Raw genomic sequence first — 144,179 nt, forward strand, 5'->3', positions numbered from 1 at the left:
GCTGAGGTAGGAGAAACATGTGAAACTTGGTTTGTCTGCTGTCGGTTTGACAGCTAGCTGAGCGATGACTCCTTCCTGCGTCATCACTTCCTCCTCACTTTGCTGAGGAATCCACCTTCCGCTGTTCCAGCTGGACAATATTCCATGTTGGTGTGAAGAGGATGATGGGAGCATCATATTTTCCACTGTCAGTTTGGAATGGACAGGTATGCTGCAAGGTAAAGAGCAATCTCTCAGCAAATTACATTTTTGACTTATTTATGTGGGTATGGTGAGGTATTACACTTTCCTTTACTAGTTTGTGCATTAACACAGACCCTGAACTTATTCCTACACATTTTTAACCTGCATCTTGCCCCAAAATATTGTCATTGTCCTGTCCCTATTTTACAGAATTACTGAATTACTCCATTTCTCTTGGTTAATTTAACGTATTGGAAAAAGCAGAAGCCATTCTTCTCACAGACCCACAGAAAACATACAGTGAGAGCTACTTTCAGCAAAGGAGAGAGAAAACACTGAGTAACGAGAGGCCAGCTGTGATCTTTCAGCTAACAGACACATAGACGAGCACAAAGGGGTCAGATTGCCACCAGGCAGACAGACAAACAGACAGACAGACATAGGTTGTGGGTGTAGGCTGCAGTCTGACCTTGCAGCTCGCAGACAGTTGGGGAGAGGCCTTTCGTTTCAGACACACAGACAGACGGGGAGGGGTCCCGTTTGCCACTGTGCAGAAACTGCATATCTGGAAACAATTAAAGCAGATGGGAACCCTGGCCATGCTGTTTCTATAAGGCACAGCACAATTCTATCAAGTTTATCAAGTATCAAGTTTATTGGGAACAGTTTGCTCACCAAAACCACCGGTCACAAAAGCACAGTTCATTATTCCATCAACATGTTATGACGCAGCAGCTAACAATATTATTTTTCAATCCCTTATTGAGTTAAGAACACATTTGTGTTTACAGTGACAGCCTAGCAAACGGGAAAGCCCTCAAAGAGCAATATTTTTTCAGCTGTTTATGAAGAAACAGTCCTCCTCACCCTAATCGTTCACCTTTTGCTCATTCTGATGAGTCATCTGAAAATGGTGTTCCCTTTTGCAGTGTTCAGCACTAACAACTCCATCAGAGGACAGCTCTATTGTTGACTTTGAATGTTCTTTCAGTCCAGACACCACACAGACACTGGTTTTTTTGGTCGTTGATGCCAAAGAGTCCGAATGGCTTTTCATCTGTAAAGCCAAAGCTCCAGCAGTGATGAAAGGGACTCATTGCACACTTCCCTAATAAGAGCGTTTGTGGCTTGAACATTGTTCTGTCAGATCGATCGGTTGTTTTTCTTTGCGTTGATGTTAGTGCCAGTATGGGCAGCAGAATCTGTGGGCTGGTTTTATGTTTAAACCACAGTGAAGTATGAAGTGTATGAATTCATGCCATTAGTCATAGAGTTGCTGGAGGAATACAGTGCTACTACTATTTTTGATTACATAAGGGGAGTAGAGAGTGTACAGACACACTTAGTAACCCTTTCTTTTATTGATCATCCATTAATATGACAGTGTGACCTGTGACAATATTATTACAATGCCAATACATAAAATATAAAAGTGTCAATAAAACGATATTAACTCAAGGTCCATTTTGCTCTGGAACTTTCAATCATATGACATGATCTTTATTCCTCAGTTGTCATGCAATTGTATTTTAGCACTTTAACGCTGCTAAAATCAATATTTTTACATTAATAATTAACGATTAAGGTCATTTATTTTGGTTGTACAACAAAATTAGGCTAAAAGTTCAGCATTTGGTAAACATCGATGTAAACACAGAGTCAGTCTCATCTTATCTTGCCAGAGTCTTGCGCTATATTGATGGAGCAGGTCTCTTTAAAGATATGGGCACAACATTCTCTGATTTCCTGTTGCTTGGCACATCATTGTCCCATTGTGTTCAGAGCAGAAGGAGCTTCATCTACATGACAAACACAGAGAATTATCACCTGACAATTCATTTTCCCTCAGCTCTAAAGTGCTTCTCAGCATCTTTCAGCTCATTGTTTTGGTATGCTGTTCTGCAACTTCACTGTTTTGGTTCTATTCTCGCTCTCAACAGCAGCAGGCAGCTGTTTTCAGAAAAGAAGCCCTAATAAACCCACTCTATGCTACCTGCCCAGCACCAAACAGCAGATTGACACAGTTAGTGTCTATCTGGTGAATATAGTGGAACATTTGGCAGCTTAAGAGCCAGATATGTCCTTCAGGAGGAGACCAGATTGGAGCTAAAATAAGAGTTAATATTTGACTTAGACTCATTGGGTGACCTGAAACACGACAGGTTTGCTCTATCAACCTAACATATATATCACAGATGATCATGATATGATTGAAAGCTCCAGAATAGCTACTGGTCCAAGTGGGATTGTTTCCAAGGTCAAGAATGAACTTTGAACCTCAAATGTGTCCATTATGACTGCAGGAAAGACATACAAATCTTCACATGACTTAGTCGTTGCTGTTGCAGTCGTTCTCCTGTAAATCTCTAAGGTCTGTGAGGGGTTGTGGGTATACTCATCTATGAGGTAAACAAGCAGCTTGTAAATACTTGGTAAGTTTGACTGAGGTACAGTGAATTCAGATTTGTGCTATGCACTGCTAAATAATCAGAAACTAGTCAACAAGATCTGTGGCAGGAACACTCCGTTTCTGACAGTAAACAAACAAACAGTAAAAGCAGCCACTAAGCTTTATGTGAAACTGTGTGCAGCACAGTTCTCCTGCTGACAGCCAGTAAATACCCATCCAGTAAAACACGCACTTTCAAGATCAGTTTGACATCTCAGGCAACCTCAGTATGAATTTAAATGAAAGCCTTCAAAAAGTCTAATGATAGAAAAACAGTCAGAGTTTATTTGATGTTGAGGAATGTTAAGGTGAAGTCTTGACCTGGATTGCTGCACATCACAGATTGAAACACCTGTCTGGGAAGCAGAAACCCACAAAGCAAAATGTCAGTTTTTTTCTCTGCTTGAAGTAACATTTAGCTTGGCAGTGAATGAGACAAAGCAGCAGCGTGTGATTAAAGCTGATGTTTTTATTCAAGGCTTTTACAGGAAGCTAATTAGCTGAGGTATGCAGTCGTGTGCCAAGCTAATAGGGGGAAGCTGACATTCCTGCAGGGAGGCAGTGGCCTCAGAAGGCTACAGAATATGCATTTACATTCACGGCCTACTCTGTGTGAACCACAAGACCTTCAATTCAAACAGTTCACAACATGGATTTTTTTCATATTCAAATATTGAAAAAAGTTAGGATGTGGTCTGGCACAGTGAACCACAAGGTGAGTAAATTTGAGAACACTGAAAACCTGCCGAGATTATTTGCCCTGCTGTAACTGGATGATAAAAGTCACTTTGAAATTTAAAAAGCAACAGTGACTGATTGTGGTGCTTCAGAGACTCACTTCCACAGATGTGTCCAATTAAAAAATGTCTAGGTGGCTTGGACCTCATCCGGCAAAACAGTGTAACGTGTCTGATGCCACGAAAGCGCAAAGCATGTCGTAAGAAAAAAGTACATGTATTGTACATTTGAAAATCAGTGGTTTGCAGGCATTTTGGTTTCAGCAACATGTCTCTTAAGGCTGGCAGTAATTTGATGACATTTTTCTCTTGTTTCTATGGAGGTTAAAAGCACTTGTAGTAAGCCACTTTTCACGAATGCGTATGTGTGATCTCCAAGAGCTTTTGAGTCGGCATATTTACAAAGGCAAAAATGACAGATTTATGGCAAAAAAACACCACAATGATCATAGGCTTAAAAGCAAAATATAATGGCATTTTCACATAAAACCATCTCTTACTGCGGAAATTTTTAGGTTCACACAAGCAAAACAACTAGAATGTGACCAAAAAGAAGCCCTGCATTTGATTTTAGCTGCTGCATTGCACACAGCTTACTTACCAACTTGCAATACACCGTCACCTCCAATTATTGCCACGTGATTGGTTGTGCAAATAATACTTTTCGGTTTCGTCCATTGGGTTATGTAAGTTTTAGTGTAATTCCTCTTTACTTGCCAGTCCTGTCTTCTTCCACTGCAACTTGCAGGCTTCTCAGTGTGTCCATTACATATTGAGTTGGAGACAGGAGACAGTGAGTCTAGCTTAGCTTACATACTGGAAGAAGGGGGAAACAGTTAGCCTGGACTAAAACTCACTAAATAACACTTTGTATCTGTTTGTTTAGTATGTACACAAACAGAAATGTGAAAAGTCAGTTTGCGGTTTTAGAGGGCGTTACATGCTGTAACTATTTCTCAACGAACAACACTTCCTCTAGAAAGACTGTAGGAAGTTGTGACGCTTGGCTGAAGGCCTTTTTTTACAGCAGATATTTTGACTTGACAAAGCACAGATGTTACTGAAAATATCAAGGCAGTGACAGTGTGACATTGAGCCAACATGCAAAATGCCAGGACCCTGAAGCCACTAAATGGAATTCAGCCATCATAAATTTTATTATTCATACCTGTGCTATTTTTACTGTGACATGTCAAAATGTCTTTCACCATGTTAAACCACAACTTGTCTATCTGGTGCATTTTTTTAGCATTGGACAGAACTAGTCTATGTGTTCCTCTTACATCCAGTTTTAATGTTAAGCTACGCTAATCACCACCTGGCTCTAGCTCCATACTTAAACCACAGCCATGAGAATGTTATCGATCTTCTCATCTAACTTCCAGCAAGAAAAAATGTGGAACTATTCCTTTTTAGTGAACAGACCTTCAGCAAACTGACAAGCTTAGTCATTCTCTGTGTGCTCCAGTTTAATGCTTTCATTGTAGTTGTAGCACTGTGTGTGGCCAGACCCACGCTATATTTAGAAACCATCACCTGTAAAGGGCAGACCATCTTTAAGGTCATAGACACTATATGATCCTCAGCGTTCACTGTTTTAGCACAGGCATCTTTAAATCTGAAAAAGGCAGCTTTCTTAGTTTTTATTGCCAATGGTTTCATGATGATGAAGAGCTGGCTCCATGGACAAGACTGAAGTCACGTTGCCCCAAGATTCTGCCTGGTTTCATCTGACCATCACGGTTCAATATGACTTCCAGAGGTGCAGAGGTATTTCGGGCATGAAGTCTAAGATTAGAAACACCCTTCGACCTTCAGCTGACAGGTCACTGAAACAGAACAGAGGCCATCCTGGAACCACATGGGGCTGTGTTTGAGTTAAGACCACCTTACATCCATATCCATGTGTGTGGCAGTAAATCAACAGCTGAGATGAGTTTCTGCTGTTTGTTGAAAGAGTTACAACCCAAATTCTCATCAGTGTCTGTAGTCTAAACACTTTCCAGGACACAGGTTTTTAAAAAGGCACTTTTCACTCTCTCTCTCTGCCTTTGACAATTCAGCCACCCATCAATCCCCCCTTGTTATATCTGTGCAAATGTTCCCATGCACTCAATCCAGTGCTAGTTTCCACCTGCGAGCTCCACATGCTTTGTCCAAGGCACATGAAAGAAATATCTTCTCCCTTGTTAACAAAGACTGGCAAATGCATTCCCCTCAGTGACCCTAACTAAATGATTTATGAGAAAATTTGACCAAAAAAATGCAATCTACCTTCCAACTATGCCCCTCTGGCATCTAACGGTCAATATATAATAACTCGGCCCATTAGCCCAAGTAATCCTAGACCCAACTATTTTATGCTGGCTGTGCCTGAAAAAGATTGGGTCTCATGCATGTTTCCAGTCTGAACATTTTCCACCACTCTAGGCTTTAAATAGACACAGTTTCCATCTTGACAATTCATCTGCCCACCAACGCCATTGTTAAATCTCAACAAATCATCCCAGGCTCCAAATCCATTATTAGTTTCCACTACTTGTCTCTTCATAGGCAAGCTTCAAACAGTTTCCATCAGTATTCAACTCTTTCATCTCTCAGTAATTGACCTGTCCCTTCTCCATTGTTAAATGTCAACAGATCACCGTCACTTCCATTTAAAATTTCCCCTCTAAGTGTTTTTGCAGACAATCTCCAAACAGTAAAAGAAAGCAGCGATTTACTTTCCCAGCACGTCTTTATTAGCCTGTTTGCTTTGCTGAGGAATTGCACATTGCAGATGACACAATAATGTTTTGCACTTATTTTGCTGTCTTGGCAGAGTTGTTCCTTTGTCCTGCATTCCTTATTCGTGGCTGTGTGCAATGTTGATATAAGTATATGTGCTTATTTTTCCACCGTTCTCAATGAAAGTCAACTAAAATGCCTAAAATGTCAATAAATGACAAAATAGCAGTACTTTCTCTCCTGTTTTCCACCATGTTGTTTTCAACTTTTCCACCCTCACCGTCTCTCTGCAGGTCGCCCAGGAGTTCAAAGAAGCAGAAATATACAGGCAGGAAAATCATTTTGAGATCTTGGTTTCATGTGCAGTTTACACAGTGGTATATGATGGTTGGTTTGAAGGATAAAACCAAGGAACATTCCTCAAATAGGCTGCCAGCTACCACTAATGGAATTTAGTTGAAAGGACAGCTGAGTGCAGATAACACAACCAGAGCTTCAAATATGGACCCAGTTTGGGACAGAACGCTCTAGGTTCATATACATATACACTTAGTTGCCAGTTCAAACTACAGCCTCCAAAGTGATCCTAAATTTGAACGACCAAAAATTTAATACAGGCATTTATTGCTGGGTTGTTGTATTAGACTGCCTTTTAACGTGTAGATGTGAAGTCCACTAAATGCAGCGTGGTTTGGATAAATTCATCCACTAAACCTTACGCATTTTTCTAAAACTGGCATAAAATCGAAAGTACACAAACGCAAATTAAAGACAGATGATTTTAGAAACCCTACATGAACTAAAAACGTTCACTGTGAAATTAAAGTCTATATGTGACCCAGTGTGGAACAAAAATGCAGCCTCAGGACAGAGTGTTTGGTGTGACTGATCTGCCGTTTTTTACTTTTGATGTTTATCTAACAATTTAGCTTTGAAAGTGGGAATGTATGACTGCAGCTGTACTGAATACAAGCAGTGTGTGGGAACCATGGAAACAGCTAGAAGAGCTCCCACAGGACACAGAGGCCTCCTCTGTGACATCAGCATCACGTATGACATCATCAACTATGGTGTGATGGAAATGGGAATAATATCCCCTTTCCACGTCTGAAGGAGCGACTGAATGAGGATGGTGTCGTCACCATCGAGCCTGATGTGGGGATATAAAAATGTTGTCTGGTCAGACACTGAGTCTGTCATCTCCACAGATCCTAAAGTTGGAAAATTCCCAGCTGACACAGTTATGTAGCCTTGTGATGTCACACAGTAGCTATGAAACGAGCAGTGAAGTAATGAGGCTATAAGTAGCAGGAAGCAATGTACGTAAAGCCTGACTAGGATAGATGGCAGGCCAGGAATTACTATGAGTCACATGGCCTTAAATCAGTGTGACTTCAAAGCTAAATAAGGAACATCACTCTACCAGTTCATTGTCTTGGTAAGGGTGGAGGTGCTGTGGGTACATTTTTATTTAGAAACATAAAAACTGTGAAACAATATATCAGCATGATGTTATCATTGTGGTTTTATAGTGTTACTGTATATAGTATACCTACTCTCCCCCACTGTTTTGGTTGAGTCTCACCGTACAGGCAATTGTTTTTATAGTGGTGTTCCATATCTGCCGGATGTGTAAATAGGCTAACAAGTTTGCCATATCCACTTATGTGTTAATGTGTCATTGTTCTGTTTACAGCTTGTTTCCGCTGCCCCTAAAAATCTTAGTTATTGGAGGTTTAAAGGAAATAAAACACATTTTATATTATAGGGGTGTTATTTAGTGATGGTTTTAAATAATTTCAACGGGACCCTAACAGTATGAGAGAATCCCAACATCACCGGCACACTTATAATTTGCATGCATTGGTTTGCTCAAAGAACAATAATTATTTTTCCAACATGCACGCAGGTATGTTTAACAACACTGATGCCAACAAGCACAAGACTCCCCCGACGTTGTATCACCACCACAGTTCCATTACTGATTTTAATCCACATCTACTTTTTTAGACAAATAGCTTGGTCTATACTTAGCCTAGACATATCTGTTTCTACCACACACAGAGCGGTTTCCTTTGGCCACCACAGTCAACCCATCCACACATCCAGATCTGCAGAAAAGTGAGCACATGGCCAGTCGGCCTACTGATATTCAGCAAGGAAACCTGGAGACTGACAGACTGAGCTCAGTTAACATTACAGTCAAAACAACATTCATTGTGTTTTCTAAAAATCTTGCAACTCATAGATGCATTTTTCTGAGTAGACCACTCAGATATACCTTCAATACTCTATTACTCTGTCTTGCAGTCTTTAAAAGGCATTCAAATGAGTTTAATCACCCAAATAAGGACAATTACTGTAGGATTTTACTTTATTTTCAAATGACATTCCTTGAAACCATTCAGAAAATTGCCTGTGATGTATGATAAACTGAATCAATAAACAACCTGACAGAAGCTGCATTACTCTGCACATAAGATACAAATGTCAGCCAAGTTTGAGTTCTGTTTTGCAGCGTGGCCGGCATACGTTCCTCCATCAAGCTGTTTCCATTAGATATCATGGAGCTGAAGTTTGGGCCCTGAGGCTGCAATGACTGACAGCACACACACACACACACACACACCACACTTTCACTCACGGCTGTGTTTTTCCTTGCTCAGATGGTCTAACAGGAGCCCCTACTGTACTGAGCCAGCATAGAGAAAGAAAATATCCATATTAGGAAAAGAGCAGACGTCCTTATATGGGAAAGCTTCCTCTGTAGTAAGAGCCCTGTCTGCTGGCTTCTCCCTCACATTCCTTCAGCTCCAGGTTTCTCTGGGAGTTTTTCATTTCCGATTCGCTGGCTGGAGAAGCAGCAGGGCCGCCTTTCATAAGAGTCTGGCCTGGTGTGTGATCCCCTTTTTCAAAAAAATACACAAACCTCCGTCTAGCCTCTTTCCTGCAACCCTCCACGCTAGGGTTTGATGTAGTAAAATAAGCCTGGCCAGGGACAGGGCACACCTGGCCTTTTTAAGTTAGTCAGAGACTAAACCTCATTAAGCAGGTGAGAAGCCAGAGAACATGTAGCCTTTGTTCCCGTAATATCTGCCCCTCATTCCTTCATGCACTTTCACCAGAGTCAACTCTTTTAATCATGATTTGTCCTGACTAAGACCCAGTGGAGTCAAAAAGCCCTGTCAAATGTGAGATAAAATCCTCAGGCTTTGTTCCTCTCAGCCTTTTCAGGGAGTAAAAAAAAAGCAGCTGAATGCTCAAGTCAACAAACAGCCATTTCGGGAAGTGCCATTAACTGAGAACATTAGTCTTTGTCCCCTCAATACCTGTACTGCATACCTTGGCAGGGCAGCACATTCAGCTCAGGTAACTCAGGAAACAGACTGTCGGGATCAACTTGTAGTATTCCACAGCTGAAATAAAGGACAGATTATTCTACCTGTCAAATCTGTTAGGTTCAATATTAACTAAACTGGAGTGTTGTGTCATATGATCATTTATGTGCATCACAAATTAGGAAAACTGGATGAAGTGGGTATGTGATGCTGAAGTTATTTACAGACTAGTAGCTTGCATTTTTGTAATCATGAAAGTTAGACTGGGAGTTCCTTGGAAAGTAACAAAGTAACAATACTCAAGTATTGCATTTAAGTACAAGTTACACAAGACATTACTGCAATGCATTGTGAAAGATTAAACCAGTAATTTCAGATAGTGTCATAAAAATAAGCCCAAAGAGCTGCAATGAGAAAAGTCCAGACGATTTATAAAAATTTGTGTGGCAGAACATTGTTTTTCTTCTTTTGTATGTCATTAATTGTGTCGCAACTCCAATTTATCACTCTTTGGAAGGGACTCGACGGCTAGGTTGGAATCATCTGGATCAACTGTATACACAGTAGTTACAACTGGCTCCACCACAACAATAGTAGAATGCTTCTTATGCACTGACGCAGCAGTATTGACAACCTAATGATGTAAAATATATGAATATATCAGTCACAGGGACCAGTTTTCTGAGGATTTTAAATGCAGGGCTTTTACTTGTATTGGGGTATTTTTGCATTGTGGCATTGCTACTGTTTGTTGAGTAAAGGTTGGGAATGCTTCCACCACTGCTACTTTTAATTGAGTCTGTATCTGGTGTACATATTATGGGTCAGAGGGAGGTCAGATCATGACAAAATAATTTGTATATTATGTGTATCATGAAACAGGACTGGAGGTAGTTTTTGTGATCAAAATGTTTCATTCATGCATAAGAGATCACAATGTTCTCATAATGCGTTTTAACAAGTAGCGCTTAAAGCTGCAGTTCAGCCACTGCTGTGTCCCAGATGTAACCACACCAGGGCAGAAGACAAAGTTACAAGACTTGCAGCGGTTGCCAAGTCTCTGTGCAGGATCGAGCACCTTGATAGATAACCAGCTCAAGCTAATGATTCAAATGAATTTCCTTTCCCTAACAGCTGTTAATTTACTAAAGTAGATGATGGGTGTGCTCCTTTGAAGCCAAAGCTGATGAATGCTTTGCGGGCTTAAAGTCTTAACCACCCTTTACACTTCAGTCAGTTAATTGAATCATTGCATGTTTACAACTTTCTACCTGTTGTCCATTTTTCTTTCATGTTAAGGTCTTTGTGCCTTCACGTTTGAACTGTGCTCGTTTTTTTTTTTAAATGAATATTTATAGGTACCGGCTGTCTGTTTGTGAAGTCAGTGTTCAGGAATTCCCAGTGTGGGGTCCCAGGTCTCTAACCAGACTTAACCTCCCATTCCAGATGAAAGCCGCTCTGAGAGAGAGAGAGTGTTGTTTGGCCGAGCAGCAGAGCCTTGCCTTCAGACAGCAGGAATGTGGGATGTCTGGAGTGGGGGTCAGGAAGCGAGGAAAGAATGCCAAGTATGTCCATGTTTGTCCAGGGCTGGCTCTCCATTCAGCCCCCAGTGACGTGCTTCCAGGGCCAGCGAGTATAAAGGGAGCTGGGCCGTGCAGTCAGAACTCAGATCAACTCCCCTACCGAAGCTAAACTCTAGCTTTCACTAAGGCAAGAAAGGAAAGACTGTGACCGGAGCAGCAGAGAAACCTTACGAGGCGAACGAGACAAGAGATCAACTTGATCAGAAAAGGTTTCTCAAGCTCAAACTCTGAGACTAAAGGAAGACTTTCTCAACAAGACTTAAGGAACAACTAGAATCTATTTCTACAAGGAAGAAAAGATGTCTGCTGGAATGAAGAAAATGATTTTGCTGCCTTTCCTGTGCATCATGCTCTCACACATGGTAAGTCTAAAAAACACTGAAAATGACTGCCCTGGTCGATTTAGGTTTATCTTTAAATATACAAGCAATGCTTTGAAACTTTAAACTTTGCTCTTCTCAAAACATGACATAAGCTCTAATCTTAAAAACACTGAATTCACTTTGTGCTGGATGTAAAACTACAGCTGTAATACAGTTTGTGGAGATTATATTTAACTAAGCACATGTCTGTGTGTGTCTTCTGCTCAGGCTGCAGGTCAGGAGTGTGGCAACCAGTGTTCGTGCCCCTCCACCCCCCCTCAGTGCCCCCCCAGGAGTGAGCCTGGTGCTGGATGGCTGCGGCTGCTGCAGGGTCTGCGCCAAACAGATGGGGGAGCTCTGCACTGAGAGAGACCTGTGTGACCCACACAAAGGCCTCTACTGTGACTTCGGAGCCCCCCATCAACAGACGTATAGGAGTGTGCACAGGTGAGCCATGGAAAAGTAAAATAATGACTTTTTCTGTGACGTCCTGCTGTGCGCCATTACAGAAGTGTCTTAATACACTTGCCTTAATGCATGAACCGAATCGTGACCTTTCCCCTTGTCGTTTCCCCCACAGCTCGAGATGGAGCCACCTGTGTGTTCGGAGGCATGGTGTACAAGAGTGGAGAGACTTTCCAGAGCAGCTGCAAGTACCAGTGTACCTGTCTGGACGGAGCTGTGGGCTGTGTCCCCCTTTGCTCCATGGACATCCGGCTGCCCAGCCCTGACTGCCCCATGCCAAGACGGGTCAAGGTGCCAGGGAAGTGCTGTGAGGAGTGGGAGTGCGATTCTCCCTACAGACACAGTTTTGTGGGTTCTGCTTTGGCCGGTAAGTTAGTCTCCTATTCTGTATCATAAGGTCGTTTTGAAGCACACAAGGCTGTAGTTTCTTTGTTGGTCTTCATACAGAAATTAGCCATAATCAGGATCTTTCTAATCCAGTGTTTCCTCCTGTGTTTACAGCCTACAGAGAGGAAGAGACCTTTGGCCCAGATCCCTCCATGATGAGGGAGAACTGCCTGGTTCAGACTACTGAATGGAGCGCATGCTCAAAGACTTGCGGCCTCGGGATCTCCACCAGGGTCACCAATGATAACCGCGAATGCCGCCTGGAGAAACAGACCCGGTTGTGTATGGTGCGACCATGCGAGTCACAGCTGGAGCAGAGCATCAGGGTGAGTTTTTGTTAAACTGTAGTGCTTTCATGGACTCTACAGACAATGTCAGCATTTAAATAACCAAAGAATGCTTACTGAAGTTTCTGTTTCTCATGCTTTCCCTCCTACAGAAAGGAAAAAAGTGCATCCGTACTCCCAGACTCTCCAAGCCCATGAAGTTTGAGATCTCTGGCTGCACCACCACCAAGTCCTACAGGCCAAAGTTCTGCGGCGTCTGCCTGGATGGCCGCTGTTGCACCCCCCACAGAACCACCACCCTGCCCATGGAGTTCAAATGCCCCGACGGACAGGTCATGAAGAAGCACATGATGTTCATCAAGTCCTGCGCCTGCCACCACAACTGCCCCGGCGAGAACGACATCTTCGAGTCCATGTACTACAAGAAGATGGTGGGAGACATGGCGTGAGCCACTGAAGGATGATCGCAGCTTATGACTTGAAAACAAACAGAACTCCATCTCATTTTGCAGCTCAGTATATATGTTTTTTTAATGTTTTATTTTGTCATTTTCTCATTGTAAAAGTAGTCCAGACACTTGTCTCAGTGTCTGTGTGTTTTGCATGGCTGGTGCACATCAGCCACATAGACTCAGACAGAGGGTTGCGTAGCAGCTCCAAGAAATTCCTGCACTATAACTTCTATTTTTGACAAACCTACTGTCAGGTTGCCGCCCATTCCCCTTGAAATCCCTCTAATAGACCCGTCCATTTTAATGTATGCATTTTTATACCTTATCTAAACCATGACCTCCTCTCTAAATGAGGTGTCGAATAACTGCCCCCACCCCCCAAGCCCAGACCAGACCTGAAAACTCTAAGCAGCTGTAGATGGACCACGCAGACCACAGCAGGCCAGTGTGCCCCTGTACAAACAGGTCTGAATGTTTCCTTGTGTGTATGTGTGTGTGTGAGTGTGTGTCTGTTAGCGCAGGCCTGAATGTCGGCCTTGTCTCTGTGTCTGTGCAGCTCACTCTGCTCACAGAGTAGAGGAAAGGTCAGAGTTTCCGCCCAGCATGTGGATGAGAAAGCAAGCTGCGAGCTGAGTTTAGGGTTAGATATGGAACACAGTGGGCTTTGCCACGGCACTGAGAAAAAAAACCAAAATAAGACATGTTGACTATTTCTGATTCAGGTCAGAAGGAAGAAACCAAGTGTCTATATAGAAACAAAAGTGTACAAACATAGAAGAAAAGACTGGAAGAATTGTAATTTCATTCCTTTTTTATTGTTGATGTGTAAATTATGTATATATTTGTACAGTTTAAGTTAATTTAAAAGGCAAATGTGTTCTGTGCTTCGGAGTGTATCAATAGTGTATGACAGTATTTTTTACTATTTTATTGAGAAGTGTGACAAAAATGTTACATGTTTCACTTTGTAGCTGGAAATAAAATGTTATATTTTTTATACAAACATGAGCTCTCCCATTTTTCTTGTCTTCAATTTTAACGAATATGTGGACTGGATTTTGGTTCAACATCCACTGTTCGGTCCATGCACCATAAGATTTATTAATTAACTAAGCATGTTAAGAGGAACAAGACTCATGTTAGTTACCTGCATAAGTAGAACATAATTTGTTCATGTTTAACTTTTGACATCTCAGACAGTGAAAGTATTAATTAATTATTAACAAAAACAAAACAATCATTGTGGATCAACCTTGCTCAATCACTATTGCAGTTGAAGTAAATAAAATGGTGAAATGAGTCATTCAAGAAGGAGTTTTCTTTATGCTGCAGAGGTGTGTATGTGTCTGTAGATATTGATTGTTTTATTCCCACCACAGGAGTAACATATGATCCCTTCAGTTTTCATGTGATGATCTTTCAGATATTGGCTTGTTCTTCCACTTTCCACTCAGGTTTATTTAACACAGGGGTTTTCAAAGTGGGAGGCGGGCCTCCCCTGGGGAGCACCAAACTGTTTCAGGGGAGGCTTAGAGACTTGAGGTGTACCCGATGTTCAAGAAGGATTTCTAACAAACAGATTTTTTTTTAGATACCAAATGAGAACCATGCTCTAGGATTGCTTAAATAACTCTAAATTGGTTATGGAAATAGTTTGGGGGAATTTTACTGTTTTCCTTTACCTAGAATCTTGCAGTTTTAAATTATGTCATTATTAGGCTATTTTAACTCAACTGTTGGATGTATATTGGATCACGTAGCTGCTACATGATCCCATCTACAGTACATGCTAGAACTGAACTAAACTAAAAAGCGGGCACGTTTTTCTAAGCTTGGTCTGCGGGGAGGCCCACAGTCTCACACACTGAAAAGCCCTGATGTAACATACTACCATGATGCAACTGATATTACATATCACCTTGCTAGTTTTATGGTTTCACTTGTATTTTATGCATTATTGCTTCACCTATTTTTGTGCCTAATGTACTGTTTTTTTTAGAAAAGTGTCTCTGAGTATCCTGAAAAGCGCTGTTGAATTAAAATGCATTATTATAATATCATTATTAACATAATTTACTGTAATGCCTCTTTCAGTGAATAAAGACATTTAAAAGATGTATGAGTTCTTATAAAGCAAACAATCAGGAAAATGGACTGTGGTGGCCAAATGACTATTGCCCCCTATTGAGTAGTTAGCTGAACTGAAAAATTATATTTAAAATGTAATAGTTTATGCACTGTAGCAAAGATTGTTTGCTTTTGGTCATTTTTACAAAGTAGAAGATAGAAATAAATAAACCTTGGTTCCAAAGAACAAAAAGTTAATGTCCTAACGTGACTACGGTGCCCTTTAAAATCTCCCTTGCTGATAGTAAGCACCTCTGCAAATGAAGGCTCAGACAGACTAATGTCGCCACCTGGTGCCCTTTTCATTTTGTTGTCATTCATTTTTAATATCACTTTCGCCTTGTTTTGGCATCCATATTCAGCATGCAAAAGGAGGAGATCTGCACAGCCTTATATGAATCTGTGTGATCCATAATTATAATAGTTGGTCAAACAGCATAATGCTTTGCTGCAGAAAGTTCAAAATATAATATGTCTAAAAAGTACTGTAACCACTGTTGTGAAGAATTGTCCAGTGGTAAACACAAAAGACAAACATGACTGTAATCTATTTTTCTTCGTCCTTTGTTATCGCTGATTTGTAATTCAACCATTTTTATAGTGTACTTTTAAGATCCTCTGTATTTGCATACAACAGTTTCAGTTTCCAGCAGTCAGCAGCTATATTTATTTAAGCTGCCAGAGGAAGCAGAACTTTTGCATTTTCAGTTTTGCCTCTGCCCATGTTCTAGTCTTGTCTTCCTTCAATCAATTTTGTTTCACCGCTGCTCAAGAGCTCTCAATATACAGTATTGCTCACCAAATATAGCACTGTATTATTCAAATCTCCACCAGCTCTTTCATCCTGATAGTAGCGACTAAAGAATAATGTTATGCTCATGCAAAAAAAAAACTAAGGATCAAAATGTTGTCTTGGAATTTAATATACCGTATAAACAGCTTGTGTGTCAGAGTGGTGATTCATGTTCTCAGCTCCTTCACCCACAAACACAACCAAGTGCAGATTGCATCTACAGTGTGAAGTAATGTCGCTTTACAGTGAGAAAGTCGGTTCACTGCAGTCTATGTGAGTAAAAGTACAGTATGTGAATATATTATACAGTATTAAATGAACCTTCACTCTGGTAGTTCACTTGCCTTTACCAGTTTCACTTATATATATAATAAGGTGCTATGTGATGAAGTGTGCAAAAATAGTTTATTGTAGGTGTAAATTTGTTAGTTTATTGTATTAAATGTCTTGTGCATTTGATTCTAGAGACATTAAAATAACTTACCAACACATAGATTTCCAGATAAACTCAATTAAATTTATTGGATTTCTTACATAATTAAGTACAGTTTAAGATTACAATCCAGCCATTAATCTGCTAAAAATGTTCACTTATTGCCTTGGCTTGATGTGAGTATCTGTATATATAATTGGTAAGCATCTATATATTGTTCTTCTTCTCCCTTAATAAGTAAGTAAACATCCCAGAAAGAGCTTTGTACATGTATACATGCCGTGACTGTACAACCTCACTTTGTTGGTGTGTGTGTGTGTATGTTTGTGTGAGTGTGTGAATATACCTGGATCTGCCTCAACCTTTCAAATAAATCAATGCGCTATGTTAAAATCATTTGAAAAGCAGGCATGTTACACTTGCAGAAAGACAGAGATGATTGTCAGAGAAAATGAAGGAAAACAAGCTGTCAACCTTCAGCGATGGACAGATTTTTCCTTTAAGAGCCTTGCTCTGTGTTCTGAATGTTATATGCACGTGTTTGAATGCACAGAATTTGGATATTTTTTATGCATGTCTAGCTGCAATGTGCATCTACTGGATGCTAATCTATGTGAGGGACAAAATGTCACAAGAGAGGCTGCAGCAGTGTGGTGCAAAGGGGGCATCCTCTAGAAAAATAGCAAAAGATAAAATATTGTCACATATTCACACGCTCTGTGTATGTAGAAACCAGGCAGCTGGTAAAGCGGAGGAGGACGAGAAGGCAGAGGAGGTTGCGGTGTCAAGTTTTCTACCAATCTCTCTCTCTCAGCCTCGCCGCAGCTCATGGAGTTTCTGGGCAACGTTTTCGAGCTCTGACTCGATGGCTGCCAGGCTTTCAATCTCTGGCTCCTGCAGATATAATGAGGGGACAGCAAGTGGGAAAAAGATAATAAGAGTGCGATCAATCATAAATACAGTTTGCACAAAGTTTCTAAAAATATCTGGAACAATCAGCTTTCATGCATTGCTGTTTTGGCTGTAGGAAGGACACATTACTACCAGAATTAAGGCTATCACAGTCTGAATAGCTTCTGTTGAACATGGGGCCAAGCAGCAGCTGCACCAATTTGTATCTTCATGGGATTTGAGCTGTAGGAAGGATTCTGCTTCTTTTTTTTTTCTTTTTTTTTTTACAGTAAAATACAGAAACAAACTCAAATTTTTTGAACTAGCAAACCAGACAGCTCAGTAAAACAAGTAAATGTTAACCTTGTTGTGCAGAAAATAACTTTATTAGCCTTAACATTAACATTAAACGTTATTATTTATAGGAGTAATTTAACATTTTGGGAAATACATACTCATTGGCTTTCTAGTCTGAAGTTAGATGATTCTTCTCTCTTATCTGTATGCTGAACAGACTGTTACCCTACCAGTACCACTAAAGCTCACTAAGTTACATGCTTATCTAGTTTGTTTAATCCATACGCATCTTCTAAAAACAATTTGCAGTTTTACTGGGGGGGTGTCTCACACAGTAACAAACAAGATATAGCGTGCCAATTACTGAGCTTTATGAGTGTAGATAGATGGATTTTGTTACCCTTGGACAGAGGCTAGCTGTTTCCCCCTGTTCCCAGTCTTTATGCTAAGCTAGGCTAACCAGCTGCTGGCTGCAGCTTCATATTTACTACACAGACACATGAGCAGTATCAATCTACTCATTGCACTCGCAGTAAGAAAGCCAGTAAACTTATTTTCTTTGTTATTCTCAGCTGCTGTACAAAGTTACAACTTGTTGGGAGATAAAGGGATGGACAGCACACCTCTGACTTCCGGCTGGCGCTCCCCTCTTCCTCCGACCCCCTCTTTTCCTCAGGCAACCTTCTAGCAATCATCTGCAGCTCCTTCTCCTCTAGACTTCGCTGCATGCCTCTTTTCTTCTTCTCCTCCTCCTCTTGTTCTGTGAACTCTTTTGAATGGTGTGGCACTTCCTGCTGGCTGTTGAGCTGCTGCGCCTCCTTTCCGACTGCTTTCTTCGTCAGTGACAAGGCCTTACCCCTCTTGGTCCATCGCTTTAGGCTCTCCTTATTCCCTCTCTTCGTCTCCCCTTCATCCTTCTCTTCTTCCTGCTCCACCTCTTTTTTATGTGAGAAAAGTGCAGATCTCTTGTCTTCCTCCTCTGCATCCTCTTCATTGGACTTCTTCTCTTTTGATTTGTTTCTGGGTGCATCTTTCTTTTCACCAGATCCAGCTCCTGGGAACATGAAAAATAAAGGAATGAGGCCTACCAGACCACCGGCAGAATACATCAGCAAGATACCACTCCTTGTAATGAAATATTTCGTGCCAGCTGGCAGCTGTGCCCCCAGTACTGCTAGCTATGCTTTATGGGAATTAACAACGTGGCTGGAGCAATCAGATGACTTGGCTGAAGCTCCCTTTTGTAGAATAGGATGCATATTTTATTGTACTTTGTCGTTTTAGCTCAAAAAACTTTTCTCTGATAATCTGTTGAAAAGTTTGGAGAGAGAAAGGACCAAAACTTGATTGCAGTCTTGATCAAAGGGTAGCGATTATCGTGAATGATTCCAGCTGTAAGCATGCACACCAGCTCATTTGAAGTCTGGGACATAGAGGCATTTAATCATTTCTTTTGGTGTGCTGTCAGAATGCCAGCCATGTTGGCCCCCCTTCCCTGTTGGGGGACTGAAATTCATCATGTAGATGGAAGCACTTCCATCAATCACCCAGTACCGTGGCGGAAGGCGTTTTCATCTGCAAGACAGGGTTGTTTTTTTGCAATCTCCCCATCTTAAGATTCTGCTCTCTGCCTTTGGTATTCCTTATTCCATATTCTAATTTGATAGGGTGCCCTTTGTTTCTTGAATAAAAATAAATATGACTTGACTGGGCCTTTAAATGATCAAGCTCTAAATCAGAACTTTCATGTTCCCTGTCATCTTATTAGTATATTTTTTGTGTTCCCTTCATGCATCTGTTTTACTGTAACTAGGATTAGTTGCAAAAGACATGCATACATTAACAAAGAAAATATCCACTTGCCTTTCTTATCCTTGGTCATGCTTTCCTCTGAATTCTCCACTGAATTTGCTCTCTTCTCTTCATACTCTTCTTCTTCATCTTCCTCGCTCTTTTCAGCCTTTCCCTCACTCCACTCATCCACAGACTCAGCGGCGTGACTTCCTGGGCTCTCGTCATTTTCCCCCTTTGTTTGCACTTCTTTAACGTTGCCACTGTCCTCTTGTGACTCTCCATCTCCCAGGTCCTTTTCTTCCTCTCCGTCTCCATTTCCTGTCGTCCTCTTCTGGGACAGGATGGATCTTTCTCCGGGGCCTCCTAAAGCCTCCAACATGGATCGATCTGAAAACGAGGAGGGGTAGAAAATTAATTTACTAGAAGACATTGATTTCCCCATGATGCTGAAAGTGCTTACACAACAGCGTGGCCTTTTCATTATTGGGGTCATTTTGTGCCGTAACTGTCAACTTTTGTGTTTTTTCTTAATGGAGTTGGTCAGTATGTCAGATTTTACGTGACAATAACAAAACTATGCATCATGTGATGCTTAAATGTGTCTGCCTTTATGATTCAAGGAAGGACATGCCGATTATGCAAAAGAATTATTGAATTGATTTTGATAATCGATCAATCGTTGAAAGTAATTTTTCAATCATAAATGCCAAATATTTGATGGTTCCAGCTTCTTTTTTTATGTGTTGTAGTTATATTATTTCATAAATCCTTTTATTCTGTGTTCAAGTGTAAAGCTTTTGGCTCAGATGTTTGTGACGCTGATAAATGCCTTTTTTTTATCAGTACTTTGTCTAACAGAGCTGAAACAGAATTTATGGTAATCATTTCTGGTACATCCTTGGGTAGACACATACTTTGAGCCACAGATGTATCCTGTAACTCTTTTTAATACAATTTTATCAGTTTTGCGGTTCTCAGAGAGCTCAGACGAAATGCATTTTATTTAATATTCTTTGTCATTACTGTACTCGTACTTGCATTGCTACTCCTCCACTGTGTACTTTACAGAGAGTCTGGCACTGACTTCAAAAGAAAGCTGGGTGTGCTGTCAGGTGGAAGGACCTCCCTTGTGTATGTCCTGATTTTGTCCACAGAAAGCATCAGCAGAGTCTATATTCACCTCAGCATATCTCATCTGTTTGTCAGCCCTGCTTTGCTGACAGCATAAAAAGGGAAGTAATGGAAGTGATAAATCATTTTGACAGCTTGTGCACTTAAAAATGTTGACGGAACTGACTGTAATGTTGTTGAATTGTGATAAGAAATAAACAACGCGGAAAAGTATGGATGTGCACGAGTCTCAGCTCAGGGCATTTTTCTCATGAATCTGAAGAAACTTACCAGCAACATCACCTGGATTCTGAGGAGTGTGTGTCAGTGGGTCAGGTGTAGCTGCATCTCTCTGCAGCTGAGCTCTCTCTTGACCACCTAAAATGAAAATGAGTTGCTTTCTGTCTGTGCCATCTTTTATGTCTTCATGTACGTGTAAACAAACATGTTCCGCACCCAAACAGACATCAGCTACACGTGGTCTGTGACTCACCTTGAATGGCAATCTCCTGCAGCTCCTTCAGAAAGTTATGATGGCGAAGGATAGAAACAAGCCTTTCATCTGTGTAACACACACACACACACACACACACAATCAAAATGCATGCAAATGAGTGGTTAAATACCTCAGTCAAGAAAGAAAAGAACAGACAAAAGGCAGTATTGGGATCCTGCAGGGGGTAAAACACAGGTATATGTCTTTTCCCTTCAGTGATTCACCGGACTCAGCAACTTGCTTCAGTGGTTCGTCAGAGCTAATTGCCCTGAAATTTACTGCTTTTAAAGCAAGAGCACAATTAATCATTTGGCCCAGAGAGACTCCCCCAGTGAATTACAACAGCAGTGAGCATTGGACTTTCTGCTGACCCACAAACGGCACTGCATACTGTACGCAGCAAGCACAAAAAAGATAACAACCGTACAGTGCAACGCTCTAATATCGGTCTGTGATCTTTCTTTTTTTTCCTTCTCTTTCCATGACTTTGACTCGCCTTTTCTCCCTCCCCTCTCCCCTCTTTCCATCCCTCTGGTGGTGTACAGTTTCCCTCTCTCTCAGCGCGCCAGTAACAAACACTCAGTGAGTAATGCTCTGATTGATTTTTTACAACAAGGACAGCATCAAGGTAACACACTGGCTATGTAACTGAACAGTCTTTACTGAGTGATAGTGACCCCGCTTGTATATATATCACAGTGGGTTTTTACTCAGCAGCCATCGCATCAATCCATTAACCTTATGATGTTGGCATTGTGCTCTGGATTTAAAAAAAGGACTTAGAAAGGCAGTGTTGTGCCAGAGAGGGCTGATTTGTTTCAGTCCTGGTTTATAAATAAGGTTGCAGAATTTAGAAAATAATTACACATTTAGAATCCGTGTTACATAAAAAGGATTACTTTATTGCTTTAGAGCTATCACTATACTTCAGCATTTTATTTAAGACACAAGGAAGTTAAGGAAAATAAATCAAAGAGGATGACATCATCTTTTAGTCAAGAAATTTGCATTTAACATCCTTTTGACTGTAAGAACTCGAAGTGGTAGCTCTGGGTAACACAGTATGTCCATATATTATCATTGATGTGATACAAGACAAGATACTGGCTGGAGTTTGGTGATATAGCTTAAATGTTTATCTTTCTTGCTCTCACAGTGATACAATTTTGCATTCAACTGTTTTAGGTGAGTCACGTGAACAAAGACAGCGGAAACATCCAACAAAGCAGCAAAAGAAAAATTTATTTCATAATTTCATAAATTTACTCTGCAAATACTCATTACGCATTCCTTGTTATTTTCACATTTAAGCTATTGTGTAGCATATTGGTCACAAGCAGCATCTACAAAATCAACATTCAAGCCTCAAGTCTCTCTGATGGATCCGATACCATCTGATGTGCTCCTAACACGGCTTTATTCTAAGATGAAATATGTTAAGTTGTGATAATTTCATAAAATTTGCTAATATAATGCACGTTGTCCTGTTTTTTGTGTTTTCTGGCTGAGTTTTGTGTATTTGTAGAAATGGGATGGGTATCATAAACTAGCTTATAGGCTATAAATGCTAAATGGTATGTGGCATTGCTCCATGCTATACAGACTTGTCCCTAAACAAATAAACATTAAATAAAAAATAATAATAATAATTTTAAAAAATATATATGAAAGCCAGAATTACGTTGACATTATTGAAAGTTTGAGGTTTTTGGTCAGAAATACTGTGAGACCCTATTTTGTCGTCCTTCAGGTGGGGCTTACCTGTCCTCAGTGTGGCCAGACACTCCTGACTGACAGGCATGGGGTGGGGCCTTGATAGCACATCTGCCAATGCCTCCACAATACATTTCATCACCTGCAGACACAGACAGTGCACAACATGACCCAAACACCTTTGCTGTTGCATTCTGATATTTACCTGGATAGTGCCTGTATGGTCAGAACATTAAATCATTTGTTTGAATTGCCAGCTCTGGTGAGTCAGTTTCATACTGTGAGCAAAGATGTTACAGTTAGAGTGAATTCTGGATGTTCTGGTAAAAGAAAAAAAAAAACTGTTCTCCACTTGTCTGCTTTTCTTTGAATGCAGCCCTTGTGCCAGCTCACCCACTAACTTCAAGATGTGAAACCCTTGGAGGAGATATCAGAATCATTTCCTCTCCCATTGTGCTTTCAGTGCCAAGCCAATCCCACTCGCCTGATGATTTTTCACTCATTTTTTACTCTCTTCTGGCAGCCAGATCTTTGAATTTACTCAGTCCCATCTCACAACTGTCATCCCTCTTTCACACATCATCCACATATCCACCTTATATTCTCATCTGTCTAAACCCTTTTCTGGAAACTCTCTCTCTCTCTCTCTCTCTCTCTCTCTGTAGAGATGTGAAATGGATCCAGAAATAGTCAACCAAATTATGGAGGTCAAAACTCTGTTCAATTGATTTGAACAAGGTCATACTGAGATTTCATCCCAGTGGAGAAGGCACTTAAGTGAGTCAATTTGCTTGGATCAAGTATCTCTAATCACTGCTTGCCTTTTGAGTGTGGCAAGAATAAGGACTAGACTTCATCACTGGTATTGAATATATTTAAATATATTTTGTCAGTGCATATAATTTATGGAATTTCGAATTTCGAATACACATATAATACTGTAGCTTATGCTATTTCTACATCTACAGTAACACTAACATTAATAGTGCAAATACTGCTAATAAAAACACAATATTTACCTGTACGTCCTCATTCTCCAGCTGACTTTGAGTCAGTGGCAATGACAGAACTGCAAGAAAAGCAAGAAAAGGAAAAAAAAATATGAATCATTCCCTTCATAATAGATCTGCTAATCGCTAAAGCTCGGATGTTATTTCCCGCTGTTACTAAAACACACCGACTGTTTCAGTAACAGGGGACTGAATGTGCCAAAGGTGCAGGTGCGTTCACTCCATCGTTAGAGATGTGTTAGTCGCTGTCCTTGGTGCTGAACGCAGACAAACCGCATCTCTTAATGCAGGTTTCTCTCAAACAACCCGACTGTAAGCATAATGTCAGTTAACTTCAACAAGGTTTCCTCACCGCAGTTGGACAGTATTGCCAGAATGAACAGTCCTCTCCCGATCATTGTTGGAGACCGGGCGCATAAAGCTCTCCAGGAATAGAAAATAGCGAAGCTTATATCAGAAGGTTTGATTTCACCCCTTTGAAGACAGTCAGTGGATTACGGACGCATTCTGAATAAAACTTAGCCGCCTATCGCTTATTTCTGGAGAGCTAAATCTCCTGCAGCATCGGTCCTCTCCGGTCTCTCCACCAACACCTTGCCGCAACAGCACCCGCTTTTTATAGGACGAGCTGGAGCAAGGAAGTGACATCATCCACTTGACAAATGATCACTATTGTACCTGTACCTATACCTCGTTGTCAGGGCGTGCACAGGTTTAGAGTAGGGGAGAGCAGGGGCGAAAGTACCCTTTTTCAGAAAAACCTGATTTTAAAAGATAATGTTTCAGACAGAATTATATTTTTGCTGTGGTCACTAACTCACACGTGTGGTGTGTACCACACAGGTGGTATTTTGTACAAATGTAGAACGACTTCCGTATAATTTCACTTTAAACATAAGTGGCACATTTCGACCCCTGTCAGCTGGGACAAAAGTAACACAACAAGCTAGATTTTTTGTGTTACCCTTGTATTTAATAAATAAACATGACTGTGACCTTGTTAATGTGTAACTGCAAATATCTTTTGTGCTTTATCTTTAAAAAAAATATATATTATATTTTTATTTTAAATATTCAGTTTCAAAAGTAACCTGACAGCCCAAACTTGAATTGTTTAGAATATTTCATATTATATTAAGCATATATTATAAATATATAATATAAATGTGCAAATGTGTGCACCTAAAACAGGGGGGAAATGGTTAGATGGAGATTGTTTATGAACCTGACTTGATTAAAATAAAGCAAGACTTTACTGATCCTGCACTGGGGATATTTTCATGTTGTAGCAGTTTCAGAAACAGTGAAAAAATAAAACATAATTTAGAAAGATAAGACAAAAATGAAAATAAATTTTATTTACAGAAATGATTTTAAATTTGTTTTAGTAAGAACAGTATGAGCGATCTGCATTTTGAGTGCTTTTTACTGACACCTACTACACTGACCTCCTTAGGAGACAGGCCAAAATAAATATCAGCCGCTCTCTTAATATAAGCATGCAGCTTCCTTTCCTAGTCCAAGGAGAAGACTTAATAATGTGATCTGTGGTCTAGTCTTCTCCCCAGTTATCTCTGTCCTCCTCCTACATTATCTGAACAAAGCGCTTGGCATATGGCATGAGACTTTAACAGCTGACCTGAGACTAATGTTTCTAATAGAGATGTCCAGAAACGCCTTCTCAAACATCTGGCTGAATCAGACCTCTGTCTTTCTGACCCACGCTACTGGCATATTCTGTTGGTATAATATGACATAAACATGTTTGATAAATGCTGAAACACAGAGAAAGTCACCACATTAGCAGCTGGACAAAAGAAACACTTGTGGTCAGGTGTAGCGGGACGAAAGTAACAAGTGTTACTTTTGTCCGGACAGGAACTCCTGACATATAAACACGATTTATTTTTATACTGAAAAACTCTGACAGGGCAAACTTCATGGTGTGTTAAAGCACTAACTAGCCTGTAGATTAATAATTACTGTGACACATGAAACGAGAGACACAACTTGTAATTTGAAAAAGAGTCCAATTTCAGAAATTTACTTGCCGTGCTCGAAAACAGTTTGCGGTTGCAGGAAACGATGATGAAATCATGCGATATTTGGCAGCTCCATCAAGGGTTGCGTGCTGAAGGTGCTGTCACAGCTTGGACTTCAAATGCAGTCAGGGCTCTGAGAAAATCGCCTTGTTACTTTCGTCCCATGTTACTTTTGCCCCGGTTTACCCCTATACTTTTAAGTAAGTTTATTCTATAGTTAAATTTACATATACATACTATACATGCGCGTGAGTCATCAGACAAAGTCTGTTACAGCAAGAGAAAAACATTGTTCTTTTATATAACTACCTGTTTTGGAAGCTTATCATATAGTGTGGCATCTATTTTTCTATTGGGGTGTAACAAGGGAACACAATGCATTTGACATCAACTCACGAGGTCTGTGATATTCTTGTAGAGGATTGAATTGGTGCCATTTGTAGTGAATAAGTATGGATACTTTGTATAAAAATTTGAGAACTGTAGCTAAAAAATTCAGTGAGTTATAGTTACTGAAGCAAAAAGTGTTACAACCATACCCGGTCTCCCCTACTGCTTTGTAGGCTGCACTTCAAAAAGGTCATAAAACAAAAACTAAACCCAGTATGTCGTCAGAGATGTAAAGATGTTGACATAGGGTATCATTTCATTTGGTCTGCACTCAGTTATGGTAAAGTAATCAGTGAATATTGTCCAACGACGGACATGGTTGCACATGTTTTGACTAAGCCTGTAACGAAGTTCAGAAATGAGAAATTCATGGGTTATATGTTTGGAAAATTGACTGCCAGAAATGTGTGTAATGCATAATTGTGAACTAAGTGTGTACAGTAGTTGATAAAGTTAGCTTTACTACGACTTGTATGGTATAAGAGCAAGAGGGGGTGTTAACATATCAACTAATATGTTGTTTAAGTGTGTTCTTACCCTGATATAGTCATGCCCTGTGAGGGATGTACAACTGCGCATGTGCAGAAATAAAAAGTGAGAGTACGAGCTCCCCGTTCTGGTTGAAGCACCAACGATGAGTGTGTGTGTTTATTCCTCCGTTAAGTAAGCCGGTATTCCTACCCTAAAGATGACAGCACCAACAATACTATATTTTATTTTATATCACTGGAAAATGTCTTTAGTGTGATCAAGCAGGTGTATAGACAGATGCAATGTCTTTGTCCCCATTATCTTGTGATCCCATACAGGACAAAGCTGTATCATCATGCTGTATCTGTGTCTCTTGACTACCTGAATGTGTTGCTAGGTGACTAGTTTATTGAAAATAAATTGTTGCCATGCCTGCTTTGATCATGTGAGCAGGTGGCCTGAATAGAACATAAAAGAAAAGGCCTTTTATCACATTTCATAACATTCATGCAGCATGTACCCTTCTTATCTGTGACATAATGTATATAGTAGCCTATGTTAATATTTATGGAGCTAATATAACTATAAAAATTAGTTTGTTAATACTTCATAAATATAATTAATATATACTGTATATATATAGCTCCAAGATGTTTTGCTACAGAAATGATCATTTTGAAAGTGGTTATAGGTGGTTAAGACAATTTCAAATGTAAAGATTAAACTTGTATCATGAATTCCTGTTGCTCACCATTCATAAATGATCAACTCACTACTTTATGTGTGTAATAAACACTTAATTGATGATCAAATAAAGAATGCTAACTCAGAGTTATTTTGCCACCAAATTAGATGAAATCTAATTTGATGCAACCTCTCAAACAGTCCACCAGTAGGCCTACCTGTAATCACAGAAATATTGGCAATGCCAGTGGCTGTATGTATGGGAGAAATTTTTATTGGGCTTCCAAGAGACCACAGCCTCTGGCAGCACGCAGTCACATACAATCGCACACGAATAACATTAACAGCTTTCAACATATACAGTCACACAACACATAGCAGTAGTCACAGTGAAATAACATTGAACACTTAGATAACTACATAATCCCCAACAGTTAAACATTCACCCACAGCAGCTGTAGTGGTAGAGACTTCACGATACAGTATTCCCCACAATAGCAAACTATTAGATTTCACGAGTGCCTACAAAATGTATTGCATACAAATACATTTTACAATTAGCTCATTACGTACCAAAATTGCACCGTCCCCTTTAACGCCTGATTCCGCATTTCCTACAAATAAAAGTTTTCCATTCCTGGTGCCCAGAGGATAAAAACTTACTTTTTCCAACCACCACAATGAGATTAACATTTGTGGTTATGAGTGAAAGGTCTCAACAACTGTTTATGTTTATGATTTATGTGAAATCTGCTACACTCATTCATGTCCACCTCAAGATAAACTGTGCTTTTATACCCAGATTTTTCCTCTAGCGAAATTTTGTTCGATTCTGCAAAACTACTAACATTCCTATCAGCTTCAGTTGTACTTTGTTTATTGCTAATTAGCAAATGTTAGCATGCCAAAATGCTTATGATGGTGTACATGGTATTAACATTATACCGGCTTAACATCAGCATATTAGCATGGTCAGTGTGAGCATGTTAGCATGTGCACATTAGCAATTAACTAAAAGCTCAGTCTCACACTGCATGCCTGTAGACTGACACTGGTGGTCGTTTTTCAAGAAGTAGAGTGTAGCATGGAAGAGAATGATGTACTGAAACTAAAACCACTGGGCAGGTGCCAGCTGACAAATTAGGAGAGAATGGAGAGACTTGCTCAAGCATACATCACTGTAATGAAGTGAGAAAGAAAGAATGGGAGACAGGAATCTGATTGTGACTCGTTAACATTACTAGAGAGACTGATTCTTTTGACCGTTGTTATATGTTTGCAACTGAAATTATTTTCTGTTTAACTGGATTTCCAAGAGGCAGATGCCATCTGATTTGGTGCAATATAAATAAATGTATGAAGTAACTGTAAGTTAATAATCATTACCTGATGATTGTGTGTTATTTTATCATTACATAAGCTTGTGTTTTTAGAAGCTATTATAAAGTGTTACCAAATGGCCCATAGTAAATCCATTAAAAGTTCTCAAATTAAACAAAACACACAATGCACAATTGAGTTTATTGTCTTACAGTATTGTTGCTTAAAGGTCTATCTACCTATTAGGCTCATATACATGCAACCTATGGAACATCCCAAAGTTGTTTGCTCTCTTTTACCTCATAAGTGCTGAGTACCAGATGTACTTATGAGGTCATTTTCGCTTTTGTTACTGACACTTAAAGAACGACAGACAAAGAGGTTTCTGAGGTGTGGGTTGCACTGTTTGCTGTTTCAAATGTCCTGCTGCACCGTCCACTGAGATCCCACAGATCTAATTATGCTTTTACAGACAATAAAGGCCAATTTATGTCATCCATATTTGTCCCACATAAACCGACAAGGCTTTGTTTAAACATGAAGAGGCTTTTCTTTGAATGCAACAATAAGGTTATTATGAAATCCAACAGCTACAAGGACTGACTGAAATTCAGCCCTCTGCCAACATCCAAGAGAAATGTTAGGAAATGGGGATACAGGAAATATATATTTTAGATGTAGTGTAAGTGTATGATTAAAGCACACACTGATAACAATCTTCCTTTTAAACTCAAGTTTCAGAGCCTTTATTCTCTAAATATGTTTTACTAAATAAACACATTAAAACAGACCTCTCCCATTAAAAGTCAATGTCCAAAAGGTTTTGCATGCATTGTATGCTGTAAGCCATGTTTACCTTGAAACAAGTTTTAGAAAATCATCCCATACTGCTCTATACAACTCAACCCTACCATACTGAGTACATACTGTATAATTTTCATTTCCATCGAGACCTAAATGAACATTTCTCAGCAAACCAAGTAACCTGAGCTGCACTTAATATAGCTTCCACCTGCCGTTGTTATACTAATTAAACAGAGTCAGTACATACTGTACTGTCTATGCTCTTAACCAGAAAGCAGATGAATATGGAACTCATACAACAGCTACTTAGGTTGAATGGTGATACATGTGTGTGCAGATAAACAACAATAGCTCCTCTGCTCACCATCCAGCAGCATGTAGAATATTTAATGTTTTTGTTCAGTGTGCTCTTTACCTCTTCCAGTGCTCAACGCATAATAATGGAGGTACTGGAGGACAGAGAAGTGGAAGTGGGCCATCAGCAGCCTGGAGATCTGAGGAACAGACGTGAGACTACATTGTCTCTGGTTTGAAAATGTTCAGTGGCTGATATGGATGGCAAACTACTTTCCACCTCCAAATTATTTCAGTGAGCTGATCAGGGCCCTCTTGGACAGAGCCCCTCTGTGTGACTGCACATGCACACTGCATGTTGCTGGAAATGAGAATTGAAGCTCCGTCATCCAACCTTTTCATTGTCAACATAATGCACTTTAACAATATCAGACAAGTTCACCTGAAAAATGTTAAGGATTCTCTTGAGGGACCTCAGAGACAGACCTGACAACCATTAAAGACAACACTTTCACAGATTTATCAGACAGTCACTTTAGTTTTGGGCAAAGTCTAATTAGTTTAATATTTATATATGAATGTATAAATGTCACATGAACAATTCAATGATTGTTATTTAATGCTACACTAGTTAGGTAATACATTATAGTTAAAGCAGCACTTTGCAAGACTTTTCCTTAAAAATACACCTACAGTCTATTATTTTTAATTACAAACATGGGAGAAACATAGACGATCGTCCCAGTGAGTGTGTCCTCAGAGCAGGTAAATCATCTTGGTGCAGGAATGACGAAATCAAATTTTAATAAAACTTTCTGCTTTCTGCTTCCTACAGCAGCCGTTTCATCCAAAGAAAGCTGCTCACCAACAACAACTAAAAGTCTTCGCCACCTCCAACTGCCTCTAAAAATGAAATGAATGAAATAGTCAGGTTGCAGTATTCATGATCACATTATCCTCTGTGCTGTTATTTGGGGCTGCAGACATGCAAAGTTGCAAGGAGTGGCTTGCAAAATCTCCTTTGCAGGTGATCGACTGTATCACCTCAGCAGCAACCAATACAGCAGTGACGTGCTTGTGAAATGGTCCAGCAAAGTGAAAGCTACAGGAGTCCAAGACATCCCAAACCCACAAGGAGTGAGAGCAGCAGGAAGGCGGCTGCCTGCGACAGAGCGTCGGACTGAATTTGAGGCTTGCCTGACTTGGCTGCAATCGGCCGGGTGAAGATATATGGGTGTTCCTACAGATGGGACACAGAGAATATGGGATGTTATAATCACTTTGTGTTGTGCATTTAAAAGCATATAAATGTTTTTGCATATTTTAGCTCTTTTTAGCATGTGTATGAGTTTGCTTGTATGTGTAAGAGCTTTTCAGTTGTGTACGCAAATGAGTTTGGTTTCATATGTATATGTGAGAGGAAAAGTACACGTACATGCTTGGTAATTCTGTCCCTGTCAGGCCTGATGGGTATCCATTCATTTCACAACGATATATATATCAACTTGCAGACTTGCAATTTACAATTAATATTTCATTTACTATTTATTTAATTATTTTGCTTTTGGTCTTGAAATGTATTTGTTGGTGTATTTGAGATGTTCTGAAAACTGAGTCAAACACCGACGAATTGTTGGCAAAATAAACCCAGGGGACAGACAACAAGCAAACATGTACCAAGATAGTGAAAATGATCCAGTGAATTTGAGCATTAAAAGGTTTGCTGTAGAACAACTGACTCTGAAGTCTCAGAGGTCTGAGCTCCCTTGAACGCATTAACAGAGAAACATTTCAAAATAGTCCCTTTCACAAATCTAAACTGAGACTGACTATTTATCTTTTATTTTTTATCCTCTCCTAGATTGTATTCTCTTTCCATGCTTAAAATATAATCAATCAATTTGTCCCCTCAAAGGTACGAAATGACTCAAAAAACTAACAAGGTCCTTTTGAAATTGCAGCTGGCTCTAGTCCATTTTTTCTCAATATAACATGCTATTAAGAACAAAGGTCAGTGCTTGCTTGGTTTATCTGCTTCATTAAAAATGCTGGAAACCTTTCAGGGTTAAAGACACAGGTAACATGCGCAGCTCTGGGGTGGTAACAACACTCTCCTACCATAGGTGGACAGATGAGGCTGATGGGGTCGGAGAAACTGCTCACAATCATCTTTCCTCCCTCAGGCTGAAACTGTGAGCAGAAGACAGAGAGGAGTTCATTTGTGGCATCACTGTGGACTATTTTTGCTCTGTTTAAAAAAGTATACTGCGGAAAAAGCCACTTTGTACACATCAAAAAAAGATGGACTGTCTCTTGAAAATGTTGAAGTTATTTTTTCCAAATGAAGTTATAGTAATAGCGGTTGCCTTTGAAAAATAATGATTACAAAAGCTGTGTCCTTCATTTCCCTATGCTTTTCTATTAGATTATTAAACATTTTTCATAGGTTTGTGAGAACAGAAGTCACAGATATTTGTTCACAGACTAAATCCTTCTGAATGGCAATTTGGGCTGTGTGTTGACCGTTAACCTCCTGTGCCATTAAATACAAGCCTTGTGACTCATTATTTACCATGTTGTTCCACAGCCCCTTGGCCAGCTCCTCGTGCCCCTTTATGGTGAAGTGGAAGCAGTCGTGAGTGAAGAAGGTCATATCGATCTTCCCATTCTGCACAGAGAGACAAAGACATACACACGAGCGTGGATTAACTGAAGGGGGTGTGTTGGGAAAAGCTGCAGCTGTCACACTCGGCATGTTAATGATTCTGTGTAATGTTTCACACTGATTCATCTCCTGCCACGTTGATATTGTTGAGGCCTTTGGAGTGAGGCTAGACTACCGGGAGACGGGGAGGGTCTGCGTGCTTCAGGAAGGGCTGGAGAACAACAGCAAAGTCGTCCCTGAAGAACCTGTCGCTGTGCAGCAGCTCCTCAAGTCTTTTCTGTGGACATTAGGGACATGAAAATCAATTTATCTGCCGGTTTCCTGATTTATAACAATAGGGGTCATTGCTTAACACAAAATCAACATGTAATATTTTGGGTCCATGCACCAGTTTGCAGCAGAATGGTTCATGATGGTTTAAAATGCAGTTTCTCATTGTGGATAACATGCACACTCCATGAAAGGTGAGGTGAAAACTGCACCTGAAACTCCAGATTGACTTCTACCAGCTCCCGCAGTTCAGGAGACTTGGCTACAGGCTCTATCAGGCATGAGCAGAAAGACCTAAATCAGAGTACAAAAAAAAAAAAAGGAGCAGGGGGGATGGATGTAAGATGTTAAAAAAAATAACTGGCAAGATTCCTGTGATGAATTTCTAATATTAAACATTATAAGCATAATAAAGAGCACAGGACCAGTGCCACATGTCAAGTACATAAACGGTATGCTTATTCAGCAGGATTTGGCTGCTTTGAAGTTCCCCTCCAGACATAATTTAAGACACAAATACTCTGCATGGAATAACATAACTTTAAATACCGGACACAAGATGTCTCCTAGGTATGGATAAGCACTGCACGTTTTCCACACCACTCAGTGATTGGCTAAACTAGTTCTGATATCACAAAATGCTCATATGCTCATATGCGAGCACAGAGAAACTTTCCCTCCTTGGCACATGAATGGGAAAACAGCCATGCAGTGTCAGACGCTCAAACAGCACAGTGAAATGACAACAAACAACATTTTTTTGACTGAAGGGGGACTTTAAGGCTCATGTAAACATTTACTGTTAAGAAAGAGTGACTCACCTTTGGAGCAGGCACCCTGGGGTGGGCTTCTGCACCTCCCTCAGAGTCTGCATGGGCAGGATCTGAACGACATTAACGATCATACGAGGAACCTGAAGCACAACACGGAGAAGACGCCCACGCTGTAGTGAATTCTAGCAGTATGCTGAAACCTCACTCATCTGAATGTCTTATCTCTTTTTCTTCCACTTTACCTCATTCACAAGCATTTCCAAGGAGACGGCCATATAGTGAATGAAGTTATCCACGGAAAATAGAGCCTAGAGAGAACATGGACACTCTGCAGAGATTAATGACACGTTTGTCATTCTGTAAAAAGCTTTTTTTATATATATATAAACTTTTTTCAAAAAGAAAAAGAAAGACCTTATCTTTGCAGTAATCACAGATGTCATTCATGCCCATGAGAATGGTCAAGAGCTTCCAGTCTTTCTCAAAGTTCAGACCCTAATAGAAGAGACAACAAACAAAAAAACACATTCTGGGATGGCATCTTGCTGGAGGATATCTCAGATTCTGGCTGTTTAGCTTTAATAACAAGATTTAACCGTTTCATCCCTCTGTTGTTACATTTCAGAGAAAACGGAGCATTGCTGTACCTCATAACCTCTCAGTGTGTCAATCAAATGTCTCGTCTGGCCAGGGAGGTTGCTAAAAAGACAGAATAACAAAATCTTTCTAAGATTATTAATAAAACTAAAGGTCACAGAAGCACATTTTTTAAACCTGAAGCACAAATAGAGCTAAAATCAGGCTAACATGTTATAATATTACAGGTTGCACAGTAAGCCAAACACTGGACACGTCACTCTGATGTGACCCTACAAGGTGTTGTGTCCAGTCACAGCCAGGTTGAAGCCAGTTTCACTGATATGAGCCTGCATGCCGTGGACCGTCTTGCCGGGAGCAGCACCCAGCAGGTTGGGATTGAACAGCTTGATGATATCTAAAGGAAAAAATCGGGAAAAAAATGTGTAAAGGCAATTTGTATTGTGTGTTTATCTGGAACATTATGCAAAACAATGATGTCAAGAGAAAGCTGAGATAGGATCAGTGATTAAAACATCTTACTTGCCAAAGTAATGGCATCCTGAAATGTTCCGTAGCCTCCAATGCTGCAAGAGGAAGACAAAGAAAATAGCATTTGTATCAAAAAAGTACATTTACTCAAGTACTGTATTTAAGTACAAATTTGAGCTACTTGTAATTGACTTGAGTATTTTCCTCTCATTCCACTTTGTACTTCTACTCAACTATGATTCAGATGGAATTATTGTACTTTTTACTCCATTAATAATTATTTGAAAGCTTTAGCTGCTTTACAGATTCAGACAAAACCTATGAAAATATACAAATAGGGCAGAAACGATTAGTCGATCGGTCACTGTCAGCAACAAAATTTCATGGTTCCAGCTTCTCAAATGTGAGGATGTGTTGCTTTTCCTTCCAATAAATCATTTTAAATAATTTTGAGGTTTGGACTGTTGGTCGGACAAAGCAAGCCTCATGAAGGTGTCACTTTGGGCTCTGGCTAATTATGATGGCACTTCTCACTATTTACAAACAAAGCAATCGATTAATGGAGAAAATAATCAGCAGATGAATCCATAATGAGAATAATCATTAATTGCAGTCCGAAACAATATAGATCAAAATGAGCTCCACCTCAACCAACCAAAACAATAAACTCTCACTTTTACATTAATGCATGGTTAATAATTAGCTAATGATATAATATATAATAGTCACAGTAACATTTTCTGCATTAAGACTTCACTTCTAAGGTTGTGACACGTGAATTTGAAATGTATAACATGCTGTCTACATGCAAAACCTCTACAGGAGATCCATCACAAGCTTCACACATGAGTCACCTCCAAGACACGTGACGAAACTCAATAGGAATCCCGAGGACAGTGGTGGCGTTGGCACCTATGGCTGTCTGAAAAGGAGAGACACACCATCTGAAGGAAATCTGATCAGGATCCAGTAAAAATAAGGGTGTGGGTGGGTATGTGTGTGTGTGTGTGTGTGTGTGTGTGTGTGTGTGTGTGTGTGTGTGTGTGTGTGTGTGTGTGTGTGTGTGTGCGCGTGCGTTTTGAGGATGTGATTCTTGCATTGCTTGTGTTGTCAGGAGTTCTTGTATCTTTGTAAACATTTACATTTCACAATAGACAACTGATGTTTAGTAAGAAGTTATCTGGCTACACAACTGTCAATGCAACATTTAGTCATCATGATTTGAATTGCATATTAATGGTCCAACACCAGTGTTGTTTCCATGTATTACTTACTCTGTATAGTCATTGCAGCTGAAGACAACAACAAACAAATAACACCTACTGTCAGTGAATCCCCCAAGGCAGCGATGACTTTGATATCCGCCGCCTTCACAAATTCAACTACACCAAAAGGAGAGAAAAAGATGGAGATGAAAGAGAAGACATGAATCTAAAATTTCAACTCTTGGATAACAGATTGATTTGGGGGTGGGGATCTTGACAGACCTGAGGAGGGGACGGAGGGAGAAGGACTCATATCTGGGCACTGGAACACAGGATGTTTGAAGCTCACCGGTCGAGCCTTCTCTGGAAACTCCTGAGAAAGAAACGAGAACTCACTGCCAGCTCTAAACCTATTATGTCAGATACGGATAAAATATGTGTGCTATGTGGGGCAGTCCTCCTTAAAGTTGGAACCTGTCTATTTTTTCATTTGTTTTTCACCCATAACCTGTTGGCTTTGATAGGCTGTACAACTACATCATCTTTTCTTTAGTCTGATACAGCTATGCTTGTTGTGCACATACTCAGGATGCCTGCTAGTCCATGTGGTGTGGTCAGTTGTCCCCCCATGCTAGCCTGTCTCTTATGAACCATGTTACCCATTGTTATATACTCAGATTGTTGTTTTTCTTTACTGTTTTCATTTTGTCCAATCGAGTGTATTTTTAATAAACCTGTCAATCAAGTCCTTTTGGTCATAGTCACATGTTGACTTGCCAAAATACAAATCAAATGACGTGATTTTTTTTTAAATCTTGTCCTGTGTCTAACAGCATTCATATGTTAAATGATAAAACCAGGTGTTAACAGTACCTTGCTCAGGGCCTCCTTGCTGTAGTGTCGTATCCCCTCCTCATACTCCGACCACCAGTTGTTGCCTTAAAGAGGATTATATCCAAAATGTCCATTTGAAACTTTTGTAATAAGTTACTTCTTAACACACGTTTATCAATTAAAAGTAGATTTCCTTTGATGTCATTCACAGCACAAAAATAGGTTCTCGTGTCACTTTTAGGAAGTTACATCAGTGTATCTCTATATAAATGTTTTTTGTTACTAGCTCAGAACATTAAATGCGGCACAATCGTAAAAAAAATAAAAAGGCCCCGTTTCAGAGGCTGTTGTAACAATAAATATAGGCACACAGCCTCACGTGTGGCCTGCCCTCCTGCTTATTCTAGCACTTACCTTTGACAGAGCGGGACGTGAGCATACATGTTGCCAGGGCGATCCAAAGCCACTCCATAGTGGTGCGTATGGGCCAGTCAATGGGTCACCCCTACAGACTGCACAATGTGATGCTCAGTTTTACAGCACTGTCACTTTGTCCCTCACCCACCCTCTAAAGCTGAGTGACAACGTGCAGGTCCAGCGAGAGCCAATCGGACCTGTTCAATCGCTGTCAGCACTACAACACCTCATGCTGGGATTGATCTTTAAAAGCAAATTAGGCCACAATCAATCATTGTATTGATAGCTATAAACATGATTTCACAGGTTTTCTACATTACAGGGAGTGTGACTTACAAATAACCTCCGACATTAAACATAAGCAATAAAGACAGCATTCAAAACAAACATTAAATATCCATATATCATTTATTAATTTTTTTATAAACTTATTTGCGATGGTAAAAATGCAGTCTTCTCGACAATCTTGACCAGTGTTTCATTTTAGACAAACTGAATTGTGTGGGTATGAATGTGTGACGGAAGGAAACAGTTTGGGATTTATTTTTTTTTTAAATCCTCCCGCAAATAACATTTTAATGTCCTTTTCGACTTCTTATACTTCATGCAGACGTGTTGGCAGATGACTTCTCAATACTTTAACTACAAGCACATATCGTGGAACTAAACAAATGGAAATTGAAGAGAAAATGGCAAAATCAGAAGTTTCTAATCTTATTTTGATAAATACTGTGTGGCCTAACCAGTGTGGCTTCGTTTCTCAGATTTAGGTCCATCTGAGCCGAAAAGTGTAGGCAGAGTACAGAGCTCCAACTTGGACTTTTGGTGAGGGGGTGGATATTCTCACAACAGTTGTGTAACTAAACACACACACACACACACACACACACACACAAAAACTGATCCTCTTCCTCTAATGTAGAAACCACAGTCTGAGGAGCTGCTATCTTTAAGGCTGCTCTACTTTCTGCCTCAGCTAACACAAGGCTTAACAAACATAACCAAAAAAGGGGGGGATGAGATCAACAACCCTCCAAAAACAGCCACTAGAATGAAATCAAAGCCTGTTGATGGAAAAAATATCACACCAATGTACAGTATACCTTCAAAAACGGTTTCTTTCACTAGACTGTATACATCATGTTTGTTCTTCAAATCCAAAAATTCACTCGGCTTGGAGATTTCGGCGGGAGCTTAGTTTTGATCAACATGTTGAAAAGGTAACAAGACGCCAACTTGTGTACTTAAAAATTAAATTATCTATGCAGTCCAGCTTTTCTATTAAATCAACCCCTTAACAGGTTTCTTGTTCTTATACTAATGACACAACATGGCTTTAGTGCATTTTAGCACTGCTACTAATGTTGAAACCTGAAATCTAAACAAATAACTGATGAATGCAAAAATTTATGCAAAATGTGTTCACATGTTAAGTATCTGGAGAAAAAAAAAAGTGCCTTAAATTGAGAGAAAACATGCAAAAACATGACTTTCTTTAGCGACTAGGGATAGAAAATAAAATTCTTTCAGTTCCCATTTTTTCTGCTGGACTTATTTTCTAAATACAGCTCAAAATTAGGACTAAAGCAGTTGAAGTGAGTGTAATGATCTCAAAAAGGGAAAGTGAGAAGAAACTAATGCACATATCAAATTCATTCTGTTGATTTGTCCAAAATGCCTTTGATCTGGCAACCATGAGGCTATTTTCATGGCGAGGACACGGGTGCTTCGGACAGTATCCTGAGTCACAGACTAGCAAGTCCCAAGTCTGTGTTATCCTCTCAGCACTCTTCTTCTGCTGTGTAGCATTGTCAATAAACACGCCCACTGTCTTTCTTCAACACAGGACCAGCATATTTGAAATGGAGGAAGGGAGTTGTGAGGTTGCACAGTTTAGCAGCCTTCTCAGTCTTCTTTAAGCATGTGGAGGGGAGCGGGCAGAGTGGGAGAGGTGCTCAAACTAGCAGGTATTCAGCTAGTAAGCACACCAGCTGCTCCGCCGGGCGGGCTTGGCAGAGCCTGTTGTCTGTCTTGTACTGCCCTCGCTCCGTCTGGCTTCCTCTCACTGTTGCTCCTCTTCCTCCTGGGCCGGGCCCTGGGCTTGCGTTTCTCCCTGACCCTGGGGCTCGGCCTGGGCTTGCGACTGTTCCTGAGGTGGTCTAGGAGGGGGTGCTGGGGCGGGAGCAGGTGGGCGAGGGGGAACTATGATTTGGTGCTGCCGCTGTCTGTAGGCGATGACTGTGCCTAACAGCAGGGCGATGACAGTCATGAGGTAGAGGTCCCACTCCGGGCCCAGAAGCTGGTCCAGGTCCACCTGAGAAATCAGCTCCTTCAACTGACAGGAGCAAAAGCCAAACGGGGAGAGGACAGACTGATTAATTTCACTTCCCTCTAATGAAGCTTTTAACTCGGCTGAATTATAATTCTGAGTTTCTGTTTAAAGCCAAATTGTCATGGCTCCAGCTTGAGAATTTAGTACTCACATTAAGATCCTGCAGGTACTGCAGAGTGTAAACCAGGCCCAGCTTGCACAGAGCCAGGAAAACTGGGACCTGGGCATCAGGACTGGCTTCAGCGGCCATGTCATAGAAACGCTTGGCTAAATGGATGTCCTGCAGAAACCACATGAAACAATACTGAATCACAAAATCAGTCTTAAATCCAATTAACTACACTCTGCACTGCAAATCAATGTGACATATTGAGAGCTAGCTGATGTTTAAGAGTCACCTGTTTGATGCCCAGGCCTTTCTCATGCATGTAACCCAGGTTAAACATGGCCTGGGCACTGTGCTGCTGCTCCGATGCCAGCCTGTAGTGGATAACAGCTGTCTCATAGTCCACATCTGTCCCGTAGCCGTAGAAGTGGTAGTCCCCTAGTTTTATCCTTGCCACAGTGTAACCTGGGAACGACAATCACATGCGTCAACTTTTACTCCAAGCAGAGGCTTTGCCTTTAAGCATCCAAATTCAACTAGTTTTCTTTAAGGAAAGCAATTATAGATGGATTCCTGATAAAGAGTAAAGGCTAAAAATAAAATCGAGTAAAAATGGATCAGGGACAGAGTGTGCTCACCTTGGGCTGCAGCTCTTGTCCAGTGGAGCAAAGCACGAGGGTAGGTCTCATTCTCACTGAAGATCTTTGCTCCTTCTGTTTGTCCCAATCCATACAAAGACAAAAAAGCAAACATTCAAAAGGTTAGGTTGTTACTTTTCCCAAAGCTGGTGGGCTATAAATACTTTTGGAAGATTTGCATAATATAAAAACACACACGCAATTTCCCCCCAAATATGTATTACTAAATAAATTTTGTGATGGTTTACCAGAAAAGCTGAAAACTATGATCTTGTATTTGACTCCGATTTGATCACAGATTCTCCTTTTATTGTATTTTATTCTTTTTACTCTTTGCTCTACATTCCATTGTGATGCTCTGCATAAAGGAACAGCTTATCTTAAAGTAAGGCGAAGGCAAACTGGCATTTTATTAATTTGAGGCAACTAAGATAAATATTCATTGTGAGATCACAAACTAGTCACACAGCATAGAATACAGAAAACACACACACACACACACACCCCTAATAGTGACTAGCGGCAACAAAGAGTGAAGAAAAAAAAGAAGTGAATTCCGTTCATGGCATTTGAACTTCCTGTCATGAACCTAATGTCATGTTTTTTTCTTACTCTGGTCCAGAACGAAGGCCACGTTGCTCTGGGCCACCTCGTAGCCCTGCTCAGCCAGCAGCAGATACTGGACCAGTGCAGCGTCTGTCTCACCCTCCTTAAAGCTGCCGTAGGCCGTCATGAGACGCTCTGACCAGCGACCACGCTCACAGACATTCTTGAAAAGCTGCAACGAAGATACAGGCACACAGTGTGACACACCAGAAAACTAGGCCTGTGATTTCAATTTAGCTGTTTCTAATGTTTTAACATGTAAATTAGATCACTTTCCAACTTGTAATACAAGAGAGTAAAGAAAGACCACTGGAAGAACACCAAAATGAACAATAACTAAGTAAAGTAGAAAGTAATTGTCAGGATATCCAGGCTTTAATGGATGAGAATGGAGCATCATCTCCAGGGTGCCTCACCTCCACAGCAGTGTGGCAGGAGCGCATCACACCTGTACCAGTAGCATGCATCTGGGCCAAGTTGTAGAAGGCCAGGATGTGGCCCGCCTGTGATGCCAGGTTGAAAAATTTAAGTGCCTGCTTGTAATCACGTTTCACACCAATACCATCTGAGGAACGACAGGAAAGAAGGGAGAGAAAACCAGTGAATCACATGGAGGAGAAAAGATGTACTCTAATCAACAGAAATGAAAATGATGCAAAAAACAAAGACAAAGAAGGACTGAGGGTTAGTGAACAGATTATTCAAACCTTCAGATGCCATAACAAGACTTACCAGTCAGACATCCAGGATAAGCTGTGACAGGAGGCCGTGACACATTGATAGACACTGTGTACCACGAGCACACACCATGCACAGGTGTACATACACACTGACATTTGGCCCTCAACACTTACTGTAATACATAGTGCCCAGCTGGAGCTGTCCGTCCACCCAGCCCTGCTCCGCTGCCTTCTGGAAATATTTCAGTGCCAGCTCATAATTCTAAAGACAAAAACATATAACTTTCAGACGTCTGCTCTGGTATCAACAGGAGCGACACTGATAACCTTGCACACCAAACTACTTTACTGACATTTAAATGTCACCTTATTCCTATTTCTAGTGCCAAAAACTGTCGCTGCCAGGTTAGCAACACAGAGCAAGCAAATTAAAATGGGTCTGAGAGGGTGTACCTTAATCTAAGACATGATTTTAAAAGAGATTGTAATGTGGGTTTTTTTTTTTTTTTACCACTGGGACACCTCTTCCATATAGGTAGGCCATGCCCAGGCCACTCTGTCCCACTGGATTACCCTGAAAGAAAAAGACAACAAACTAATAACCTGAAAACCCTGATAAAGGGTAAAATAGCCAGTTCAGATAAAGACATTAGTCTACAGCTTTTTTCTTACCAAGTCAGAAGCCTTCTTAAAGTACTGCAGGGCTGTCTCGTTGTTCTGAGGAATAAACTCGCTGCCTTCTGAGTACATCTGAAGGACAGAAGGAGTCATATTTCTTAGAAATCAAAAAATTAATGCAGTGCCCTCTGTTAAAACAGCAATGCCAAATCGTTGGCCTCATTTATTTTGGATTCAATTTAGACCATCTCTCCGCTCCAAACTTGATGACTACTTCTCCCTAGTTCTCACACAGTATGGGCTACATAATTATGATGTTTACAAACAGTAGCAAAATCTGAATACACTCAAGTATCTGATTTTATAGGTCAGCGACTATGTCTAACAAGCTTATCAGTGCAAAAAGAAGAAATGTAAAATAAATAAAAAGGGTTTCTTTACAAACAAATAAAACAGTTTCCACAAGCTATTAGAGAAACATCTCACCAACCTTGCCAAGGAAAGCCATAGCGTGTGTGTTTCCCGCATTTGCAGCCTGGGTGAAGTAGTCATATGCCCTCTGTTGGATAGGAGGCATCAGAAATACATTTACAATCACAAAAATCTATCCATCCATTATCTATAACTGGTTATCTGTGCAGGTTGACGAGGGGCTGGAGCCAATCCCAGCTGACATTGGGTGAGAGGCAGGGTACACCATGGAAAGGTCGGCAGTTCATCACTGGGCTGACAGAGACAAACAACCTTATACACTCACATCTCAGGGCAATTTAGAGACACCAATTAACCTATTAACCTGCATGTCTTTGGATGGTGGGAGGAAGCCGGAGCACCCAGAGAGAACCCACGCAGACACAAGGAGATGCATGCATGCACACTCCACACAGAAAGGCCTGGAACAATCAAGGTTCGAACCCAAGACCTAGGTGTGAGGCCACAGTACTAACCACTGGGCCACAGTGCTGCAAACCACAAGAATGCAATACTTAAAATATTTAAAAAAAAAACAACAAAGAGTCACCTGGTGATTCTGTTCTACTCCACGGCCTCCGTGCAGGTGTAGCTGACCTAATCCCACCTATCGGGGGAAACAAAGAACCTAGTTATCTTCAATGGCCCATTTTAATTTCAGATTGATAAATTACATTCACACAATAACGTATCGTCTTCCTCTGATTACATAATTCTAATGTGGTTGAGAGATTTGCATGCACAGTGAAGAATGTTCAACAAATGTGTAAATTCTCACACAACTGTGATTATGACTGACCATTGTCAACTGCCGCCGTCCCCTCATGCTATGTATATTATTAGCTTACTGATTATAAGACGGATTCAAGGACAAAAACTGTAAAATCTTGGCAGAAGATACACTGTGACCAATTCACAACTACCTGTGGAATTGCTATGTGGGCAAAAGAAATTTAAAAATACAAAATAGATTTTACCAGGAGAGCATGCAGTGATTTGTCATGTTTTAGATGACATAATAACAATTTTGTAATGAATCTGTCACAGATATGTATAATTGTTTTGTAAAACTGTCCCTGATATGATTAATATTCAGATACATATAATGCATGGGAAGGTGATGCCACCTCATCCTATTATTAGGTTGTCTTGAAGTTGCTGCATTAAACGAAGGACACTGATTGTAACACTATTTTACCTGAGCTTGTACATCTCCTTTCTCAGCTAGAAACTGGTAGTACTGGATCAAGTCCTCCTCCAACATCCCACTAGTAGATCCCGGGTTCTCTACTTCATCCAGTAGCCTGATCCTCTGCACTGCTGAGCCCCCTGTCAGAGACACATCGCTGGCCACTGCCGGTGGTGATGAGAGTAGAGCAGAGAAAATTTAGATGTTTTGTTATTTGGTCATTTGCCCAAGAAGGACCAGAACATCACACCTGAATGTTGCATTAAAAAAAAATGTCAGTACACACTCACCCTGATTTGCCACAAGCCTATAGTGTGTTAGTGCTGACTCACAGCTCTGGGGAACACCCACACCTCCCCAGTATCTGTAACCCTAATGAAACAACAAGAGGAAATGTAATGTAAGCTTATACTTGACTGTCATTGCTCCACTGACCGACAAGTCAACTTACCAGAATCATATGAGCTACCAAGTTTCCACCAAGAGCGCCAAAGGTGTAATAAACCAGGGCCTGAACAGAAAATTTAGGTAATGTGTGACTAATTGTTGGGAAAAGAGACAAACATTGCATAACATTATTTTCAGATGGTTTTGTCCAAAGTAGCCTACAACAGGTGCATTTACAGTCAGACATAACTTCAGTCATGCAGAATAAAAATGTACCTTAGCCTGACTTGAGTTAACTCCAAGTCCTGCTGCATACAGAAAGCCAAGAGCCTACAGCAAAGTAAACAAGGTAAACAGTGTTACACTCTCTAAATAGTCACATTTAATAAGATGTCTGATAAAAATGGTTTCAACCCTTTTCTCAAGAGACACATTAACGTTTTGAAGGAGATCTTTACCGTCTGAGCTTTAGGCGAGCCCTCTATGGCAAGCTTCTCAAATATCTCTTTGGCCTTGGTGATGTTCTGGTTCATGTAATCTCCAAACAGCATGGCGTACGCCACCTTCTCCATGGCTTTCTGGTGGCCTTTCTCTGCTACTTTCTGCAGCTTCTCGTATAATCTGAGAGAGTGTTTGGATGAGCAGAGGTGCCATGGGTAAAGACAGATTGACACAGGCATAATAAAAATAATGTGTGTCTGTTTGCTTGTGTGCATAAAAATATAAACAGTAATATGACACCTAAAGCAAATAAGGATGTGCAGAGCAAAGTCACATGGTAATACTGCAAACATAAAATAGACATAGCCATATCAAAACTCCATTTACAATCAGATAATGCTGTCTGCTTGGTAAACAAGAAGCTTTAAGTCACATGACACAAGGTAAGGTAAGGTAGGTAAGGTAAGTTTTAATTTGCAGTGTTTCAGAATAAACAATGAGACATCTTTTCCTCCGCTCAGGTGAGCTTGCTGGTCTTCTGGTATGGTAATGCTAATTATCAACTCCACAACATAACTGTGAAGTTTATCTTACAGCCATATTTATTAAAGATTCAGAAGGTTGATGAAAACCAGTTGGATAATTCAGTGAGCAGAAACTCACTCTTTCTTCTGGGTCTTCCTGGTGGTGGCATTGAGCATGCGCAGGACAGTCTGGTACTGCTCCTCAGCTTCCTCTGCCTGTAGCCTCTGCTGCGCCTGCTCCTCCGCTAAGGGCAAGACAGGAGAAGCCAAGAACAAAAACAAACAACAAAACTTTTATAAAACCTTGGCAGCAGAAGGAGCAATAGTAATTTCTGGAAATTACCATGATGCATTCCTGGGCTGTTTTTGTCATCACTTTCAGCAGCTGCTGAACTTTTCCAAAGGCTTTCATTTTGAAAAGCAAATAATATTCAGTAAAGAAATTCTTTAATTGGCTGTGGTTGGGAAATGAGCCAACCACACTGGAAAATGTTCATCCAACAGTTTAAGCAAATAAAATGCTATACGAAGCAGATGAATGATTGCATTTTGGCTTCAAAACAAGACACTGAAGGTAGTTCGAAGATTGTCATATTAAGTTGAAGACTTACTCTCACAGAAACCCCACTTCTTGTCCTGGTCATAGTCATAGGTTGTGGCGCACCACAGCCGTCCATCCCCCCGTCCATCAGTGGTACAGTCCGAGTACTCCTGCCCCTGGAAGAGGAATGGGAAGATGCAGGGCTCTCCATGGGCTGTACCTCCATTCACTACAGGAACTATATTAAAAAAACAAACACATAATAATATCAGATAACAGAAAAAACTAAAGTTAATACCACAGTAAAAACAACTGGATATAGTATGATAACATATAAACAATATGTTACCATGTCCATTGTGATCTATTTTTGAAAAATAGAATCATGGAAGATATTAAACATACAAAGTCTGTTAATTGTAATAAATGTCAGTAAATCTCCATCTGCGTACAAGCTCAATATTATACTTGTGCAAGGTGCTAGCAGGAAAATTACTAACAATCCCTAAGTAAAATGATGTAACTGTCTGCAAGACGACCCACAGGTGCAAGGCGCTTTTCATTTCTCATGGGGTTTAACCATTTATACAATCTGGCCCTGAAACCACAAGTGTTGGCTCGGAGTCAGCAAAAGTGAAAACAGGTTAACAAGACTCAACAGAGCTTACAAAATAAGACAGTATTCAGTCTCAAAAACAGATGCGATTTAAGACTAGATGAAATCCTGAATACTCTGAGGAGTCAGTAAAGCTACTGATGGACTATCACTGCTACAGGCCAGCCACATTAACCATAAAGGCTTAAATAAAGATGTCATTGTAGGTTCAGACCAGAGGTTCCTGAAATTTACGGCCTAATGTCCTACTACTCAACACACTGACAAGAATCTTTATTTCAATAACTCATATGGAGTTAAACTCTGTATTTAAATAAGTCAGCTGTTATTTTTGAAACTGAAAAGTCCAAGCCTCAACCTCAAATCTCACTTATAGTTTAATCAGACGCCCAGTGGCTCACCAACCCTAGTTAACACAGCTATGTGAAGAAGAGCTGCAACGATTAATTAGTTAGTCGCCAACTATTAAATTAATTACCAACTTTGATCATCGATTAAACAGATTGAGTAATTTTATAAGAAAAAAAAAATTGTCTAAATGCTCTGATTCCAGCTTCTTAAATGTGAATATTTTCTGGTTTCTTTACTCCTCTTTGGGTTGTCATCTCTGGCTTTGGGAAACACTGATCGGCATTTCTCACCATTTTCTGACATTTTATAGAACAAACAACTGATCGAGAGAGAAGAAATTGGCATAAATTGACAATAAAAATAATTGTTAGTTGCAGGCCTAGCGGGAAGCCTTACAGGATAAATGACTATTTCTTTAGTGGTGTCCTAGTGGGTGTCCACATGCAATTGCTTATTTTAAAGCACTATGAAAACCATAAATTCTCATTTCTGAGGTGACTGGAGCCACATTTTCTTGTGTAAAGTCTCATAGCTACTCCACTATCCCATTCATTCCTGGCTTTAATTTGAAAGGCAAAAACACTATTCAAATGTCAGCCTGCTACCGGTGACAGAAAGTATGCCAGCGCAAGAGCTCACAAGACATTCGAAGACATATATCAGAAAAAAAAACATTGATGAAAAAAGTGTGTGTTTGGTAGTTAAAACACAGAAGCTCAAAACTCAGTTCATAACATTTAACGCATTAAACACAAACATTAAGACTTGTTTCATGATTTAGTATAAAGTATTTACAGCTCAGCTTTTAAGCTAAAATTTTTGTCCTTACCTTCTTTAGGTTTCTCCTCAACTGGAGGAGGCTGATCAGGCAGTTCCTCCTTCTCCTCTCCCTCCAGTCCTCCCTCAGGTGACTGTATCTCCTCTTCTGGCTGGGAGACTTCATGACCAGAGGTCTCAGAAGTACCAGTCACAATTCCTGATGCCAGACGGACATCTTCCTCTTCAGAGTCTGGGTCATGGTAAGACTGGAAGGATAAACAAGAAGTTATTGTAAAAGAACAGATGAAAGGATAAATCACACTGCATATTGTAATAGGTTTAATTCAGCTGAATGAGGCAAAAGCTATCGATTGCTAACTTACAGAACATTTCTTGATATGGATTACTTGTAAACTTAACAGTGATTTCTCCCAAACGTTATTTATCCTTTATTGCATTAGAAAAAACATGACTAGAAATGCTTTTATTCCTCTATAACTTACCTGATGAACACACATTTGGGTAATAAACAACATACTTTCCCAATGCAATAAAGATCTATCTAACCTAAACTCTTTTCGGAAAAGGTAAGCCAGTTTTTCCTCACTATTGAGTTTAAATTTAACATTGCCAAATTGTGTTTAAGTAGATCCTCCTAAAATTAAACCAAAGCATCTGGTCAACACCAAGTTGATTTTAGCCAATAGTTTAGATAAAGGTAAATTAATCCACATTATGTAGACAAATAAAACCCTGAGATAAGGCACAGGGTAAGGCAGTAAAATGTGTCATATTCAACCCATAAAAAGATACTAGGTAGCTTCCATCGCATCTACATTTCTAACTTATAGATCAATTCAATCATCCTCAGGTTTGCTAACTAGAAGATGAATATCAAACAGCTCATGTCGTACCTTCAGCTCTGGTCCGTCATTCCCGTGTTGCTCTTCATCTGAAAAGTATTAATAAGGCAGCCGTAAAGACAGTGTTGACTTGAGAAGGAAAAAGCTGTTCCCCAAGTATAAACAGCTGCCTGCAACAGTTTGATGTTAAGAAACGTGCAGCCACTTCTGTCCGCGCAGATAAGTTAGACAGTAATAAAACGAAAACCGACATACTTACCAGCTGTTACTCCTTTGACGAAGACTACCAGCAGAATGGTCAAAAAATAAAACGTCCTTGCTGTCTTTAAATACCTCTTATAGCCCATTGTTGACAAGCTAACACCCTGCTAGCTGTAACTGTTGCTATTTCTATCAGCAAACATTCAGTTACAGTTGAGTCACACTGTGACACGTAAGTTAGATTAAATAAACTCTTACACGTGATCACCAAAACGGAGCCGATGTCTCTCTGGATAACAGCTTGGTTAATTTTTGCTACTGTAGCTGTCAAACAAGCTAACAAAGTCCAGTGCAAAGATACGCTAGCTGAGTAGTAACTGGCTGTTGGTTTACTGACTGGACGTTTAGCTAGCTAACAAGCTAATGTTACATAGCCACACAAAAGACAAACCAAACAGCCCATTGGTTGCAATTGACGCAACTCCTCGGTCTAAATATTGGTTGACGAGTACCTCTCCGTACATCAGAACATCCGAGTTTAACGGCGATGTGCAAAATATTTATGTTGTGGCTTATTATGACCAGATATAAAGCTTAGCTACCAATGTAAACCTAAGCCCCTACTACTGACCGACACTTCCTATTCTCACATTTCGACCAATCACAGCGAGTTTAGTTTGAGAGTAGCCAATGAGCGGGGGCCAAGGATGTGTCAGCGAATCAGGTGCGTACACAATTATGTTTCTAGTAGATGGGTTTGTCCACGACATCAAACCACGTTAGGAAGGTTTGATGGTTGATTTGGAGACATTGATAGAATCAACACAACCAGAGTAACAGTCGACATGCAGAAGTACGTAAACGACACCAGAACGTTTGGTTAGGCTACTATGCAAACACCTTATGGGGCCTAGAAGAGCTTCAGGGAAATAAAGAGCTCCAAAATGGTTCATTGTATAGTTGCGGTAATATTTACGTTTTTACCGCTTGTTTTATGCCTCAGTGTAATTATGTGGTGTACTGAGGGTTCTATTTTGCTTTTGTCTTCTTTGAACTCACCAAACCACGTTCATATTTACTCTGTTACAACAGGAATCCTGAATTGTATTTGTGATATCCCTGTTATCAAATTCAAGGCAAGCTGTATGGAGGGATTATAAAGTTTACGAGTTGAAAACTCATTTATTGGGGGTCTATACACAAGGTAACTTATAGGTTGGCAGGCTGTAAACAATAGCCTACATTCATCTGGTATCATCCTCCAGAAGTAAGATTAACTACAGACCTGCAAATAAGTTTGAAACCTAGAATCATTTTACCAACATAAGTAAGAACAGTCAATGTTTGAGAATAAAACAGAAAGGATTGTCTACTATTTAAAGCTATAGTCCTATTTCTAGTATAGTTTACTTATACAATATAACTGTTTAAAATGATACACTACAAAATATCTATTAGTTTTAAGGAAGGCCTTGCATCAGATAAAAAAAAATATTTTTGATACATTTCTTATTTCTGAATTTCTTACTCCTGAATTTTCTGTAATATTGTTCTGTTGCCTATTGGTTTCAGCACATTCAGAATATCAGTTTCCTATTTAAATCCAAAAGACTGTACAACCACTCCTGATATTATTACTGTGATGATTGACTTCTGTTACCACAAAGGAGAGGTGACAACGGGTATGCTGTGTTATGTTCGGTTTCTGTCACTGACCCACAGTAAGCCAGTGCACTCTGTTGCAGATCCTATAAGCCACACTAAACCCATTAGCACTCTGACCATTTGACTGACTGGGGCCATGAATCCTCACAGTAAATTAGTTGAATGAAATATTACCTGGTCAGGGCTGTCAGTGAATGATGAAGAGAGGGAAGTTACTGTAAGGAAGTCTGCACATTTAACAGTGGACATTATGAGCTCATATAAAATACAAAGAGGCCTACACACAGTGGCAGATTATACAGCCCACACAATTGTATTCAAATTTCTCTTAGTTACTAAACTCTAAGAATATCCACAGAGCATTCTTAAATTTATTAGTGTGCATGTACTTTTGTTAGATTCCTTTGCATATATAAGCACTGATTCCAGCAGATGTGGTAATTAAAAACGGCATGTTTATTTACAGGCTGTTTTAGTGGTCATTTGAGAGGCAGTAATAAGACAAAGACATCATTATTTGGAAAAACCCACAAGCATTCACAGTAAACAAGATAATACAAGGCAGGGAGTGACTCAGTTCACAAAACATTTCAAACAGTAATTTGTTGTTAACACTCCATAGCTTTCCACAAGAGAAACATCCGTAATGTTTGACTTTGTGGTGCAGATATGATCCTCCACAGGCCGTTGAAACTGTGAGAAACAGCACAGGATCATATTAGACTTTTGCTGAAAGCCAAGAGAAATACAGCTATGTGCCAAAAAGATAAAATGGAGATTTTCTACAACAGATACCCAGACTGTGAAGAGTACAGAGCCAAAATCAAAACAGCAAAAGCCAAAGGTATTGGTGTCCAGATACCTTTGCAACCCATCATGTGAGAATGTATCATTTATGAAGGCCACGAATACATCAACAATTTATTTATTTCAAATTATTGCTTAAGAATCCAACATATCTTTAAAATGATCAAGTCTTTGGTGCACAACTCATAAGGCAATTGACCTGATGAATTCCATCCGAGCTTACACACAGGCTACTATATATACAGTACACATTTCCTTTTCTTGTACACTGGTGAGTAGCAGTTCTTGAAGATGGATTCACACATTAACAACCTCAAAACATCTCAACTCAACTATGGTTTAAAAAGTTACAAAGTACAGGAATATTAATGTACCATAAAAACAGTGATGTCATCATTGAGTTTCCTGGTTAGCAGTCGAGGCCTGCCACATAAAGGGCCCCCCTCCCTCACATACAACTTACACTACAGTAGTAATTATTCACCGCTCCGCTACAGCCATTCACTCCCCATGTTCATTCCCTTCTGGTTAAGTGCTTTGATATATAAACATTCAATATGGTGACCAAATATTTACTTTTTAGGGCTTATAATGAAAATATAAATAAATAAAAGCCAATACTCTCAAAGTTAGTTGTACAGAAAATAGAACTTACTTTTTTTTGTTATGTAATTGATTCGTTATTTTTAAGAATTTTGATATTTTATTGTCCAAAAATGTATTAATTCAGCTTATCACAGCAGAAACAACAAAGTGATTAGTGGCAAAAAAAAAATCACAGTATACAACTGCAATACTTACAGTATCACATAATAATTAAGAATCACAATGTTGTGGCTCAAGTACTGTGACAAACTGGAAGAAATGGTATATTTCCACCACAGTACAAGAGTGGTCTGTCAGGACTCCAGAGGTTTTCTTTCACCTGCACAACTGTCCGATACTGTAGGCTAGCTGAAATCCAAACTGTAGCATAAAGGTCTTTTAATATAATAATTAGGCGAGTCAATTGCTCCCCGTCTGAAAAGATCATAAGGCAGGTTGGGAAAAATGGAAATGTATGCACGTAATTGCTCTTTTTTCATGTCTGAAAATCTGTTTGTTGAGCTAAGTGGATAAAAAATATACTATACAATATTTCCACAAAGATTTCACCAAACCTGATAGGTTTCATTTGTTTTAAATTGGACTAGCCTACTTGTATTTTTTGGCAGTTTCAGGGCCAACCAAACGTCTCTTCTCAGCAGGACACAGTGGTGAAATAAATGTGGAGCAGTCCAGCATGTAGCAGGGCATGACGGTAGGAGTTTATCGCTGTACAGTTTTGATGACCCATTCTGCTGTAGGGTTGAGCTGGAAGAGGTCTTTCATATATGTTTCCCCATCTAGACATCTTTCCTCTGAGGGACGAGCAGATAGAGCAGAGAGAGGAGGAACATTAAGAGAGACATCATGTAGTTACTATAACAAACACTCATCCGTGCCTTTTACATATTTTGACCTGCTGGCTCAGTAGCTGGGTTATCAGCCGAGAATACACAATCTAAACATTGTAATTAATCTGTTTTTAGTGGGAGAAGGACTTACGGATGTTCCCACCAATCTCATAGAGACACAGCTCTTCTTGTTTCACTGCCATGGAACTGGGAGGAAAGAAAGAGAAAAAGTTTAGGATGGGACTCATGCAGCCAAGACAAATACTGTACTTGTGTGTATGCAGTGCTGCATGTACACACATTACCTGTCCTGGCTGAGGAAGCGTGTTAATACATCAGCAGCTTGCAGCTTTTCAGTAAGCTGAATTGCCATGGAGACTTTACTGAACTGTGGTGCTTGGACTCGAATGAATCCTTGTGAACTCTCCTGGTTCGTAAACACAGGCGGAGACAAACAGAGTGTAACAAAGAGAAAGATACAGTCAATCAAACAGCCATAAACACTATCCTCATCACACACAAACATTCACACGAGACAGGGGGTTAAGATAACAAATAAATTCCTGCTGTTCTGTTTAATAAACTCAAAACACTGTCTGGACACAGACAGCTGAGCATGCAGGGTCAATTGTCACTACAGTTCTCCACTACACTGTCAAGAAGAACTGTACTGCTGCTTTACTCTGCTAGCTTAGCTGCCCTTCAGTATTACACCATAGTACCTTGCTTATTTAGTTATTATTGCCTTGAAGCAGAATACTAAGGGAGTTGATTAGGTGATCTGTATTCTAGAAAAGGCTAAATCCCAATTGGTGAGCATCAGATAGCTGACGATTACGTTGATTCTCATCAGCAATGGCACAGCCAGGTGAACTCTGGGGAGGCGCAACGCTGACTGACATACTGATACAAGAAAGGATCCAAAAACATTTCACTGAGTGTGTGTGAAACAGTCAAATGTTTTTAAATGTTCAGTATAACTGAATTTGCACTCATTAGATACTACTAAAAAAAATCAAATAAAAAGAAATATACTGTGGACTATGCGATAGGAATAAGATTCTTATGACTGACTTACTGACAGTCATGTTTTTATCTCCTGATGTTGCACCATAGAAAATATATGCCCGCTAAGAAACAACATCCCTATGCATCACCACTAGGTGTCACCCTTTCTCAATAGACTGTGTATACAATCTACTCAGAGCAGCATGGTACATTATGACCGTGATGGATGAATAGTTGGTATCAAATTGTGACTGTTAAGGTTTATAGTTTGTCTTAATATTTCATTATTTCAAGCTATTATCTATTTATCTAGCACTGCCACACATGGTCAGTGTTCAAAAGATGCACTGGATGTTTACTGATGATATTGAAGATGAGGCATTCAGTGCTCTGCTCTGAAACACTCTGGATAAGCGTGTCCATTAAATGACTATATCATTACATATTATAATGTAGTCGAGAATATTTGAAACAGCTGGTTTACACAACAGTGTAGACAACAATTGTATTATGTCTTACAGAGTTTACAGAGTACCTACTGTTATTGTTTCTCAATGGCACATTTCTTAGTAGGATTATTGATGGTGATTTCTCAAAATAGGTCACTGGCAGCTATATAACCATAACATTTTAACTCCTACCTCTGGGGCAGTTTTATCAGATGGTTTGTCGGTAGTTATCTTCTTCAGCAGCTTCCTTACAGCTCGCTCTTTATTTTGTTTCCGGTGACTTTCCATGTTTTGTTCTCTGACCTGAGTCACAATGAACTTGGGAATCTGGAGACGAGAGACACACACAGTGAGATTTGATCCCCTCAGTATACACTGTACCGCCCTCCATACTCCATGGAAAAATAAATCTAGTTGCTTTTACGAGTAGCTATGCCTAATCACAATGCACTGAGTGATAGTGTTGTTTGTTTGTAGTGGTGATTTGAATGGCAGAACATATCAAGCTGGAGGTCTCCTTTTGATCCTTACTGTCCATAGAAGATTCTGGTATCTAATCAGCAGCCGGACGATGTTGGCCGTGCTTGTTGCCATGGAGAACTCCTGTTGTTCAGTCACCTTGGAGCGAAAGCCTTTGAACATGAAGATGTTGGGTGCAATGACAACAGAGACATTGTTGAGGGTCATCTTATTCTTGGCCTGATGGTCAATGACACGTTGGAAGAACTCCACAAGCGCCTGGGGGAAGCAAGCAGAAATCTAACTTATGATAAAAATATTTAATTTGAAGTTTCTCATTTGTAGAAGTGAAAATGCTCCACGATGCATGTACCTTCAAAGTATCCCGGTTGGCCTCAGGTAACAAAAGGACCAGCAGGTTCAAAGCCTGCAGCTGTTGCTTCTTTGTGGGTAGCTCTGTAAACAGACAGACGCACAGAACTGCTTAATACAAGTTTCTTGGTTCATGGTCTCATAATGTGGCTGTAAAGCTTTTGTGATTAAGCAGAATGCTTCATGAACACATACTGTTGACAGCAATAAATGCATTGAGGTATTCCACAGTCAGTAAAGGATGGGGTAGCTCCCTGATGAACAGCTTCAAAAGGCTTGCAGCATCGTGCTGTTTCAGCTGTTGCCATGGGAACATCCCATCATAGAAAGAGGACTCGAGCTCCTGGCACAACGTCTGGACAGACACAGATACATATGTTGACAGAAATGCAATATAATATACATAACTATGTTTTCAGTGATGCATAAAGACCTTACATAATGAACTGTTATGTTTTTATTACCTTAGAATGAGCCATTTATATCTACATACACCACGGGTCCTCTTACATGGACATCGCCATGTAGCCCTGCCATGTTTCTACAGTAGCCCAAACGGAGTAACGGTGCTACACAGCGTGTTTCATCACTACGTTCAATACGTATGAAGAAGAGAAAGAACAAGGACAAGTAACGGTAGTAGTAAGAGTAGTAGTAGTTGACTGGTTTATTAGAAGTAAGAAAGAAGAAATTTGGACAAATGGAGGACCACATGTATTATTTAGCACAAGAGCCAATAGAGCGTGTCGGCCACCGCAGCTTCTCCTGCGCGCTTGGAAAGCGAGGGCAGTGAGTGAATATATTTTTCCTCCTTAAATCTTTATTGCAAAAAGAGAAATAAAGTGTACATGAGTCATAAAGAAGTATACAGAACTTGGATTTGTGTAAAATCACGTATTACATTTACATATTTTGCAAACAAGTAATGTGTAATATGCTTATAACTGTTTGTTTGCTGTCCATGTATAGTGAACTAGATCTGCGTGTTGTTTATACGCTCTGATAATGCTGATTAAACACATCTTTGTAGTAGCGTCCATGTTGGTTCCACATTCCGACTTAAGAGCGCATGAACACACACTGAAGTCAGAAGAACATCTTCACAACTCGGGAAATGGGACCATCCGAGGAGCACGTGAACGCATGCCGAGACACCGGTTCCAGTTCGCAACCCTCACAACTAAAACTTACACACTGAACCTTTAATGTTGGTGCCAGTCTTTCTTTACACTTGCTACCAACCAACAATTTTACAAGTCTGTGCTGCTGGCAGTCAAATTCTTTAACCGACCTTGACTCTAGTGGCTGCTCCAGGGATCCGTAGCAGCCCCTCTGTGTCTAATCCTTCCTCCTCAATATGACTGATAAGCTAGGAAAAAGAGAGAGGTAAAGCACCACAAGTAGAAATTGTAAAGACTACAATTTAAGTTGGACATAGTGGTAATAATGATTGCAGGATTCAGGTGGTGCTACTGTAATGTAAATTGTGAGATACATATGGGAAACACAGAGACATCAATTGATATATTGCTGCTGTTTAATCAGTAACTATTATGAAACTTCCTCTCATTATTGTTGTAATGTTGAATTGCCCATATCTCTGACTGACAACGTGGCTGACTGGCATGCTCACCCTCTGCAGTATGAATGGCACTTTGGTCACAGGAGCCCGCCTCTGGTCCTGATCCAATAAAGTGGCAAGGGGAACACCAAACAGACCAGTTTCTGCACAAACACAAATATTTAGTAAAACAGAAATATCTTCATAAACTTACCACACATGTTGACCAGGAAGAAATAGACTGTAATTTGTACTAAATCTTGTTATTTCTAATGACTTTGTGAGTGCAAGCGTTTGCACATATCCCTATTTGTGTTTGTGTAAATGCTCTTATTTGTTGTTTTAACTTTAACTCTTAGTTTGTGTCTCTGTGCATGTTGTAGTGATTTATTTTTTTGTGTCTGATGAGAGTACCTTCAGTTTTGTTTAGCATTCAGGGCTTTCACAGCTGTATATATATGTGTCAATATAGTGTGTGTGTGTGCGTGTGTCTACCTTTAGTCTTAACTTTGACAGCTTTGTGAGCCTTCACGTCTATCCCGGCAGTGTCAAACAGAGCAGTCATCTCCACCAACACCAGTCTACGCACCTGAACAGACAAAAATATATATAAAACAATGATTTCAAATATTAACTGCATTTACAAACAACTCAATTAACTTATCTCATTTGGTGCAATTTATCTCACAAAGGGCTGTCTGAAAATGAACATGACATGTACGCGCATGCATCTGCAAATCATCCTGGAGGAAAATGTTACCTTTTTCATATCCAGAGGAGACAGATCTCCTATTCGCGTCTGACCTGTTTTATCTCGGAGCAGCTTAAAGTTCTAGAAAAGGAAAACAAAAAGACAATTTATTATTATTCTTTCTTTCTTTCTTTATTTAAAACAGACATGCATATCAATGGACATCTTAGCGTTGCAGCAATGTAAATATGCCAGAATTAGCCTGAAGGTTACTTTCCATCTGTATACCCCGGAAGGAGCCAGAGGGGCGTCCGTAACTGTGGGAGAAAACATTACACTGCACCAAATTAATTTCTCACTGTACTGTTACATTGCCTGCTGAATGGGGACTGTGTCATACTGAAATTACTGAATTTTATAAGAAGTGGCTACAGACCTTTTATGAACACAGCGGGAACAATCTGTTATACCAGGTTCAACCACCAGATGGCCCTACAGACCAGCACTAACACTGCTCACCAAAAACGTTGCTTTCTGCGGGCATGCAACACAACCTTTATGCCATAGTGTATGCTCAAACAAAGCCTAACAGTACTGTTTAACTAAAACTAACTATACATGCCATATTTTAATGTGTATTATTAGATTTTACATTTCATTCAGCACTCCTGTTTTTATTACATTCCAAGGCCAAATATTTGCCATAATATAATAAAACAACCGGAGTAAACTATAACTTAGATAGTATTATTTTCATTATTAATCTGATTAGACCAACATTTTGTCACACTGAGTGAGCAGTAAAAAAAAGGTTCTTAAATTGCTGAAGTTTTAAAATTTCTGTTGTCAGATCTGTTTCTGCATTCTCTGGCAATCATTGACCCACAACAATTAATAAGTTATCAATATAAACTCTAATATAACCCTGCACTAAAAATAGTTAAAGCAAGAAAGCAATGCCAATGCATTAAATCAGTCCCTGCAGTTTGTTCATTGCACCACTGGCTCTTCCACAAGCAAAGACACACTAAATGTATCAGTAAAGAAACATTCAGCTGAGGAAGTGAATGTGACTATAGCCTTTGTGTAGTGTGTGTGTGTGTGTGTGTGTGTGTGTGTGTGTGTGTGTGTGTGACTCACCGGTAGTTTGTCGTCAGGTGAGTTAGGGCTTGTGGTGACCTTTAACCTTTGGTGGATGTCTTTGTAAGTGAGCGCCTGCTCTGAAAACGCCACTTCAACGTTCAGTTCTGTCTCTGCTTCTGTTGGGCCACAGACAAAAAAGGAAATAAAAGATCGCACAAGTAGTTAAGTACAAATGTGTTTATGTAGGTGCAGTCGTATATACACAGAGACACCAATTAAATGTGTGCTTCTGCCACACTGTTTAAGTCAATGCAGCAGAAAGAGGAGATAGAGGCCTACTGCCTTTGAACTACTCTACTGGTGAATAAACCCGTATTTTTAAGGCTTTTCCTGTATTGTCCACCCATGTTTTGTTGTCTTGTTTCTTTTATACAGTAGTGTATCAATTTTATCATGTTTTAATCTTGGTTGCTAGACAGACGTTTATTTGGGCCCTATTCATAATTTTCCATGTTGACTCATACTGTACAAGCGTGTATGTGATGCACATACCAGCTGAAGTGACATCTTTTCGTCCATTCTCACTTCCCCCTTTGAGTTTACTCGGCTCCTCATCCTGCAGCACACAGTATAACACAGAAACTCATGACTATACAGCAAACAGTGAAATGTTTAACTAGTCACAAAGTTCCTCCCTCGTTACATTATTCATGTTACATATTATCTTGTTACTAAGGCAAGGCAAGGCAGTTTTATTTATAAAGTATGTTTCATCCACAGAGATGATTCAAGGTGGACAAACTGCGTGTGGTTCAGAGCTATTTATTCTGCTGACTGGAGTAGTTTGGAATTCTACCCAAATAAATACATATATTTTCCATTATTTAAATATGAATCTAGTCAGTCTAGGATATTGAAGGGACTTGATTTTACAGTAATAGAGTTGGATTTGATCGTGAAACAAACAGCTTGGCAATTGGTTACTGATTACCATCAGACTGGAGATGTAACAACAGACGCCAGGTTGGCAAAGCTGTGACCACTTCCTTTGTGGTAAAAAAAACAACAAAAACAAAACAAACAATTTCCTGTCCCTCATAATCACTGCTTACTGTGACATATTGTGACAGACATCATTTAACACAAGAAAAGAAAATAGTAATAAAAAGGCAATCAACATTTTGGGAAATACACTTATTTGCATTCTTGCCGAGAATTGGATGAGAAGATCGGTACCACTCTCATGTCTAGAAAGCAAATATAAGGCTACAATCAGCCGCTGGATAGCTTAGCTTAGAGAGAGTCCAGGAGTTACTACACTCAGCCAAGAAATACTCCAGCATATAGCCCCCTGACAAAACCACAACTCACAATATAACATATTAATGAGTGACCTTTTACAGCAGCTGGATTTTGTTATCTTTGGACAGAGCCGGGCTAGCGGTTTGCCCATTTCAAGTCTTTATGCTGATCTAAGCTAACCTTCTGGCTGTCGCTTCATATTAAGCACATAAGAGCTGTATCAGTCTTCTCAACTAACACACAGCAATAGAGCAAATAGGTTTTTTTTTTTTTAATGAGGCTTTAAAACTAATTTGGTGGACAAATTAATTTGGGCTTGTGTCACAGTTTATGGCAAGTGAATAAAAAGCAGCTGAAGCTTCAAGTTTACAATACAATTACAATAGTTTTCATGTTGATACAATATAATTACTTTGTGTTCATGCACAGTATGTCTGCACTCCCTAACCTTTTCAGGAGGTCTGAATATATCCCTAACATCAGGAACATGTTGCCGGTTGCGTCGACGTAGAGTCTGCTGTAGTGATGCCACACGACGTTCCACAGCAGCCGCCTGAGTTCTGGTCAGAGTAGACAGGAACACTGCGCTGTCTTCTTCCTGTCAATTAATCAATCAGACTTCTACATGAGTCAACAGGTATACAGTATATCCATCCAGCTATCTAATGTCTTCTTCATTCAGTCTGTCTTTTTTGTCCAACACATTCTTACTTGTATAAGCAGACAAGTAAATATTGCAGTATATGCTCACTCAAAGATGTGAACTGCAAATATGAAACATAAATTATGACTAAAACTGGATTCAGATCTAACTATGTAAAAAAGGCATAGATGTTGACACCTGATCCAGGTCAGCTGCCAGTGAATCATCAAACAGCCGTGCTAGCCCCGCCTCTGTAAGCCACGCCTCCTCCTGTTCACCTTCTGAAGAGAAAGGGGAAAGGAGGGGAAAATAACAAAGGAAAGATAAAAGACTTTTATTTTTTAATTCCTGAGAAGGTACATCACAATCACCATTTTTTGACTCAAAATGGGGGAAAGCCAATGAAAAAATAGGGAAAGAAGCCTCTACTTATTCCAGTGTAAGACACTCAAAAAATCCTACAGGTGCAGGAAAGGGAAATGAGTAACCACAGGCAGAGTTGGACACACACACTATAGAGGAAGTGTGTGTTTGCTCCAGAGAACAATAGTCTTTATAACAGGCTAAAAAAGACTCATAGAAATCCACACAAGAATTGCATACCTCTTATGCATGGCAATGCAGAGCTGGTCTGCTCAAGTCTGAGCTGGCACTGTGATTTTGACAAACAGCTAGCATTTACATTTAATAACAGTCTCTCCAAGTCATTTTACTTCCTATTCATAGAACATGTGACACTAAAACACTTTGCAATTTAAGTAACGTAGAAAAGTACATAACGTTGTTTGTCCAACCTTTCTATATCTTACAAAAATAAACGTTTACTGCATCATTGCATAGTTACTGGTCTCAATTTGAACTCTAATAGAATGAGAAAAACAGTTGTTGAGTTGTAAATTTTCACATCTGAGGCCTTGGATTACTGAAAGACATACCAGACAAGGGGTCAGCGTCCCTTGGACCAGAACCTTCGTATGAAGTTAAACATTTTTTTGGAAAATCAATAAAATAACCACATAAAGACACCAAATAAAAGGATGCCGAACAACTACAAAGAGATGCAAAACAACCACAAAGAGCAGCTAAATGACTACAGAGACACACCAAATGACTACAAAGATATACAATGCAACAACAAAGAGATGACAAACTACTACAAAGAGATGCACAATGAATACAAAGACATGTAAAACGACCACAAAGAGAAGGAGAAAGAAAGACGCAAAACATCTACAGAGAGATTTTTGTAGTTTTGTGTGTAGTTTGTGGGTGTCTCTCTCCTGTGTAGGAGGTACTACAAAAAGACACAAAAGAGATGCAAAATCACCACAAGAAGATGCAAAGTGACCAAAATGGGCATTTTTCTCCTATGTAGGAGGGATGACGGACTTTTTATGTGTCTGCGCCAGGGGTCCGTTGTCTCATTACCCGTCTATGTCTGGAACTACACACATGCCCCAACTAGCCTATGATCAAACTCTGCTGCTGCATTATCTCTTCTATAAGTACAATGCTCTAAATCAAGAATAGAAACACCCAATTTGAATACTAGTATATGAGAAGAAAAGAGGAAATGTATGTCTATTTCAGCCTATCCATGGACACAGTGTATCATACCCTCAGGAGTTTTCTGCTGCTCCTCCTCCTGCACTTCTCCTTCTCCTCCACCTTCTCCGCTCCCTGCTCCTTCTCCTGAGCGAGTGATATTCTCCACCTCCTTCCAATAGGCGTCCATCTCAAGCTCGTCCAGAGAGTCCTACGAGAAGTACAGATTTTAAGCATATTAAGCATACTACCCAGACCACATTAAAGAAAACCAACCTAGGTCCAGCTTTGCCCATGAACTATAAACACATATTTAAACTCTTTAGAGAAGGTTGTGGTCAACCAGCTCACTGCAGCGTTGGAGAGGCTCAATGTTTATGATATATTTCAGTCAGGGATTTGGCAAACTGCTCTTCTGAGGGTCTCTAACGACATAATGTTCCCTGCTGCAGGTGAGTGCTCTCTGTTAGTAGCTGTTGACCTCAGCCTGCGTTTGACACAACAGACCATTGTGTTCTATAAAGAGCCTTCATGACAGGGTGGGTATATCAGGCTTAGCAAAGTCTTTTGGAGACTTTGTGTCCGAGTCCTCTCCACTGTCTTGTGGTGTCCCTCAGGGCTTGCTTCTGGAGCCCCTGTTATTCTCTCTATATCTGTAGCCCTTGGGACAGATCAAAAGCATTTATTTGCGGGTGATAACCCACTCCACTTCCCATTCAAACTTAGTGAGGCTTTTAGTTCATCTAGGCACATATTTACTACCTAAATGTTATTAGGGACTGGACAACAGAAAGGTTTTTACAGCTCAATACTGATGAGACAAAAGTTCTGGTTGTATTTCCAGAAAAGTTGCCCCCATGATTATGCTAAGTATTGGGTCTTTCTCCTCTGCTACCAACTCTAACCTGTGTAATTAAGGGTTATTCAACAACCACATTAAGAGGCTGACCAGATCTTGTTTTTTTTCCAAATAAGAAATATTACTATATTGAGATTTGTAGTTTCAACTGCTGAACTAGAAATGCCTGTACACACACTTATTTATGGCCTCTCGCCTTGTTATATTTCTGACCTTTTAGTCCCATACGCACCAGCATGTACCTTGAGATCCTCGGGCAGAGGTCTGTTGTCTGTTCCAGAGTCTCGACTGAAAACTAAAGGGGACAGAGCGTTTGCTGTCAGGGCCCCGAAGCTCTGGAACAGCCTGCCCGAGGAAATCAGGTCGGTTGAGTCAGTGAACTCTTTTAAGTCCCTTCTTAAAACACACTTTTATAGGAGAGCCTTTCCCGATCTTATTTGACTTTATTTTATCCCTTTTATTTTATTCTATTTTACTTATTTTATATTTATCTTAAACGTGTATTTTAGTCTTTTCAATGTTTTCCTGCTTTTATCTTGTATTGTTTCTGTATTATTGTTTTTTGGGTATTATTGTCTTTACACTTGTTAAAGCACTTTGTAACTTGTTTTTGAAAAGTGCTCTACAAATAAAGATTATTATTATTATTATTATTATTTCATCTCGCAGAGACTACTGTAATGCACTATTCTTATCACTTATCACTTATCACAACTGCATGTTGCTGCAACATTACTCACTAGGATAAATACACAGTTTCACATTATCCCTACACTAAGATATCTTCACTGGCTCCCTGTTGCATATAGGATCCAGTTTAAAATTCTCACTATTGCTTTCAGAGCATTGTCAGGCTCCTGTATATGTGGCTGAACTGCTACACCCTTGCTCATCAGCTTGTTATTTACCTTAAAGACTTGTAGTGACCGAGCTTTTGAGGCTGTAGCCCCTAAGTTATGGAAAGATCTGCCCACAACCTTACAGTCTGCTGATTCTTTTAAAAGGCAGCTAAATACATACAGTACGTGTTTAGACAGGCATTTGGGTAATCTGTGTTGTGCTTCTGTTTCATATCTGATTTCTGTCCTGATTTTTTAAATTCTTTTATGTGCTAGATATGAGGAAAAGAGATAATGAATAACAGCACAAGACTCATATCCAGTCTGAACATTTTTCAAGGCTGTGCAGCTTCTTTCAGATACACATACCAAACACACACACACATTTTACATGTTTACATGTTTCTCCACTTTTTCCTTAAAAGGCACTTTCTTTTTCATACTTAGAAAAATCACCAGAGACACTGAAAATACATCCTCCCTGTCTGAAAGCTACAGATTATTTAATAAATATGACGGACAACAATTGTATACCTGCTAACCAAAACCCTGTAAACTTTTAACTGTTATAATTTACATATTTATAGAAAAATTCTTATCTTGAATCGAAAACAAGATTCCCACAGTGTGAGTTGAATGTTAGGGAAAACAACTCACAAGTTACCACAAATATATCTCATCATCATTTACAGCATACCTGAGAGTTGCAGCGCTGACATGTGGGCCCAGGTCTGAACCTGGAAATGGGACTGTGCCTGGGGCTGGAGCCTGGTTTGGGGCTGGAGTAGGGCTGAGAGCAAGCGGCAACGCTTGGGTTGGGTAGTGACGATGGGTCAGTACTGGTGGTTTTAGTACTACTGGTGGTAGTGGAAGGCCCATATCTGTCTACATGATGTGTGTTCTGGTTCTGCTGAATAGTGTAGTGGCCTGTTCTGCGGCTACAAGAAAGACAGACAGAGACAAATGGGGACAGAGACGGGTAAGTCAGACAGTTAGCAAGGTACAAAATCTAGTGATCAGTTTTCAAACAGTTTTCCCATTTTCCAACAAAACTTTCAAATCTTGATTTAAAAGAATCCGTCGCTCACTAGCCCTGGAGTGAAACTTGATCCCAGCCACAAGGGTTTCACTTAAGTTTACTTTGCACCTTGTTTACCAGTGATGCTATGATTAATGCCTCGTATCAGCACCTCTCATAAAAATATTCCTGGATTATAAATGTTAGATTCTCTGAGAACTGATTGTGTTTACTGTGCGCTGTAATAGAGGTGTGTTCAAAAGGCAGGTTTTGGCTTTGATTTAGATTCATCTTGCAGTAGATGCTAGTATGCCTTTAATGGTGAGACCGCTTTTTAAATTTATATTATAATCAAAACGTTCAGTGAGTCATACAGACATAAGTTGGCCAAAGACGATGAGCCAGCAGCATGTTGAATTCCCATCTAGTCATTTAATGAGGACAACCTCAGCAGGGACTTAAAATAGTAGCTCTCACACAGCGTGGACTTCTCTTTGCTAGCTCAACACAGTTAGCAACATACACTAGAGGTTGTTTAGCCTAGCCTAGATAAGACAGAGTAAACCATTAGTGACAATGGTGGTAAGGATGATCTCATATCTAACAGTGTCATCAGACACTCCTAGATGTGACGTAGCAACCCATATGACAATTAATACACAACTTTATGAAGTTATGTGCGGTCATGGAAATGGTGACCCAAATGTCATGGCTTTAATATTTGTTGCATGGGATCTTTTCTAATTAATTAATTCTGCACAGTGTGCACAAATATGCTCCCACAACACAAACACACAGCCACAGTGCTCCAAAACAGGGTGTCACTGTTGCCGCTAACTCTACCATCAGGAGCACAACTACTATTTTGTATTGTATTGTATAATTATAACATCTGAAAGAGTGATAAGAAAGAAACTTGTCAATATGACACTACATCTAATCAAAATGCATACGCTCAGGACATTTGGCAAAGTTGCACAAAATGTAAAACAAAAAAAAAAAAGGGTTTTGGTAAATCATGACAACAAATTGCTGATGGCCGACTGAATGTCCCCTTTGTTGTGACAGGAAGTTACATTATCTAACACAGCACATTCTCTCCTGTTTCTCTTCCACTTCAAGCTACAGAGCTTGGAGCGAGAAGCCACAGTTATAGTACAACTGACTGATGGTGTAGCAGCAGGTCTGTGGTTTCTGTGTACACAGAGCTATGTATTTGACAGTGGGGCTGTTAAAAAGTTGAGCCCTAGCACAGTAACAGCTGAAACTGGATCTGTCAACTGTAACTGTGAGAACAAAGCAAGTTTCAAGTCTCTGTAAATTGATTTGATTATATCACACTGAAATTCCCAATACTATATGGGATGGTGTTTAGAATACCTGACTTGGAATAAATTAAGCAAAAGTTCAAGAATGTAAACTCTTAAAGTAATATTTTAGACACCATTGGTCCAGATTTTATTCAGCTTTGAAGACAGTCTAGAATTTAAAAGCACTACTACTACAAAATACAAACTGGCTTAATAGCAAAGCTTTAAGTAAAGGTCACAATTTCAGAGGTTGTAGATGCTATAACACTGATTTAAAAAGAGTGTCTCATTTGCGGGAGATGACACATTAACATGAATGTAGTGAATTGAAAACATCTTATTACGCAATTTGGCCCAGTCACTAGGACATGGTGCAATTAAGGCAAAAATAATGAAATACTTAGCCACCAAATTTGCAAACTCTTGAATACCACATTGTTAAAATATTAGGTTAAGAAAATAACACTTCTAACAGAGATGAAATGAAGTAAAAGGAAATAAATTAACCCGTGAGGCTACTGTAAAGTCAGAATGAATAGCATCGTGTTGATGTGCTGTATTCATTAATTTGGAATTATCAGCGTATTACACTTTGGGTTCAAGCTGAGCCCAAGGCCACATACCTCAGCAGACTTCCTGCCACGCACACAAATACACACACAAACTGTGGGTGGACATACCAATAAACTGGTAAATATAGACATACATACACTTTGATCTGGTTTTAATAAAGAACATCAGGTATATTACCAACAACTGACCTCCTCCTCTCTTTCCTTCCACTAATCTATTTTCTTCCCCACTCTTCTCTCCTCCTCCTCTTCCTCCTCCTCCTCGCCTGGGACAGTATGTATCTCCTTTTCCTGTGCACTTGGTACTTTGTAGTTCAGCCCTGCCTTCTTACTTATATGTCTGTCTACTTATGGTACAATCTCCCCTCCAGCCAGTAGGACTTAGTCTAAGCACTGTGTGATTACACATGCAGAAACATGCTGACTCCTCTCTATCCCTCTTTGTTTTGATAACAGCAATTTTAGCAGGTCCACTGACATATGTCCATGGCCTTCCTAAAGCCTCACCAATGCTTTCATTTGTGAGGAATGGCAAAAATGTCCTTGTTTTCTGATTCATAGTTAAGAAGATTTGTTTACCTTGGAAGCAGATTTAAACCTGGCGGACAGGCATATGAGCTCACAGGATGAGTTAATAATTTACCTTCATCCAGAGCGACAGTATGAAGAATGCTTAGACTGAACCATGAATCAGAAATTAGCACACACACACACAAAGATATATTGATACATATATTAGTTTGACAGTGTTGGTACTCAAAATTATTTAAGACATTAAGTGGTGGTTAATCCAGCAACAGTATATACATTTGCATACCATTTTAGGGCCAGAGTATGATACATTGTTACCAATGTGTTCACACTGATCTTACATTTGTACTATTTTTAGCCATGCTAGCGGCCTGTTGGTTGGTCCACCACTTTGGACAAGACTGAAATATCTGGTCAACTTTTAGATGGATGGCCATAACGTTTTGATGGTTAATGGTGGTATTTGCAAAACTAATGACATTACCAACAGCCCCAGTAACAGTTTGCGTTTACTTTAAATTAGCTAATGTTTGCATGTTAGCCTTCTCATTGTCAGTATGTTGTCATGCTAGCATTAGCGTTTAGCTCAATGCACCACTGTGCCTAAATAGCATAGCAGTAGACTTGTTCAGGTCTACAGCAGTATCACATATTTTGTAGCTTAGTGGTGGTTTGTAGATATTTTTGTATATGCATTTGGGGTTAGTCCAAATCTGTCTGATACACCAAAAAGCCAACAAGAGACAGGTGTAGCTTTTGATTGGACATTGAAAACTGTGAGGTAACACTAGCCACTTGCTCTGAACAATCTAATTGGCTATGACACTCATGCCTTGTTTCCCATTTAACTTTGATCATGTAGTCTGAAAAAACATATTTACAACCATGTTAAAAATTAATCTTTGGAGCTTTCACATACTTGTTGAGTACTTGACTGAAATTATTGTGTCCGTTTTTGGAGTGCAGCTATCCCAGCTGTAGGCTGTAAGTGTTGAAAAAAATACCTACTACAATGCAAATCAAAAATTTAGAGATTTACATACAATGGCACCAATGACTTTGCTCTCTTACACACACACACACACACACACTCATAGAGGTCAGGTGGGTAGCCCTTGTGAACAAACACATTCTTTCTCTGGCACATTTTCATGTACACAAATAACCTTTAACGGAAAACAGTGCGTGCGTAATTGTTCTACTCTCTGTACCTTTTTCCACACACCTTTTATCACCTGCTTAGAGCTGCTGACAAAGATAGTGTGTGTGTGTGTGTGTGTGTGTGTGTGTGGAGAGAAAACAGCTTGCAAAAAAACACTGCAAGGTGCAAACAGGAACAGAAGGAAACAGTATCACACAGCCAAGAGCAGGTTTAGCACTGATGAGCTAAATATGAGCTAAGGTCTGAGGAAGCGACTATTTGAGCCCACATGACCTGAGAGTGTTTATAGAGTACCACTCAGTCACAAATCTCCCAACTAGACCACTGCAGCATGACATGATACTGCATGATTTACATAAAAAGACAATGACAGACATAATCTTTGAGAGATGAGCAGTGGTAGAAAGTAACTAAGTGCTTTTTTCAAGTACTAGAGAAATTTGAAGTACTTGGACTTTGCAGTATACTAACTTAATATATAACTTAACACTCCAAAACAAGCCATTCTGCATATTCAGTTTACAGGTTTACAGGCATATTAGTTGATTAGTTTTTTTAATGAAATGAATCACTTTTGTGTGTGTGAAGGGGTTGTAACCTCACATAAAAACGATCACTTGCCGTGTTTTTCTGTTACTTCTGATGGCCAGTATATTTCTATGTGAAGACTCCGGGTCGGATTTTCCTTGAACTCCCTTGGCGGTTACTGTATGCGCTCTCCCGAGCCTCTTGTCTGCTGAATATGAACCGTAAACACAGCAAGAACACTGCAGCTATCAAGATGGAGTCCACTAATACCCTAAAACAACCGGTTCCTAGCATAACAGACTACAACACAAACTGCACGTCGGGATAAAAACCAACAACAAAGTTTTATGTGCTGGAGCCCATCAGGCCAAACAAGAATCAGATCGACTTCGGGTGAAAACACAGTCAACATCAGAAAGAGTCAAAGAGAGTCACGGAGAGATCTCCACTTAGTTTTGGTACAAAACTGACCCAGAGTTGGCTTTCATCCTATTGGACAGGTAAAATAACATTACTGCAAAACATGTGAAATATATTGATTTTGGGATTTCGTTGGCTCAGGATACTCAGATAACATTAGCCTGCTGAGTCCCAACTAACTCCGACCAGTTGCTAACGTTACCCTGTGCAAAATACTACAGTTTTATGGCTTTCCACATTACTTCACCAGCTAACGCAATCCATATTACTATCCTGGGTACCACCAGTGTTATGTCAAAGTGTTGATTTTAGCCTGCAAGAAAGGATGAAACAGCACAAAGCAATTGTGGAGCGATTTGTTTATACTAGCCTAATGATCCCTGCTCCAACACAGCTGATTAAGCAGCTTCAGGAGTTCATAAGGAGTTAATAGTTTTAATTAGCTGTGTTGGAGCAGGGAGAGACCTAAAACACACACGGTTATATAATCAGTTAGCTTACGTTCTCCACAGAAAAAAAGCTAATAGTACTGTTACAGTACTATTTACTTGCAGTGAAGTGGATGTGTCTCTAATTTTTCAAAAATGGATATTTAGGATATTTACAGAATTATCAATAGCCTACAAGTATACAGGTTGTATTGCATGCATGTTCATTTTTACAGATTTTAGTTTTGTAGTCCACTAGCTACAGTCCAGACAGATTTATTTAGGTATGTTTTAGAAAGACGGGAAGATAGGCTTAAGTTCCCAATAATCAATCAATCAATCAATTTATGTTTTTCCGTGAATTCATGTCACTAGGCTGTATGGAGTTCATGTCCCACTTTGACAGAATAAATCAATAGGGCTTGTAAAAAATACACTAGATATTACTAGCAGAATTATTGAGTTGATATACAGTAGGCTTTGTTGCTACACTGGCACAGATAGCCACATCACGTGCCATGTAGATAGAATATGCTCAAGTTAATTACGTTACAATGTTGACTAATTAATTAAATATAAATCAACAACAAAAGTGCTTCCCCTAGAAGTGTCTACATGATTTTATTTTATAGTTTTTGCATGCATTTCCTGTTTCCTGTCACCATTGTATTTTGTATTTTTGTTGTGTTTCCTGTCCTGACAGTGGAGGAAACCACGTTGGCGTCTTTGTTTGTTTAATCCCTATATAAACTAAAGTGTAAAAATTAAATGCTCTGGTTTTAGCTTTGTATTTATTGTACAGACATTTGTGGGATACATGTGTGAGTGGTATGAATCTTCTCATCTAACTCTTATGTGGAAAATAATATTTTAAAGGATCGGAGAATCTGAAAGTTTTCCACCGCAGTAGATAGATGTGGAAGGTAATTTTTATGATTCAAGTGAACAACGGACATCTGAGGATGTTTTGCAGCCGACATAAGCTGGGGAAACAGAATTGTGTGTGTGTGTGTGTGTGTGTGTGTGTGTGTGTGTGTGTGTGTGAGAGAGTGTGTGTGTGTGTGTGTTATTCCCATTGAGATCAACAGGTGCCAGCTGCCCACTGTGTAAAACAGAGGCTGCCTCTGTTCCCCCTCTCTCACAGTTACTGGTCTCAGCAATGACACATTGGTTGAATAAATCATCCGCCTTTAGTTCTAATCTACACAACATTATCTGTTGCTCCGTTTTTGCTGAAAGTCTGAATCAGCTGAATTCCACTTTGCCTTTGTCAAATCTTTCTGTCTCTATCCATGTCTGGTACCATATTTCTCCAGTTTTTGGGGGCTATCTGTCAGTCTTATGTTATTTTTCAATTATTTATGGTAGAATATTGAGTCCTGTTCATCGAGAAACGTGCCAGTGTGAATCTGGGTGATGGCACAATGGCCCAGCTGTGCGATTGTGATTTCACTATGACATTTTTGTTTTGACATGGTTGTCTGATGTCTTGTAACCTCTCACAGCTTGTCTTTCTTTTCTGCAGATGTCATTTCCTGTGCAGTGTTGTATTTCTACTGTGGGGTTCGGCTGTCTGTTGCTCAGTGAATTGATTAAAACCATGTGTGTCCACAAACTACTTTTTTACTACAGAGATGCTTGGGAAGCGCTGTTTCCTTTACAACAATGGAAAACACAAGAGAAACACACTGCCCTTTCGCTAAAAACTTAATTTCTCCTTCTTCCTTTAACTGATAAAAAAATCCACATAGAAGACACCCAGTGGACTCGTAACCTAAAGCTCCTTAGGTCGGATGTCCACTACTGGTAAGAGGCCAGAAGCTCACTGTCTGTCTGTGTCTCTCATTTCCTAATTTGGGGAAACAATGACTGCAAAACTAAGCCTTCACGTCAACCTAGACAGGACACACACACACACTGCGGTGGGAGGTGAGACAAAGGCAGGCTGTAACATGATGCCAGTTTTTTTTTTCTAGCTAGCTAGATATACACACACATACACACCAGTCTATGATACACACAGAGGCAAGTGGGTCCCTCTGAATGCCAGCTGGACTATTTGCTCTGCAAGCTGTTTACTTTCACCACACCACGGTTGTTGACAGCAGTTGTTTGCTGAACTAAACATGTACTGGACACACACATACAAATAAACAAATAATGTGCTCTGTTATAAATAAAAGACTAGTAGTCATTTCCACATGAGCTTACGACCCGTTTAGTGTCTCCGCTGTGACAACACCCCAAAATGTGTCTTTTTCTCAGTGTAAGGAGCTGACAAGGAGGTGATCATGTAATGAAAACACATGATGTGACTACATCAGTATTAAAAATGCATATCGTTGCATGCAGAGAGGATAAAAATTTAAAAATATAAGAAATGCAGTCCTCACTGAATGGTTTGATGACTATGAAATTCACCAGATCTCAACCCAATTGGACACCTATGGGAGAATTTGAAACAACATGTGAGGCAGAACCCTCGACCACTATCTGGAAAAACACCAGAATGCCTTTTTGAATAATGCCTTTCATCCCTCCAGCAGAGTCCCAGAGACTTGGAGAATCTATGCCAAGAAGCACTGAAGTTGTTCTGGAGGCTCAAAGTGGCCTAGCACCTCATTAAGACACTTTATGTTGCTTTTTCTTGTTATTTGTACCCATCCATGTATATTCGTTTCTAAAACAACAACACACCAATCAACAGAAATGTAATCTTCAAAACTCCTGTATTAAATCTTTCGGTCATTTAACACGCAAACAAATCACTGAAAACTAAATATCTTTGGGTTTTGGATGGTTAGTCAGACAAAACAAGACATTTGATGCAGTCATATCGGGCTGTGAGAACTTGTGACGGGCATTATTATTTTTGTGAAATTTCATTATACTAAATGATTCATTGAAAATTCATAAATTCAAATAAGTAATACATGCAGCTCTGGTATTTATTTTGTCATCAACTGAAAATAGTGTTAATCAAACTCCTTTTAACCTGGTGGACCTGCTGTTTTATGCTATACTGTTCTGTTCCTGACAGTTTCCCCATAAGTTTAGGGCTGCAACTACAGATAGATTTCTCAGTGTTTATTATTATGTTGATTATTTTCTCCATCAAGTAATCATCTGACCATTAAAATGCCAAAAAACAGTGAAAAGGCACCTTAATGGTTTCGCAGAGCCTAAGGTGACGTCTTGAAATGTCCTGTTTTTTTTTTATTAATTAATTAATTTTTAAGTGTGCAAGAGACACAACATAGTACAGTTCATTACCACCCAACCCTGGGTTTGCAACAGTGTTCTCTGCAGCTGGGGTGAAGCTACAGATAAAAAGTATTACAAAAGGTAAATTAATATTAATAAAATTTGCAAAAAGCAGCGGAGGTAGAGTTCTGAAAATCTTTATTCAACTAAAAGTACAATTACTCCCATAATAAAATACTGAAGTAAAAGTAAAAATGACCATTTAACAAACCTACTCAAGTATAAAAGTTCTTGCTCAATAAACTACTCAAAGTATAAGTTACTTTGTGTTTTAATATTGTTTAATGTGTGCGGGCCAGATATCTTCACAATTAACTTTATGTAATTCTAGGCCAAGTCCTAGGTGCTTCAGCCGCCGTGCATCAGGTTAGAAACTGTGCAACACAGTTATTTTTAGAGAATGCACTTTGCTTTGCACTTTGATTAGTACTAATACAATTATTTAACTTTTTTAAAAGCTACATGAAGGTATTTATAAGATCACTCTAAAAAAATCATAGTTGCTTGCTGTCTAGCCTGCTGTTGTGTCCTGTATCTGTTCTTGATATGCACTTATATGCGACCAAACCACTTGCTTTGATATGAACGGGGCTGCATAGGATTTTGACTTCTACAACAGCATCTATGAACATAATCTTATAATGTAAAGGATTGCTGTGGCAATAACAAGGGAGCAGCCCATTGCTGAATGAAGTAGTGTAAGCTTCTATATAGATTTGTGCGTCACACCAGACTGTTTTATCCACCCGTATTTACTCTCTCCTTTCTTCTCAAAAATGATTGTTTCCTAAATAAATAACTGGTAGCCTGCCCAAAGAAGGTTAAAATCAAGGGCAACTGGACTTAATGAGGTTAGTATGTTTTATAGTATCTTCTATGCAGAATCTTAAATTGTAAGAGCGTGCGTCTCGAAATGTGTGAGTCGGAGTGTACATTTGAACAAATCTGTGACCACCTCTCCACATTAGTGTTTCCTCATTCTTCCCATTTCCCCTTGGTAGAAAGAGAATCATCTGAAAAAGCCTCTATCAAGCCTTGGAAACTGGTAGAATTGTGAGCCGGGAACCTCATATTTATCCTGGATCTGTTTAAAGAGAAGAACTCTATTGTCATACAAGAGAAGAACTCTATTGTCATACAAGTACGAGAGCCCTTTTCTGCCGCCTGTTTGAAAATATTTTCATTAAAGAAAGGCAATGCTGGGTTCTTCCATATTGGAGAATATGATGATAGAGAGTTCACAAACTTATGAGTGCAGTCCCATGTTTTCACAGAGTGAAGTGTAAATGTTATTGAGAAATTACTTAAATAATTGATCAATTATCAAAGTGGTACCTGATATATTTCTGTTGATTGGCCAATTGAATAATCGTTTTACATCATCCAACAACAACTGGCTATTTTATATCTTAAAAATTAAACTAAGAGCACTGTGTTTTCTAAATCTTCTCCTCAGACCCACAGAAGTGCAGAAGACTTAGATAGGCAACCTTGGCAAATCTGGGCTAGTAGCCTATAACAAAGTCAAGGTTAACCTGCTGCTCTGCTGATTAGGAATGAGGTAAAGGAAAATCATAACCCAAGGCCAAGGGCTGGGGGTTGAGCCCCATCAGGGGGAGAAAATAAAGTAGCCCGCCTGGGTGCAATGAACCAGGTTCTGTTGTTAAGTACCAGCTGGGTTCTAGTTCTCCAGGAGGATTAACAAACCGCAGGCAGGTGGGTTTCATTTAACATTTTTCTCCATGGCTCTCGAATTTAAAAAAAAAAACACCACCACTGTCAGTGCGACCTTTGCTCACTCTCTCTCTCTCTCACAAACACACACAGTCACCTTTAACCGCAAGTGCCCTCATTGTAAAGTGTGATATTACAACCACGCGATATGTCCCACCTGGGCTCTGTGGACCCGGGGTCCTGGGCTGGCGGCCCGCTGGGAGCACACAGTCCACTTTTCGGCAACAGTTCCGCGTTGCTGTGGTAACCCGTTAAAACCACTCCCTGGGGCTGCTGCTGCTGCTGCCGACTCATGTTTCTCCTGCTTTTCTTCTTTCTTCTTCACGCACAGCCGACATCCACTCTCTAACTGATAATAGTAATATATCTAGTCACCTACCGAGCTATCGATCAGTGCTTTCCATCGCTGGACTGTTATGTTGCCGACTCATTCTAACACCAAACTCTCCTCCTTCTTTCCCTCCGTCTCCCTCTTGTTCCCGTTTTTCTCTACAACTTGGTGTGAGAGGCACCGCAGTACAGGGGCTGGATTACACACACAGCACAACACAGCACAGGGATTGGCTGAACCCGCAGGGCAGTTTCACAGCTGGTGGCGCCCCCTTCTGCTCTGTGCAGTCTTGGCTACTGCAAACTTCTGGTGGGGCTATTTAAAAAAGATTACTTTGGATGTTTAGAGTGTGTTTCCATAAATCTTTAAGAAATAAGTTAGCATAATGTGTCTCTTCATTACACTACACACACTTCATAAGCTGGTCTGTGCTCTATTTTGAACAGTGACACATTTTGTGTAGGAACCTTTTTTAAACATGCCTCCCCACTTTTTGGGCAGACATCAAACACACAGCCAAAAACAAGCAATTCTTTTTTTAAGACCAACTAAAGTAATGTCAGACACATTTTAAGGCCCTATGAGGACTTTGGTAGTGTCCATAGCTGTATAAATTGTGCATTTCACTTGCTGAAGGCAGAAAGACCCAAAAACATGCAAGGGAAGGTGGCTTCAGTACAGGGACTACTAGGCGCTGACATCTATGGGTCAAAGACTGTAGGCTATGGCAAGCCAGTCATTGACTCCAATCAGACGGTAAATTATACATTTACATAAACGTCAAGCTCTCCTAAAATTGTGTAATATTATATATTATATTTCCCCCATTTTATTGTATTTTTTGTAGTATCAGCTTCTGGCTTTCAAAGTAAAAGTAGCAACACTACAATATGAAATCTAAAATTGTTACTGCATAAACAGTAAAATGTACTTTCTCATCCAAGGTACACATTATTGTGAAGACTGGTTCATTTCAGTGTTTTAAAATAGTAATGTGTTACATGGAAGTCTCATTTAAATAGATGGTCCAGGTGGTGCTTGGTCTGACTGCTTCATTTGCTGCTTGGCTTGTTTAAAACGTTGCCATGCATCATATTGTTTATCATATATCTTGCAAGTAAAATATTGCACAGCACATAAAGTCTGAATAAACCACCACCTTATTAATTTAAACTTTTGTTGTGTACATGCTTGCAAATACATTGTAGGCTACTTTTATAGACCTCTTATTTTAAAGCTAAACCTCTGGACAGTGTTACAGTATCAGTCATCACAGTAAACAAACACCAGGGAAAATCATACTCTTGAATTAAATGACAATCAATAATGTCCCCTATTCCCATAACTCACAAAGTGTAGTGATACTGCTTAGTTTCAACATATATACAAATGAAACCCATTTTAACATTTGATACTACACCTTTCCAGGACTAATGCCATTTGTTTAGTAAAAATATTAACACACACTCAGTTAGCAACATGCATGTGTCAGGGAGAGCAGTCACACATATTTAAATGAGTAGCAGAGAGAGACTGCGCGTGTGCTTCCTGCCTCACTCTTATTGATTACCTGAGAAGAAGATAGTAGACAAGTCTGGAGACCATCGTGTCTGTCTGCGTCCGGTTAAACAGTCTTAAACAAAGCATGACCTACTGGCCATGTGCTGGGAGATGATGGTAAAAGACTCACGCTGCGACAAGAGGATTAGTCAAAGAAGGTCAATCAGACTTTGCTGCTCCTCCATCTGCCCCCCCACTTCTGATCCCCTGTCATCTTACACCTCCCTCCCCTCTTCCCACTACCCCATCCTCTCTGCCCTCCTCCTGTCCTTTCATCTTTCCAGTTACTACGAATCATCCTCCTCCCTCTTTGATTCGTCTGCACTTGTGCCAAATATTGCCTCCTCACACAACATGGCAGCGTGTTTTGGTTTACATAATGAGGTCAGATATGGAGGACACTAGAGCAATTGGTTAGTTACAGTTAATAGTAAAGCTCAAAATGAAGTGTGGGCCCTGGCACATATTTTAATATCCTCAAGCAGCCAATTCACGAGACATTTAACCTTTCATACTATATAATTCATTAATTAATATCTCACATCTTACTTGCAATTAGAATTTTCTTGCCAAAGCTTGACTTTAATATTTCAACACTTTCTTAAATCACATTTTATAAATGAGCAGATTCTGGAGGCAGACTGTTCCAAGTATGCCCCCTGGTGTTTGTTGGTGCACATAAGCTAGAAGTGCCTCACTCAAAAATGCAAATGATCTGTAAGCACTAAACCCACCATCACAGACCCTCTGACACTAAAGCTGCATCACACTTCACGCTCTCAGTTATCCGTTTTTTCCATACTGTGAGCCAAATCTCCCACACACGCCACATGGGACTGAAGAGAACTACAAGTACTTATTATCCACGGCCCTAAGGCGATTAATGAAGCCCATGTCACAAAATCTAACTTTTAAGTAAGCATATTAAATGTACAAACTGTAAATAAATAAAGAGCCAAAATTGATGCTAGCTTGGTGTCTGATATTTTCTGCCAAAAACAGCAATTTCAAATGTACACATTCAATCAAAATATGCAATCCTTTATTTTGCAGCAAGAGTAATGAAATTATATTCTGAATGAAGCAGTAGCCAAGTGTCAATATAAATTTTAATAGAGCTTTGTCAGAAGCTGAACTCTTGCCAGATTCAACATCATGAAAACGTGCTATTTTTAATTTATCTGCAACAAAGACAAGATAACTTAGTAGTGAAAGATTTTTTCATTATTTTATTTATTTTTTCCATTATCACCTCAAAAGTGCTTAGACCCCATTCAAATATACACCAGCAAAGTGTCTAAGGAGGAGAGGTAGCAACTTTATAGAAAATGCAGCCACTCAAGGTTCCCTGGGACTGTTCATGCAAATGTTCTTCCCGCCTTCATATTTAGTAATTTGAGGTGAAAGCAAATTCTGAAAAAGCAGATCTTCACAGAAACACAACTGTTGAGCTACATTATTGCCAAACATTTGAAGACTTGCAAAGAACTTACTAAAGAAGAACGCCAACAATACAGTTGTACAATATTTTTCCTTTTGTAACATATGCAAAAACACAAAAACAGTGTAACTTTCAGAATTCCTGGAGAGAAAATGTGCTCCTTACTATCATCTGCAACACACAAAACATTTAATGATATCAGTCTTTCTGTAAAGCTCAAACATAGGACATATGAGTGTTTCTCAGGACATTAAAAGACTGAATAAACTTCTCAACTCTCTCCTGCTTAGACCAAGGAAGGGATTAGTGAACCGGATTTCTTACCATTTTACTCATCTCTACATCTTCATTTGCCTCGCAAGTCTCTGAACATCTTGGAGCACATCTCTTTCTTTTTGTCCAAGCTGTCTTTGTAGCATCTGAAACATGAAAACCATTTATGCACATGAATATCTTCAGACCGTTCTGTCTTGACTCGCACGAAACGTTTTGAATATGTCAGCGGAGGTTCATCTTACATAGCCACTTTCCTCAGCAGGTTGTTAATGTCACTGTCAAAGGGCTTCTTTGCTTGAGCAGTTATGAGGCAACCCTGGGCACTCTCATACTCATGCAGCTCCAGATACGCCTGACAGAGATGACATCAGTCTGCATAATGGACTAATTGTTATCTAGAGTGTAAGCATATTAGCAACATAGGGACCCTGGAGTTGAAGGAAAGGCTGTCCGAGTATTCAAAAGTGATAAAGATGTTGTTCAGTCATCATAACAAACTTAATAAAACTCTCCAAGGACTGAACATCTCTTGCGTGTGATCCTGCTTATGCTTCTTAGGCAACGTTTTGTACAGAAAGAAAACATTTAACATTCCTTCACCGCGGATTTTTAGCTGATGGTTTAGAAAAGGAACAAACAAGAGCCCCCCCTTTGTCTGACCTGTCCACAGCGGAAAAGAGCCTTTGTGTTGGTGGAGTCTATCTCCAGGGCTTTGTTGCCATATTTCAGGGCTTTGTGTGGGCTCTCCAAACGGAGCTCAGTGAGAGAAAGGTTCAGATAGAGAGGAAGCCGTGCTGTCTTGATCCTCTCCTTCTCTGCATCGCACTGTGTTTCCCTGTTCCCCAGCACCATCAATGCCTGAAGGCCAAGCACAGAACCCATTACAAAACACATTTTAATCTTCACCAGTGCGCATATTCACAGCGGCATGGCACCTCATTGGCAAATAAAATTAAATGTAAAGGCATATAAAGGCTTCCTTGACACTTTAAGACCGACCTGTTTATAGCGGTCTTTGGCATTGTCATAACGGCTCTGGTTGAAGCAGCGGTTGCCAAAGCTGCGTACTGTGTTGACCACTTCAAGAAGCGTGGAGAGAGGAACAGTGTTCTGCTCCTCCTGAAGGCAGAGAAGTTAAAAATGGATGCAAAATAGCCAGCAATACAAACCGATTTTTTTTTTTTACCTCTTTCTGCCTTATGTTGGCTATTAACAAAATTGTATTTTAAAAAGGAGCGATACGTATATTGCCAAATAATTATATTTGGCTGTGGCTTCTGGCAGTAAAAATAGTCTCCACAGCTGCACAAATGCATGCATATGTGAATGAAAATATAAACAAATCTACTGCTAGTTGCATGACATTAGCACTGATTTGATGTGGAAGAAGTACTTCTCAGTACTCTCAGACTGTGACAACAGGACACCTGAAGCCTCCCTACCGGACTCAGCGCGATAAAGTCGTCCACTTGTCCTGAGTCAAGGAAATCGAGGATCTGGACCTCATACAGAACCACAGCAGCAGCAGGAATGATGGGAGGACATCCCAGCTCTCCGTATGCATACTGGGGCTGGAAGAGGAAGCGAGAGAACTCTCCTTTCTGCATGGTCAACAGACCCAGCTCTAGTCCGCACAGTGTCACATCTGTTTGAACGATCACATGGTTCTCCTGTGGGCCACCATCTTTATAGGGCTAATAGGCAAATTACTGTTGTATCTGCACAAACAACTACTGACCTCTCCCTAACTTCATCATCCGCGGGTACTTGAGGTTTGTGGTAGTTTCAAAAGGCTGATTAGAATATTCCAGGAAAGCAGAGTAATTGACTGGAGGAGGAAAGAGAATAAGGAGGAGGTTATGGCAGAACAAAATCATCTGCAAAATAATAACTGCATCAGGAGTTCAATTGTAAATACTCAATACTGAAGCATTTTGAGGGACAGGTGGGCCTTCTCCAGGTTGGACCACCTCTTTCAGGATCCCTCCATCTCCCAAGATATCGTTCATCTGCTGGCTAAGCTGCTCAAACGGACTCTAAAAATGGCAAGAAATAAGCCTTGAAAGAAACTCCAGTGTTTTCCTGATCATTTCAAATGTGTGTGTAAAATCACGTGTATGCACTACCCACTGCATCATTAGTGTTGTTTCGTCATAACTGGTGTTACCTTTAGTTATTATCAGTGTTGATTCAACTTTATGTCCAGAGGAAAGTTAGAAAACATTTGAGAAGCTTTGAAACGGAAACTGCTATGATGCAATCTGATAAATAAAACCGGCATGACCATGCTTTTATAAGCCTCACTTAAATCAAATGGAGACTGACAGTACGGCTCATTTATTAGCTGATTTAAATTAGGAGTAACGTTAATAACTTCAAATGAACTGACAGGGCAGGAGTAATGTGAATTTTTAAACGCGGCTATCACAAATGTCGCTTTAACACGGTCATAAAGATAAACATCACCTAACTAGCACTTAGCTAGTTAGCTGACGTAGCCACGCTGAGCCCCTTCAACATGTTAACTCACCGGAGTCCTCGGCCGCTCCTCGGGGTTTATTAGCCGCCGGAGACTGGATATTAACCCGTTTCCTGACATCGAATTGGCGGTAAATGCGGGTTTCTTGTAGTGTAGTTAAACAAGTAGCTTAACTGACAGTAAAAGTAGGTCCTAGCCTTGTTTTGGCGCTCAGGTTTGGGTCAGTCAATTGAGAGTCAGGTGACCTTCATAAGAAATGAGACTCAAATGTGGGCAGCCCGGAGGTCCAAAAAGTACAGTGTGTGTCCAATGACTACTGCTACTCAGCGGTGGGTAGTAACTCAAATGAGTAAAAAAAAAAAAAGTAGTAGTAAGAACGATAACTTTTCATGTTCCTTAAATGGTACTTTGACTCTTTATGCAAGGTTTTTGGGCGGTTAGTCTAATACTTAACCAATAACTTCGCTACATTTTCCATTTATAACTTCTTATCTTTTTTTTTTTTTACAACTACTGCGATAACTAGGCTACTTTGCATTTTGCTACATTAACTGAAATGACCTGCCATCCAAGCTGTGTGAAACGCTGGAGAGCTTGAACCGCTGGCTGCACAGATGAGCTGTGCAGATGAAAAAGTTCAGCAAATCGGGCAAGTACCTTTTCACTTTAAGGTTTGGTTGTTCTATTTATGTAAGTCAAATCCAGTAACTGCGGCCTGTGCCACTGGTGACCGTGCCTGCATCGCCCTTTCACAAAGAGACAGCAAGATGGCGCCGCAGACGGCTGCCTCGGGATTACGCTCCTTAGTGCTTTTTGTGTTTTTGTTAATTAACGCTGTTTTCTGCCATCCCTCTCTGGTAACTTTTACCAGAGAAGAGCTCTTAAACATTGGATAAACTGCTCATACTATTCCACTGCTCTTTCACTATGCTCTATCACACTGTGTACATGTATGCATGTATGTGTATGTGTACCTGTATATCATATCCACCTTCAGCATGTACATAATGAGAATAGTTTACTCTTGCATCCTTTGCACTCTGATCACTATTTGTCAATATGTCTATATTGTTTTGTGAATAAGGTGTATATTAGTGTTGTCTATTTTGTAGTTTGTGTCTGATTTTATTATTATTTTATTATTGTGTTATGGTATTATTGTATAAGTAAGCACATTGTGAGCAATGTACAATCCTGAGTCAAATTCCTCGTATGTGTACACATACCTGGCAATAAAACTGATTCTGATTCTGATTCATTAATGGCGCCTATTTATTCTACACAGAACAGATCCTCTCGTTGCGCGGAGCATGGCTTTCTTTTCACAGAAATTATCTCTTTTCTCTTGCACACTTCTCATAGGTTGTTACATGTTTAGAGCGATGTCTGCTGATCTTGGCTTTCACTCAGCAGGCTACCAGCTGTTATTTATTTAGGAAACAACCATTTGAGAAGAAGGGAGAGAGTGGGTGGACAATACACTCCTGTTGTGTTTTACACCTGACGCAAAGGTCTATACACAGGCTTGATTATACAGTATGCTGCTGCCCTGTTATTGCCACCATAATACTTTACGTTATAATATTATGTTCATAGATGCTATTGTAGAAGACAAATCACATGCTGGTCATTCATATCAAAGCAGGTGGTTTGGTTGGTCCATATCGAGAAAACAGATACAGGCAACAACAGTAGGCTATACAGCAAGCATGATATTTTAAAGTGATCTTATCGATATCTTCATGTAAATTAATAAATAAAATAATAATTGTATTAAACAGAAATAGCTAGCTATAGACAATCAACATGCAAAGCAAAGAACATTACCTAGTAAATAACCAATTTGCACTGTAGAGCATGATTAGTTGTCAACTAATCGCCAACTATTTTAATAAGTAATTAATCAGAAAAATGTTCTGATTCCAGACTCTTTAATGTGAATACTTCCTGGTTACTCCTCTATGACAGTAAACTGAATATATTTCGGATGTGGACAAAACAAAGCATTTGAGGACATTATCTTGAGCTTTGGGAAACATTTCCACAATTTTCTGACATTTTATAGACCAAGCAATTAATCGAGAAACAGTTTCTAACCTGATGCACAGCAAATGAAGCATGTGACTTGTGAAGATATCTGTCCTGCACACAGTAAACATGTATTAACTGTTCTGGCCCCAAATTCTTCTTTTGATGTAAGTTATCCAATAACTCCAATAAGTTATTAATAAAAAATAAGCGGGAGGAAAGAAAAATACAAGAAAGCATGTTGATATTAAGAGAAAACAGTTGTTGTCATGCAAAGTAAACTTTGGAGTTACTGATATGAAAAACTGGGCCTAAAAGGAGGGTCAGCCCTGTCTTTTTTTTAAGCGAGGTCTCAAAACATTGTTTTTCCTTTTGAATCACTATTATACAGCATATGTTTCTTTGTGTTGTTTCTCTGGACAGTGGAGACCAGTACTATGGGTTTGTCTTTGTGACTCAGGCAGAGTGTCACTTTGGTTCTTGTAGTTTCAATCAGGGAGTCAACATGCATGCAGACAAAAAATCATTTTGCTTTAAGTATTTAATGTAAATCCAGTTTGAACTTATATACAAACTCTGCATTAAAATCATTATGTATTTGTGGCATCAATCACGGCTCATCATGAAGATTGTCTTCTGCAAGCACAATTTTGTTTCATTTTGCTGTCCAAATACACTCTGAAAGTCTGGTATTTGACACATGAAAATATAACATTAACACTACAACAGAAACATTGCCCACTTAACCCACCATGCAAAATGCAATTTCTATTTTTAGCTGGTCATATTTAACAGCTTGACAGCCAGTCTTTTGCAGAATGCTACTGGTGTCATCTTTTTTATTTCCTTTACCCTTTTGTGTGGAGTTTGTGAAGAAACTATACAAAATAACATTTAAACCGTACAGAATATGTTTTTAAAAACACAGTTGTTAAATAGACAAAGTAGGCCCATTTGTACAAGGAGAGATCTGACTGTTGACTAATCAACACAGTTATCTTGTAGAGAAAGTGTTTTTATATATATATATAAATCTATACAGTATATTCTGTAAATGCTCCTACCAATGTTAACATGAACCTAGCAGTACAATATTTGACAAGTGAACCCATTGGCATGTATCTGGATCTGAGGTTAAAGAGTAAGCCAGTTAAAAGCTTTCCTCATTATGTTCATTAGAAGTTCTGTAGATCAGCTGGATAGACAAAGTTGCTTCTAAAGAGTTTATAGGCCAGGAGCTGTCCTCCAAAGATCATCATGACCAGGCCTGAACCTGCAGAGAGAGGGATTAAACAAATAAGAAAAGTAAATAAATGAAAGGAAGGGTTGGAGGCTAGCAGCTGTCCTTAAAAAGCTTGAAAATGAAGGGATGCAGGAAGTGAGTAATAGTGAGTCTGGGGACAGGCAAATGTAATGTCTTGGCCAGAGAGAGAGAACGAGACGGAGAAACATAGAGAGTGGAGTTCTCATGTTTTGCAAATGGGAGAAACATAGGGATACACATGGAGGGGTACAGAGAAAGATGGACAGGAAGAAAAGAAGAAATATTACCCAGAGCTATCCACCAGTGCTCAGCTGAAGGGAAGTCTGACATCACTGCAGAAACATGGAAACTGTGTGTGAAATGTAAAAACTACCTGTACACAAAACATACTGCAAATACTACACTTCATTTACAAGTGAAAGATGTAGAGAAAAGGATGCAAGTTTAATGTTGTTTCAATTTGGTAAATATGTGAATTAAAATTGCACACAAATAGATGGTGCCTGTGTGTGTGTGTGTGTGTGTGTGTGTGTGTGTGTGTCTGTCTGTCTGTCTGTCTGTCTGTCTATACAGCTCCATCAACTACAGCCACTGTATCCAATTACATAAACAGGCCTCCAATCCTATCAGATGTTCCGCTCTAATGATCCACTTTGTGTGTGTGTGTGTGTGTGAGTGTGTGTGCGTGTGTGTTTACCTACTACAGTGATCGCAACATGCAGCAGTGTGACAGTTATGGCGTAATCCCAAACCCACTCCTCTACAATCCAGGCGAATACCAGCCCTCCCAAAACATAGGTCAATTCTGTGGAAATTACACCAACTGGAGGGAGGAAGAGAGAAACAACTGCTTCATATATGCTGCTTCATCTTTTTATTTTCTAAAATACTTTTCAATCACACACACAGTTGTTATATCATATCTAATTGTACGGTAAAGCAGAAAGCAACAGAGATTACACACAATAACTACTGTTTGACAGAATAGAAGGTTTTATTAATGTTTCCATCCATATGAGGACATCTGATCTTCAAGTATGCAAATAACACTTTTTAATCACTGTTTCTTTCTTATTCATCCAGACATTTTGACTTGTCACAGTAGTAAAAAGGCACAGGTGTTATTATTGAACATGTGGTATTAACAAAGGCTTTGTTCTATTCAAGTGTTGTTGTAAGCCGTGACAGTGAGCCACTATGCACGATGCCAGGACCCTGAAACTGAAGCAGCTAAAAGGAATTCCTATTATTCTTCACACATGTGCTTTTCCTACTGCGACGTGCACATGCCTTTTTTTGGCAAAGGCCAACCAGTGTAAAGATGCTTCTTGCCAGTGGTGGAAAAACCTTGTTTAAGTAAAAGTACAAACTAAATGTACTTAAATGTAAAAGCAGTGATGATGCACCAGAATGGCCCTCATGAAAATTCATATTACACAATTGTATTATTATTACTGGTGGATTGAAAGGAGAAAAAGTGATTCTGTAGAAGGATTGTTGATGTTTGAACTCAACTGCCAAACTGATAAAACTCGTCCTTTCAGAGCTACCTCAGAAGCTCCGCCCCCCCAAATTTCATATCTCTAAGTTTCCTCCAGAGTTGGAACTCCTTCGCCCTTGCTTGGTCATATAACTGTCTTCTCGGATTATACTCTTCAGGCCTTTTTCTCTTTGGCTGTTTCTTCACAGTGCCTGGAGTCCAGCATGTTCGAAAGTGCCAGTGTATAGAACTCTCTCTCCCACTGCCCCCATCACTCTTGTGCAGAGCACTAACACCACCTGCTGCTGATTGGCTGGGACAATGTTGTGTGGCAAGGTCCACACCACTTTCACTCTTTATTTTCTATTCAGAGCCAGGGCTGTGTAGGAAAACCAGATTTCTTTTCAGAGCACACACCAAGCGGAGAGCTAGCAAACTGTGAAGAAATATTCACTAAATTCAACAGAAAGTGCATTGGATTACAATCGCTTACTGTCCCTTTAATGTGTAAGCATCTTTCTCATGTTATTGCTGAAGGAGGTGAAGCAACTATAACTTCAGTTTAATAGCCTAACATGATTTATATTCCATACAGTGATCATGTTTTTTATATAAAAGCTAAATCTGCAAAATAACTAGTAAATCTAAGTCTAAGTAGTGCAGTAAAGAAAAAATGTAGAAGAATCGAGTAGCATGAAACTTAAATACTCTAGAAAATGACCTAAAATGAAAACTACCTAAAAACTATACTTAAGAACAGTACTTCAACAGTACTTGTTACATCCCACTAATGCTACTCACCCAGGTATTTGGGGTTCTGCCATGACGGTTGTGTTGTGTAGTCAAATGGAGCCAACAAGCTGTTAATGTCATGAACCCTAGAGACAAACACACACACACACACACACACACACACACACATTTGTAATTAACTTTATCTTTGGAGCAAATTTTCAAGGCTTATCTGGCGTCACTGTGTGTTGCTGCAGCAGGTCTCAGGTCTTGTGTTTGTGTACCTGAGCACTCCAATGCAGAGACTAACCACGATGTAGTACAGCGAGTAGAAGCACACCATGCACATTAACAGATTCTGCAGGACGACCTGAGGAGAAGACAAAGCTATTAACATTATACCTGCAGACCAATCATGCCCTGTGGGTGTGAGGGTTTTAATTTGAGGGAGAGAGTGAGAAACAGCATTGCATCTGTAATTTCAGTTTGTGATATTGATTAATACTTGATCTATATCCTACTACTGTATGTACTATTCCTGCCAGCATGTTTACATGAATTGTATGAAATTACATCCCTGGGCAAGGTTAAACACCCAAATCAATTACATATATGAGAGCCATTAATCAATGAGTGGATTGAATTCTATGTTTTCTGGCTTTTGAAACGTCTTCCATCGACCATCTGAGGATGTTTGCTTCAATAAACAAGGTTTTAACAAAAAAAAAGACTATAAATACCAAGAAAACCTTTGTCAGTGATTTTAATCTGACTAGAAAACTCTACATGTGGGGGTATTTAAAGGAGTCATCACTATTTAATGCCATCTGTGTGTCCCAAAGCTAACAGAAAATCCCTCTTCCTCTGCTTCATGACCTAGAAAACTAACTAACGCTCATGACAGCAGATAGCAGTTGCTGCTTGCTTGCTAAAGTCTCCTTTCGTAGATGAGTAACTGCAGCCGTTACAGGAAATGGGTTACACGACACCCTCGGGAGGAGAGATAAAAGACAGTTTCTCACAGCTGACATTTCAACTAGTCAAACACCTGTGTAACTAATTACGTTAATAACGGGCTGCATTCCAGTCAGTTGTGCCGGTGCCAGGGCCCTGCATGTTGGCTGGCTGGCTTGTTTGCTCACCTTAATGGAATAGAGCCATCGGTAGTTCCACATGTGCTTTTCCTGCTGTGACAGGCCACACGGCTACTTTCACTACACTGTCTGTTAAAAGGAATATAAATCTATTACACTGGAGTAATTTGGTTGTGTGTTTACTGGTTTCACTGACTGGTGATGTCCTGACGCTTTGGTTATGACCAAATAACGTTACTTGCAAAACTATCAGCACCCATCAGCCTTTAAATTAGCTTTGTATGTCGCGCTAATTAGCAGACGTTATCATGCTAACACACTAAACCAGTGGTTCTCAAACTTTTTGTGTCATGCCCCCCATCAGAAGCCAAGAAAAGTTAAATTCTTATCAATCATTAACTACATTGGGGGAGTGCTAGCATATTAAAAAAAGGAGACCAGTTGCATTTGATTGAAATAAATTAAATTTTTTCAGGGGGCGGGGGAGTTGAAAGTAATGTAATCACCCACATTTAATTTTATTTTGGCCCACTTAAACCATGTGTAATGCAGTCTCTTCCTGTCAGATAGCCATGAGGATGGGGGTGTGTTTCTAAAGCAGGAAAGTGGCTGAGCTTATGCTAATACCCTCAGAGACAGCTAAACACCTTGGCTAGCTCCCAGTTTGTTCGTCACCTCCAGACTAGATTGCACTTTTTAAAAACAGCTCTAGAAACCAGCTCTGAGACTTTTACCTCAACCCTAAAGCCCAGTGAGTTTTGGTTAGTTACTCAAAAGCATGCTTGAAAAGGGCAAACAAGAGTCTAATTGTGACATCAGGATGTAAACTACTCAGTTAAATGTTGATTGTCTCTATAATGAGGATGGCATAATTCAAATGACATTCAACCAATTGGAATAAATTTTCTGTTAAACTGCATGTATGAGATAAAGTAATGGTCGAGTTTATATCACACTCTTTATTGTGCCAACAATAAAGCTGGAATGAAACAGACTTGATTAAGTACCAATTAGCTCTATTAGACATATTTGTAAACACTCCAGAGTCACTTCACAGTCCTTAACTTGCTATTCTAGCACACTTTCCCACATCATACGAGTCCTTACCCAGGTGTCACTGGGTGTAGTCTTGAGGGAGAAGGGTCCATGGCGCTTTATGAGTGTGAATCCACAACAACGACAGCAGTAGTCCAACAACATGAATGGCTGCTGGTCTAAATGGGAGAATGTAGGCTACATGTAAGTATTTGTGTGAGAGAGCATGGGGCGGGGTGGGGTGAGTAGTGGTGTGATGGGTGGGGTGGATTAGAAGGAATGGGATTACTACTAAGAAGTCTGAGTAAATCCCCAAAAGCATAATGGTGAACATACTCTAGTATAGGTGTGCACACATAAACAAGACCCAAAAGAAGGAAGCTGCAGACACCAATTCTTATTTGGGATTGTAGTGGAGCCATATGTAGTGTTATTTTGTTTTATTTTACTTACCTTCAGGTCTGCCTCGCTTCCCTTTCTCTGTGTTTTTGTCCGTTCTTGCCTTCCTTCTACTCATTCCTTTTTCCCCCTTCCCTTACTTTGTTTCTACCTAAATGTCTTTCTACCATCCTCTTACTTCTTTTACCTTCTTTCAGCTACCCCGTTGTGTCCATCTTGTCTTTCTTCCTCCCTTCACTCCCTTCACACACATTTTCCTTCCACCCCTCCTTTACTGTTTCTCCTACTTCAAAATAAAAGAATGAAGCAGGAGAAGAACATGGGGTATGAAGCAGAGCTGAAACAATTGATTGACTAGCAACTATTTTGATATTGGTTGACCATTTGAGCCATGTTTTGGGCAACAATGCCAAACATTTGCTGGTTTTCTTTGTTATATTAGATAGTGGACTACATATCTTTAGGTTTATAAACTGTCAATATGTCACCTTAGAGTCTATGAAACTATGATCTGCATCTTTCACTATTTAACATTTTATAGACAAAACAATTAATTGCTCATTAATAAAATTGCCAGATTAGTCATTGAATAAATGAAAATAACTGTTAGTTACAGTCCTAGTATGATGATATTTTTCACACTGACAATAAACAACTAAACATGACCTTTAAATGTATTTTGAAGTGTGAATCTTGCCTGGTTGATCCTGGAAGTCCAGCTAATGACAAATCTGCATCAAAACATTAAAAGAGACATGGTCACAATCTTGTCTGGCAGTTCTTAACATGAACACTAAGTGGTAGCGTAGCCTCACACGCACAGAGAGAACAGCCAGTGAAGAAACAACACAACAAGAGATGATGTGAAACACATGCACGGGAATAGCAGCAGATAAGATGTTTCTTGATGCATCATTCATAGGTATAAATTTCTTATTATGGCTCCATGTTTTATTTAACTTTTGAGATTTTGAATGGAAACAGATCGGCGAGGGGAAATCTGTTTATCCATCCAAAGACAGGATAAGAAAGAAAAGAGGTAGAGGTGAATGTAAAAATGAGATGAAGGAACAGCCCCCGTCTACCACCAGAAATAGCTGAAGAAACACTATATTCAACTCCTCTGCGTCACAGCCCGCGTATGTCTGTCTGTCTGTCTGTGTGTGAGTGTGTGTGTTTGGTGAAGCACATGCACGTGCGCCTTTGTGTGAGTGTGGGGGTTTACTTGGCTGCTACGGTAACCTGCATCATTGTAACCATAGTGATGGAGAGCAGGGGGGGTGGGGGCATTTAGAGCACTGTGTGTGTGTGTGTTAATACTTTAAAGCTCACTAATCATTCAGATCACCAATCATACCTTTTTTATATTTGTAGATGTTGCATGTATGATTCATTTTGACTATCCTGCAACGTTTTTTCACTTTTTAGCCTATGGTGTCGTTCATTGCTCTGTGTAACTGCAGTGATACACAGTCATAAATAAGCTTGCACAGGAATATTTAGCTTTCTTGCTTTGTCTTTGGAGCAACTTTTCAAGGCTTATGACGTGTGTGCAGCAGGTCTTATGTATGTGTACCTGATCACTCAAATGCAGAGACTGACCACGATGTAGTACAGCGACTAGAAGCCCCCCCAAGAACAGCTGGGACTGGTACTTTAGAAACAATGATGCAGCCGCTTGCGCTCGGCTCTCTGATTGGGTCTCATAAGTCATGCAAAGCAGAAACACGATGCTACTGACCGGGTTTTTGTCATAGTATTTTTATTAAAATATTCTGTACAGTGCAAATATCACTTATCTGCCTACACTTGTATTGTGCATGCCGTTTACTTTGCGACGACTCCCAGTCTGTTTTCCCGCCGCCACACTCCGGTGTTACATTCAGTAACAGTCAGCTCATTATTGGTGCATGCAAAAAGAAAATCTGGTCTGATTCTTCGTCCGTATTTATTTATTATTTCACTAAATCGTAACTACATAATAGACCATCTGCTTCATGTTTACACCGGCACGCGCATGCCCAGTGTACGTGAATGGCCAGTAGATGTGCGTTGTAATGCCAAGGTGGTGAGAAACTTGGGTGTCATGATTGATGACCAGCTGTCCTTTTCAGACCATGTTGCTACTGTCTCTCGGTCATGCCGCTTTTCTCTATACAACATAAGGAAAATCAGGCCCTGCCTCACGCCACCCAGCTTCTAGTACAGGCCATGGTTATCTCTTGCCTTGACTATTGCAATGCCCTCCTAGCAGGTCTCCCAGTTTGTGCAGTGAAACCCTTACAAATGGTTCAGAACGCAACAGCGTGTCTGGTTTTTGATCAGCCTAAAAGGACTCGTCACTCCATTACTCAGTGACCTCCACTGGCTCCCCGTGGCCTCCAGAATCAAATCACTAATCAAGTCACTAATGCTTGCATACAGATTGACTACTGGGTCTGCACACATCTACCTAAACTCCATAATACAAACTTACGTTCCTTCTCGCCCGCTACGCTCCTCCAACGAACACCGCCTGGCTCTGCCATCACTTCACACAAAGCAATCCCAATCTGTGACACCACGATGGTGGAACGAGCTACCACACGCCATCAGAGCAGGGGCGTCCCTCTCTAACTTCAAGAAGCTCTTGAAAACTCATCTCTTCCGAGAACACTTCCTCTTACAACACCTCTAACTCCTAACCTCTAACATGCACTTCCTGTGCTCTTCTTCTTCTATCCCCTACAATGATCTTGTATTGATTGCACTTTTTGTTTTGATTGCACTTTTTGCTAACTCTTACTTCCTTCCCTAGGTATCGACCCCATTGATGTGATATGTACTGTGAGCTCTTACTAGTATTTATTGCTGCTAGTATGTATTGTCAGTTGTAGATCTGTAGTTGATGCTCTGTTGATGCTTGTATGTTGTTCCTCAAATGTAAGTCGCTTTGGATAAAAGCGTCTGCCAAATGAGTAAATGTAAATGTAATGTAGTCGGGGATCACCTCTGATACGTAGCTAAAACGCTGGTGTGGACGAAATTGTATTTGTTTTAATTCTCCGTTTGTAAACTAAGTAGAGTAGTGTGGATGGGGCCTTTGAGGTGCTGGTAGGTGGATTTTGGCAGCCGAGCTGTTTCCCCCTGTTTCTAATCTTGATTTTAAGCTAAGCTAACTGGCTTTCTGTGTTGTTTAACATGCAGGTACTGTATTGTGTGTGTAATTTTTCTTTGATGACATTCATAAAGTCTCATCAGGTCAGTGAACTAAATTTGACCATAAAAAACCAACACATTATCACCAACTAAATCTTGGTTTCAGCCCAACACAGCTTCAGCGGCGGCGAAATAACAAGAACAGTGAAACGTTTGAAGCTGAAAAGCATTTAAGATGGTTTTGATTTCAAAGCATGTGAATTATTAAGCCCATACTTAACCTCAAATGACAAACAACAGGCATTTCTTTCAAGGCGCACAGTGAAGATAAAACAAACTATAATTCTGGTAGCCTGTTTTTTTTTTTCAGCATGAAGTATGTTCCAGACCTGATATGAGTATGAAAAAAGGGGACTGGTGGAGACAATTCACACACAGAGACCTCCTGTATCTAGACAGAGTGTTTACACCACACAGGTGAGTTTAAACAATCTGTGTTGTATCCACAGAAGCAGAGAAATGAACGCACTGTTTTGTCCTCTGTTCTCCTGAGTTTTTAAGTTCGTTAAAAATCAATTCAACACGCAGAGCAGGGGAGAGCTACTGAGAACACCGAGGCTCATTGACCTACATGACAGCATGTCGGGGCAGAGGGGCCGTAATTATCATACAGTGTGTGTATGAGTGTGTGGTACAGATTTTGACGTCACACAAACACATAAAAATAGGCTCGGAAGGACAGAGAGGAAGGGGTTTACATGAAAAGTGGGAAAAAGAAAGACAGAAAGAAAAAAACTAAGAACAGGATTTTTGGTATATTTGGTTCCAGCTTCCCAAATGCGAGGATTTGCTGCTTCTCTCAATTTTATGCCATTGCAAAATTAATCTCTCTTTGGTTTTGAAGTGTTGGTCAGACAAAACAAGATCTGAATACGTCCCCTTAGGTTTCTCGGATACTGTGATGGCCATTTTAAAACATGTGCAGGCAATTACCCAATCACTGAGCCTCAAACAACCCTTGTGTGTCTGCTGTTGGCTGTCACCGGTCCCCCTACCTGTCAATCATACATGAGATACTCATTTGAGATATTCTCATTTCAAATAATAAAATGCTCTACTTTTCTCTCCTCGCCCCTCTCGCCTTTTCAACCCCTACTCCTCCCTCTTTCCCCTTGCCTCCTCATGTCCTCTTTTCCCCCCATTCCCTCTCCTCTCTGTATAATCCTTTTCTGTCCAAAAATCGTCTCTTCTCCGACTCCCGTCCACAGCTGCTTACAATAACGTGAAAAAAAAAGTTAACACATTTTGTAACTCCCATAACTCCAAGTGGGCTTGTAAACAAGAAATGTAACAGTCAACAATGTAAGGCTTTGTCCCCCCCCCTCCTTTTTCTTCCACACTCTTTTCCACCATCGGTTCTCGCTGTCTCTGTCCTGTTCTGGTGCTCGCAGTCCCTCTACAGCATGTTTTCATTTCAATCTCCTATGGAATGTAAATACAGCAATTGACTGTTCATGGCACCAGGGGTATGAGCCTCAACTAGCGGGTTTTATAAGTTTGAGAGCAGGCATTGGGGTTTGTGTGTTTGTACAATGAGAGTTAAGGTTGGGGTTAAGGTCAAGGATGTCATGGTCAGGTTTGAGGTCAAGGAAGGCCCTGAGGATGTACAAAATGCCCTAATGATTGTGTACAAATGTGTAGTAAGTGTACATTACACAAGTGTACATGTTCAGTTGTACCAATCTGCTCTCTTTTCTTAGCCATGTGAACAAATAAGTCTCTCTCTCTCTCTCTCTCTCTCTCTCTCTCTCTCTCTCTCTCACACACTTAAAGCTTATTGTTTAAAATATCTGCCCAAGCCTCTGTGTTACATTCTCCTCACCTCGCCCCAGCTGGTGTATTTTCACTGAATCACTTCCAGCATGTAAATACAGGAAATGTCACGCATGCCAACATCTGCAATATTTTTGCTGCCCTCACTTTCTGTGTGTGTGTGTGTGTGTGTGTGCGTGTGTGTGCGTGCGTGTGTTTGAAGACAGAAAAGCTGAAAACACACAGACTCCTAACTTCTTCTCCTAACTAACTTCAGGGAATTTGTTGTATCTTACATGAACACACAAGGAGTCACACATGCCAGTATTACAGCTGTCACACTTTAAAACACTTTCCCACATTGGATTTGTTGCTGCAGGAATGTTGTATCTCCTGAGCCCAGTCCTGCTGCTTGTTGTGTGTGCGCTCTTGTTGATCCATATCTCTCCTTGAGCATCACTAAGGCTTCTCCCTCTGTATTTTCTTGTCTGCGCCTTGCAAATGCAAGAAAAGCATGGCAAAGCGCCTTGTTTCCCTCCATAAACACGCACACAAACTCTCCATAAAGGCGCACATGCATATATCTTCCCAGTAGTTCACCCCCATCTTTCTCTCTCTCTCTCTCTCACCCCTTCTCTCAGATTCACATACACACACCTCAGTGAAAGCCTCTCACATTCCCACAAGCGTAGACGCGCTTTGGAGGAACTGGATGGAGCTGCCTCGTCTCTCTCCGCATCAGAGGACTAAAAGCACGCTTTTACTCTCCGCTTTACCCTGCTCGACGCTTTTTTTTAAAATGTAACAACTTGCGGCTGAGATTTTCTAACAAGAGTTGTATTTTTTTTCAAAGATTACATCAAGTTTTTGGACGCAAATATCGGGAAATCGAGTTTTACGCATTACAGCCAAGAAGGACCTCACATCAGCCGCTTTTGTCTTTCCCCCAATGAAACAAGGAGTATTTTTCCAGCTGAGGAATTACAACCTGAGCGTTTACGACTTTAAATAGGCGGAATGTGTTGAAGGATTTTCCTGCAGTCGTAAAAAGGAGCGTGTTTCGCCGCCCTCATTGTTCTGAGCGCGCGTTCTCTCCATATGGCGTAAAAACGTGTTCCGCGCCGAAGAAAGTCGTCAAGCAGACACGTCGAAAGCTCGCAAACCCAACTTGACACGGGCAAACTGTAATAATGGCGTTGCCTGGTCCCCATTAAAGACCTTGCATGTGAGTAAAGACCGTGCTGCTGTTTTCCAGACCCTGCAGGGAGCTTTAACTGTCTCCTGTAATCTACATTTTCTCCGGAATTGCTTTTCATTGGAAGTAGCCTTCAAAGTAGAAGATGGCTTTTTACTTCCCACCAGTTTACAGCCTAATCCCCCTCCTTGCCTAATGGCACAGTGACCGTGAAAACTCGGCTTTTTGCAAAGGTAAGAACTGAGCTGTATTTGACCTTTCCAACTCTTAAGCAATTTAAGTTCACAGCGCCACCATCTATGTTTTTATTTACATCCATATTTAATGACGTTGTGTTTAATAGTTGATGAGTACATGGAAGCTACATCTATCTGCCATCTTCCTACTGTAACTAATGGTGATCATCTGACAGGATAAGCTTGCTATTTGTCTAAGATAGTCCAGCATAGTGTAAGTTGCTGTTGTGTGTGTCTGTGTTTTATTTATTGATCGATTTACTGAGGAGTGAAAAACATGATCTCTTCTAAGTAGCCTAACAAGATGTCAGATTGTCAGTATCCATGCATTCAAAGAACGGACAAAGGTCATCATCAAAGGGTCAGTGGTCTTTTTCAATGAACCGTCAGTTATAACCCTGCAAACAATTTTCAAAGATCCCCTCCAGACATACACATTACCCTGGTTAGAATATTACTTTGTTTCTGACGTTTTTTCTGCATAAAAAGTAAATAAGTGAACAGATGCTCTGCCACTGGTTTTATTGTCTTCATTGTGGTTTAAATGAGGCCTAGGAGTAACTGTCACCTTGAGAGCTGTTTGAAGAACTAGGGTAACTCACTGTGCTAAATGGCTCATTGTGAGACATCTCGTTGCCAAACATTTTACGCAGAAATGCATCTGAGTTTAATTTGAGAGTCATTAAGAAGTCAGGCGACATAAAGCTCTCCACAAACTGGATAATCCTGTTTAAATACCCCCACATCAGCGGTTCTTTCACTTTGCAGCTCCCAAGACTCCCATAGAGAGATGTGCAAGCCCACAAACCACCACCTGATAATACGATGTTCATCCAGTAGACCCCCATCTGAGAAAATTTTCTGGTTTATCTGATTATCATTTCCACTGAGAATGTTTTAAAGGCCAAATTAAATTAGTTTATGGAAAACAAAGCATGGAAGTGATTTGTAATAGTGGTATTAAATTTCAAGGGTTGACCCAGAATGGTCGAAGATTCAATGCTTCGATGGGCAGAGCCTGATTCGACTGTCAATCTTACAGACGAAGCTTCGTGGCGAAACAAGAATCATGACATTTTGGCGATATGGGTGTGTTCAACTTCTGATTTTACATAGAACTACCAGTTTTCCCCCAAAAAGTTAATATACAGCCTATTACAATATACATTTCAACATTTAATGCTGTAAATAAACATGTAAAAAGAATAAAACTTTCAATAAATGTCTTTAAAGTACATAAATAAATAATTGTAACCCTAACCTGGCTGAGTTGTTCGCTCCTCGCGGGACTTTCGGATCATTTATCACCGTTGATGAACCACATGATTCGACTATCAGTCGACTACAGGCAGGACTTGACGATTCTGATTCGACTATGTAAATCCTTAGTCGGGGACAACCCTATGAATTTCTTAAGCTGTGGAGAGTGGGCCTCTAGAATCCAAATATGGACCCTTACAAACCGTGGTCCTCAAACCGGACTCCGGTTTGGGGACCATTGCTGCAGGGCAGTTTGGGACAGCTCGTTCCTCAGGATAAGTGTGGGTGACTGATCGAAAACTGGGATTGTGAGGAAGACAGAGAGAGTCATTTTGCTGGAATCAACAGCTGGAACCAACACACACACACACACACACACACACACACACACACACACACACACACACACATCTGGCATGAGTATCTGATGATTCAATTCAAAACGTAATTCAACTGAGTAAAAGCTGAATTGATCACGAAAGGATACTAATGCAGTGTGAAGGATGCAAGATTTAAAAAAAGCACAGTATGTATCATCAGAATAATAAGGACAGATAAAAAAAAACACAAACAAGATGGTGAAGATGGCACAGGGTTTGACACTTGCATGCTGTGCATCAGAAAATGTGCTGTTGAAAGGTTAGTGGGAAAACACAAAGTGACATATTCTCCAGACAGATGAGTCAACCTTGACCGTGAGTCTGTAGGAGTAAAGCAATGCACAAACACATGCTCGCTGTCTGTTTATCCTTTGTTCATTCTTCTTTCTCTGATACAGATTCCTCCTTTCACTCTTCCCTGCACAGCTTTCTCAGTGGCATTTTCCTCCCTTTGGCCTTATCCAATGATAGCCGCCCCCCCCCCCAGAAAAAAAGAAAAGAAGAAACACCAAATGGCATTCTGCTTCTTTAAAGAGCTTCAAGAAAGACTCAAGCAGGATACTGTATCAGGCTCATTTTGAGGAGACTCAGACTCAGATTCAATTTCCATCAATTCTGTGATTCAATTCTAATCAGTGTCACAATAGACAATAAGACGTTGAACATTGTGAACCAACTCTACAGTGGAAAATGTGATAGCTGCAAGTTTAAAATAAATTTGGTTCAGTCCAAGCTGGTGGTTCCACCTCAGGGTTCGTGTCCTTGTCGCTAGCTACTCTTACTGGCTGGTCAGGGTGCCGGGAGGTAGGGGACAAAAAGCAACACAGTCAGCTGGTGTTAGCTGTGGGGTGCTTCTCTGCGGCCGACTCTGACCTCTCTGGAAAAACCCGAGAATTCGACCTCAGGGATCAACAAAGATCTGTTCCTGCTGTAAGGCCCATCATGCCCCGTAATACATGTCACAGCTTTGTGTCATAGGTCATCTCATCTCTCTGTTTTACCTTTCCTGTCACATACTGCCGGGTGAAGGAGAAAATCATACTCCCTATTAAAACCGCTGTTTAATGTCTTCTGGTGAAGATTATTCCTCACAGGAAACAGTCTATTTTTGTCCGAGTCATGTCATCATTGTGTAGTAAAGTAATTACAGATGGGTGAGTTTTGAATACTCCTTCATGTTAGTGTGTTTATGGACGCTTTGGACATCCGACATCCAAGACGTTATCTTGTTTGAAAAAAATAAAACCCAGTAGGCAAAAAACCCCCACTGTAAATAGGATCATGTGAAGTTCTTCCACTAGGCTGATGGTTTTGAGGTTTTTAGAAGGGTCGTGCTGTAGATTTCATTTCCTTCCTTAGTCAGTTTGTCCAGTAAACTATCCTATATTATACATTATACTGTACTATACTGTATACTATACTATAATATATTATACCATATTATATGGTACCATATTGTAATATATTATATATACCATTTTTTTGACCTAACATGTAGTGGCAAGTATGGCAGCTGTCCCACTGAATAAGTTAGGCAGATTTTACTTTAACAACAACAACAACATAAATGTCAAACATAAAATAAAGTCATACCTAATAAAATCAACCCATGCACACGCTCTTTTCAACAAACCTGAACTCTGTTTGTAATGTGCTTGACAGCAGTGTAGGTGTACTCTGAAATGAAGCACTTAAGTGTGACCTGGGCATTAAAACACTCAACAGTCTCTTTATTTCAGTATTTCAAGGTACAAGCATTATCAAGAACAGACTGTACAATGATCAAATATTGTTCACTGCATATTTGCCCTTGACTCATGCAGGTCATTTCTTTGGTCATTTCCATCAGTCTTTGCAAGAGAACAAACAGTAAACTGCCTTTTGATATTCTGCACATTAGCCAAAACTTAAATATTTGGCACACTGGAGAGACAGTTCTTACTATGTTTTGAGGGCAGTCTTCCATGTTTGACTCCCAGCTCTGTGACATTATGGCAACTGACCTTGAAGTTACGGTGAGTGATGAGGAGAAATCCAACACCATGACAAATACCATGTTATAGAGTGAATGATGTCGCTAAGTTGTGGGATAGCGAACTGCCGTTACAGTTGCTGCTGCGAAGCTAACATGCAGAGAGGAGGAGATGGTCCCAGAGGCAGCACACCGGCTCCTGATAGCAATACTTACAGCTCTCCTGTTACTATAGCTAACATCACAACAACAGCAAGTCTTTGTGAACTAAAAAGTAAGCTGGATGTCCTTGGGCAAGCCATTTAACGTTACCCGACACACAAAAACATGGCTGGATTAGTTTTGTGTGGCTCGGTCTGAGACACTTTGTTTTCTATTTACAGAGACAGGACTATGACATATAAGGTATAAGGGCCATTGTATATGTAAAAAAAAAAAACACATTCACAGAGTCGGGAGAGGGGGTTAATATTATGGGGAAAAAACTCTGATTAAAGTAAATTTACAAGAAACAAACCCAAATTTTGATGAAAAAAACTTGTACAAACTATTTTTCAGATGTGCTTGTTGATAATAACAATAATGTTAATAACCACAGCCGCCACACCCCTCATCCTATTAACCTTACCAGAGCAGTTTATGACCCAGAAACACATTAGCCATTGTAACTGTAATGGGAGAAATAATGGATGCTAATTTTTCTCTCTTTACCACGATCCATTTTTATCCTCCTGCTCATTCCTCCTTCATTACATCTCTCTTTGCTGCTTTCCTTCTTACTCTATTTGTGTCCACATTAGATGCCTTTCTCCATGACGTGTTAGCATACAGTTCAGTGAAGTGAGTCATTTGAGACAAACTTTTTTCAGCATGCCTCTAGAGTCAAAAAAGTCAAAGCACCTTCTCTAGTCTCTTTCACCCTGTCTCCCCCCTCTGGCTAAGTTCCTCCAGTCCTGATTTCTAGCATTTACTTTGCCCTCTACCTTACTTCACCTCTTTTTATCTTTCTATCCCACCTGTCCTGTTCTTTTTCCTCTTCCACACTCTCATGTGTGGAATTTAGAGAGGATTGTACAGCTTCAAGCACAGATCGCATGAACAAGATGTAATTAACACCCCGATGCTGACGTGTAAATGTTGAGTGCAAAAGAATTCAGGTCTTTTTTCTTTGCAAACACCTTTCATGCCAAACTCTCTCTTCATCCCTGGTGTCTCCCTTTCACTGTCTCCTCTTCTCATTTCTTGCCAATTGCCCGTCTTCATCCATGTCTCTATCCATTCCCTCCCAATTCTACGACTCCTTTCCTCCCCTATCACACCTCCTTCAAATTGATGGAGAGGTGCAGTGAAATCAGTCCAAACCATGTGGTGTTACATAAACGTTTGTTTTTCCCAATATCTGCACACAGAAATAAAAATAAAAATGCCCCTTTGTTAATAGGATACAGTGTTAATGATATATCTGTCATTCCTGTGCACACAGCTGGTAGTTGCTATAGAAACGTGTCATCAGCAGCAGCACAGGTAGTTGCTATAGGGACAGTACATCACACAAGGTCCCCTATAGATAGGTGACTTGTCGTTATCATGCTAAAAAAGGCGTCTCCTCACTCCTTAAGCACACAACACATGCAGAGGAATACCACAGAGGATGTTTGACGGTGTACGTGGGGAAATCTCCGCTCTGCAGGCATGATGTTTTTAAAAATGCAACTTGTGTGAGAGCGTCTCGAAATGTTTAAACGTCTCCAGTAACAGATTAAATCTGCTTCCTTAAGGGTGTGGTATATTAAATAGTTTTCTTATCACTGTTGAGTATGCACGGATAAACAGTGGAAGCAAATGTGTCGTTATTTAGGTGATCACACTGAGGCTAATTCATGATTCATCAAACACTAATTTAGAGAGCTGCTTATTAAGACAGCGAAATGGAAAATGGAGCAGTGGATATCACATTCTTTATAACTTTTATCTGGTAAGAGGTGGAAAAAACTAACATTAATATTTATACGGCCTGTGTGTGATTACTGTGTGATAAAGTTGATACAGAAAACAGCAAACTTCTCTCTCTTAAAAGATCAAAACACAACACACTGAATGAGGTTTACATACAGTATGTACGCCCAGCACAAACCCACTGATTAGGTGTTAAGTGCTGAGCATGGTTACTGAATATTAATTAGTCATTTCATGTGGTCACTGCACAGGTTCTCCGTGGTAGAGAGCCATGTTGCGTCAGAGACACAGTGGTTTCTCATTAGGCTGTTACAACAGCATGTCCTTCTCTTTGCCCCACTTGTTTCTTCCTCACACCTTGATAAAATGGCAGATACACTTGGCTTGTTTTCTGCCTCAGTCCTGTCATCACTGACAGTAAAAGCACTCTCCTGTCCTTTACTGTCAGGCCTTTCTATCTATATAGGTATTACTGTTAGAGGTCTTTGTACAGGCTTTTCAGTCTCTGGTCATGACTCAGTGTTGCAGCCAGGTAGATGCACTGATATAAGTTAGGGATGGGTATCGCTACTCGGCCTTTATGGTATCGACCGAAACAGCTCAGTATCAAGTAGAATCAAAATGTCTCCAGTCAAACCAGTACTTCAATCGATACTTTTGTAACCAGATCACGGCAAAAAATAACTATTTATATGGTTTTGCTTGCAGCCAAACACACAAGCAAAGAAAGACAAGAACACGGCTCTTTTTTAATCTTATGTACCTGCACCATAAACTGTATTAAAAAAGGCCTGCACGGGCCGAGTCCATGCGTGATTCATCTTCGGCTGCGTCTCAGGCACGTTCGTCACTGTTGCAGGTTCATCACCACAAGCTTGGCTTTTTGTTGGTTTCATCTTCTGGTATCATTTAACACTTCTCTGTACATTTTTATTTGTTATTCACATCACTTGTCATTGATCGATCACTGTGTTCCATCACATCAAAAACGCTTTTGTGGCGCAGCAGCAATCAGCTGATTTTACTCACAGAACCTCTTCAGGTGTAGTTGGGTTGATCGGCTGGACATGGAGCCTCTCTTTTCCTCGGTTTGTGTCTTTAGTGTAGTTAAGTGACTTGTTTAAACAGACTCCTTACTCGATTTCCATTTGTGAATGTCGTTTTTGGGGGAGGTTTGCGAGTCACCAAAAAAGGGGATCAAAAGAGATCAATTCAGTTCATGGATTGAAAGTTAACAAAATAATTTTCCGTTGTTTACTTTCAACACAGATATCAAAAAATACCTTAAATTTGTTTCCCACAACTTATTTGGTCACTTAACTATTTCACTCTTCCTCTGTCATTCAAATATAAAAAAAATCGTAAGCTGTAGTCTTTCCCTGTATAATACTACCCATGAGGATGATGTAATTAGGATGAGGAGCGATCTGATACAATTTCCCAATACTTTTACAGTTAACTGAAACAAGAAAAAAAAAAATAGATAACCATTCTTGTCCATAACAACAATAAAAATAATAACGGGCTACCAATCAACTACTATGGCTTCAACAGGTGGCATTTTATGCAAGGTATCAAATGAAGTACTGTATTAGTATTGGTATCATTTTAAGGGTATTGGTCTTGGTACTTGTATCGTAAAAATTTAAAGGATACGAAATCCTAATGTAAGTACTTCTACAGCCCTCTCATCTTAGCTTGCCTTCATACTAAGGCTGACCCTAGTCCATGCTTCGATGGCCGGAGCCTGATTTGTCAATCTCACAGTCGAAGTTTCCCAGCGAGACATTGTTTTTTAATAGTGGGCTACTTGAAATAGACCTGCAAGGAACTGCAACATGCATGTAAAGTTACTTGTCGGCTGCACAGCATGCACGCAAAACTCTGCACTGGCAGGAGATCAGAGAGAAAATGGTCAGCAATAAACCTCAGTTTAGCTGGAAATGTAGGCCTACAGTGTAAGTTACACTGACTAATGATTAGAGACTTGAGCTCTACAGCATCTCAAGATTAAAGCTACCGTGTGTTCCCACAGCCCTGCTCGCAATCACCGCGCACAAAAACACACGACTCAACAATCAGACGGCTATAGGCAGGACTTGCTAATTCTAATTCGACCATGTAAATCCTTAGTCGGGGACAGCCCTAATTCATACCCTCCTTCTCCTCCTGTTCCCATATTCCTGTTGTCATCTTTTCAAAAAAATGTTGTCATCCCTGTCTCTTTTCTTCTATCCTCCCCCTGTACTACCCTCCACCCCTTGCTCATCTTTCAGTGAACAGAGGAAGACTCTCCACCTGCTCTTCAAATTGAGTGGGTTCCTGTTTGACGCACACCAAGAGAGTAGAGAAAGACAGAGAGAGAACGCAAAAAAAACGAGAAAAGAGGCCATTTGTGTTTGTCCTTGTGTGAATCACCATCTGTGGTATAGCATTTTCCTACAGCAGTATTACCAATAAGTTGATTGACATGAAAAATACATTAAGATGTGAGAAGGAGAAAAGAGGGTAGGAGGAAAGAACGTCTGGTCTTGTGTGTGATTCACAGTCATGTTACTTTGAATACTAAAAGCTTTGTCTAACTCTGAATCTTAAAGCAGACTTTATTGCTTCAAGATGTGTCGGGAAAAAAAAGAAAGGAAGGGAGAGAGGAAGAGGACAGTGACCAGAAAATAAAAATAAAATTAGAGACAGATTAAAAATAGATCTGAGAGGACAGAGGGGGCGGAGAAAGACAAACAGAGTGATAAGAGGAGAAAGAAAGCTGGAGAGGAAGAAAAGTAAGCGAAGGTAAAAATTATTCAGGGTCACAACCAGAATGCATTAGCTGATAGAGAGGGGGAGAGATTTATAGATTTTGGAGGAAGAAAGAGAGCGAGAGAGAGAGAGTGAGCGCGAGAGCGAGCGAGATAAAAAAAAGACAGACCAAGGTCATGGGTGTGTTCTTGTTCCCATGCTAAATCAGTTTTATCTTTTATACACAGACATGCACACATACACACAATAATGCACACGGTGCAGAAAACCGATGACCTAATAAATACACGTACTGTGAAAATTGTACCACAGTAACTTTGGAGTACTGCTCAGAAAAAGTAGTAATACTGAAATCACATTACAGTAATGCTGAAAGAATTACACAACACTTGCATTCAAAGTCAGAATAATTTATAATCTAACTGAAAATAATACTAATATAATAATCTTTATTTGTAGAGCACTTTTCAAAAACAAGTTACAAAGTGCTTTAACAAGTGTAAAGACAATAATACCCCAAAAACAATAATACAAAAACAATACAAGATAAAAGCAAGAAAACATTGAAAAGACTAAAATACATGTTTAAGATAAATATAAAATAAGTAAAATAGAATGAAATAAAAGGGATAAAATAAAGTAAAATAAGACCGGGAAAGGCTCTCCTATAAAAGTATGTTTTAAGAAGGGACTTAAAAGAGTTCACTGACTCAGCCGACCTGATTTCCTCGGGCAGGCTGTTCCAGAGCCTCGGGGCCCTGACAGCAAACGCTCTGTCCCCTTTAGTTTTCTGTCGAGACTCTGGAACAGACAACAAACCTCTGCCCGAGGATCTCGAGGTACGTGCTGGTGTGTATGGGACTAAAAGTTCAGAAATATAACAAGGCGAGAGGCCATGAAGAGCTTTAAAAGTGATCAATAAAATTTTAAAGTCAATTCTAAAACACACTGGGAGCCAGTGTAATGAAGCTAAAATAGGGGTGATGTGGTCATATTTCTTTGTTCTGGTTAAAAGCCCGGCAGCTGAGTTCTGGACAGTCTGGAGTCGATCAATAGATTTTTGGGTTAAACAGGTGAAAAGGCTGTTGCAATAATCCAGGAGTGATGAGATGAAGGCGTGTAAAATGGTCTCAGTGTCCTTAAAAGTTAACAGATCGAATTTTTGCTATATTTCTAAGTTGATAAAAACATGATTGAACAAGCTTTGTGCTGTGCTGCTCGAAATTTAAATTACTATCAAACCAAACACCAAGGTTCTTTGCCACAGGCTTAATGTGATTTACTAGGGAACCAGCAGATGGCAGTATTTGATTTGCCATCTGCTGGGACCCAATGACCAGGATTTCTGTTTTGTCTGAGTTCAGCTAGAGGAAATTATTTGACATCCATTTTTTAACTTCACAAAGGCAGTTGTTAGGTGAACTCAGCATTCCAGGGTCTGTGGATCTGACGGGCAAGTATATTTGTGTGTCATCAGCATAAATATGAAAAGAAATGCCATGTTTATGGATAATATGTCCAAGGGGAAGCAGATACAAGGAAAACAAAATGGGTCCTAAGACCGACCCCTGAGGCACACCATATTTAACTGGACAGAACGAAGAGACATAGTTGTTTACAGACACGCAAAACTTTTATTTTTATCATTATTATTCATTTATTTGACAGGTAGGATGAAAACCATTCTAGGGCAGGACCAGAGATCCCCACCCAGTGCCTCAGTCTGTCTAACATGATGTTGTGATCAATGGTGTCAAAAGCAGCGCTAAGGTCCAGGAGTACAAGGACTGAGCACATACCTTCATCAGCAGACATTAAAAGGTCATTGGTGACTTTAAGCAGGGCAGTCTCAGTGCTGTGGTACTTCCTGAAACCAGACTGAAACTTTTCAAATAATTTGTTATTTTCCAGCACAGTGAGCAGCTGTTTGGACACAATTCTTTCTAAAATCTTTGCAATAAAAGGCAGTTTTGAAATTGGTCTAAAATTTTGATGGAGGGAGGGATCTAAACCAGGTTTCTTTAAAAGTGGGTTCACACAAGCTGTTTTAAAATAATCAGGAACACAACCAGTAGATAGGGAGCTGTTAAAAGAGATCAAATGGGGCCCAACAGAATCTATTACTTTCATTAAAAACTTTGTAGGTATTATATCAAGTGGGCTGGAGGACACTCATTTGGGATACTGTTTTTAAAAGCTCAGACAAGTCGATGGGATAAAACTGGTTAAAACTGTCTTGTTGCTGGTGAGGGACCTCTGAGTAAGAGGCCACGGGGGTAATAGAGGCTCTGATTGACACCACCTTATTGGTAAAATAAGATAAATACAATTCACAGTCATCATTACTTCCAGCTGATGCACAAGGAGGGGTTGGGTTTACCAGCTGATCCACAGTCTTAAACAGAAACCTGGGATTGTGTTTGTGTAGTAATGAGTTCAGAAAAATAGTGTGTTCTCGCATCCTTAACCATGTTATTGTAGTTAATTAATAAATCCTTCAGACTGAGGTAATGGACCTGGAGACTGGATTTTTTCCATCTGCGCTCTGCTTTCCTGCATTCCCTTTTGAGGCTGCGAATGCTGTCATTTATCCAGGGTTGCTTACTAGCTTTAGACGTAGTTGTGTCAGTTGCATTAACATTGTTGGGGTCATCAACATGAATATTAAAATCGCCACAAAGAACAACTCTGTCATAATTTAAAACCAGAGTAGATAAAAATTCAGGAAGTTCTGATAAAAATCCTCCAGGCGGTTTTGGGGGGCGATAAATTATAACAAATATGATAGGTTGCAGCCCTCCAACTTTAAGAGAGAACTTCAAAGGAGTTAAATTCATCACAGCCTACTTGATGACAGTTAAAATTTTTCCTATACACGCTCACTAGCCCACCACCACGACCACTGACCCTCGGTTGACTAAAACAACCGAGGGTCAGTGGCCGTGGCAGCTGGTAAATCCAGTGTCTTAAAACAACCCTTCTGAGTGTATCATGAGTAACTCAGAACCACTTTGCTAGTGCTTGATACCCTTTTTTGTCATTTAAATTAAATAATGCTCATGATTAATACAGTTTTTAAATGCTGTATGGCAGCTTTCTACAGTTATTCACAAAACATCCTCATACATAAATGACAAAATAGGTCGATTTTCAACTGTCCCAAAGTGACATGTACGAGCATTGGGCGTACTGGACTGACCTAAGTCACATAACATTTAACGCGTCGTAAATGTTGTGAAATGGTGGTAGTTCGGTGAGGTTTAGGCAATAAAAAACACTTGGTTAGGTTTAGGAAAATATCCTGGTTTGGGTTAAAGTAAGTACATTACTTAAGTCATGTGAGGTAAGTCATCTATTATTTAACTTTAAATAGGACAACTTTGACTTTTTTTTCCACACAGGACTTGGTCTCTTGAGTCAAAGTCCTGGGTTTACTTGACGCATCCATCCACCCCACCATCCTCCTGACTTCTTCTGCCACCACAGGGTCGAGACAAAAAATGTAAATATGTGTCGTAATAAACTGCTGCATAATCGACCTTCATGCTGGTTATTCAAGAAGGCTGAACAGAGCTATATAGTGTATGTCTCAGGGTTAGCCTGAGTATGCTAAATGTGAGTGGAAGCAAGAAAATTTCAGCACCAGTAACATTCATTGTGAAGGTGGTGCTTAAGCTAAGGTGGGCATTCAGACAATCTTATGACTGTTTCAAAGTTCAAGAGCAGAACTACCAATGTGGCACCCAACAAAAACAATCAGTTAATCTGTAGCAATGAAGTCATTTTGCCAGAATTTTATACTTTAAATTTCCATTCAGAGTCTGTACCTCAGTAATTCAACATCAAATGTAGTCGGTTTAATCCTCTTAATACTAAACAGGACAATGCTAATGTTCATTTGCGCCCAGATTAACAGGCATTTAAACTCAAATGAAGGCTCCCAGAATAAGCCTGTGTTTGTTTTAAGCCCTCTTCCTTTTAATAACTATTAATAGATATCTGAGCAGCTGGTGAGCAGAGAGACTGATTCATTTGAATATTATGTTAGAAATGCAGCACTATATTTCCAGTTTTATAATTGCAACAACGATGTAAATAACAGCAATAATGGCCGCAATTAAAATATAAACACAAAAAATGGCAGATTTGAACTTAAGTGAGTAAAGATTAGAGTGAAATACACAGGCCATGCATGTTTCTCTCGGCCTGTTTGCTTTCCTCTTCCATTTCTCGTATCATCTTGTTTCCTGAGTTTCTCTCTCATACGCACAGGAAGAATGCAATAAACAAACAAACATCCTGCAGGAGTAAATGTATGTATGACTAAGATGGTACACACAAACACCCATGTTGTCCTGAAGGCTGACCGCCAACAACAAAGCATCACCAGTAAACAGGAGAAACAGCATTTCTCAAACTTGGAAAGACGCTGAAAGTCTGACACACTTTCCCTGTCAAAGTGTGTAAAAAACCCTGCTTTTTAAGTTACGCCTGAGGTGACACGCCTGCTAAAAATAAAGCAAACAAAGCTGTGATCTGGAATTGGTTCAATCTGCTTGATTGTGAGTAATGTCGCACTCTGAATATTAAGTGTCTCACACCTCCAATATTCAGAGCATCTTTGACTTTGGCTATGCAGAAATACACATGTGCATCCCTAGACCTGTTCTTATATGTAGCTGTTGGTTTTTCGTCATGTTGAATTGAATTTATTTCAGGATAACCTCTTGAGATGTATCATCTCATTTTCAAGGGGGTCCACGTGCATCTGTGCCTCTACCCAGTGGAAATTTTGCACCAAACAGTTGCACTAGCTCTTCATTAGTGGTCATGTAGTGCAGTGGTTCTAAACCTGCGGGGCGTAGAGCCACTTCAGGGGGGGGTCGAGGATTTTGAGCAGACATAAAGTTGCATGAATAGTGATCTGACGCTAACCTGAATTGTGTTTATTTTAATTACCTCTATTGTTTGATTGATAAAAATGAAATCCAGTTTTGCTTCGGTGGGGGTGGAGGCATGAACTGCTCTTGACTTTGAAGGGGGGCATGACAGAAAAAGTTTGAGAACCACTACTTTAGTGACGTGGCAGTACAAACACACACACCCCAGGCGCTGGAGTGGTACATGTTACAACTCATGACTAATTTGTTTCTGCATGTGTATCTGCAGGTTAAGTATGACTGCAGCAGCAGGTGTTCTAACAGGCTTGGCTAAGCTAAAACGGCAAGACTCTGCCCGTTCTCAGCACCGGCCCATACCACCTACATCGCCAGGCCTGGGAAACCCCAACCCAGAGGCTGCCCCCAGGTGATCATCTTAGTCTTCTTTTCATAAATTCAATGAAAAGAAGACTACTACAAACATTCCGGTGCCAGGTGTTAGGCTGAGTGTACATTTTTGTATGGTGGCTGTCGCTAGATAAATCTTTTTTTTTCTCTTTATACTTTTCATTTAGAAAGCGTAAAAGACGCACCGATGTTGTGGTAGTACGAGGAAAGCTCCGCCTCTACTCTGCCTCCGGGTTTTTCCTCCTTCTCGGACTGGTCATCTTGGCCATCGGTATCGGCATGGCAACACTGGGTTACTGGCCGCACAGTGAAACCATGCCCTCTGGCCCACCGGCCAAATTGGCGACTGGAGGAGGATCTAAGATAGGAGCTAAAACATCTGCCACAGGTGAAGGAAATGGAGCCAAGATGGCCGTCACAGAGGAGGACGTGGCTAACTCCAGCACGAGTCACAATGTGCAAGGTAAGTGAACCAATGTCTTCCTGAATAGAAAAGAGTGTGTTCCTGAAATACCTAAGATGCCTGAGTGAGTTTCTCGGGACTGTCTGTAAACACCTCTTAATATTAAACGTCTCACCCCCTCCATGTGTTCTGCATGTAGGTACGCCCTCCAAGCAGACTGGGGGTGTTCTGACGCGGTTCCTGGAACAGCATCTTCACTCCGAGAGGATGAAGATGCTCGGGCCTTTCACCATGGGCATTGGGATTTTCATCTTCATCTGTGCCAACGCCATTCTTCATGAAAACAGGGACAGGGAAACAAAGGTAGGGCTGAAATCAGAAAATCCACACACACACTCAAATACTGGAACATGCATCAGAGAAATCAAAAACTGGAGTTGCGAGAGGATTTTGCCGATCTACAAGCTGATTTTGTGCAGAAATTGGTTCTAGAAAAGGTTTTGAAGGAATATTTTAAACCGATATTTCAATTATAAAACACAAAACCCCATTGTCAATAGAATATGTAGTTAATATTCCTTCCCAGCTCCATATTTCTGTTCTTCCTCCGTACTCCATACAAAATGAGGGGCATGCACACTGCAGTCATCCACATTCATCATCCCTACATAACTAACATACAAATCATATTTCTGCCAACCTCCTTCCATCCTCATCACTGCAATATTCCTCTGATCACATTTCCTCTGCTCTTATGCCCTTCCCTTTGCTTCCTTGATTTGATTATTCCTCTCCTCCTCCCTTCCAGGTAATCCATGTGAGATCCATGTATTCCAAAGTCACAAGCATCCACAAAAAATAAAACTGTAGAATAAAATCCCTCTACTGCACACATTAAAAAATGTATCATATTTTTAGGAAGATTGAGGGATTTTTGTGTTGCCTCAGGGCAACGTTGTGCTATAAGGGTAACCACCAAGGAAAATCTCAGTTTTAGAACATGTGAAGTGAAAAGTAGCCCAACTTCACAACATTGCCATAAGACAACAAAGAGAAAACCCCTTAATTATTTCTATTTATATCTAATGTTTTTCTCAAAAACCTATCAAGTGTTTTTTTTATATTTTTGAAGTTATTTCTATTTAACCATGCAACCCTCCCTACTGCAACTACTAATAATTTATTTCTCTGCTGTACCAGATAATCCACATGAGAGACATGTACTCCACAGTCATTGACGTCCATCGCCTTAGGCAGAGAGAGCAAAAACAACACCATCACCGCAATAGCACCTATGCAAGAGAAGCTGGGGATCTTCGAGCCTTTGGAGCTGAAAACGCAGCACGACTGGCCAGCAACTCCCTCCTCGCATTCTCCTCTCGGGCCGGAAGCGGAGGGTCCACAGAGGAGGAAGAGGTGCTATTAGGGGACGAGGAGTTTCACAGACACAGGGGGCAGGCTAAGTTGGATTGTGGCTTTGCGGGGCTGCTGGCGCCGCTCTACAAGGATCGCCCCTTCTGCGGCCCAGGGCTGGGGTTCGCTCGCTCGGATTCAGTGCGCCACCAGTGGTCAGTGGACAGAGATGGGGAGAAAGGAGGACACCATGCCCGCTCTATTGTGTCCTCCTCTATCTCTGCATTTACTCTCCCTGTTATAAAACTCAACAACTGCGTTATTGACGAACCGGAGATGGAGGCAATTACTGAGGAGGACAGAGGAGGAAGTAGAACAGACAGAGAAAGGTCACAGCCTCTGAGCTCGATGGAGTCTCTGGTGATTCCTGTAGCATCTGTTGCTAAGGCCTCCAAACCGCCGAGCTTACACCGGAGTCACTCCGCCTCCTCCTCTCACTGCTCCTCTGTCTCCTCTTGTTCCCTATCCCCTGCTCCCTCCTCTACCTCAGGCTGCTGGCTCTCCCCAGGAGCAGCAAGGAGCGACTTTGGCTCCAACTCTTCTCTGCACATACTCAGCAGCCACTCCAAGTCTCTGGACCTGGAGCGCGGGCCGAGCATGCTCAGCGTGCACCCGGAGCAGCGGAAGCACCCCAGCTGGCCGCGCCTCGATCGTAGCAACAGCAGCCGCAGTAATGGTGGCAACCGGGGCAGCAGTAAAGGCTACATGCGGCTGGAGGACAGGGAAGAGCAAGGGGAGCGGCTGTTAGAGGTGTCACCGTCTCTGACAGTGACGCGCGACTACAGTAAGCGGGAGAAGCTGCTAATGATATCTAGGTCGCACAATAATCTGAGCTTTGAGCATGACGAGTTTAACAGCAGCACACTGAAGAGAGGGAGCTCTGAGACTCGATTCTGAAGACCCTTAACTAAAGGTTAAAGACACTTCTATCCTGTTCTGTAGATTACTCTCCAGACAGTAGTGACAGAGTGTACAGTGCGTTTGCGGCACACAAACTGTTGAGTTTAACAGCTGCACCCTGGAGAGAGGAAACTCGAACGTGGTTTCAAAGACACTTCACTGAGCATCAGGCTGGAGAGTAGTCAATAATGGACATTCTTGTTCATGCCTCATGTCAGTAAGACACTAGATGCCGACTGTACCAGAGGTGCTGTAGCTGAGCCTGACCTGTGACCTCTGTGGAGGGAGGGAAATGAAAAGAGAAGTTCATCATCTGTCTACTTTATACAGACATAGTTCTAATAAAGTTTTAAGAGGATCTCAACCCTGAGACAATGCTTTAGGATCGATACTGTTTCTTTGTAACAGGCTTTGAAATGAGCTTTTCTTAAAGTCTTACACGGTTTCATTCCAGCAGCCGCCGGCTAAGTCACCTCAGCGGGTAGGAGTAGCACAAGGTCAAATCTTTTTATCTTCTTTTAGGCCTAGGTACAACCCGAGGAATGAGCAAGAGAAGAAGCTCTAAGACATTAATCGTAATATTAATATTTGCTCGTGCGGCCCCTTTGAAAACAAAGTTTGCTAAATAGCGTTGTAAAGAGAGACTAAGACAGATCATTTTTAACTAATCTACTGGTCTTGGCATACTGCAGCGACAAGGCTCTAAAGTCGAAAAAGATAGATTTTAGTGGTAAAGTATTTGTTTGAATCAGAAATACTTTATTGATCCCCGAGGGGAAATTCTGTGCTCCTTGAAAGGTGGTTTATGTATGTTTGTTTCTGTCTCATCCTCAGATTGTAGCAGATGTAGAGTTCAACACAAAGAGCAAAGTAAGACAAAACCAGTTACTATAATATCAATACACTACAGGACAGAACAAGTTTAAATCTAGATGCCAGGCTGCGAAACACAATAATGGAGTCTGTGTTGCCCTGCAGTCACAATAACATTGCCCTTTCCCAGGAACTATAGAGAGAAGTTTTGTTGTGTCCTACTGAAAACTAGAATTAACAATCTGTGTCTATAGCTCTGCTACAAAGATTTAACTTTGATTTCACTCAGGTATGCAATCTATAATTCATATTAATTTTTGTCGAACTATTCACAAACCTATTCAGTATTAGCGAATAATATTGGAGTACGACCTAACGTATGATAAAGTGGGGTTGGTACTAATTATTTTCAGCACTGTCAATCACAAATTTACCAGAGGTCAAAGAAATTCTCAAAACAGTTTAACATTTCTAACAGTCAAAAACCCAAAGTTCAATTTACGAATAATCACATTCAAAGCATGTCCACTTGATAAATGACTTGACTGATCTGCATTGTCATTGATTCATTTTAATGAATTATGAACACATGCTTGGCTCTGCACTATTGAAAAAACAATTTATTTTGTGTTATCTTCATAAATCTAGGGGGTTATAATATTAAATGAAATGACATTTTTAAAAATCTATAACAGCTAGGGCTGAACGAATTTTAAAAACGATCTAAATGCAATTATTTAGAATGATATTGCAATTGCTATATAATTTGCAATATCAGAGGAAATGATCATTTTTACATAATTATTCATCAGAATCAGCTTTATTGCCAGGTATGTGTACACATACGAGGAATTTGACAAGTACTTTGATAAGTATACGTATTTTGTGTAGGAGTAATGACTTGAGGTAGGTGGATTTGGTATAGTAGGCCATTCGACTAATTGTAGAGCCCTAGTTACAGCATAGCTATCTGCTCTGTAAATCATATGTCTTGTGTTCCTCTTTGACAAAAAAAAAAAAAAAAAAACAGAAACCAAAAGGGAGAAATGTCTTCATATTTTCTGGTTACATTATAACCCGTACGGAGACCTTCTTTTGATACAGCCAATCAAATCTTGCATAAAGTAACGTCAATATACTATCATAGGCAGCCTGCTACACAACAACTACAGACTCAAAACAATATCTCACATTAGCTTTCTGGCTAAAGTCTCCTTCATATCTAACCTCCTAGCATAAACACATGTTCTACATCTTAGATGTAGAACGCGCAACCTAACAAGCATTCACAAAGTAAAAGTGCCCTGCTAATGTGAGTTTGAGGCTAGGTGGCTAATTGGTTGCTCAGCTGAAGCACATTCAACAGCATTTAAACGTACCTGCAAGTGTCACTTGGGTCTGTTATTCTGGTGTGCTCCTTAATCTGCAATACCACATTTCTGATATTTCCCCAAAGACATTTTCTTCCTATTAATAATGAAAAACGCTTAGCAAAAAAACACATTATTTTTGACTAGAAAAACGATGATTAAATGTGAGCCATGTTGTTTTCTGCTACAGTCCCTGTTTGACGACACATCCAGTGTTGCTTTTTATTTAAATATTAATTGTCACGTGATGACAGTTTCAGGCATTCAACTACTGAGCAACATAGTAAAAATGTCTCGGCATTTTGTTATTAACATGTTGACAAGGTGACATTGCTCTTGTCTGTCACTAAAACAGTATATAAGCTGATGACGCTTCCATATTGCTCAATATCTCTGTTTCAGTTTGTCAGCTGCCATACAATACCTGAACACATTTGTTAATGTAGTCAGAACACCACGTCGTGTGGACAATAAAACACCACGTGTGTTGAAATCGACAAGGCTCTTTTTAAGAGTGCAGGCATCTTGCCAGAGAGCTTCATTAACCGTTTTCCGGCAGTTTGAGTCAGTGTCAAATGTTATCCTCTCTCAAAATAAACAGTATTTTCACTGAAAGATGTTTGGTCCTAATGAGTGTGTTTAACCAATATTGATCCCTACACATGAAATTAACACATAGGAGCTCTTCTAGTGCCTTTCTCAGGGGTCAGTGGGGTCAGCAGCATCTCCTGGGTACAAACACACACACTCACAAACATGTACCAACGCATTGTCTGAGCCCACATCCTAACACAACTTCCCACATACAATTTAAGAATTCCTCCTTCTCTCTCTCTCTCTCTCCCTCCGTCTCTCTACATATCCTGCATATGACATAAGCAAAGGTCTGGATGAGTCACCATCAATTATCATATGCTCTGCAGCTCTTTGGGAACAACACACAAATAAACAAACGTGCACACATGCGAGGACCAATGATTTTACTTACATGGAAGCATGCAGACATATTCATTCTCAAATGCAAATATAGACACACAAGCACATGATTACACACAAATACACACTTACAATGCAATTCAAAAGCAGAAGAGGGATGCTGTCTCATCCTCTGTGCTACCGAGGGCACAGATGATAATCCTTTTTCTGAAGGCAAGAAACATTCAGGCAGCAGAGATGGATGATGTCGCATTCAGTTAACATTAAACAAGTAAACTAAAATTACCTCGTCCTGTTGAGACTTTCCTTCAGTCTCTCGTCGTACAAGTTGAAGTTATTAGGACACAACAATGACGTAAACAAGACTGTTTGCCTGAAAGTAGCATCAAAGTCAAATTAGCAAGAGCAAAAAGGCAATTGGGATACAGATCTTGTAACTACATTTTGGTTGCTAAGTGCATCTCCAATTAAGACAGATGGCGGAGTGATTAAAGAAATTGAATCAAATGTTCCAAATGTTTTATTCTGTGCACCGAAATACAGCCAGAGAATCTAAATGCAAGTGCCTTTCCTTGGTAATCCTTCATGCCTCAACAGGCGGGGTACCAATATAATTTTCCTCTTTTTGGAGGGACACCGTGACCAAACAGAGCACAGCATGCATTATCTGGGTATTTGTTCAATCCCAAGGCGATGTGTTACGGAGAGCCAACTCGCGCCTTCTCACCTCCCCGGCTGTGTCACACAGATCAGCTAGCTGAGGAACTGTGAGTCTGTTTAGGAAAGACTCAGTCTTCAACATTCTGTAAATTACACGATGTGCAGGAGGCTACAGATATCTATTAAATGTTCCATTGATGGACTGTAACATCTAATACATACATCTATTAAAAGGCTGGAGAGAAGATTTGTCATTTTGTTAACATGATAAACAAAACCAAGAAGGAATTTAATGGATCAGCAAAGGCATTACAATTCATAGTCTGGGGACCTTGAATGTCTTTAAAAATGTGTGGCAATTCATCAAGCAGATCTTGAGACAGTTCAGCCTCCACTAAATTAGTGGATTGACCGACCAACCAACTGGATAAGTAAAAATGTATGGGAATCACCAAAGTCAGTAAGATTCATCCTCTCACATCATGAATATTTGTACACAATCCCATCTGTCCAGTAGTTATTGAGATTTCACCGTTAAGTTAGCTGAACGGCTAAATGAACTAATGGTTGTTGAAGAGTGTTGGACAGGTAGAGAGAGGTCACCATTCTAACACATCGTAGCTTTAAAGATTTGTGTCTTAAGTTTGAACGAATGAGCTTGTAGCTGAATGCCAAAGACAGGTTATGGAGGTCAAAAAGTAGCTCTCAAGTATAGAGAGATAGACTAACGCTTTGTTGGTTTTGGTCTTTTTGTGGGACTTCAAATGACAAATATAGAATAATAGCAGCCTTACAATTTAATTTGCAAAAGGCCATTCACCTTAAATCTCTTACATTTGCTGTTCTATACACCTGTATTCGAAGGGCTTCCTCCAAGAAAACATGCACAAAGAGTGACTCTTTTCACATTTACCAGAGCAGCAATAGCAGCTTTCAAGAAATAGAATAAGAACTGGGTAGTACACTGAGCAGTGGAAACCACCAAGGTTGCACAGACAAAGGAAAAAGTACTGGCCACAGAAACTCTGTCTTCATAACACTCAGGGAAAAATATAAGTCTGGACAGACACACTGTTAAAAAAAAACTCCATAAAAAAAGACAAAAATGTCAAAATCATTGTTGTGCTGAAAGTATTTCAACATCAGGAGTGAAGGAAGATAAACTGGTAGGTAGTGAAGACAAGATAAACACTAATGTGGCTCACGCTTGCAGACAAGGGTGTATACACCAGTCCAAGTCAAGTCTTTGAGCTGGAGGCCAAGTCAAGTCTCAAGTAACTTGTGTTGTATCCCCTGCTGCTCTCTATTCAGGCTGCTTATAAAACTGCATAGCTACAAGGGATTCTATAACTATAATCTGTTTTTCCACTTACAGAACACAGCTATGTAATGTGCAATGCAACTAATGACAGCTTATTAACTACTGTAAGTTGACTCTCAAACCACTGTAACGTTAACTAAATAAAACTGTAACCTTACATGATCAGATCAACAATAAACCTAAACATTTTCACTTAAAGAGCACAACTATGTAGTCTAATGTACAGTGCCTCCACAACTAATCAGTTTATAAAATACTGTAAGTCAACACATTCCCCAGAATCTCAAACCCAGTGTAACATAACTAAATGAACATTAATAATTAACGTGATGGCAGCCAGCGGGACGTAAATGATTACGTTAATCGACTACCACAAGTAGGCGAGCAAACAAACAGTCATCACGAACGATAGTCGGAATTAACATCCCGTAGTTTGTAGCTAAAACAAGAAGCACACTAATGTTGGATGGCCAATGCTGAACTAAACATGTTTACCTGAGCTCTCAGACAGAGAGAGGATTGATTTTTCATATATTCATTCATTTCTTTATTCTCTCATGGTTATAAGAGGGTTTAATTTTGTGTGTTTATGTATTTTTTTTATTTCTTCTGTGCATTGTAGATTGTGAAAAACATTGTGTGTGCGTGCACGTGTGTGTGTGTGTGTGTGCGTGTGTGTGCCCTTGTGTTTTTGCCAATAACAACAGCAGAGATGTGGGCAGTTTACTGACATAATCAGCTAATAAACAGACTAATTGCTGTGACACATCTGGAGGGTAAACTGAACGGTTTGCAGTTTAGCCGAGGAGAATGGCTTCCGGCAGGGCGAACTGCATTAGCACAGCTGCCACGGATAATAACAACGCATCGTGTTTTGGTGATGAATTGGTAATGGAAGTGAGTCATCCAGTCAGTAACACACTGGTTTCTAAAGCGGTGAACGCTCCATTGTTATAATTCTCTGATAAGGAAGAACATTAAATGTGTATTTTATCAAACCGGATTTCTTATTACCTTCCCCGAATGTCCAGTCAGCATTCTGTACTGCAAGCCGTTCTGATGTTGAATGTGCTTTTATGTGCTGCCTTAATCACCGCTCGAAGAGAATCTGTAATTTCAAAGGTCATTTTGTTCCAAAACCATGGCTACAGGTTCAGCTGAATCTAAGTAACCCCTTCAGTCACTGCCATGTTGTTATTGTCATGTTGACTCTTCTCCCAGTCTTTCCTCATCCCTCTGCACTGACTCTGTGTAATTAAGCAGAAAACTGAGGCTACATTCACACTAATAAGTTTTCATTTTAAAATGCTTAACATTTGATAGGCTTACACCTAGCGTCCACACTGCTCTGACATTTTCGAACCCCTAAATCGGAGACTTCTGAAAATGCTGCTGACCCCATTTTAGTTTGAAAACTAAAGCGATTGCGTTTTAGTCTGGATGGGCAGAAACGGAGACTTTTGAAAACGATGACACACACACCCACGCTCTCTTCCTTTTTGGGTCTTATCAGACACGACATGTCCTTCCCTGATTCGCCACGTCCCTATCCTGTAACGGAAGAAAACAAGCGATCAGCCTTGATTACCAGTAGTTAATTTAACATAGATAACAAATAACAGACGTTGCTTACCTTGTTGTCTATGCTACCAGCTGTTGTGCAGTTAAAGAAATGCATGCAAAGTGTACATGAATGGGGATCTGTGTTTTCACGCATCTTAGTATGAACGGAGATTATTTCTGCTGCCCGTGTGTACGGAGCTCGTTTGCGTTTTAAAATGAACACGTATTAGTGTGGACGTAGCTGTGTTCATGTGCCTATCTGTGTGTTTGTGCACTTGCCATGAGGCAGCAATGGGGGTGCCAGCCTAGTTGCCATAGCAGCCCGAGATGTGCTGGACCCCTGCCTGAGGAGTAAACTCACTCACACATGTGTGTATACACACACACACACACACACACACACACACAGCTTTTAAAAACAATATAACCCCTAACAGCCAGACATTAAAATGAAGCCAAAAAAAAAAAAAAACATAAAATAGAGCTGTAATCCTGGGGTTAATCCAATTGGCTGCTGCTCTGTCACACAGTGATAATGGACAGATCAGGTAAGGTTAGTACAATTTATCTGATGCACTTGACCTGGATTTGTCCAGTCTCTGTTGGCAGGGAGTAAAAATTGTGTGTAGCATACTGTATTGAATAAATGAATTCTGTTCTAAATATCAGCAAAGAGGAGGCCCTCTCTTGCATAACTACTCTACTACTGCTTTGCTATGCCATCTGTCTCAAAAGGAATTGTTCTAAAAAAGCTACAGCGAATGACGGACTGCAGGCTGACGTAGTAATGTAAGACGCAAAGGAGGCCTGGAGACTCCTTCTACTGGCATTGTGGTGACGTAATGGTGGAAGCAGAAGTGCAGAGGAGATCAACACGTCCTCACTGATAACAGCATTATGTAAATAAGCGGTATTAATCACAGCTTTCAAGTTCTAAATGTGGCTTTGACCTTTTCAGCTTCATCTTCAAGACTTTTAATGTCTAAACTTAGAAAAGGCTTAGCATATTGTGTTTGATTTTTGTGCCAACAGCTTTTTCCAACAGAACAGGGCTTTTTGGTGGAGAATTCCTGGTGGCTTGTATAAGTGAAGACCACTTTTCTTAAAAGGGGAGAACGGCACATTCGGTGAAAGCTGTTCTATACTGTATTCTGTCCAGTAGTCTGCAAGTCTCAGAAAATTTCTTAGTTGTCATTTGGGATTTAGTGATCTGTGACTGTGTTTGAAGACTAAACATTTTAACTGGAGTTAAGAACTGGAGGCATGGAGTACTTCACCAAATTAGCATTGTACTCCTAAAACTTTATTGGATCCGCAATGGATCTTCTTCTTCCTTACCGCCTACATTACCCATAATGCGACTCCACTACCGACACTTCTGGTCGGAGATTTGGGTGTTATACTAGTAGCAGTCAATGTGGCAACAGGCTTTGTGCTTCTAGCAGAGTTGTGCTTGTTGCTCATGCAGTGGATGGCAGCGGGGTATTCATAAGTCTGACAGCTTGGGAGAAGAAGCTGTTGCAGAGGTGGACTTAATGCTGTGGAACTTCCTGCCTAATGGCAAAAGGGTAAACAGGCTGTGTAACGGGTGAAGGATGTCAATGGTAAATATCCTGGATTGAGGTGAGGGAGACCTCTTTGATCCTCTCAGCTGTTCTCACTACACACTGGAAGGTCTTCAGTTCTGATGCTCTGCAGTTCCCTGGTCACACGGTCATACAGTCAGGACGCTCTCCACAGTGCTTCTGTAGAAGGTGGTAAGAATGGGCAGGGGTAGGTTAGCTTTCTTCAGTCTCAACAGAAAGTGGAGGAGCTGCTGTGCCTTATTAGCTGCAGAGGTGGTGTGAAGGGACCAGGTGAGGTCGTTGGCGATGTGCACACCAAGGAACTCTCTGTTCTTGACCCTCTCCGCTGCTGAGTCACTCCACGACCATCTTTCTCATCTTCTCAACATTGAGACGGGTTGTTGTCTTCGCACCATCTCACCAGCTGCTCCACTTCTTCTCTGTATGCCAATGTATCGCTGTTGCTGATGAAGCCCACCACTGTGTTATCAGCAAACTTGATGATGTGGTTGGATTTTGTTCTGGCACAGCAGTCTCTGTCAGAAAATCCAGAATCCAGTTACAGGAGCACTTCTTTATGATGGTGGAAGTGAATGTGGCGCTAGTTGTTGTTTTCTTCTGCACGGGATGTCTGTGAGGACATTGGCCAGCTGGTTGCCGCAGTCTGAGCACACGGCCAGGTATGTTGTCTGGGCGCGCAGCTTTCCGAGAGTTAATTCTGGCTAGCATCTTTCTTACAACAGCTATGTCCGGAAAGAGTGCCTGCTTCTCGGGGGGAAGGGGCTACTTGCGGGCATGTTCAGGGCTTCAAACTGTGCATTGAAGATGTTGAGTTTGTCAGGAAGGTGGATGTCGCTGTCACTGGCCTGCAGTGAGGTTTTATAGTCAGTTATGGCCAGGATTCCCTGCCAATTGCACCTGGCGTCCCAGGTGTCACAGAAGTGATTTTGGATCTTACCTGCTTCCCTCTTTGCTTCCCTGAGGGGGGGGTGGAAAGCACAGCCCTAGCTGATCTGCTGCCTCATCCCCCAATCTGAAGGTGGTGTTTCAAGCTTATAGCAGGGCACGGACCTCAGCTGCCAGCCATGGCTTCTGGTTGGCGCGTGTGGTGATGGGCTTCATGACAGTGACTTCCTCTGAGCATTTCTCCATGTAGGCAGTTTGAGTCTACCCAGAGAGTCTGGGTACTCCTTTACATGTGTACTGGTCATACGAGGCTGTCTCTCTGCCTCGTATTCAGAGATGAAGAGCAGGCTACAGAGGTCTGATAAGCTCACTTCTTACTAACTCCACACTTCACCAGAACTTTTTCACTTTCAAACTTGAAGCCTTCAGGATACGTAGGATTGAGGAGCTTGACCCAACGAAGGGAGACACACACCAGCATTATTATAATGTGTGTCAAAATGCATGCACCCATCGTTTTTTATGTACACTAGTGACATCTTGACACATGTCAACCTGGGATGGCATGTGTCAAGATGCTGCAAGTGTGCAGTGCCAACTCCTCAGGATAATTCACTGTCTCAGTGTTGACACATGTTGATTCATAACAAAAGCAGAATTTTTTTACACATTCACTTCTAGAGGGCACATTCCAGCCACTGTTTCTTAATTACTAGCCGACATACAGAACTACTACTCTCATGTGTGTTTCAGGGTATCAGCTGACATGAACTTCACATGGCATCACCCGTACACTGCAATAGTCAGGTTATCGCAGCCACTGCTGCATCAAATCTGACCGTTCTGACTGTTTTTTATTTGTCTCATATAAGTGACTCAACACTAAATTGCTAGAGTACTCTTTTTAAGGTGCCTATGACACGTATTATTGGTTTGTGTACAGAACATATTCTGATTATTTTTCCTGTAATCAATACTTTCAGTCACTGCATTATCACTGACAATGTAGAATGGGAAATTACATTGTGGCAAATCTAGGTCCAGGTCACTTGAAGTAGTATAAAACAGAAAAGAATATATTTTGAACAGTTTGTGTATTTGCTAAGGTATGTTATCATAACCTCCAAGTAACACCGCAAAATAGTTTTACAGAGATAAATATTGTATTATCATACTCATGAATATTCATCACAATAAAACTTGACTCGTACAATTTGAATTCAAACTGCCACTCTCTTAACTCTCAGGAGTTTTCTTCTTAATACTATGTAAATTAAAACTTTTCCACTGTTTATTAGATTTTTAAACCACCCTTTGAACCCCCAAAATGACAAAAAAAAAATTCACAACCGTATGCAATTAATCTAAAATCTAGATGCCTGTGCATGTGTGTGTGATGGCACAGTAACTGGTCATCTTAAAGATGCGAAGAACCAACAAAGTAAAACTTTCACCATCAACATTGTACCCTTGTACCTACATTGTACTTCCTTCCCGGCATTTCATGGGAGATATACTGGAATGCTTCATGGTACAAAACAGGAAAAAAATGTTTCTGTTCTTGCTGTACAAACAAGCCAAAACTTTTAGAGATAGCAGAGGCTGGATCAAGTGAAATGCCAAGAGACAAAACCCCCCACCACCTCCACCACCGTTTTTGTTCTCCTCTGTAAAAAACATTTGACCATTAAAGCAGATCTCCTTTTTGCATCAGGACATAAACATGTGATGCCACTGGAGAGAGGTGGAGGCCACCTACTGTTTAATGCTAGTTGTTTTGTTTTTTGTTTTTACAGAGTACAACCTAAGTATCGAGATAATTTTAAAGTGATATATGGATGTCTAAAATGCTTTAATGGTGCTTAGTAGGAAACCTAAGGCCTTTGCAACGATGCTCATTAGATACACACACACACACACACGCACACACACACACACACACACACACACACACAGTGCCAGCACCAGGTGAGTCACTAGTGGGCTTTGAATCTGCTCCCTATTTCTTTCTAAATACAGTCTTTCTATTTCCCAACCCATCAGTTTCTTTTCTCTCGTGGTGTCTTCTTTCTTTCCTTCTCATTCTCTCCACGCTCAGTTACCACTATCATCCCATCTCCTCTCTTCCTTTGAATTATTTCCTCTCTACTGCCTGCCTGTCTCTCCGCTGTTCATGTATTCTCCCTTTCGCCCCCCTTCTTTCTCTCTTCTCTACTGTATGCTTCTGATCCCGGCCCCCACTAGTATCCTCCTGTCTGTACTCTCTGTCTCTCTCCTATGTAAGAACATTACAGCAGAAACTAGCAGAGCTCAGACATGAACTGTGAGCCGGCTGTCTTAATATTTCACACGCTCTTCAGTGACTGCTACTCAGGTGGAAAGAGCTATTAATGAGAGACCCTTTATGAGGTACAAATGAGAGAAATGGATATAATTGTCAGGGCAGTACCGTCTCAGTTATTTGTTGTTCACATTAGTGTTTTCTCTTGTTCATCTGCTGCTGCTGCATCTCCTGTTAGGCAAATGATATCATCAATATTATCTAATCAAATTAAAGACCCCATGTACACCTGCTACTTGTATGTAGATATCCAGATATGAAGAAATTAGTGTTAAAGGAGAGGAACGATCGATCGGAAAATAAATGCAGCAAAGGCAGAGACTTTTAGTCTCTTGCATTGCTCAAGCTCCCAAAATGCTGGATCCTACATTTCCAATAATGCATGATATAGCTTTTTTCACAGGCAGTGAATACATCTTCCCATGACTTCCAAGTAAAGTGAACAGAATCAGTGGAGTGCACGTTTAATGCAATCACACAATCTGGGCATGTTCTTTTTTTCAGATGATTTTTTGGTATCTTGCCATCTTGCCAGAAAAACACAGGCAGGAAACATGGGAAGAGAGAGGGGTATAACAGGCAACAAAGGTCCCAAGCTGGAATGTAACTGGGGACGTTGTATTTATATGGTTTGTTTTTTTAAGCATTCAGGATGACCCATTTGGCCTCGTTCTTAAAAGAAATGTTTGATATTTAGAATAGAATTGTTATTTGATTTCTCGCAAAGTTAGATGAGAAGACGCTTGTGTCTGTACATTAAATATGAAGCTACTGCCAGCAACTGACTAACTTAGCTTAGCGTGTGGATTGGAAACGGGAATACAGCTAGCCTGGCTCTGTCCAATAGTAACAAAATGCACCTACCAGCACATCTAAAGCTCACTAATTAACACATTACAGCTAGTTTGTTTAATTGGTAACACAATTAAACCATTTTATGGGAGGGGTTTGTCTACAGTACTGGACTATCTTGGCCAATGTCCAACTATTACCAGCCAACAACTTAATAGGTCAAATAAACTCTTTCTACCTTCTTGGCAAAAAATCTACACACAACTCTTTCTTCAGCAAACTTAAAATAAGTACATCACAGCAGCAGCAGTACTTTTTCCCTTGATGTAGGACACACCATGTTTTTTCAAATTTTTTTCTAATCACAACATGGGCATAATCGAGATGACAATAGTATAGTATCTTTATGAATGATACAAGGTGATATTATTATGTGACAGTTAACTGCACGGGGTAATCATTTTAATCATTTTCAAAATAGATTTAGCTTGGTGATGACAGATGTTCGTCATGTTATCACATTATCATTTCTTTCCAATTTAAGATTAGTAGCAGAAAGGGAGTCAGTTCAAGTCGAGAGTTTATCAAATTTTTGTACTCGACAGGTGTGCATTTCTTTTGTGAGGTTTCCTAGAAGTATTCTGTGGACACATTTCAATTTTATTCAAGTATGCATGAGTACAAATATTAAATGGGTAAACGAGGGAAGTAGCAATACATTTAATTAGATTAGATGTTCAGTGTGTTTGCAGGCAATGGAAAGTGGAGGACAGGAGGAGCAGATAGACAGACAAGAGAGAAAGAGAGACTTGTGGGAAATTAAGACATTCTGGAGGTTTGTGGACGAATGCATCCATGGGTAGAGAGCAAGCGAGTATGGGTAGAGTGACAGAGAGGTCACACAACTAGCTGTGTGTTTCTGTGTGTTTTGTGCTTTGTGTGCAATTTGTAGTCTCCAAGTGGGACTTATCTCACTCAAAGTGAAAGCTTTTTTACAACACACACACCTTCATGTCTGCGTAAACACTGTGGTGTGCGGTACACACACAAAAACATACACTTGCAGCTGATGTTTGGTCTCTGTCCTCATTAATAAACTACAGTGAATGCATGAATGAGCTAATCTGCGTGTGCGCACGTGTGAACAAGACAATTATAATAAAATGTCTATGTGTGTTCTGTATACTTTTGTGCCTATTTGTGTCTTTTATTGTGTCCTAATGGATGTGACTAACTATAAAAATTCACACACACACAGACACACAGTCATACATGTTGCTATGAACTTGTACACGTATGCTTGTGTGTGTGTGTGTGTGTGTGTGTGTGTGTGTGTGTGTTAAGTTAAGTTTAAATGCTCCCTCCTGTATTTCCTGTCTCTGCAGGCATACGCTGCCTACTCAACCAATCAAGAGGAAGCATCCTACATCTCTCTTAACGAGCCAATTAAATTAGTGCTGCTGGAAGGAACGACCTCGGGGCACCAACCCCCCCTCCCCCTCCTGCTTCTCTAGCCTTCTCTCTCTCTTTAATTGCTATTCCCCCTCTCTTTATCATCTTCCCATCTGTGGCTCTCTTGCTGTTTGTCTTTCCTTCCTTTCTTCTTGTCTCTCTCTGTCCTTCATCCTTGATGTCTCTCCATTTTTCCTTTGTTCACCTTGTCACTCTGTCTTGCCAGATCATTCTCTCCTTTCTTCTCCAGCTTTTCTAACCCAGTGTCTCTTATCCATTCTTACTTTGAACAGCTTAGTTGGTCGTCGGTCATCTAGCTTGTTGAAGAGATGTATTATAGATTGGTAGTAGAGATACAAACACAAACACGCACAGATTGCACAAAGTGCTCTTTTATGTGATTAAAGCAAAAGGATCAGTTGTTCGCAAAGTGGTAGTTATAGTTTTAAAGCTGCTCTGATCAACATTATAAAAATAACGATAGATCAAATGGTTATGCCTAATGTGAAATGTGTTGTTTGTTGTGATGAATCCACAGATAATTTTCACCAAACGCTGCAGTTCCCCACTGCTCTACAGAGCTTTTCAGCATCTTGCAGCTCTTTGTTTTGGTTGTCAGGAGACTTGAGACTTTAATTAGCAGCATATCTGGCAGCAGTTTTCAGTGAAAAAGCTCTAGAAACCCACTGTACGCCACCTGGCCAGCAACAAACAGCGGACAGACAAAGTAAGTGGCTAGCTGGTGAGTGGAGCATTTAGGAGCTGTAAAGCACGACTTTTCCCAAAACATTTGTGTGCCTCAGCTGCCCAAGCTGGTGGAGATCTATCTTTCTTACCACATTTGTTATTGTATTTCAACCACTGCTTTTGTATTTCTTGCGCATGCATTAATCTACTAAATTACAATTTATGATGGAAATAACTGTGATGTTCAATGGTCAACAAGTTATTTTACTTTTCAGCTAAGTTAAAAACGGTGAATTCATAAACCTTGAATGTGGTTTCATGTATAATCTAGATAGATGGGTGACACATGAAAAGAAAAATGGTGCCAGAGCAGCTTCAAGGCTCCCTTGCACAGATTGTCTCAGAAGTCTGTGAAACCCAGCTGGAGCGATGAAACATCATTCTTCCAAAAGACAGCGCCTGAGGGTAGAAATCTGGTGACGATGATGGTCATAACTGATTATTATTATTTTTATACTCCTTATAACTTAATACCCCTTGTGCCTTATATGAAAGCATCTGCATTCTGGTTTATCCTTCAACATGTGAACTGTCTGTCCAACATATAAATAAGGTTGACAGAATTGTTGGTGACATATTGTTTCAAGCATCTGAGAGACATTCGGTCTGGAATGATTACTGACTACAACAGTACAAAGAGCCAGAAAACGTCCAGTCAGCGGCCACCATGGGGGCAAAAATGTTTTCATAGCGAGGGAAATCATAGAAGAACAGCAAAATTTATTCCACCCAACAGGTGGGGAGCAAGTCTGCAAACATCTCTCAGTAGAAACAATGACGTGGAGCAGAGCATCTCAGGAAAAAACAAATACTCACACGTTGAAAGCGATGAACAGCAGTAGAAGACCAAGCCTGACAACCAAGAATAAGATACGGAAACAACAACAAACAATGTGAGAATCAGATGACTGAAGTTCTACACTGACTGACGAATCCTAGTTTCTGTTCTAACATGCTGATAGTGGGTTGAGAAACATGCATAAATAAAATAAATCAAAGACTCCACCATAACTTCGGTGAACAGTACAAGCTGGTAGAGATGGTGTAATGGTAAAAGGTTGTACTGACACATACTAGGCCTGGCAGTATCATCTGAGCACCAGACCAGATGAAGGAACATGACAGGTCCTTTAGCTGCTAGATGTCAACAGAACAGAGCACTTTAGGACAGAAACATGAAGCATGAGCCACCAAAATCTGCGGAACCTCACAACTTTATTATCACTAGCTATCCAGATCAAATTTTGTGCTCCAGATATGAGAAGGGCCATTATATATATTTAAACAGGACTAGTCTAAAAGCCAGAAGGGGGACTCCTAGGGGCTGTGCTGCTCCTTAGACTGGTCGTTTAAACCAACATAGCAAGTGAATGACCAACGATGACTCAGGCCTATCATTACTAAACAAGGGTCATGTGATGTCAGCATATTGTCTTATCTCCTCTCTGTCTCTATTTCCTCCCCTTTTCCCTTAATTATTTCATAATCTTCGTAAATTCTTCTTATGTTGTTGCACTGAATATAGTCAGGATTCTAAACATGTTGATCATGTAAAATACAGCTAAAGCATGCTTGGGTGAACAGGATAAAACGGAAATCAATAGCTTAATACAGAAATGGATTTTGAATATTTTATGGGTTTGTCACTCTGTTCCTGACCACAATTAGAATTTGTGACTCAATCAAGCTTTATCCCAAATATATGGAATAGTTCTTTTCTTATAAAGATCAGTGGGGAGTTCAATATAATATAATCAGAGGGTGACGATAATGACCCTCTTTTGCATGAAAATAAAGAAAATGAATATGTGAGTATGTGTTTAGCATAGATGTAGAGCTGAAGCCAAGTTTGTCTTTGCCCTGACAGAAAAAGGCAGGGAGAGTTCGAGGATGAGACTGGATTGAATTTGTCTCAATTACTCAAACATCGAGGGAGAGAGGGAGCAAGAGAGAGAGACATCAGTAATGTCTCCAGCTGCCTGCGATAATTGGTTCACTTGGGACAATGACTGTTTACCCAGTACCCTATGCACACACACACACACACACCCTTGTACTTCTATCTTTGTGAGGACTGTCATTGACATAATGCATTCCCTGGACCCTCGCCTTTACCATCACAACTAAAATGCTGACCCTAACCCTAACCTAAACCAAATACTAACCTAACCCTTCAAACCAAGTCTTAACCTTCTTAACCTGTTTTAGTTTTAGAATATAATGATCCCTATCGATGGAGGATACAGATTTTTAAAGTTGTTAAGATTGTTTTATTTTTAATCAGATTCCGTTTGTTGCCACTCGAAATTCTTTACCGGCAAACATGGCGGCCTACTATAGCAGATGAACCAATAGCCCGTTGTCAGATTTAGCTGCATTGAGCACCACTGTTGACACAACGAAAAACGTTGGCATGGAAGCAGCGCCGCTCTGCCGTAGACTGTATGCAGTGAACGTGTGAGGGTAAGTATTAATGCTATTGGAAAATGCTTGTGATGCAATTTGTTTTACTACATAGCTGTGGGTTGTTCAAACGTACGGCAACCTCACAGTGTAACGTTAAAGGTAGCGTTAGCTAATGCTGCGCTTGCTAGCTAGCATCATGCACCCATTGGGTGAAGTGACCTACATCTATTTCTCATTAGCTAGTTTTGCCTAATTAATATAACGCTATTCACCTGGTAGTTTTTCTTTTATTATTATTCCGGCTGTATGACTCATATTTGTATTTTAATTTATGTTTGGAAATGATGCTTGTTGAAACAAGAATCATTTCCAAACATAAATTAAAATACAAATGTGTAGAAGTCAGTGGTGTGTAACTTTACAGGCCATTTCTTTGCTGAAGTTTGTCACCTTCTTCTGTCTGTTTCTACCTCTAGCACTAAATAACAAACAGAAGACATCCACAGATTAAAGGCCATGTGGAAGGGAGGCACGGGCAATGCGACAGGTGCAGCGACAAGCAGACGCGTTCCCTTGAAACTGTCGCGGTCGTGCTCGTCTCACGCACATGCAGCTCAAATCATTGGAAGAGAGACTGATTCTCACTGTTTGTGAGTTTCCAGGATCTGTTAGAGGACAGTTATACTATCACTATTATTTCTACTTATTTTTTTCTGTTCTTTTATCACTGTTTTCTTAATCTCAGATCATCCAGTTTATTTAAAGAGGTGGTATTATGCTTTTTAGCTTTTTCCCTCTCCTTTATTGAGTAACTCTTTTTTGTGCATGTAACAGGTTTGCAAAGTGAAAAAGTCCAAAGTCCAGCCCAAAGGGAGTTCCCATCTCCCATAGAAAGCTCTGCTCTGAACCGCTTGAAAACAGCTCGTTTGTAGTCCAGTCCTTCACTTCCTTCACTTGTGACGTCACAATGAAAACACGTCATAAAGCTTGCCAAGCGGCTAGCGGGGTCAGGCACGCCCTCAAACCAAGCTAGTCTGAGCGGAGGGCGTTTGGCTCGACTAGCCTTTGTTTGGTTTTCTATTGTAGAAATGTTGTACCTGTACCTTCTTCCAGGTACTTTTTTTCGTATCACCTCACCTCCGTCGAGGTTCCAAGCGAGCTGAGGGATCCTAAAATGTAATGTGAAAACACGACAGACTGCTGTGTGGATCGCTGGTGTGTGTGTCGCATTGAACATTACGTCGTGGCAGTTGTGTGTGGCGTATCTATGATGACAAGTTACGTACTATCTGTGGGTACTATCTGCAATGGAAAACGGAGCAGAGTCGAGTCTATCGATTTGCGCTATGGTAGCATTTTTTGGCAAGGCAGCATAGATCGTCAGAACACCAACAGTTCAACGTTTAGTCCTAAAAGACGACGCAACTCCAACTCTGTTTGGGCCTGGATATTCACAATCCCAACCTGTATGTATGCTTTATTGGTTGTGAATTATATTTAAAATAAACACAGCAATGTAACTTCACAGACTGTTCAAGTGCGGAGTTGTTGTAAACGTTGGCTAACACAGCTAAACTTATAACTATAATGCTACTGTTACACCCGATGTGAAAGCTACTGAGCAAACATTCAAATTGTTTGGCCAATTTTTATGGAAAATTTAACTGATTTTTGTAGTGGTTTATGGTAAGATGTGGAACAATGATGTGTGGTTGTACCACCTGCTAGGTTACACTCGCAGTCTGAAGCGGCTTTGATTTGGATCACACTACCTTGTTTCTTACGACCCGCGCTTCTCTGCTTCTGATTGGCTAGTAGTCCTTACCTGGGAACTACGCATGTCCAACTCCCAATAAAGATTTTGTACAAGTAAGATGCATCACTCTGTAGCTCAAGAGCGGAGCGTACAACACACAGGGTGAAAAGAGGAGCTGCAGCAATGTGCAGTATGAGAAAAATATGGTGTTTTTTGAAAATTAAACCATGTAAACCTGTTGTGGTACAACCCCTAAATACGATTTTGAATGTGAAAATGAGCATAATATCACCTCTTTAATATATCAAAGTTTTGTATCAACTGTAAAGTGTGTCAACTGAGTAGATCATCCGAGATGAAAAGGAACAGCCTGGGTCTCTTCTGTGTATAATGGATGTGATTTTAATGTTACTGATTACTTCACTGGACTTAAGTAGTAATGTGAATGAGTGAGGGGATTAATTATGTTGTGCTTCTCTTTGTCTCAACAGTGTCCACTGCAGCTAGATGTGCACAAGCCTCGCTCCTGTTACAGGAATAGGTGGGTCGGAACACAGTGATGAGATTTATCAAATAGATCACCAATCAATGCTTTAATTTCTCTTTCTCTGGCCAATGGTGCAAGAGTACAGCTGGTGTTTTATATTGCTAATCTGAGGACAATTAAATAGAACTCTTGTCGTAACAGTTTGTTTACAGACAGTACACTTTGGTACTGAAAACGTAATGGGTGAAATATAGTGACTTGCTCCAAATTTCTATTCTTTCTTTCCTCAACGGATTCAAAGTTCAAGATCCACCTTCACACTCTTATGCACTGCATGTTTTATATCAACCTTCTATCAACCTACCTTCTAATCTAGAACTGAGATTTGTGATATCCGTTATGACAGTTATGACTGACATGTATGTGTTTTAATAATCATAATCAGCTTTACTGCCAAGTAGAGCTGTATGTGTAAGTAAAGCCTACACATACAAGAAATTTGCTCTGGTGATTTGGTGCACAACAATATTGTTAATATGGCAGTTATTTACATAAGCATCAGATTTGTATGTTTAAACATTCACAGTTTAAGGTAAATTAATGAAGTTAACAGTTAACTTGTGGTAAATCTTTCCTCTAGCTGTTTTTGCAGTTTCACGGAATATGGAATTATAAAATCGCCAGATCCAAGATGTGACGACAGGCAAGTGCAATAAAGCTACACAACAAATGCTGAATACGAAATGTTTACAGTCTGTGATTACAACGTAAATCTTTTTTAGTTTAGCTTTGTTGACAGTAAAATATTCAATAATATAAACTACATGAGTTAGCACGAGTTCATTAATTGACTTAATAATAACTTATATTATATTTAACATGCTGTTAACTCGCTTTGGTGTGTTATATATTTCCGTTTCAGATGTCCGGCACTTTTCCAAGCACTCTATTACGATAATGATAAGTATGTATATGATGTATGTGGGACCCCAAACATAGCGGCCCACTCCTATCGCCGGAAAAAGCAACTTGGATAAAGTTACTGATAATTTTTTTTTTTTTAATTAAATAAAAAGTGCAAGAAGTACGGGTGGGAACAAGTTTGATTTGTTGATAACTGTAGAAGTTGTTAGCAAAAAACTGGGTCCTCCCTTGATGGGGATTGTCTAAATACTAAATAAAAACTGCCGTTGGCCCACCGCCTAACTCTGTTGGTTAAAATCTTGTAGCTGTCCTCACTATGCAAGATACACACACACACTGTTAGGTTCCACTATAAGGATTCAGAAGCGGACACAAGGCGGATGATAAGAACACAGGCAGGTTTAATTTTCAATGTGCTTTGAGGAAAACCAGAGGGTTGGGGAGGAAGCAGAGAACTCAGACCATCAGCATCAGAGACTCAGCAGGGGTCCGACGATGACGTCCTAGAGCTCGGTTCAGGGCGGACAGATTGGCAGGCAGGTTGGCAGGCAAACAGGTAGGCAGGCAGCGATTCAGCACACAGGAACAACTGTAGCAGACGGAAACAAGATGTTAGGTACTGAACACCAAAAATACTCAACTAGACAATAATTGGAGGAGTTGGCCAGAGCAATTATACCACAGGAGGTAAACTGACAAACTGGCGAAGAGTAGAGGAAGAACCAGAGTATTTCACAGCATAGGTTGATTGCTTAATGAGCCACAGGTGCAAGGCGCTGCAGGCGGTGATGAGCCAGGAGCCAGACACGCCCATAAAAACATACAGACAGTATATGACAGACAAAACTGAAAGAGACAGCAGGGAAGGGGAAACGGAGAAACACGAGGAATGGAGAGGTGACAAAGCCTAATCATGACACACACACACACCAAAACAACTCTCTAAATGTTAACAGAGATGTCTTAAAGGTGGAAAGCCACAGTTTGCTTTCTGCGACCTGCCTCTCATATACACATGAACACACAGATTTCCACCATTTATCATATCCAAGCCATGTTTGCTCATTCAGCAGCATTGGTTACCACACAAATGTTGTTTTTACAACATTATCTACAACGATAACAAGGTTCATTCCAAGTGTGTACAATTGGATGCAATCAAGATAACTTAACAAAACACAACTTGTTTTACACAGTTTGATTTACAACAGAGGTGCAACAAAGTAGAAACAGATGTGGAACAAAAAACGCAGTACAAAACATAAGTGGAACATGGACATGTATACTATATGCACACAAACATACAGTTGGCGATATGACGGACAACATTTCTATCTGTCCAGCACAAAACAACAGAGTTGGCAACCATCTGTCCAATCATCTTTATGAAACTGAAAATCTGACAAGCACACACACTTCGGCTATTAACACCTTTTCCTTAACATATGGTTGGACGACATACCCTGACCTTTAGTAACCCTAACTCTGATCTTCACCTAATTCAAGCTATATTTTTCTTAAAGCTGATATCTGTCATGTTTTGTAGTTAATAATTCATTAATATATCCATGTGGTGGAGTACATTCACCACAGTATGAGATGGAAGGAAACCGAAAGGTTAAAAGAACAACGATATTATGCCATGTTAGCATACATGAACACAAACAAACCAACTCTAGCCCTGTCCCTTTTTCCCTTTCTCTTTCTGTATGCTCGCTGTGTCTACATCCCTTTCCACACACACACACACATACACACACACACACACACACCATTTCCCCTGGTAAAACAATGCATATATGATCTAAAGTTACAGAGTTGTGAATTATATACAGAGTAGCCTACACCTTAAAAGCTGCTCTGTCTGAGAGAGAGAGAGAGAGGAACAGAGAAAGAAACTGACATATACTCACAGCAGGCTGAAGTCTTTGATTCTGACAACTGACAGAAAGAGTTTGTGTCCTGTTGGCTCAAGAGGTTCAGGTAAACAACATACTGTAGAAGCACAATGTCCAGGTTCAAATATCAGCCTGTCATCCATTCCCTCTCACTCCAAGGTCACACTTGCTTCACTATGAAAAATCCAATTGTAAAGGTTGAAATACTCAAATGAATCCCCTTTACATGATAATATGTACAAGATGATTCTCCTGTGAATGAAAGTGGACTTTATAGATGTGAAAAGCAGAAATCAGTGGTGGTGTGCTTGTTGCACTGAGGCTTTGGAATAACATAATGGATGGAAAATGTTATATGCATTTCCATATGTTTGAAATGTAGCAGTTATGTATTTGCCAATTACCAACATATCCATTAAAATTACTGCAAATTAAAAAAAATAAAAATAAAGGTTAAAATATATGCTTACCTTATTTAAAGAAGAGCCAGGCTGATAATCCTCCCATTAGCTGATTGTTCCTTCCTTCCCTGCCTCTTCAGAGAAAAGCAATAACAAGAGATTGGACAAGCTCCATAATAATGATGGACAACCCTGATAAATCTTGAATTGTGCATAAGGCACCCATGAGCGAAATGTTCCTCAATAAAATTATGCTTGTCTACTGAAAGCTCTTTGTACATACAGAATAGGGTTTCTGCAGGACACTGATATTATTAACCATCATGATGAAACAGGTTTAGGCAATAAAGACAGAAGGCAATAAAAAGATTTCCTTCTGGATAGGAGTGTGGAAACGGTGCAAAACAACAACAGCAGACAAATACAACACAGGTAGTGATTTACAATCCATAGCAGTAATATTCTAGTAGCTACACTGTTAGTAGTAGTAATCAGTAGTTGCTGCAGTAGTCAAGCACAAGGTTATGTCTTTTATTTATTTTAGATCAAACTAGGATAATCATATTTCATAACTTAAATGAGCACCCTACAGGGAGCTCATAACCAAGGTGTTAGTAATGACGTTAATAACTGGGTTCCTGTTGTGAGAACAGGCTGTTTTCACAGAATCCATGTATGGTTCGTTTTTTGATTACTTCATTTCAAAACCTAATTTTACACACAAAGGGAAAAACAAATAAACTGTATAAACAAAAATAAGGAAGGAAACCAGTGTCTTCAGTTCATATAGACAATCATTTATTCCAAATGGTCTGAGACAAACTACCAGAGAAATAACAGATTTGTTGGATTCCAACAACAAATAGCAAAAGAGATGTGGTTTTAGACAAGTAGGAAACGTCTGATCTGTAAAAGTGAAGCCAATGTGCAAGTGCCTTAAAATGGCATTCTTTCTACTGGCCAGCAGGGGGCAACTCCACTGGTTGGAAACAAAGTCTGATTGTATAGAAGTCAATGACAAAATGAGCCTACTTCTCACTTGATTTATTACCTCAGTAAACACTTTCCTAATGAGTTTCAAGTCGTCTTCAATACAGCATGATGTTCATTTGGCAAACTATGGTCCAATTCAGAGTAATAGACAATAAAGCCGGGTATGCCTTAGGGCGTGGCTACCTTCTGATGGACAAGTCAACCTGTTAGATATAGCAATCCAGATCCCCTACCCAGCTCCACCCTCTCCACCAAATATGGCTACTTATGGTTCCAAAAAATCAAGATGACAACAGCCAAAATGCCAAACTTGAGGCATCAAAGGGTAGTTTACAAACCAGTGGGTGACGTCACCCTGATGTCTTGAATCAGCAAAGTGCTTGATGAGAAAGCGGGGCATTGATGGCCATTTACATGTATACGCTCAGGAAAATGGTACAAAAGCTACGAGCTCAAGATACAAATGAAGTATCAAATATCTTAAAACAGTTTTTTTGTTGTTATGTTTATTTATTATTAGCTTTCCCTTCATCATAGGTTGTTTTGTTTTAGGATATCTCCCTTAAATCTCAATGGTGCAAAAAAAAGTTTTAGACAAGAATGATGCACTATGAGACTCTGTAGTGTTGATAATGATGTTGAGTGGCAGAGGAAATGGGAAGGTAATAAGGTAATGTTATTTGGAGTGATAACAATCCCAATTAGTGTAGGAGTTCACCAACTCCACCAACTTCCTACCCGTTTAAAGAGGTTTAAAAAGGACACATGCTTGAGGTTACTACAAAAAATGAGTTTGAGTTGAGTCAATCAACAATTGTTCATGTAAACATTCCTGCTCCTGATTGAAACACTCACTATCTCTCCAAGAATTACCGTGGATTTGTATAATGTGGTCGACATCGGGGGGAGGAAGTATTTAATGTCAGTGTGAAAAGAGAAGGCTTACTGCTGAGCTGCAGGAGAGTTGCAGGCAAGCTGTACTCACCTTGTTGCCCACTGACAGACTGAAAAATGTACTGGATCAAAACATACATTTTGATCAAACTTCCTGTATTCCTGTCAGATCTACATTTAGCAGTTTTTAGCAGACAGTTTTGTCCAAAGCGACATACAGTAAGTAAATCTGTCAGAAGAAAGTGAAAAAGCACTTTATCGCTGTAGGTAGAGTGAGGACACCAATAGAACATGTTTCAAGCCTATGGTTTCAAGCACTCAAGGTTTTTTTGGGTGGGTGGGTGGGGGTGGGGCGCCAGTTGATTGGGTCTTAAATTTGGTCTTATTTCTCTGGACCAAGAAAAGGCTTTTGACAGGGTGGGATATCAGCACCTCTGGAATGTATTTGGTGCTTTTAGTTTCCCCTCTGGATTTCTAGCCCTGATCAAAGAGATATTGAAAGCTTAGTGAAAGTGATCCTTTTACTATTAAGTGGGGAATTAGGCAAGACTGTGCATTGTCTGGCTTGCTTTATTCTCCACCTGCTGATATTACTATTTGTAAACTCTGTACTCTACATTTAAATTTTGATTTCTATTATTTGGATCTTTGTTTTCTTAAATGTGATTTGAATATGTTGCAGTGAGAGCTATTAATCAGTGGACAATAATTATAATTTTAAGTCTGACCTCTCTCTTGGATCTGAGGATCAGAGACACCTGTAGTGGTTTTCATTATTGGATTAGTGAGGTTCTGCAAAGCACAACAGAGTCAATATACCTATAGTGTGAAAGTAACAAAGATAGATACTCTAAAGACTGGTTTAAAAGATGACATACAACTGAGAAACTACTTCTTCCATCCCCGCGACCTTGCAGAGATAAGCGGTTGAAGATGATTGATGAACTTCTTCTTCCATGTATTGCAGACAATGTTTATTATTTAGTGCTAAAAGTGGTAATTTTAACAGTAGCAATAGAAATATTATTATAGTTGTCACAGCCAGTGCTGTGATTCTGGGGTTTGCGTGTTTTATCTCTCTCCCTTGTCTGTCTTGGTGTATGTGTGTATGGGCATAGCAGCACACCTGAATTCAATCATCTCATCTCATCCACCTGGTTAAATACTCCTGGCTTTCTATTACTTGTTACTAGGTTTTCCCAAAGCCCTTGTGGTATAGTGCACTTGGCCTCCTTGGCTTATATAGGTATGCTCTAGTAGTTTTGTTGTCGCTTGCAGTGATTTCCTCCTAATGTGTGTTTTTCCTGTGCACCAGGATCCTGTGTACACATCGGATCTCGTCATGCTGCGTACCTCACCTCTGTTATTCACTAGTTGGACCACATTACCACCAGCGTGCCTGCCTGCCTCCTGCCAACCACCTCACCAACAGCTCCTTTATTAATAAAGACGGTTACTTTTTACTACCGCCTGTTGTGTTCTGTTTCCGCTCTTCTCGCTGCCTGCTTTCTTACAGTGCAGATGCTTTGCTGCTTGCTCTTACCTCTGCTAGCATTCTTTTTTTCTGCTAGATATTATGAGCAGCGGCTCTTGGATACTTTTAAATCACTGGGACTGTCATCTATTCAGATAAAGTAGGCTATTGCCATACTTTTTTACGTGAGTGCGGCCTATCAATAGCACTAGCCTGTGCTGCAGTGACTGGAGTTATAGCTAATGCTAATTAGCAACAAGATGCCACCCTTCTCCACGGACAACTTCTACAAACTTCTACAGAAAATTGCAGTGCTGGAAACAAAGATCCACAGGTTAGAAGTGAATGTGGAAGTGAATGGACTATGTGGGAATGACACTACTTTACCGTGGACCCAAAACAGTGGACAAGAGCATGCTAACACACGGCTAATTAGCACCAACAAGACTACCAAGAAGCTAGAGGCCTGTGTACTGGGTAATAAATCTGAAAGTGGGAGTCCTCCCTGGAACGCTCTTGGTGCAAAGCCTAAGAGTATATCATTTCCTTGGGAAATGGGAGGACAAGTAACAGGCAGAACCCAGCGCCCTGAGATTTGTGATGCAACTGGCTGGCCTGCATTATCATCCAGGCAGAGCGCCTCTTCAATCCCTGTTCTTAGTAGGCCACAGCCGTGCACAGCTGCGAAAGGGAGAGTTAGCAACAAACCTCCCCGGGTGTGCAACAGCAGAACAGATTTTCACCACTATTGCAGTACCCTGGATCTCCGTCTGATGACCTGGATAACGTCCCATCCTCACACAGAAGGGTAAGGACTGAGAGTACATCAGAAAGTAAAAGGCTGCAGGGAAAGCTAACAACTGGGCCTCAAACTCTGGTTGTGGGTGACTCTGCTGTAAACGATGTAAGAAGCATGTGCAGTAAGAACACCAAAACACTCTGCTTTCCGAAGGATACAATGTCTGACTAGGCAGAAAGAAACCTGCATATGGTGGCTGAACATCCTATTGTAAAAGACATCATACTGCACATCGGGGCCAATGATGTTGTGAAGCGACAGTCTGAAGTGTTGAAAGAGGATTTTAATAATCTGTTGAACACAGTCAGCTCTTTGAATGCTGAGGTGTTTATCTGTGGCCCTATACCATCAATCCAAAGAGGAGCTGAGAGATTCAGCAGATTGATGTTATTGAACACGTGACTCAACGGCATGTACTGTCCATTGAAAATTGACATTGTGCATTTCATTGAAAATTTTTACTTTCTGTGGGACCACAGACATCTTTTTAAGGCTTCGCCTTAACAAGTCCGGAGTAAAATTGTTCAGCTCCAACCTGTTTTACGTGTCACTCATCTGTTGAGACAAGAGGAATCAAAACAAGAATAAGACATAACACAACACACCATAAACCTTGAAGGAGAGCCACCTCAGCCCCCGCCGAAAGAGAGCTCTGATCACGGGAAACATCTAAGCCAAGAGGAAGAGCTTCCACCTCCCTCACTGAAAACCAACAGTGAGGATTCACCATCTTTACCCCCGCCCCCCAATCCCCATCTAGGTCACCCTTATCTCCAGATACCCTTTCTCTCCCCCCCACTCCCCGCACCTTCCCTCGCTCTACTCTCATTCTCTCTACCCTAAACCTCCGTCACCGTCCACCTCCACCCTGGTTCTAAGTCCTCCAGGTTTGACACCTGTGTCACAAATACAGCGCCCAACACGCCCTCCCGCTCTGCAATGGTGAAAAAGCCCAGCAAGTTCTGACTGATATGTGCTGGGTCCAGGCTACATGGAAAATAGCACTCATGACTCTTCCCAGGACAAGCCGGGGCCCAGTGTGCTAGTAGCCTTCTCCATTCCTGTCTTGATAGGTAACAGAAAAAGCATGGTGAATGTGTTAAGAAACAGGAAGCACCCAACATATCCTGCAAATTTAGTATTAATTCCTCGTCAGCCGCAGCCTGTCGAAAAAAGTGGGCCAGATAATGTTTTTAACACACTAAAATTAGCTTTGTTAAACATTAGGTCTTTGGCAGAAAAAACATTTTTAATCAATGATTTTATAATCACTCACAATCTCAATTTCATGTTTTTAACTGAAACTTGATTGGACCAAGATAACAGTGCAGCTGTCCTTATTGAGTCTACCCCTCCCAACTTCCGTTTTACGCTAGAGTGCATAAGGGAGGAGGTGGAGTTGCCATTTTGTTTAACGACTCCCTCCAATGCAAAAAGATGTCTTATGGGAATTTTGCTTCTTTTGAATATGTGGCTCTTCAGCTGAATTCCTCTTCTCATTTTTCTAAATATCTACAGGCCCCCTAAATACTGTGCAAACTTTTTTGATGACTTTGGTGAACTGCTGTCTATAATCTGTATTGACTTTGACTGTGTGGTTATTGTTGGTGATTTTAACATCCATGCTGACAGCCCCTAGGACAGAGGGACTAAAGAACTGCGTTGTGTTCTTGATAATTATGGACTGACCCAACATGTGACAGAGCCCACACACAATAAGGGGCACACTTTGGACTTGGTCATCTCCAAGGGTCTGAACATTTCCAAGGTTGTGGTGACTGATGTTGTTCTCTCAGATCATTCCTGTGTTTTCTTTGGGAGTACCATCTGCGTGCACATAAATGTACAAACAGAGGTAATCACAAAATGGCATATCACTGAGAACACTAGTGAAAAATTTATTGAGGCTTTCTCTTCAACACCCGCCCTCTCATGGGTCTCATTTAATGAGCTTGTAGATCATTTCAATTCTAAAATTACAAATGTTATTGATGCCATTGCACCAGCCAAGGTGAAGGTGGTCTCTGGTAAGAGAAGATCTCCATGGAGAAATGCCTCGCTGGTTAGAACTCAAAAAAGAGTGTGTCGAAAAGCTGAACGCAGGTGGCAGAAAACAAATCTCCAGGTTCATTATGACATCTATAAAGAGAGACTTTGCATTTATAATTTAGAACTGAGAAATGCAAGGCTGTCCTTCTCTGACATCATCACCAAAAACACTAATAATGCACGTGCCCTGTTTGCTACTGTCGACAGGCTAACCAACCCTCCTGTGTCTGTAGCCTCTGAACTTCTATCCACCAGGGCCTGCAATGAATTTGCTTCCTTCTTCACAAACAAAATTCAAACAATTAGACAAATAATCCATGTCAGTAACAGGATATGTCTTGTCCCTGTGTCCACTTAAAAACAATTCATATGGCATGAGACAATTTGATTCTATTAACTATAAAAACCTGGAGGACATAATACAACATCTGAAATCCTCCTCATGCTGCCTTGATATTCTGCCAACAGGTTTTTTCAAAAATGTTTCTAAATGCATGGCCTCAGATATACTACAAATTGTCAACATGTCTCTCCTCTCAGGTTTTTTCCCCACAGGCCCTGAACACTGCAGTCATTAAGCCACTCTTAAAAAAGAGCAATCTAGACAGTTCACTAATGAGCAATTATAGGCCCATATCGAATCTCCCATTTTTAAGTAAAATCATTGAAAAAGCTGTTTTTCAACAGCTTAGTGCTTTCTTGGCACTAAATAACTGTTTTGATATCTTCCAATCCGGATTTCGACCACACCACAGTACTGAGACGGCTCTTGTTGAGGTCTTCAGTGACATCCATTTAAACATTGACAGTGGCAGAATTTCAGTCTTAGTCTTATTGGATCTCAGTGCTGCATTCGACACGGTCGACCACAACATATTAATAGACAGACTTGAAAACTGTGTTGGACTTTCTGGCACAGTACTAAACTGGTTTGAATCCTACTTAAAGGACAGGGACTACTTTGTGTCTATAGGTCATTACACATCTGAGCTAACAAAAATTACATGTGGAGTTCCCCAAGGCTCCATTCTGGGGCCTCTATTGTTAAACATTTACATGCTTCCATTGGCTCAGATTATGAAAAACAACAAAATATGCTACCATAATTATGCAGATGACACACAGATTTACATAACCATATCACCAGGGGACTATGATCCCATACTGAGTAACTGTATTGAACGGGTCAACGGTTGGATGTGCCAGAATGTTCTTCAATTAAGCAAAGCTAAAATTGAAGTTAGTATTTTTGGAGCCAAGGAAGAACGATTGAAAGTCAGTGCTCAGCTTCAATCTGTAATGTTAAGAACCACAGACCAAGCCAGAAATCAGAACAGAGTGAGTCCACCTGTAAACACGCAAGTGGGTCCAGAGTATAACTGGATCAAAGTGGCCTGCGGACAGACATGTCCTGGTTTCTCTGTAGTGTCCGAGGGCTTTTGGAGTTTCAGTGGACCCAAAGATTGCTATGGACCCGAGTACAGACTAGCTAGAGAGAGCAGATTAAGTGTACTTCTCCGTTTATTCTCTTTTCAAAATAATTGTAACATCAATTATTTGCTCAACCCCTCAGCCTGTTTTTATTTTTAACCCTGATTGTACGCTGCACTGTAACTTTTACTGTCCCGTTTTACCCTGTTTATTTATTTATTTTTTTAATCCTGTTTTTATTTTCTTTTTCACCAAAATTATATTTTAATGTGTATTTTTTCAATTTCCCTATGTTGCTTTTATTTTATTTTATTGCCTTGTTGTTGAAATGTGCTATACAAATAAACTTGCCTTGCCTTGCCTCTTGGGTCTACCAACAACCAAAAGTAACAGTAGTAGTAGTTGTTGATCATATAGAACAGGCTGTTTATTGCCATGTGTTAAAGTATTAACGTATATCCAAACTGCTTTTTAGACCTTTTCAGAAATTTAGGCTGAAAATCCTGAAAATAATTTTTCAGCAACCTTCTTTCAGTAGTAATCTGTACAAAATATATCCTGTGCAAATGATATCTTACTTGGTGCAATTTTTCAGTCTAAGCAACGGGCTTAAAATTTAAACACTTTATCGTCTTATCGTATCCTTCACCTTCAAAGAATTTCTTTCTTCTTTTTGTTTCTCTCCTTCTCACTATCTCATTCCCATTGAGTCTGCTCCTCTCTCCTCTCATATTTCCTTCCTAAAAAATCACTCCTCTGTAAGTCCTCTCCCAAATAGGTATGAAAGAGTGGATTAGAGACACTGTGATCCTCTGTTTAATCCTCAATTTATTCTTAAAGGGGTCCAACAGGCCTCAGAAGGTATCCCCTTCATTAAGGAGATACCTTCATATATTTTCGTTTCAAAGAGAACAAGGACAACTGTAAATTTGTCAGCGTGTATGAGATGGCTTAAATTCAAATTAGCTCTTTCAATGGATACCTTCATCATTGGCCAGACACCATGCAACTGTTTGCTTTAAAACTGCACAACTCTTTTCAGATGAACTGCTCCAAATAGCAGCATGAAAAAACTGCTTGGAAAAAGTGCCTGGTCTGTGATGATTTAAAGATACCAAAGGGATGAGAGAGGCAAAAATATACTAACAGTCTAGAGGCAAGATGACGCACACAGAAACTTATTTATTTATTATTTATTAGACTTCTGTCAATAGAATGTGTGTGAATTTGACATTTGGTTTGACACATCACAGGTCTCTGACATTTGGGAAATGTTTGCATTGACATTTTTTTTTTCAACAATCATGATTTAATTCGGGTGTCAATACAGTAAAAGACTGCTTTAGTGCCGTTAGGATGCATCACCATTGTCAAACCAACATCTGGTTTACATCCAAATATAGGTAAACGAGCCTCTACTAACATCTAACTGAAAACTTTCAGTCAGGCTTCAGAAAATACCATAGCACTGAAACAACATTGCTCAAAGTTACCAATGATCTTTTGATGGCTGCTGATGCTGCAACATGAGTACCAGAGAAACCCATTGTTATCCCATCGTTGTAGGGGCTCAGGTCACCTGAGACTATGGACTGAATAATTGTCTTCGTAGTATTAGCATGTTAGCACGCTGAGCTTAGCATTTAGCTCAAAGAACCGCTGTGCACAAATACATTCTCAGAGAGCTGCTCACGCGGCTGTATACTGTAAAGTTAAAATCCTGGCTGTCGTAGCTGTAGCTTTACATTACTTAATCATCACTTGTCTATGAATTTCAAATGCAAATGTCATGTCATGCAGACTGGGGAGATGAAAGGACAGAAAATTAGTGGATAAGCAGAGAAAGGATGAGGAAATGAATGAAAGAGTGAAACTGAGGCAGGCAAAACTAATCCCATTTTCCATCTTCCTCTTCCTCACTCCCTTTATCTCTACTCTCTTTCACTGAAACCTCACTGCCAAATCCTTCCTCCCTCTCTCTCTTAACACCCCCACTCCTCCCTTTTGTCTGAGGTTAAATGACCCCACTCAGTACAAGAGCATCATCCGGGGGAATAGATAACCTTTTAGTCCATCCTTTTAATCTCTCCCACACACACACACACACACACATCCTCTCTTTGTCAATGTATTTCACTCTCACTATGCCTCTCTCTTCTCCATCAGTCTCCCCAGTCCCTGCCTGCCTGTGTGAATGTTCAGCAGATTCAGATTTCAAAGTAAGAAATAGAAAAGGCTTCAATTACAAGCCACCCTTTCACATCTCTGCTTTCTCTCTCTCTCTGACACAAATTAATGTTTGTGAATATTACATTACACTTAAATAAAATATTTTTCCATCATCTCCTCTTCCTGCACTCTCCCTCTTCTGGTCATGCAGGTGCGAGGTGCCTCAGCATAGTGCTTGTGTCAGAAAAATATTTGAATCATTGCGACCTTGCTGGAGCTCATCATCTGCACGTCTCTGGGCAGCACTATGTGACTGTGATTGCTCTGCTGGATTGTTGGATCAGCTCCCTGGTGTGAGTCAGTTTTTTTTTTCTACAGTTCATCGCCCCCCCTTCTCCCCTACGGACACACACACACACTCATTCATGCTCCACTCTGTTCTCCTGCAACTACACTGACCAAATAAAACCTAACTAACCTAAAGACTAAAAGTCTAAAGCCACACCAGTTTCCCTGTTGGGCTGTAAATATCTTTACACACCAGAAAACTAAATTGACAGATGAAAACGGAACTGACAACTTCACACTTCTTAGATCCTTAGCACTAATAGGGCAAAAATGTCAAAGTCTGGCCTGAGGGTGGTGCGATAGAGGAGGCTGTGTTTATTTTCTGTACAGTGGGCATCTAAGGACACATGTCTTGTCTACGTTGTCAGACATAGTTCACCTTCCATCTGTCAAAACTAATTTTCTGCACCTGAGCTATTTGCTTTGAGCAGAGTGCTGGTGAGATGCTACATCACTGAATTTCCACTAATTTCATTAGTTTGAATATGAGCATATTGTACATATTAAAGCCCAAATTATATATAGTCATCCCTTTTTGTAGTCTAAAAGAATGTCAACATGTTTTTTAAATGTGTTGTTAATAGTTTTTTTATTGCTAAAAGTAACAAATAGCTGGATTAAGGCGTGTGTCGGTGTCTCTGTTTGATTGCAGCCACCGTGACAGATTACACTGAAGATAAGAAGAGATAAAGTAAGCAAACTTGCGCTTGTTTGATTGGTTGTGTTGAAATAAGGTCTCCATCTATGCAGATGGTTACCTAACGTTGTACTGTGCAATTAATGCAAATCTAGGAGGCGCCAAAACCAAAAAAATAAACAGGACAAGTGATTTACAGTTCTGTATGCTGTGGCAAACAAATAAAATGCTGTTTAATTTCATTGGACTTTAACAACTGTTGATGTTTGGTATGCAAAATTGAGTATTTTAAGCATGTTAGCACATATTTCATCAAATCTTGAATAGACAATTTAAGT

The 144,179-nt window shown here is 40.2% G+C and overlaps 8 protein-coding genes and 1 long non-coding RNA gene across 14 annotated transcripts in view; 2 read left to right on the forward strand and 7 right to left on the reverse strand.

Moving 5' to 3' along the window:
• The first annotated feature begins 11,089 nt into the window (after positions 1-11,089).
• LOC119909085 (CCN family member 2-like) lies at positions 11,090-13,973 on the forward strand. The gene is given in 7 exon segments (XM_038727140.1): positions 11,090-11,379; positions 11,608-11,664; positions 11,666-11,794; positions 11,796-11,826; positions 11,960-12,211; positions 12,346-12,557; positions 12,671-13,973. Coding segments are annotated over 7 exon segments (1,041 nt in total). The 5' UTR covers positions 11,090-11,316; the 3' UTR covers positions 12,968-13,973.
• A 2,412-nt stretch (positions 13,974-16,385) lies between these two features.
• chga (chromogranin A) lies at positions 16,386-24,227 on the reverse strand. Its single transcript, XM_038726101.1, has 8 exons — positions 23,987-24,227; positions 23,644-23,693; positions 22,673-22,766; positions 20,909-20,977; positions 20,707-20,793; positions 19,375-19,692; positions 18,135-18,565; positions 16,386-17,217 (listed from the first exon to the last, which is right to left on the reverse strand). Exons 1-8 carry the CDS (start codon positions 24,030-24,032, stop codon positions 17,134-17,136), a joined length of 1,179 nt encoding a protein of 392 aa, XP_038582029.1. The 5' UTR covers positions 24,033-24,227; the 3' UTR covers positions 16,386-17,133.
• A 5,960-nt stretch (positions 24,228-30,187) lies between these two features.
• On the reverse strand, positions 30,188-32,857 carry LOC119908762 (phospholipase B1, membrane-associated-like). The gene is made up of 4 exons (XM_038726608.1): positions 32,787-32,857; positions 32,212-32,581; positions 31,758-31,829; positions 30,188-30,879 (listed from the first exon to the last, which is right to left on the reverse strand). Exons 2-4 carry the CDS (start codon positions 32,428-32,430, stop codon positions 30,742-30,744), a joined length of 429 nt encoding a protein of 142 aa, XP_038582536.1. The 5' UTR covers positions 32,431-32,581; positions 32,787-32,857; the 3' UTR covers positions 30,188-30,741.
• A 4,403-nt stretch (positions 32,858-37,260) lies between these two features.
• Positions 37,261-48,834, reverse strand: sel1l (SEL1L adaptor subunit of ERAD E3 ubiquitin ligase). The gene is made up of 21 exons (XM_038726609.1): positions 48,253-48,834; positions 48,045-48,082; positions 47,201-47,396; positions 45,475-45,642; positions 45,003-45,108; positions 44,357-44,519; positions 44,175-44,228; positions 43,963-44,022; positions 43,802-43,883; positions 43,521-43,675; positions 42,873-42,929; positions 42,342-42,410; positions 41,906-41,983; positions 41,745-41,807; positions 41,408-41,495; positions 40,970-41,118; positions 40,560-40,725; positions 39,948-40,022; positions 39,602-39,774; positions 39,355-39,483; positions 37,261-39,206 (listed from the first exon to the last, which is right to left on the reverse strand). Exons 1-21 carry the CDS (start codon positions 48,338-48,340, stop codon positions 38,934-38,936), a joined length of 2,430 nt encoding a protein of 809 aa, XP_038582537.1. The 5' UTR covers positions 48,341-48,834; the 3' UTR covers positions 37,261-38,933.
• A 1,458-nt stretch (positions 48,835-50,292) lies between these two features.
• arhgap18 (Rho GTPase activating protein 18) lies at positions 50,293-74,408 on the reverse strand. Of its 3 annotated transcripts, none has more exons than XM_038726655.1 (18): positions 74,260-74,408; positions 63,611-63,851; positions 61,288-61,426; positions 59,869-59,951; positions 59,476-59,625; positions 58,278-58,341; positions 57,783-57,901; positions 56,712-56,783; positions 56,447-56,540; positions 56,024-56,115; positions 55,682-55,759; positions 54,586-54,745; positions 54,392-54,474; positions 54,091-54,297; positions 53,752-53,886; positions 52,408-52,529; positions 52,254-52,309; positions 50,293-52,066 (listed from the first exon to the last, which is right to left on the reverse strand). In XM_038726655.1, the coding sequence occupies exons 3-18, from the start codon at positions 61,403-61,405 to the stop codon at positions 51,975-51,977; spliced, it is 1,725 nt and encodes a 574-aa protein (XP_038582583.1). In that variant the 5' UTR covers positions 61,406-61,426; positions 63,611-63,851; positions 74,260-74,408; the 3' UTR covers positions 50,293-51,974. The 3 variants fall into 3 exon arrangements, with proteins under 3 accessions (XP_038582583.1, XP_038582582.1, XP_038582581.1); XM_038726654.1 differs by having other exon boundaries at positions 59,869-59,948; positions 74,038-74,392; XM_038726653.1 differs by having other exon boundaries at positions 74,038-74,392.
• A 2,565-nt stretch (positions 74,409-76,973) lies between these two features.
• On the reverse strand, positions 76,974-80,559 carry fkbp6 (FKBP prolyl isomerase 6). 2 transcript variants are annotated; one of them, XM_038727498.1, is made up of 9 exons: positions 80,019-80,544; positions 79,407-79,524; positions 79,227-79,316; positions 78,931-79,133; positions 78,488-78,607; positions 78,149-78,346; positions 77,731-77,840; positions 77,537-77,631; positions 76,974-77,383 (listed from the first exon to the last, which is right to left on the reverse strand). In XM_038727498.1, exons 1-8 carry the CDS (start codon positions 80,085-80,087, stop codon positions 77,559-77,561), a joined length of 981 nt encoding a protein of 326 aa, XP_038583426.1. In that variant the 5' UTR covers positions 80,088-80,544; the 3' UTR covers positions 76,974-77,383; positions 77,537-77,558. The 2 variants fall into 2 exon arrangements, with proteins under 2 accessions (XP_038583426.1, XP_038583427.1); XM_038727499.1 differs by lacking the exon at positions 77,731-77,840 and having other exon boundaries at positions 80,019-80,559.
• A 1,962-nt stretch (positions 80,560-82,521) lies between these two features.
• On the reverse strand, positions 82,522-87,775 carry tmem244 (transmembrane protein 244). Its single transcript, XM_038727301.1, has 6 exons — positions 87,673-87,775; positions 85,756-85,841; positions 85,541-85,617; positions 83,957-84,082; positions 83,547-83,591; positions 82,522-83,268 (listed from the first exon to the last, which is right to left on the reverse strand). The coding sequence occupies exons 1-6, from the start codon at positions 87,763-87,765 to the stop codon at positions 83,171-83,173; spliced, it is 525 nt and encodes a 174-aa protein (XP_038583229.1). The 5' UTR covers positions 87,766-87,775; the 3' UTR covers positions 82,522-83,170.
• Positions 87,776-93,620: 5,845 nt separating this feature from the next.
• On the forward strand, positions 93,621-112,549 carry tmem200a (transmembrane protein 200A). Its single transcript, XM_038727083.1, has 5 exons — positions 93,621-94,377; positions 107,875-108,012; positions 108,161-108,456; positions 108,596-108,759; positions 109,597-112,549. The coding sequence occupies exons 2-5, from the start codon at positions 107,882-107,884 to the stop codon at positions 110,704-110,706; spliced, it is 1,701 nt and encodes a 566-aa protein (XP_038583011.1). The 5' UTR covers positions 93,621-94,377; positions 107,875-107,881; the 3' UTR covers positions 110,707-112,549.
• An 18,578-nt stretch (positions 112,550-131,127) lies between these two features.
• The window catches only part of LOC119909583, a 25,695-nt gene continuing 12,643 nt past the window's right edge, over positions 131,128-144,179 (reverse strand). For all 3 annotated transcript variants that reach the window (XR_005445483.1, XR_005445485.1, XR_005445484.1), the window contains 3 exons: positions 133,117-133,181; positions 132,662-132,820; positions 131,128-131,337 (listed from right to left, as the gene is read on the reverse strand). This is a non-coding gene — a long non-coding RNA (uncharacterized LOC119909583). The remainder of the gene's footprint in view (positions 131,338-132,661; positions 132,821-133,116; positions 133,182-144,179) is intronic.

The sequence above is a fragment of the Micropterus salmoides genome, unplaced genomic scaffold, assembly GCF_014851395.1.
Source record: "Micropterus salmoides isolate LMB-PRFRI ecotype aquatic unplaced genomic scaffold, ASM1485139v1 Ms_hic_scaffold_18, whole genome shotgun sequence".
NCBI lineage: Eukaryota > Metazoa > Chordata > Actinopteri > Centrarchiformes > Centrarchidae > Micropterus > Micropterus salmoides.

Coding starts and splice junctions, on each gene's coding strand:
- chga (XM_038726101.1), bottom strand. CDS start 24,032: ATGATCGGGAGAGGACTGTTCATTCTGGCAATACTGTCCAACTGCG. Junction 20,978..22,672: donor TCTGGCCACACTGAGGACAG/GTAAGCCCCACC, acceptor TGTGTTACACAG/ATGAAAGGCTTGTTTCTATC. Junction 17,218..18,134: donor GCGCCAGCCGGAAGTCAGAG/GTGTGCTGTCCA, acceptor TTATATCTGCAG/GAGCCAGAGATTGAAAGCCT.
- LOC119908762 (XM_038726608.1), bottom strand. CDS start 32,430: ATGAATCAGTGTGAAACATTACACAGAATCATTAACATGCCGAGTGTG. Junction 31,830..32,211: donor AGGGGCTGTGGAACAACATG/GTAAATAATGAG, acceptor TTCTGCTCACAG/TTTCAGCCTGAGGGAGGAAA. Junction 30,880..31,757: donor GCCTCATCTGTCCACCTATG/GTAGGAGAGTGT, acceptor TCCCATCTGTAG/GAACACCCATATATCTTCAC.
- sel1l (XM_038726609.1), bottom strand. CDS start 48,340: ATGGGCTATAAGAGGTATTTAAAGACAGCAAGGACGTTTTATTTTTTG. Junction 44,229..44,356: donor GCTCGCCTAAAGCTCAGACG/GTAAAGATCTCC, acceptor ACTTTGCTGTAG/GCTCTTGGCTTTCTGTATGC. Junction 41,119..41,407: donor GCTGGGCACTATGTATTACA/GTAAGTGTTGAG, acceptor GTCGTTCCTCAG/ATGGTATTGGTGTGAAACGT.
- arhgap18 (XM_038726653.1), bottom strand. CDS start 74,174: ATGAGTCGGCAGCAGCAGCAGCAGCCCCAGGGAGTGGTTTTAACGGGT. Junction 63,852..74,037: donor CCCGGGTCCACAGAGCCCAG/GTGGGACATATC, acceptor TCTTTCTTGTAG/CCGCAGAACAGGCCACTACA. Junction 56,784..57,782: donor CACCTGACGACAAACTACCG/GTGAGTCACACA, acceptor TTCCTTTTCTAG/AACTTTAAGCTGCTCCGAGA.
- fkbp6 (XM_038727498.1), bottom strand. CDS start 80,087: ATGTCAGGAAACGGGTTAATATCCAGTCTCCGGCGGCTAATAAACCCC. Junction 79,134..79,226: donor GATGATGAAGTTAGGGAGAG/GTCAGTAGTTGT, acceptor TCGTTCAAACAG/ATGTGACACTGTGCGGACTA. Junction 77,841..78,148: donor CTCTTTTCCGCTGTGGACAG/GTCAGACAAAGG, acceptor CATCTCTGTCAG/GCGTATCTGGAGCTGCATGA.
- tmem244 (XM_038727301.1), bottom strand. CDS start 87,765: ATGTTGTTGGACTACTGCTGTCGTTGTTGTGGATTCACACTCATAAAG. Junction 85,842..87,672: donor CTACACCCAGTGACACCTGG/GTAAGGACTCGT, acceptor TCTTCTCCTCAG/GTCGTCCTGCAGAATCTGTT. Junction 83,269..83,546: donor GCACTGGTGGATAGCTCTGG/GTAATATTTCTT, acceptor CTCTCTCTGCAG/GTTCAGGCCTGGTCATGATG.
- tmem200a (XM_038727083.1), top strand. CDS start 107,882: ATGACTGCAGCAGCAGGTGTTCTAACAGGCTTGGCTAAGCTAAAACGG. Junction 108,457..108,595: donor CACGAGTCACAATGTGCAAG/GTAAGTGAACCA, acceptor TTCTGCATGTAG/GTACGCCCTCCAAGCAGACT. Junction 108,760..109,596: donor ACAGGGACAGGGAAACAAAG/GTAGGGCTGAAA, acceptor CTGCTGTACCAG/ATAATCCACATGAGAGACAT.